The sequence below is a fragment of the Nyctereutes procyonoides genome, unplaced genomic scaffold, assembly GCF_905146905.1.
Source record: "Nyctereutes procyonoides isolate TBG_1078 unplaced genomic scaffold, NYPRO_anot_genome, whole genome shotgun sequence".
Classification (NCBI taxonomy): domain Eukaryota; kingdom Metazoa; phylum Chordata; class Mammalia; order Carnivora; family Canidae; genus Nyctereutes; species Nyctereutes procyonoides.
Window position 1 is genome coordinate 1,936,030 of NW_026575035.1, and position 109,809 is coordinate 2,045,838.

The following is a 109,809-nucleotide window of genomic DNA, read 5'->3' on the forward strand; positions in this document are numbered from 1 at the left end:
GACTTTTGAACATCAGTGGACTGACCTCAAGGAGAGGTGACAAGAGACCACCTTGCATCCAGGAATCCACAAACGTTCGCTGAACCGCACTGTGTGCCCCACGTCAGGGATCCAACGGCCAACCAAGACCTCCCGAAGCTGGGGGCGCAGACGCCGACACAACCCCATAAATAAACCAGGCAGCAGTACTGAGAGTCGCTGAACGGTATAAAGGAAACCCGGGGAGTCCGGTTGAGTGTGTCTGGGGTTCCAATTCTAAACACGGTAATCACGGAGAACTTCGTATCGGAGCAAAGACCCGAAAACAAGTCTTTAACGGCCCTTTGGGTTTGTTCCATTCATTCATTCATTCATTCATGAAAGACAGGGAGTGGGGGGGGGGGGCAGAGACAGGCAGAGGGAGAAGCAGGCTCCATGCAGGGAGCCCGACGTGAGGCTCGGTCATTCATTCATTCATTCATTCATGAAAGACAGGGAGAGAGGGGCAGACACACAGGCAGAGGGAGAAGCAGGCTCCGTGCAGGAAGCCCGACGCGGGACTCGACCCGGTCCCCAGGGTCACACGCCGGGCCGAAGGCGGCGCTAAACCGCTGAGCCACCCGGGCGCCCCCTCTGGGTTTCCTAAAAGCCCAGGCGGCGGGCCAGCAGGCGGCGCAGGGCCGGGACTTGCAGCAGGACAAGGACGAAGCTCACTGACCCCCGCGAAGCCATCTCTCCCACGCCGGGGCCCACGCGCTGCCCCGACGCCCGCCCCGGCACCGCCGCGCCTCACCCGCGTCCCGCAAGGGGGTGGGCCCCTCGTTGCTCCGCCCCCTGACCTGCACGCCGGCGGCGAGGTCCAAGGTCAGAGGTCGCGGGGCCGTCATGGCGGCGCTGTGTCGGGCCCGTGCCGCAACTGCCAAGAGCCGTTTTCTGCGAGGGTTTCCCTTCCGTCGGCCCTGCCGAGGCACAGGCACCGGGAGCAGCTCAGGGAGCGAGAGTCCCGATGCCACGGAGCCTGAAATGCGCCAGGGCGGCTTCGCGAGCGCTTTGGAGCGGCACTCGAAGCTGAGGCGGAAGGCGGAGCTCGGGGAGAAGCCGGTGAGCGAGCCGCGGCGGAGCGGGCTGCGGTGCGAGGGCAGCCGCGGCGCCGGGGGGGGGGGTGGGGGTGGGGGTGGGGGGGTGCGGGAGTCGAGGCGGAGCCTGGCGTCGGGGTGGAGCTGGGAGCAGGGGTGTGTCTTGGCGCTGAGGCGGGCCGGTCGGAGGAGAAGCGCGGGTCGCTAGTCTTCTCCGTCGCTTGTGCTTCTGTGCGGCGTGGACGTGCTGGACCTGCTTGGTGCACGCTCCTCTGGGTGAGTCCTGCGGGGGCGGCGGCCCCGGGAGGGCCTCACAGACGAACTGGACCCCGTCCCCCCCGGCCCCGCCCCCCGCCACCGGCCCAGGAGACGCTGGGCTCTCTGCCATCGAGTTCTTCATACCCGGGAGTTCCAGCGCGGAGCTTGCGGAGCGGCGTGCAAGGCCGGCTCCCTGTTAATGTTTGTTAATTCAGCGAGTGGGCGAAAGAGAGTTACTATCTCTGTGAACTTGGGAAAATGATTTGGCCTGTCAGTGCTTTGCTTTCCTTTTCTGTAAATGACCAAAAACAACAACAACAAAAATTTCTACGTGTCTCAGGCAGTACTATGTAAAATAGGACAAAAATGGATAGACGTAAATACGGATCACAATTTTGTATTAGATGCAGCACACATGGGATTGGATGGATGTCTGGCCACGTTAAACTACATAAAAATAAACGCTCTCAACTTCTGTGCTTGTGTCTTTGGAGACCAGTACCAAGCGGTTCGCAGACTGGTAGTGCCCTGGAAGAGAAAACTGGTACACTGGTAGAGAAAACTACCTGGAATTTGGTAATTGTTGATAGTTATTATTGACAGAATGTCCTTGACATCCAAGGATTGGGAGAAGCCTGCTGCGTTAGGTTTGTCTTTGCTCTTCTAACAAGTTACCACAAAAAAAATTTTTTTTTCTTTTAAGATTTTATTTATTTATTAGAGACACACAGCGAGAGAGAGAGAGAGAGAGGCCGAGACACAGGCAGAGGGAGAAGCAGGCTCCATGCAGGGAGCCCGACCTGGGACTCGATCTCAGGTCTCCAGGATCACACCCTGAGCTGAAGGCGGATGCCCAACCGCTGAGCCACCCCCCCCCCCCCCTTACTATCATTTTCAAAGCCAGCAACAGCAGATTGATTCTTTCTCACATGATATCATTCTGACTTCTCTTCTGCCTACCTCTTCCACTTACAAGCCTCTTGTGATTACTTTGGACCCACTCAGGTAATGCAGGATAATCTCCCTGTTTAAAGGTTAGGTAATTAGCAACCTTAATTTCATTTGCAGTTTAATTTTCCTTGGCGGGCACGTGAGTGGCCCAGTGGTTGAGCGTCTGCCTTTGGCTCAGGTCATGATTCCCGGTTCCGGAATCGAGTCCCACATCAGGCTCCTTGCAGGGAGCCTGCTTCTCACTCTGCCTATGTCTTTGCCTCTCTCCGTGTCTCTCTCATGAATGAGTAAGTAAAATCTTTAAAAAAATTTTTTTCCTTTACTGTGGAAGGTAACATATTCTATTCGCAAATTCCAGGGATTAGGATGTGGACATATGGCGGGGGGGGGGGGGGGGGGGTGTGCATTATTTGTCTACCTTACCTGGAGCAGTCATAAAATCCTGAAATGTTACCAGCAACTGACCAGAAGCTGACTAATAAATGGATTTTGATCCATCCTTAGTGGATGGCTTTGAGGATTAAGTGCGGTTAAGTAGGAGATGTATAAATATACTTCAGGTATTTGTCACTTCACCCCTTCCTGCATGCCTTTTCACCGAATTCCAAACACAGTCAGAAACTGCCAGAAAATAATTCTCATCTGCTGAATTAATTGGGCAAAAATGAAATTGTAACATCATAGGTAGTGTTTGAAAGGCCACGTGGCATCATACTTGGGGGCTTCACATGGTAAGCAATGTTTGTTTATGAAGAAAACAACCATGATATTTGAGTGTGATCAAGATTCCATTGCCTTCCTTTCCTCCAAGAGGATACAGGAGTGTTTCTTGAGGTCCCAGGACATCTGTTAGAATTGGTCAGTCCAGCTCAGGCTTAATGGAGTCTCTCTGGGCAGTTGTTCTCTAACGCAGTTTAGGAAGTATGATTCTACTAGATGGAGGTGAAATGCGTTTGGTTGTGGGGTGCCTGGGTGGCTCAGTCTATTAAGTGTTTGACTCTTAATCTCAGCTCAGGTCATGATCTCAGAAGGAGTTTTAGCCCCAGGCTGGGCTCCACGCTAGGTGTGGAGCCTACTTAAAAGAAATGTGGGATCCCTGGGTGGCGCAGCGGTTTGGCGCCTGCCTTTGGCCCAGGGCGTGATCCTGGAGACCGGGGATCGAATCCCACGTCGGGCTCCCGGTGCATGGAGCCTGCTTCTCCCTCTGCCTATGTCTCTGCCTCTCTCTCTTTCTCTGTGACTATCATAAATAAATAAAAATTTTAAAAAATGTGTTTGGTTGTGACATGCAGTGCACTTACTATTCAAAATTTTTCAACATCTTGGTTTAGTGAAAGGAAGGGATGTTCCCTGGAAAGGAGGGTGTCAGGATGCTGGATTGTAGTCTCCATTCTAAGAGCTCTTAGCTTTGGAACATTTCCAATTACGTAGACCCCTTTACTCTTTCTTTCCTTCCTTCCTTCCTTCCTTCCTTCCTTCCTTCCTTCCTTCCTTCCTTCCTTCCTTCCTTCCTTCACTATTCTTAATTGATGCCACTGACCCTCAGTTACTCTCTGATCTAGGTCATTATATGCAGTGGACAGAGTTATCTTCTTAAGTTGGGCTTTGTCATCAGACTTAATGAGATGCCTTTTTTGCTTTGCTTGAACAACTTATAAACCTTCCTTCACTCTGCCTACAAGATTAAACTCACACCTCTCCATCATCAGCCTGCTGCCATTTAGGACTGAGGCCAGTGCAGAGATTAGAATTTAGATTCAGTTTCAGAAGGCCAGGACTCAGAGACTGGTGCAGTCATCTTACTAGTTAACTTTGGGCAAGTTACTTAGCCTGTTTTAGTTTTCTTTCTTTCTTTCCTTTCCTTCCCCCCACCCCTTTTAAAAAAGATTTTATTTAATTTGACAAAGAGAGAGCACAAGCAGGGGGAGCAGGTTCCTTGTGGAGCCCAATGCATGGCTCCATCCCAGGACCCTGGGAACATGACCTGAGACGAAGGCAGATGCTTAACTGCGCCACCCAGGTGCCCCCTTAGTTTGCTTTCTTATCTTAAATGAACATAATACTCTGACTGGGATTATGGTGGAATTTGCACTAATTAATACATTTGAAGTGCTCTCAGCCCATTGACTGTTGTAGAATAAACTTTAACTTGGTACATTTTAGCTTTTGTGTGTCCTCAGCTATTTCTCCTCCAACCTCCTGCCACAGAGAGAGATGCTTCCAGGATTGCCCAGTTCTCAGAATTAAATCCCACTGCTTTCCTAAATAATTAATAATAATTAAGCTGTAATTAAAAAAACATGCACATGCCATTCTGTTTAATCCTAATTTAAGGACATTTGTAATCATTAATATGTTAACTTGTGATTCCAGAATAACGTGTGCATACTTCAGAATAAAGCTTTTTCTGGCTTTTTCCCCCACAAGAATATAAATTTGAGAGAATAGAGACCTTGTCTGTCTTGTTCTGTTTTTTCCCCAGCAGCTAGCACAGTACTTGACCTTTAGTGGGCACTAATAAATGTTTGCTAAATGGCTGAATAAATGAATAGTACACATAGTGCATATTTGAACTTCATTATACCTGACAATCTTTGTTTGTTTTCCTTCCACATTTTTATTTAAATTCTAGTTTAGCATGTGGTGTAGTATTGCTTTCAGGAGTAGAATTTAGTGATTCATCATTTACATATAACACCTAGGGCTCATCATAACGATTGCCCTTCTCATTACCCATCACCATTTAGCCCACCCCCACCCACCTCCTTGCATCAACCCTCAGTTCTTTATCATTAAGAATCTCTTATGGTTTGCCTTCTCCTCTCCTTCTCTTTTTTTCTTCCCTTCCCACACATTCATCTGTTTTGTTGCCTAAATTCCACATATGAGTGAAATAATATAATATTTGTTTCTCTGTGACTGGCTTATTTTGCTTAGCATAATAAACTCTAGCTCCATTCACATCCTTGCAAATGGCAAGATTTCATTGTTTTTGATGGCTGAATAATATTCCATTGTATACGTATACCGCATCTTTATCCATTCATCAATTGATGGACATTTGGGCTTTTTCAATAGCTTAAATATTGTTGATAAAGCTGCTATAAACATCGAGGTGCATGTACCCCTTTGAATCTGGTTTTTTTTTTTTTCCTTTGGGTGAATACCTAGTATTGAGTGCAATTGCTGGATCATAGAATAGTTCTATTTTTAACTTTTTGAGGAACTTCCATTCTGTTTTCCAGAGTGCCTGTACCAGTTTGTGTGCCAACCAGTGGTGTAAGAGGGCTCCTTTTTCTCCACATCCTTGTTTCCTGTGTTAATTTTGCCTGGGCTGTCTTTGGCTTGAGATCTGTGTGTTACTGCTTACAAACAGTTGTATAGCTAAGAATAGTACAAGTTTCAGCATATCAGTTAAGTGTGCTTGTCTGTAATAATGATTGAGCAAAAGTAATTTTAAGAGTGATAAAACTGAAAATACCACATTAGTTTTGGTTTTTGAAGTTTTTAGTGCTTTTCTGACTAGTATTTATGATGAGGAATGTGAGCAGTTTTGAGGTATTGAAAGAGAGAATTTTGTGAAGAAATGTTCGCTTTTTGAAGTTCCTGGATCTAATTCATTGGAGAGTACCCTGAGTTTATAAAGATGAATGAAATTCACCTTTGTCATATGGTTGAAATTTTTGAAAAGTATAAAAATAATATTGCTTACTTTAAAAAGGAAATTTAAATAGCATTGAAGGTTATTATGGGAAATGTTAAAGCCCCCATTTCCTTTCCCTCACTTTCCAGATGGGAGAGTGTGTTTGTGTGTGTATGTGTGCTTGGAGTTGTCACACAAAGGAGACTATTTGCAACAAATAAGGAGATCATAGGGAATAACTTGAGAGTGCGGCTTTTTTGTTGTTATTGGTGGTGGTTTTTTGTTTTTGTTTTTGTTTTTTTTAAGAGAGAGGAAGTGAGGAAGGGAAGGAGGAGTAGGGGAGGGACAGAGGGAGAGGGAGAGAATTTAAGCAAGCTTTGCCCAGCGTGGAGCCCATTGTGGAGCTTCATCTTATGAAGCTTCATCTGAGATCATGACCTGAGCCAAAATCAAGAGTCAGACATTTGACTGAGCCACTCAGGTGCTCCTAAGGATTTTATTTTTTAAGTAATCACTATACCCAAACACAAATTGGTTGGTACTGTTTTGAATTATTACTGTTTTAAGAGTGTAAGCTCTGGATTCAGATGGTCTCAGTTTGAATCCTGGTTCTTCTATCATTTTCTGGCTATGTTTTCTTGGAAAATTACTTAATATCTGTTTATCTTCTCTTTTCTGTAAAAATTCTTTATCATGAAATTATGAGATTAAAGAACGTATTATTTACATACTTAGCACAAATGCCTGATGCTAATAAGCACTCGGTATATTTTAGTTGATGGTGCTGAAAATTGCTGTTTTCAGGTAAGTATAACTTTGTTATACTTTGTTATATTTACCTGAAAGTATATTTTTCCCTATTGCATATGTGTAATGTGTATATACTTCATTGAAAAAAATTTGCTTGGTATTCCATGGTATGGGTGTAGCATAATTTATTTAACCAGGCTTTCATTAATGAGCTTCTAGGTTATTTTCTGTTTTGTTCCTTTTTGATTTTTAATATAAATACAGACCATGTTACAGTGACCATTTGTATATATTTTTTTGCATACATGGGATATGTGCTGGGTCAAAGCGTATAGGCAATTTGAGTTTTGAAATTGGGAACTGGGGTTGTTATTCCTTACCACTGATATCTACTTGTAATTTTTATCAAAATATCTGTATGTTCACATTTTTGACTTCATAGTAAGCGAATGCTATCAATTTGAACCATAAAATACCCTTATCCTAACAAAATACTACATTTATTTTGTATATATTGGGGTTCTATGCAAGATTTCATTTATAACATTGTTTCTACTCAAAAAATCTTTCTGTGTGGAAATAAATAGTTCACTGTTGCCTAAACAAGTCATTGTTTCTTGTCTTTCCCCTGGAATTAGCTTCCCTGCTTGCAAATTCCATTATAAAAATCATCTCCATTAGGCGTGTATCAGCTCAGCAAGCAGGTGAAACTCCTTTTGAATATTCTGGAGCTTTATTTTAGATTTCTTTAATGGTACACACACCACTCTTTAAGCTATATTGAAGTCATTTGAGAACTTTTTCTATCCTATTTTTTAAATTGTAGTTCCTGAAGATTAGGGATCATTTTTTATTTACTCTTTACATAAGTTAGGGGTTGAATATATATTTGTTGACTTAAATTGGAATTAAACTTACACAGTTATGATATCTTGAGTGGCCTATTAGATTTTTTTTTTGACCTATTAGATTTAACAATATGTATGTATAGTCAACAACATAGGTTGAAATTGTTCTCAATGATTTCATTCTTATCCTTAGAGTGCCAACATAGGTATGTGTATGGGCACCTCGGAAATAAGTGAAAATAAGAGCAAGGCCAGTTATCCTCAAAAGAAACCTTCCCCTGCAGGCAGGAATTTAATCAAGGGCAGTTCATCATGAAATACGTATCCTAAGATTTCATTGAAGTTGCTAGTTAAAGGAATCTCAAGTTTGAATGAACTGAAATGCCATTGTTTGATATAGGGGTTTGTAGGTACCATATTCATCCCATGCTCACATATCCATTTTCGTTTTTCTTTGGTTTATTACCTTTAATACCGGTTTATGCACCTATCTCTACAACAGTTTTTTTTCTTGTTTTTTTGAGGGTAGGGACCGATTGCTTTCATTTTTGTAATCAACATAACACATTCTTACGTATAGAGAACAGGTAAATGTTTGTTTGCTAAGTATATTTTTTAACTTAGACGCCTTTTTCTCTTTTTTAAAAAAATAAATATTTAAACATCTCTGACACTGTTATGTCACTTAGATAGTAGAGATTTGTACTCAACAGATAATGTTAAGCCAATTGGAGGATGTGCAATTGCAGATGACCTATCTTAACAGCCACAAGATGGCAATAGTTGAGCAAATAATTGGTTTTCTGCTTTGTGAATAATACTGTTTTTTAACAGTAGAGGGTAGCATATGACTTTTCAGCATAGTTTGCTGCTGGTTCGCAAGAGTTTGCAAGAGTTTTTGAGATGACCCAGTAGAACATTTTATTCTTTTAAGATTTTGCTGCTTTGGTTTATTTATGCAGAATACTGATGGTATAAGACAGTTTATATTTTTATTTTAGCAATATATTAGGTTTCATGCAGATTTTTAAAAATGTTATTTTTCACTTTTTCATGACTATTTCTTATTGATATTTTTTATTTCAAAATGCTGGAACATTCCAGAAGGCAGAAGATATAATCAGACATTTTGTCTTTTCAGAATACTGGAAAAATCCAGAATATAGTTTTTTAAACGATTTGTTTTAATATCAAGGAAAAAATTCTTATTTTTAGTGTAAGTTTTAAGCCCACTAAATTCATATAGTAGCGATATTCTATAGTTTTATTTAAATTTTTATTTTCTCACTAGTTTTATATTGACAACCTTAAAAATTATACCAGTGTTTTAAAAATGAATATGTAAGGGAATGTTGAGAAATATTTATGTTTTTTTTTTTAAATATTTATGGTTTTAACTGGTGCCAACTGGTTTTTACAGTATTAAATTCTAGGTTAGTTATCCCTGAATTATTAAGAAACATCTTTTGAAATGTTTAGTTTTGCAATGGAGTCTAATATTTTCAAAGCATATTTAGAGAAAATTACCAGTTAATATTAAAACAATAGAAGAGTGAATTGAGGTAGGTATAAATCTAGGTAGGGAAAATCAACACCTATAATATGCTTATAAATAATACTATAAATTTCCTAAAAGAAAAGTTAAATCTATTCTGAATATATTCTATATGTATTTTGATTCATGGATGGTCATATGTCTAATCATAGCGTATCAGACTCTTTTTATGACTACCCAAATCAGCATTAACTTTGTGTATCTTTATTAACTCTTAACTTCTCATAAATTTCTGTTCTTTAAAGGTGTTTGGGTTTTGTTTTTTTCTTAAAGATTATATTAAAATTTCCCCTTTTATACAATAATAATTTAAAAACATGTTTTAAAGCATTTTTTAAGACATTTTTTCTCCGCTTTCCCTTTTTTTAAAAAAGAAGCTCGCCACCCAGTATGGAGCCCAATGTGGGGCTTGAACTCCTGATCCTGAGATTAAGACCTGAACTGAGATCAAGAGTTGGACACTTAACCGACTGAGCTACCTAGGCACTCCAAAGAGTTTAAGTAATTTCTACACCCAACATGACTGGAACTTAACAGCCCCAAGATCAAGAGTTGCATGGTCTACCAACTGAGCCAGCAGGTGCCCCTATATTAACAATAATTTTTATAGCATGATTATGTCTTTAAAGTTTGTTTTTATCTGTTGGCATTAAATAACAAAGGGAATAAAGAAAACTATCACAGTTGAGTCTGGTTTGTAGGGATTTAGGAATAAAATGAAACAGTTGATTTGTTTTGGGTTTTGTCTTGCTTTTTAAAGCACTCTGTGCCTGGCCACCACATGAGTGGTGGACTTTCCATTCCAGGAGTCAGCAATTCAGCAACTCATCTCTGGCTAGTTACCCAAATTGTGACGATTGGGTTCTACCAAAAGAGATGTGTGTACACTAATGCACAGAGTATTTATCCCAGAGAGATGAAAACTCATGTTCATATAAAAACCTGTACATAAATATTCATAGCAGCTTTATTTGTAATAGCCAAAAACTGGAAACAGCTCAGATGTTCTGCAGCTGTTGAGTGATAAAGCACACTGTGTTACATCCATACTATGGAATACTACCTAGAAGTAAAAAGGAATAAACGGTTGATACACCTAAAAACTTGAATGACTCTCAGGGGCATTATGCTGAGTGGAAAAAAAGCTGGTTTCTAAGGGTTACATGATGTAAGTCTGTTTATAACATTCTTGAAATGATAAAATTATTGAGATGAAGAAGAGATCAGTGATTGCTAAGAGTTAGAGATAGGGGTAGAGGTCAGAAGGAAGATGGGGAGTTATAAAAGGGCAACATGAGGGATCCTTGCAGTGATGGAACTGTTCTGTAATGTGACTGTGGTGGTGAATACATGTGTCTTCACATATGATAAAATTCTGTAGAACTAAATACACATGTAAGTAATTGCATATAAAACCGGTAAAGTTTGAGTACTGTTGGTGGATTGTATCAGTGTCAGTTTCCTGGTTGTGGTCTCTTATACGGTCTTAGATGTTAGCCTTGAGAGAACTGGGTAAAGGATGGAAGAGATCTCTGTGTATTATTTCTTTTAATATGTGTGAATTTACAATGATCTCAAGTAGAAAGTTTAGTTTTTTAAAAAGGGATTATTTCTCTAGTCTGTCAGGCCCAGCACTGGTAAGACCAGTGAAATCCATAAACATGAGCCCATTATACACATCATTTCCTGTAAAATTATTTCTTTGGTTAGAAGATGCTGTGTGGAATACCATGTCAGTAAACAAGAGATTCTCTGAGTTTATGGATGATGGTTTTGATAGGAGCTTTGTGGGTAGGAAAGGCAAATCTATATTTAGAGTGTTTATTCCAGTGATAATATATCACAATCCTTTCAATAAAATGCCCCAGTGTAACCTGCCACCAGCTAGCTATATGATCATTTTAGGAAATGACGCTATATTAGAAGCTTATTGTTGGTCTCTGCTGTTGGCAGATTGGTCATTTAGCAGTGGTTGTAGCCAGATCCACATGGGTGAGTAGAAGTGAATGTTTCTGAATCCATGCATAACCTCCAGCCCACAAAAACTCAGCAGCCTGCCACCTTGGTGAAATTTTTCATTGACTAGCAGTCTGGAACATGTTGAGATAGCCCTCCTATTACTAAGACAGAAGCATGTCCCTGCTGCTGTGGCAGCTTTGTTCTTGAACCCATTTGTGGTACAGGAATAGCTGGGGAAAGAGGTTGACATCCACTGATAAAGAAATCATTTACATGTGATTGATTTATTTTCTCACTCTGCCCATTCAGAGAAGTCTGTCCGCATATCTCTTTCCCAGACCTTGTCATCTATTTCTGAATCATGTGACTTCCAAATCCCTGTGCATCCAGCAAAATCATTAGTCACTTTATACAAATGAATACAGATCCGTTCCTTAGGCTGTCTTTCCTTCCAGGCAAGGTCATCAGGTGCACTGCTCAAAGTTCTGCCTACTGAGGGGCTATTCCTTTACCCCTGTCCTTCCAGACCACTCTAGCTCTGCATTAAGATTCACCTACAGAGAGGTCTGACGACGTCTCCATTCTACATCTTTATCTGCTACAGATACTTGAAATACTCAGGTATAGCCTGAATCTGCCAGGCTATAAAGCCTGGCTAGTAGAATAGCTTGCCTGGTAGTCTGGACCTGTTGCAGAACTTTGTCTTATTCTGGGCTTCCCTTAAAACTGGCAGCTTTTTGGGTTACTTTGGTAAAAGATTTGGAGAAGAATGTCCAAATAAGGTATTTGTTGCCTCCAAAATTCAGAGAGACCCAGTAAGTACTGTGTGCACCTTTCTTAGTGGTAAAAATGGGTATCTCAACGTGTCCTAGACCACTGGCCTCTTAAGAATTTCATCAAAGCCCAGCATTTTTGTGAGATTTATTTCCCACCCTCTGGAATACATGTGTCATACCATGTGTCTAGAGTAGTTGAAACTTTTATTTCCAGTCCAATCAGTATGTATAACAGACCAACATGATGTCTGTCCAGCAGAGTGAAATGGCAAAGTCTTTGTATACCAGTTTATGACACAGAGCTGGTGAATTGATGTAACCCTGAGGTATATAGTCTTTACTAGCAGATCTAGAAAAAGAAAGCATTTGTTAGATCAGTTAGCACATACCAGCTGGTGGGGGATATTTGATTTGCTCCCCGTGAAACCACATCTGGAACAACAGCTGCAGTTGGAGTTACCACTTGATTAAATTTATGATATGAAATTGTCATTATGTAGGACACATTTGTTTTCTGTAGGGCCACATAGGCAAGTTAAGTGGGGATGTGATAGAAATCACTACTCTGCGTCTTCTAGGTCCTTGGCACTAATCATTGCAGTGCCTTCAGGAATGTAGTATTGCCTTTAATTTACTTGTTCAGTAGGTAGGGGAAGTTCTAGTATTTTCCACTTTTCCTTTCCTACCTTAATAGCCCTCACTCTGCATATTAAGGAACTAATGTGGGCTTTCTGCCAGTAAATCTATTCCCATTATGCATTCTAGAACTGGAGAGAGAACTACAGTAAGTTCAGAGGATAGGCCTAAGCTAAAACTCCCATTAATCATGTGACCCCCCCACCATAAACCTGTTCTGACTAGAAGCACAATGAGTCATCAAGAGTTATGGAGGTTCACATAATCCTTAAAAAGTGTGATTATTTCTCCTTCCCCAATGGACACCTTGGTAAATAGTTATGACTCTCGTTAGTAGGAAGATAGACAGTATAAATTTTTAGCTATGTAGCAGGATCCTTCCTTGACTTGATCTTCTCTTCATTTAGAGGACTCCGTGTCTAGGAATTGGTTCAGTTTTGGGATTTTGTTGAGTGGCCCTGACAGTCATTTGTGGTTATTCAGGCGAGACTTCTTCTGTTCATTTGAACTACAGACTTTTCCCATCTATTTCATTTCTGGGACACCATAATCAATCATCAACACAAAAGAGCTCTTCAAGTCAGACTGTTTGGATTACTGCTTACACTCTATTACTTTATGATAACCATGACTATCATATTGTTGGCTAGTAAGTGCTAACTTGGCTCCTGCCGCTTCAAGATCTCGTTATTTTAACTAAATTCAGAGAGCTCCTTTTGGAAGCAGTTCCTACCGATCAGTACTAGTGCGGAGAATAGTCACCACACAGCAATTTAGAAATGCTGGTGCTCCCTTCACCCCATAGCTTTGGTGAACTGAGTGTTACAGATCCTGCTAGGGACCACAGTAAGGGCTAGGTGAAAAGGTTGTAAATGATATACTTCAACATTCTATTATTTTCTCTAAACATTTGGATTCTTTTCTCTGTGGTGTACTAAAGAAGTTCTAGTGATTCCACTTCATCTGGTGCAGTCTATCTTTGGGTTTAGGTTTTATTCAGCCAACCAACCAAACAGTTAAGAGCCATGCCTACCTAGTCTCTGAAGCTAACTTTTGTATCTGAATCTTGGCTTAGTGAGCCCGTACTAGTAAATTTGGCCCAAGGCAATACTGTCTTCCCTTCACTTTAACCCAGTACTCTTAGGATCCATTCCCTTACAGATCCTTCGTTTATATTGATATGAATTAACAAAATCATTCAGTTCTTTTGGTGTGTGTTGTACCTCTTCATGGACTATACTTTGTATCTCACCCCCTGCGGTCTGCTGAGAGTTGAATTTGGTTATAGATCTAGTGCTAAAAGTTATTTTTAATTAAATTTGAATAGCTACATATGTCTAGTGAATACCATATCAAACAATGCAGGTCTACAAGCGATGAGAAGTGGGAGAGATCAGTGCTTAGGAGGATCAGTGGGCTCTTGCAACTACTCAGGTAGACCATTGCAGGTACTTCAGGAAAGGGAAAACTAACCTCAGGTTGGGATGGAAGGGCTTCTTCTAACGGCGAAGGACACTGGCAGAATTTAGGGGCCAAGGGTCTGCAGGTTCATCAGCATCTGCCCATATGCCCCATTCTGATTTTCAGAATTCACCACCACCTTCTTAATGCCCCAATTTTAACACTAGAGGACCTGTGAAGTTGGGAACTCAGTTTGCATTGCTATTCAGCCATCTGCAGAAGTAGATTTTGGGTTTTTTTGTTATTTTGGGGCCTTTTTTTTTTTTTTTTTAAATCTTGGGCCTGAAGCTAAAGGAGATAAAGATTTCTTTTAGGAGAGTTATAGATGCTTTCAGATCCCTTATGGTAACCTTTAGCTGGGAATTTAAACCCCCCACGAGGTTATCATTTTCCAGTGCAATTAACAGCAAATGACACTTTTATACTTCTGTATTTGACCTAATTGATAATGAGGCAGAAGATACTTCCCATGACAAAGCCTTGCCTTCTATAGGCACTTGGTTATAGGTGTCCACAGATGTTAATTTAAGAAACTGCCTTGCCAATGCACATTGTGGACCATCAGTGTCCCTTATTGTGGAAATGGGTTCACTTATCCCTTTAGGTTCAATCAATTTAGAAAACAAACCCCAGATAGCCCAGAATTAATGTAGACAACCCATCTTACAATTGTGTTCTTCTGGAACCATTTTGGTAGTCTCATCTTCTTGTGTTCACAGCCTTAACCTAGGGACTTTTTTGAGTACCTATTTATGAGACAATTCCTGTCCTGTACACTTCTTCTAGGCTTTATTTGCTTGTTAACCCTGTGCTTTTGTTGTGCAGGGTTAGAATAAAAAGTAGAAGTAGATAGCAGTGCATTTTATAGCAGATCCCTAAAAACATGTTTTGACTATTGAGTTTGTTAATTATTGGTACTTGGATAACACAGGAAGAGGTGGTGCCAAGGATAGGGTGGAAATTGATTTTAGAAGGTTCATTTTAGAATAGTCAGTAAATACATCCATCCTGTTTCTTTATTTGTCTTCCAGGAACTAAGATAATATATTTATGTAAACTTTTTTAGTACTGACCAAAACAGACCTCTCCTTTTCCATCTTAAAGGATTATAGCAAAGAAGACAAACTTTTAACAATTGATTTTAAATGTGATGAATGTTATTAAATAAATTGCATAATATTAGAACTAGAAGATATAATGCTGGGGCAACCCCGGGTGGCTCGGTGGTTTAGGGCTGCCATCAGCCCAGGACCTGATCCTGGAGACCTGGGATCGAGTCCCACGTTGGACTCACTGCATGGAGCCTGCTTCTCCCTCTCCCTGTGTCTCTGTCTCTGTCTCTCTCTGTCTCTCATGAATAAATAAATAAAATCTTTAAAAAAAAAAGAAGATCATGCTAAGTGAAATAAATCAGAGAAGGACAAATACCATATGATTTCACTCATGTGGAATTTAAGAAACAAAACAAATGAACAAAGGAAAAAGATACCCAAAAAAACCCCCAAACAAACCCAATCTTCTAAATATAGAGATCAAACTGGTGGTTGCCAAAAGGGAAATGAGTGAGGATGGGGGAAATAGATACAGGGGATTAAGAGTATACTTAGGATGGGCACTGAGTAATGTGTAGAATTGTTGCATCATTACATTGTGCACCTGAAACTAATATAGCCCTGTATGTTAATTATACTTCGATTAAGAGAAAAAAACTATGTAGTAATTATAGTAGGATCTTAGAACATGACAATTTAATTCCGTTTTAGAAGTGTCCCATATCCCAGAATGGTTTGAAGTACTGTTCCATGTGTATACCTGCATGCTTTATCTTTTAATCAGATAACTTATGTCTTACTAGAAATCTTTAAGGAACCCTTTGGTCCCAAGGTTTTTTTCTGTCTCTCCACTTCCCTTCCATCATCTTTAAGGGTGTGACTCAAGCTCATCTCTTTTCAGAGAAGGCTACTGATTATCCAGCCTCCTTTTGTAATTCTGTTTCTCCCTACTTAGCATAATTATTTTCCTACTATGATGATATCTCTCTATTATAGAGGTTTCTAAACTTATTTTTTATCATGCTCCTTCACTAAAAAATCTTTGAGCATATATTCCAGTATTTACTAGAAAGTTGCCTTCCATTTATGTTTATTACTTTATAAAATCCTTTTTACATTTTAGAATATTTAAGAATTCCTGTTACTAAATTTGTAGTTATCCAATCCATTTTTTATTCCATTTTTTATTATAATATTTATTACTTTATAAAATCCTTTTTACATTTTAGAATATTTAAGAATTCCTGTTACTAAATTTGTAGTTATCCAATCCATTTTTTTTTCTTTTACAAATGAGAACACAAATTTAAGACTTAAATGACCTATTCAAGATTTTTTGGCTATTTAATGGCAGAGTTGGTCATAAAACTGAGGTTTCCTCAGTGTTTCTGTTATTTTGCTTTATGTTTCCTTCAAGTTTTAAAATAATATTTCTATATACTTTTCGTCTTCTGAAGTAACTTGTATTTAAGGGTCACTGTTCAGCCATATGTAGTTTTGAATAACAGGTATGGTATTTGCATGTAAAGTGAGATGGTTGAACAAATTGATATTTCATGTTTTTAGCACTAATAGCCTCTGATTCCAGGCTGTATATTAAATGTCCTTATATGCGTGAAAGTTATATAAACTTAAAATACATTGAAACTTTAAAGTAATACATAGATTTTATGTTCTAGATTTTCTATAATAAGTAATATAAAGAAATATTCCTACATAGAAATTATTACTATTAGCATTTAATAGTATTTCTTTAGAAGGAATTATATTTGTATATATCACTATAAATGTATAAATTTATGTTAGTATGTATATAAATATGGACACAATTCTTTTTTTTAATATTTATTTATTTATTTATTTATTTATTTATTTATTTATTTATTTATTTATTTATTTATTTTGGTGGGGGCTGGAGAGGGGGCAGAGGGAGAGGGAGAGAATCTCAAGCATACTCCCCACTGAGTATGTGCTGAGGTCTTGGTCTCATGATCATGACCTGACCAAAATCAAGAGTCGGACACTTAACCAACTGAGCCACCTGGGTGCTCATTTGAACCATAATTTTTAAGTATGTACTCGATAGCCAGTATTCCCTGAAGTATTATAGGTATCACAACCTAATATGTGTAGAACTAACTTACCCTCTTACTTCTCCTGCACTGCTCTTACATCTTATTCATGGTTGCCCTTCTGCCTTACTTTCTGTAGCCAGTTGGAGATCAAGTCTTTGCGTACTGTTTGGTAAATAGCTCTTTATTCCTATGCTGTATTCCTGTGGCCACTGCATCAGTGTAGGCCTTATCATCCCTGTCCTAGCTAATTGGAGGAGCCTCTGAACACTTTTCTTTTAATTTTTCCCCCTCTTTCTGGTCCATCTTGCATACTGCTGTCAAAGATTTCTTTTTAAAAGAAGGAGCAAGTACTGTTACCCCATTAATGACAGACCTCTTTTGAATCTGACTTCACTATGGTACAAGACTCTTTATGACCTATATGTTGTTGTTTACAGCAACTTTTTGGACCCTAGTCTCTATTGTCATGTTGGTTTAACTCTGTGTTTTCCCTGCTATTTTACATATTTTTATATCAAGGCTAGAATAAGCCTAGTACATGACAGGTACTCCATACTGAACACATTTGGAAAATGAATAAATTAAAGTGATGTTGTTCCCTATATTTGTGATCCCTTCACCTTCCTCTATTCTACCTGGGCAGTCTTGTTCAACTTCTAGACCTTAAAGGGAAAAATAGTACAGTAGAATAATAGGAATACTTAGGGAATCTGAGCCCTGTGACCAATTCTTAAAGGAAGCAGTCAGCTCTACCTGCCTTATCTATGATAACTCTATGAATGAGCTTTATGGGAACATTTCCATCACCAGGGTTAGACACTGAGCTCCATGGTATATCCAGCAGGTGACAGTGTACCTACTATAATCTCTGTAGTCTGCATCAGCAGAAGAGGAGCTAACAGTGTTATTGTCAACGTGGGTTGATGGAATTGCTACACTTACTTTTTTTTAGAAGACATTTGGCAAATAACGAATTCAGAAATAGTTCTAGATTATGACTTTTGAAGGAGAGCTTTTGTCTGATTACTTGAATAGTGTCCAAACAATATAGTGAGTGTACAATTTAAAAGCAAATTTCAGGTGTTAATCCAGGGGTTTTATGCTTGTGGTAAAATCATTTTCAGTCACTCAAAATACATTGATTTCCATTGTAAAATGTAACAAAGTGTAGGCAAAAATGATGGAACAAAAAACAATAGCATTCTATTACTATTTGAATTTTAAATCTCTTTTAAAATATCTTTCATACCCTGAATAGCCAAAGTAACCTTGAAAAAAAAGAACAAACCTGGAGATACCACGATTCCTGATTTCAAACTGTATTGCAAAGCTGTAGTTATCGTTATCAAAGCAGTATGTTATTGGCATATAGACCATGGAACAGAATAGAGAGCTCAAAAGAAACCTACATGTATATGTTAAGTTAATTTATGACGAAAGAGCCAAGAATATACGTGGGGAAAGGGCAGTTTCTTTAATAAATGGTGATGGGAAAACTGTATAACTGCAAGCAAAAGTATGAAACTGGACTCCTGTCTTTCAGCATATACAAAAATTAAAAATTAACTCAAAATGGATTAAAGATTTGAACATAAGACCTAAACCCATAAATCTGGAAGAAAATGTGTGGTAAGGTCCTTGGTAATATATCTTGGTGATGATTTTTTGAATCTGACACAAAAGCAAAAGCAACAAAAGCAAAAATAAGTGGGACTACATCAAACTGAAAAGCTTCTTACAGCAAAGCAAGGAAACCATCAGCAAAATGAAAGGCATCTACTGAATGGGAGGAAATATTTATAAATCATCTATCCAATAAGAGGTTAATATCCAAAATATTTAAATAATCAAAAAAATATTTAAATAATCATATAACTCAGTAGAAAACAAAATAAAAATGGACAGAAATTCTAAGACATTTTTCTAAAGAAGACATATGGATAACCCACAAGTATGTAAAAGATACTCAACATCATTAATCATAAGGGAAATACAAAGCAAAACCACAGTGAGGTAACCTCACCTGTTAAAATAGCTATTATCAAAAAGACAAGGAGTGACACATATTGGTAAAGATGTAGAGAAAAGGGAATGCTGTACCACTGTTGGTGGAAATGTAAATTTCTTATAGTCACTATGGAAAACAGTATAGAGGTTTCTAAAAAATTTAAGAATGGGGGCAGCCCGGGTGGCTCAGTGGTTTAAGCACCCCCAGGGCATGATCCTGGAGACCCAGAATCGAGTCCCACATCAAGCTCCCTGCATGGAGCCTGCTTCTCCCTCTGCCTGTGTCTGTGCCCCTCTCTGTGTCTCTCATGAATAAATAAATAAAATCTTTAAAAAAATGTATAAAAAAAATTAAAGAATGGAACTACTATATGACCCAGCAATTCTGTTTATCTGAAGACAGTAAAAACATTAACTCAAAAAGTGTATGCACCCCCATGTTCATAGCAGCATATATAATAACCAAGATATGGAAATAACCTAAGTTTTCACTGATGGATGAATAAAGAAAATGTTGTGTGTATATATACATATACATAATGTGTGTATATATACATATACATAATGGAGTATTGTTCAGTCATAAAAAAGAAGGAAATCTTGCCATTTGCAAAAATATTGATGGATGTTGAGGGCATTATGCTAAGTGAAATAAATCAGAGGAAGACAAATATGTATGATATCACTCACTTGATCATTAAAAAAAGTTCATGGGGATCCCTGGGTGGCGCAGCGGTTTGGCGCCTGCCTTTGGCCCAGGGCGCGATCCTGGAGACCCGGGATCGAATCCCACATCGGGCTCCCGGTGCATGGAGCCTGCTTCTCCCTCTGCCTGTGTCTCTGCCTATCTCTCTCTTTCTCTCTGTGTGACTATCATAAATTAAAAAAAAAAAAAAAAAGTTCATGGATACTGAGAACAGATAGGGGGTTGCCAGAGGTGGGATGGGGGGTGGGAGAGTGATCTGAGGTCAAAAACTACAAACTTACACTTATAAAATGGGGGGAATACAGCATGGTGACTATAGTTACTAGTACTGTGTTTTGTATTTGAAAGTTCCTAATGGAACAGATCTTAAAAATTCTCATCATAAGAAAACATACTTTTTTGTAAGTATATATGATGATGGATATTAATTAACCAGGCTTATTGTTGTGATCATTTCACAGTATATATAAATATCAAATCATTATGTTATAAACCTGAAACTATTATGTCATATTATATGTTGTGATTATACTTCAATATAAAAAGTCACTCATAATTTAATGAAATTTATAAATATTTTACAACAGATTTACTAAAAGGCCTTAAGAGATCTTATTAAATAATTAGTCATTAACACTTAATTATTTTCTCAAACTTAGGAGGAAATAGTTTGTCATACAATCTTAGCCCAAACATCTCTTTACAGTTAAAAGATTGCATTATTTAAGGAACAGACTCTAGTGATGGCTAAATTATTTTTAATAAGTGTTTAAAACTATTGGATTTACTACTTGATCTTCCTATCACCTAAAGCTGTTTTGATTAGACTGTAGCTTCAATGGAAAGTCTTCCAAAGGGGCTGGAGTGGGGGTAGGGAGAGGGGAGAAGAGGAGGAAGAGGGAGGAGGAGCTTTCAACCACAGGAGTAGAGTAATGAGAAAGCAGGTCATAGGAAGAAGAGTCCAGTCCAACACTGGACTCAAATTGTACCTGTAGCTCTTTGACCTCTTTGACTGCAAGCAGGATGAGGCCTAGAAGCTGATACTCTGCTTTTCCTTTGAGCAGTGCTCTTTTCAGCTGCTCTGGTGGCAGCTGTTATGGAGGACATAGTGGCTCCCAGTGGAGTGTCATAGTAGCTACTCTTGTCACTGCTGGCTTGGTATTACTCTTTGTGCTACCTCTAGAGGACAACTCATAGCCCATGTCTGCATTGAGCCTGTAGAATGTATTTCATCCTTGGCTCTCTGCAAGAAATAACTATTTGTTTGAGGTGCTTATTTAAGGATCTTTAATATTATACTCTGTGGAGTTATAAAACTAGTAGTAAGGTTCAAAGCATAATATTCCTGGCTACCATTTAGTTTTATTTGACATCTAGATATACGGACTTGTTTTGGTTTAGATGGACACTTCAGTCCTCAGGATTCCTTCCCAGTGTGTTTCAATTCACTGAAACAGATCCATCACCATACCCTCCTTCCCGCATCTAAGGGACTTGGCATCAGCCAAATATTTTGACTTTTTCCTTGAGGCAGAAGTCACAGACTTTTGGTCTTTGAGCCAAAGTGTGTTTTACTAGATTGATAAAGTAAAAGACTTTTTAAAAAATAAACATGGAAAAATTGGAAATTTTTTTTAAAGTAGTTTTTACCCTACAGCTTGGTTACACTTAGTCACTTCTTTTTTTTTTTTTTAAGATTTATTTATTTATTTTTATTTATGATAGACAGAGAAAGAGGCAGAGACACAGGAGGAGGGAGAAGCAGCCTCCATGCCAGGAGCCCGACATGGGACTCAATCCTGGGTCTCCAGGATCAGGCCCTGGGCCGAAGGCAGGCGCCAAACCGCTGAACCACCCAGGGATCCCCAAAATTGGAAATTTTATGTTAATACATGGATTTCTGGCTTTTCTTGGAGAATCAAAAGATGTGGCAACACTGAACTCAAATTGTAACTGTAGCTAGAGCTGAGTAGTGGCTGTATTTTTTATTTTTTATTTTTTTAGTCATTTTTTTTGGAAGATTTTATTTATTTATTCATTCATGAGAGACACACAGAGAGAGGCAGAGACATAAGCAGAGGGAGCAGTAGGCTCCATGCAGGGAGTCCGATGTGGGACCCGATCCCCGGACTCCAGGATCATGCCCTGAGCCAAAGGCAGATGCTCAACCACTGAGCCACCTGGTGTCCCAATGGCTGTACTTTTTAGACTGACACATATTCTGCTTACCAAGTCCCCACTCAGCCTAGCTTTTGAATTTGTAATCCTTGGAGTACTACATGTATTAAAATGAGTCATAAATATGGTTTTATAATTTTTAGAGTAAGTTTACTATCAAACTCTTAATAATTCTCCCTGAAATAACAGATGTAAAACTTATTCCAAATACAGGGTGTAGGTAGATTAAATTGTTACTATTCTTCTGTAATTAGTTCTCAAAAACAGAAACTTAGTGCTTCCCTTAGTTTGAGCCAAAGAATGCACATACCACAGCAGACACAAATTAAAGAATGAGTAGAAGGTACAAGTCTGTACTCATGGATTTCTGAAAAAGCATGTTTGGAAAAAATTTGTAAGTTAAAAAAAGAAGGAAAAAAAAAAAAAGAAGGAGCCTGCATTATAGGTTCAGTCATACCTTAAGTAAATTCAGTGTGTAAAAAAGACTCCTAGAAAATGAGCAGCACAAAACAAGGAGCTGTATTTAAATTTTAAAAAGCCCTTTTATTTGGCTATTTTTTTAAATTAAAGTATAATTAATATACTGTGTTACATTAGTTCAGGTATATGATATGATTCAGCAATTCTATACATTAATGCTCATCATGGTAAGTGTATTCTTAATCCCCTAGGTTTCACTCATTCCCGCCCCCCCCCCCCATTTTCTCTGGCAACCACCAATTTGTTCTCTTTATTAAAGAGTCTTTTTTTGGGTTTGTCTCTTTTTATTTATTTGTTTGTTTTGTTTCTTAAATTTCACATGAGTAAAATTACTAAATTCTACATTCAGATGAAATCATATGACAGTTGTCTTTCTCCATCTGACTTATTTCATTTACCACTATATGCTATAGGTTTCATCCATGTTGTTGCAAATGGCAAGATCTCATTCTTTTTGTGGCTGAGTAATATTCCATTTTGTGTGTGTCCTCTTTATCCATTCATGTATCACCGGACACTTGGGTTGCTTTCATACTTTGGCTATTGTAAGTAATGCTACAATAAACATAGGGATGCATATAATCTTTTCAAATTAATTTTTTTCATTTTCTTTGATTAAATACCCAATAGTGGGATTACTAGATCATATGGTAATTGTATTTTTAATTTCTTGAGGACTATTTAGTTAGTCCCACTAAACTTGAATTTGAAAGGTTTTTTTTTGGCAGATAATCAGTATTAGGAATAAAGTTAATCACCTTCTTGAATGCCCACATGCTCAGACCCTGACCTCCCTCTGTCTCCATGGTAGGAGGTTTTGTCTTATAGGATACTCCTTACTTTTCTCACATTCCAGGTTCTACTCTGAGCCAACACATCATCATTTCCCACTAAACACTTTTCTTGGTTTCTTCTTGAAGAAGGAAAGGGAGGAACAGGAGGTTGAAGAGTATATCCATTTTTTTAAGCAAAATTCCATTTAAAATTTTTTTCTTATTGCTATAAAATGTAAATATACAGCATATTGACTTTTAAAAATTTCCCCTGTAAGATTTTATTATATCTTTCATACCTTTATATTGAATTATATGCTTATAAATCTCTCCTCTTTTTTTTAGGCTTCTCCAAAAAATATGGAATCCTTTGCATCTATGTTGAGACATTCTCCTCTTACTCAGATGGGACCTGCCAAGGATAAACTAGTCATTGGACGAATCTTCCATATTGTAGAAAATGATCTTTATATAGATTTTGGTGGCAAGTTTCATTGTGTATGTAGAAGACCAGAAGTGAATGGAGAGTAAGTAGAATCATTTCCAAGTGTTTTAAGAGTACTGATAAAAGTTAAGATACCTCAAAGTATTATTGAATTTTAATTGGTGATTTGCTAAAAGACAGAAAATATGCTTTATTTCTCTTCATTATGCTAATTAGGGAAGTTAGGCTGGATTCGCGTCATGTCATTTTAGTCACATTAGGCTAGATTCATATCTTCTCAAAGCAGTGAGAGCACTTTTGGGGAGATTTTGATGTTCATCTTGGTAATCAGCTATTCCCCACTGTAAAATTAAAACTAGCTTTATAGTAATATATGCTATTAAGGCCATTTTATAACTTTTTTTTGGTCTCCTGTTTTACAGTCTTCTGCTTCTCAGAGAAGCCTCCCTTTCTACTTCTTCATTCTCCTTTCCTCTCCCACTATCAAATTCTGATACTTTATTATCTTCTTTTCTTATTTTGCACTACTTTCAGAATTATAATTTTTCTTATTATAGAACAGTATTCATTCTGTTTATAGCCAATAAGTAAAGATATTTGTGAATATAAATATGCACTGGGGAAACCATTAAGGTGGAAGATCTAGGAGTAGAATATCAGGAGAAAGGAGATGTGGAAATAAGATTCTGGGATTGGAAAACAATAGTAAGCAATATAGAAATGATTTTTCCCATAAGTTTTTAATATGCACACTTTTAAAATTTCAGTATTTCTAGTACCAGGATGCATCTTAGATGCATTCAAGGATGCATCTTGAATGTCAATTCAATTGGCAGTGTTTTTTTTTTTTATTCTTAATAGTACATAATGGTGAATCTAGTACACAGTGGCGTCTTAGGATGAAATTACAGTGATTAAGAAGTTTGTGATGTTTAAGAATGAATCATATTGTAGAAATGAATAGGGTAAGAGTAACTCTAGATCTAAGTGAGCAGTTATGAAAATTGGTTGCCTCTCTCCTGAGAGCTCTGGATATCTAGAGGTCCAAATGATTAGGAGACATGAACTCATTCTACCTGAATCTGAATTAGATCGGACAAACTTAGTATAAATTTCCTCAGATCAGTGGTATTCAATAAAAAAAGTCCCAGATTGCCAATGTCTGTGGTCTAAAACACTCTCACCATGGCCAATCTTAAGTTTCCAATGTAATGTTAATCAAATGCAGAGTTGGGAATATATATATACATACTCAGCTCCCATAAGGTGGCGTAGTCTGGCTCCAGCACACCTCTACCTCAGATAATCAGAAGCTAAACGGTGTCTTGCAAGGTAGGTGCCATGAACCAAGTGATACCTGGAGGAGCAAATGGGCTTCTTATGCTGCCTGGCACTGAGAGGTAATAGCTCGAGATAGCTGTCTTGTTATATCAAATAACATACATGCTTAATCAAAAGTAGTAAGACCTCAAGAAATTTCTAAGTAGGATAAGTCTGTCAATCTAGATATTAATACTATCTATTGTGTAATGGGTCATTGAAGGGATTAAATCAGATAATGTATGTAAAGATTTAGAACAGTGATTGATATATGATAAACATGTACTGTTATTACTATTCTTGAAATTGTAGTGATTTGTATTTTTTGTGAACCAATTATAACATTCCTCAAGAGTTCCTATCAATGAGGGTTTATGCAGGAGGCAAGTATGAAGATATGCAGTCCCAAAGTTATCCTTTAAAAGAGGCATCCTAAGCTCTTGGATACTGTCAGTAGTATCTGTGGCAGATCATTTTTCATTAATAGAGAATATATCAGTAATTTAAAAATGAAGTACTGTTTTATTTTATACAAGAAATCTTCTCAGGTGCAGTAGCCATCTTTATTCTCACGAGCTGACCTCTCTTACAGCCAGAACATCAGGTATTAACTTTACAAAAAAATGTATTTTACAGATAACACTGCTGAATTATGGATATTTCACCTGCTTAGTCAGATTTATTATAAGTTACAAGTATAGTAAACACAGTTCCTTATATTTTTGAATGGCAATTTTTTATGATATTTCTTTTTTTCTTTTTAAACATTTATTTATTCATGAGAGACACAGCAAGAGACATGGGCAGAAGGAGAAGCAGGCTCCCTATGGGGAGCCCGATGCAGAACTTGATCCCAGGACCCTGGGATCACACCCTGAGCCAAAGGCAGACTCTCAGCCACCAAGCCACCCAGGTGCCCCTCTTTGTGGGTATTATTTTATGTATACTGTTCTTTTTTCTCATTTCATTAAATTTTTAAAGCATTAATTTTGTCATTATGTTATATTTTTGAGCATAATATTACAGAATGTCTTAGAGACTAGAAGTTCTGATTTGATTCTCAGGCCTTACTGCATCACAGAATTTTAAGTATCAGTATTTGTGACTAGATATTTCTCTAGTAACTGTCATAATATGGTTTGAGTTTATTTTATGTACAGTATAGCTTTAAATGATTAAATACTAGAATTTGTTGCAACATTTATTAAGTCTTAATTTTTCATTGAAAACTATGCACATACCATAGAAGCACATACCATAGAAGCACATATTCTGTTACAGAAATTACTGTATGGTTGAAGCTCTTATCTTCACATATATTCCTGCCAGTGAAACAGTCTATTTAACAGAAGTTTTTGGGGTGAGACTGATGGCTTATAATAATTTTGCAAGGAAATTGTCTAGTCTGTGGAGCAGTCACTGTATTAGAGTCTTTTTTTAAATGTATTTAGTAGAGTTAAATGCCTGCATCTTTTTTTTTCTTTTTGTAGTTATCTGCAATAGTTATTTTTCAACTCCTGCTTCTGAGTGTCCCGTATCCAATTACTCTTACCAGAAATTTTCACTTCAACTTCCAAATCACTCACAAAATCAATATATTCATGACTGAGGATCATGAAGAGGGGGGGAATCATGCTGGTGCAGAATTTGATTTGTTCATTTGTTCATCCATTCATTCATTCAGCAAATATTTACTGGACCTCCTCAGTTTGGCAGGCACTGTTGTAAGGGCTGGTAAACTATCCAGACTAGCTCTCTGTCTGCCTTCATGAAGTTGGGCAACAACTTCTACTGGAGAAAGAATGTATAGTAAACAAGTACAGAAATCAGTTTTTAAAATTGGTAATTACATGAGTAAAAAAGGGCTAATATGGTGACAAAATGTCCGGCAGGTAGAAGATAATAGTAGTTAGGAAAGGGCTTTGACTTCTATTGCTGAAAGTCTGAAAATACTCTGAGTGCCTTTTTTTTTTTTTTTCTTTTAATGATAAGCAAGAGTCAAAGCTTAAATTCTATTCCTCTCTTGTCCTACAGACTGGTAATGTTATTTCTAATAATGTGCTAAGGAGAGTAGTTCACCTTAGCCAAGATTTGACCCATGACAAACCATAAGAGACTCTCTTTTTAAAAAATTTTTATTTATTTATTCATGAGAAACACACAGAGAGAGAGAGGCAGAGGGAGAAACAGGCTCCATGCAGGGAGCCTGATGTGGGACTGGGTTCCAGGACTCCAGGATTACACCCTGGGCGGAAGGCAGGTGCTAAACCGCTGAGCCACCTGGGAATCCCCACCGTAAGAGACTCTTAACCATATGAAACAAACCGAGGGTTGCTGGAGCAGCAGAATGGGGTAATTTGGTGATAGGCATTAAGGAGGGCGGGTGAGGTAATGAGCACTGGGTGTTACATGCAATTGATAAATTACTGAACTCTACATCTGAAACTAAAGATGTACTACTATATGTTAGCTAATTGAATTTAAATTTAAGAAAAAGAAGGAAAGTAGGGGATATTTTCCCCACTTTCCAAGTGAAGAAAGTGAGTCTCCATGCATAATGTATTGCATGTATTACAGTGACACAACTGGTAATTAAGGCAGGGATTCAAACTTTAGGCTGTGTGTGTCATACACAGCCCATGAATGTTCTTTTCAACTCTACTATGCTGCTCTCTAGATCCCGCAGCATGTAGTTACTTAGTATCATAAGACCCTCCTAAAAGGATCTCACATAGGAGCCAGTTTTTATACCAGCAACCCTGAAAACAGTGTGATAGTAAAGCTCTATGGAGGCCTGTTAAAGAATGGTAGGTAGCCTGTTAAGATATTAATCTTTGGTTATGGTATCCATAGTCTAATATGTTTGGATAGTGTTACCACTAATAAGCTAATGACCAGTGGGTCCAGGCTTTGTTTCAGAATGGATGTGTAACAATTATGGTGAGACTTGTAGTTACAGGAGCTGATTAACTTCTAACAATGAGTTGTAGCTTAGAGTCATCTGGCCTCGTGTTATATGAGAAGGCTTTATTTCAAGAAAAGTTTATTTTGCAAATTGTAGAAAGTTGACTCTATATATGTAATACTCAATTTTTAATTCTTTGATTCTTTTTATAAAATATGTCATCTACTTTCCTTGAACTTTGTCAGACCAAAATGGTTTAACCTGTTTTTTTGGTCTTTGTTTTTGATGAACCAAGGTCATAATTACAAACATTAATGTCTGTGGTGTATCATAATCCAAATATATAGAATTATTACTCCTTAGCTGTACAACCCCTCTAATTCTGTAGTTTTTGTGTTTCACCTTTAGATGTCATCATTCTTTCTCTGCTGTTGTACTTATGTATGGATTTTTAGCTTTCTTGAAATTTTAATTTTCTTTTTCTAATATTCTGATGCCCAGAAAATTGGTCACCGAATTTGTTGTGCTTAAAATAAGATAATAATAATAGTAGTGTTTGTGAGTAATGACCTCTCAGCCTCTTCTATAAGTAAAGTGTATGTACTTTAATATATGGACTTCAACATGTATTTTAACAGCTCCTAAACTCGTTTGCTTAGTTCTCATTGGGTTCTTTGGAGACTTGATGTCACCAGATAACTAACTTCCTGATAAGTATAACTAGGTAGGGGTCTTGCCTGCATTGACTGCCTGTTCACTGATGCCTTTGGTAGGGATTGTCACATCTCAGGACAGTGTTTGTTGAGCCAGTCAGTGTGCCATTATCTTGCACATGAGTATTTATTGTGGTTGAGAGTTTAACAGTAGGAACATTAGTGAAAGTAAGGTGGGATTATTGGACCCCAAATACTATTTGAGATAGTATCAATTCTTACAGTAAATTTGTAAGTAAATCAGTAAATCCCTTAAGAACATTATTAAGCCAAGAGTATTGTTTTATAGCATTGATTAGTTTGATTGGCTTGGAATGTACCTGTAGTACTTTTTATTAGTCTCAAGAATTGAGCTGTTGATTTTATTATTTTTTTAATTAAGGTTTTATTTTGATTCTAGTATAGTTAATATACCATGGTATATTAGTTTCAGGTGTACAATATAGTGATTCAGCAAGTCCATACATCACCCAGTGCTCATCGCAACAAGTGTGCTCCTTAACCCCCATCATCTGTCTCACCCATCCCCTCTGGTAACCAGTTTGTTCTTTATACTTAAGAGTCTGTTTCTTTCTCTCTTTTTTCCTATGCTCATTTGTTTCTTAAATTCCATGTATGAGTGAAATCATATGGTGTTTGTCTTTCTCTGACTTATTTTGCTTATCAAAATGCCCTTTCGCTCCATCCATGTTTTTGCAAATGGCAATACTTCATTCTTTTTTATGGCTGAGTAATTTATATATCCGTATGTGTGTATATATATATATATATATGTATATATATATATATATAATTCTATTTTTAAATAAACTAGGTCATGGTGCAATTTTTCACTGAGTCAGGAAACAATGAGTAGCTATCATGCGTCACCTTTGTGTTTAATGCTGTTTAGGTTCAGATTAAAGACAGGGAGTTTCAGGGAGCTGATTGATTCAGTCAGGGGGATAGAGAAGTAAATCGATATATATTACACTGTATAAGTTCTGTTGACTGTCTCCTATAGGAATGGAGAAGAGGGGAATCCCTGATTCAGTTAGGTTGTCAGAGAAGGTTTCCCAGAGGAATTAGCAATTGAACTGAGTTGTAAAGGATGGATTGTAGGAGATAACAAAGAGCAAAAAATGGCTGTACTTGTAAAGTTTTAAGTGAGGGAGAGCCTGGCTTTTCTGGGAACTCAAATGGCATAGTTGGTTTAAGTTGAGAAGTGATGAGACAGTGGAGAGATGGGCAGGAGCCAGACCTTCAAGGGATTTATATACCATTCTAAAAAATTGGGACTTTTTTTCTGAAAGTGATAAAGAGCCATTAAAACAGACCTGGTTTGTGTTTCAATGAGAGCATTCTGGCAGTGTTGTGGAGCATATATTGGAAGAATGAAATGAGTCAGGCCAATAAAGAAGCTTCTGGAAGGAAGTGATGAGACCATTAATTAAGTCAGACAGTTAAGAGAGGAGACCTTTTTTTTAAAGATTTATTTATTTATTTATTCATGAGACACACACACACACACACACACAGAGAGAGAGAGAGAGAGAGAGAGAGAGAGAGAGAGAAACTGGCAGAGGGAGAAGCAGGCTCCATGCAGGAATCCCGACGTGGGACTCCATCCCAGGTCTCCAGGATCATACCCTGGGCTGAAGGCAGCGCTAAACCTCTGAGCTACCCGGGCTGCCTGAGAGGAGACTTTTGTTAGCAATTTAGGAGTTAGCAGAAACAGGTCTTGGTAACTAAGCATGGATAGTGAGGTAGAAGTTTGGTGTTTGATTTAAGACATGAATGACTAGGTAGATAGTAAATCTGGTCGTACTGGGGAGGTAGACATGGGGAATGGATTATATTGATAAAATGCCCAGATTTAGGTCAGTTTTGATTCTCTCATTCCCACTCATAGTCATACTACTTCTGATTATTATTAGTTAAGGAACATTTGTCTTTTTACTGAAGTATAAAATCCTTTTTATTAAACTATATTTATCTTGTTGGTTAAAGAGCCAAATTCTCTAAATCTTATTTCATTGTTATATTTTAATTTTGATTTTTCAAGAATTGTATGTATTTCTGTAAAATCATATAGTCCAGTTTTACAAATGAGGTCTATTTATTAATGTGTTAATGAAGATCACGTCTTTTAAAGCATTATTTCTACATTGGCATCTCTATCAAAACACACATGATTGACAGTTCTGAAAATCGAAGAGTTTCAAAACAAGCATGATTGGCAGGTCTAAGGTAACTAGCACGTGCACTGAATATTATTTGTACTTTTGTTTGACACTAAGGTAGAAAAAACGAGCTAATTTCCCAGTCTTTGTTTCTATTTCAGGTTGTATGATATATAGGGTCAAATAGAGTAGGATGGATATTGCATGTTTCAAAGACTGAAGTTTTCAAGGCGTGTTGGTGGGAGAAAAGAGAAAAAAAAGAATTTGAATTAAGTGGTTCTCTTTATTCCAGAGGACATGGTACACAATTTAAAAGTATGAATTTTTTTTAAATAGATTTGTGATTGAAAATCATTCTATCATATTTTCTTAACAGAGCTCTGATTATTTTTCAGGATAAAAGAGCATCTATTATATTTAACTTTTTAGTAAGTCTTAAGAATATGTGTAAATTATAAAATATCTCAGAAGTGTTCTGAGTTCATGAAACACATGTAATCAGGCTTCTGAATAGCATTTGATGTAAAAACAACAATAACAACAAAACCAAGCTCACAGATAAAGAGAATAGATTGATGTTTGCCAGAGGCAGGGAGTAGGAGGTGGTCAAAATGGGTGCTAGGGGAGCAAAAGGTACAAAATTACAGTAGTAAGCCTTGGGGATATGATGTATTACATGGTGACTGTTTTTAATAATACTGTATTACATATTCATAAGTTGCTAAGAGTAGATCTTAGAAGTTCTCATCACAAGAAAAAGAATTTCTTGCATAATTGTGTATGGTGACACTAGACTTACTCTGGTGATCGTTTCACAGTATATACAAATATCAAATTGTTATGTTTTACACCTGAAATTAATATGTTATATATGTCAGTTATACCTCAATAAAAAACATGTTTTTAATGAATAGCATTAGAGGTTATTTTTCCCCCTCAGATATATGGCATAGCATTCTTCTATTTGATTTGTTCTATTGTTTTATTTTGATTGATGTACAAAATTGATTTACTTTATATAGCATATTCACGTGCATAGCTGTATTAGCACAGAGATTGTGTAAATTTATATGTGTAATACATTTGCCATATATGCCTTCCCAGGACTGTAAAGGTTAAAAGTGAATCTGGAAACTACTATGGTGGCTGCTTGTTAAGGAATGCAAGCAATTAAGTGTTCCTGCAAAAGCTTTGAAGTTAATATCTTAATAGGATGAAGAGGAGAAAAAGTCAAGGCTGCACTCCCTACAATTGGTTCAGGCTGTAGTTCTATTGACTTAAGAATAGACTTTAGAAAAATTAAAAGCTCTCTTAAATAGAAAGTGTGAGTTCTACTTTAGTTTGTAGAATTTTGTATTAATTTAGATTGCCACTTTATAATATCTACAAACTCTCAGGGGCCCAGGATTTCAGTATGTATTCTGTAATTTGTGATTAATAATAAGAACAATAATAGCTAACATTTGTTGAGTATTCTAGCATATTAAGAGTTTTGCATGTAGTATTTTCTTTAATTTTTTTTATTACTTTGTGGTAGGTACTATTAGAATCTTCATTTAAAAAACATTGAAGAAACAAAGGCTATAGAGATTTTAAGTCACTTCCCCAAAGATAGCAGCTAGTAAGTAAACAGACCTGAGACAATGTGGCTCCATATTACTCACTACTTTATACTGATCAGATATACTTCCAGGGTGTGTGTGTGTGTGTGTGTGTGTGTATGATTTGTTAATTTTTTCAGCAAATGTTTATTGAGTATCTTAATTACAGTATGCTGAATGTAGTTTAAATGAACTGTGTGATGTCTAGAGGATATGTAGAGCACAGTAACTCAGAGGAATACAGGGATGAATGCCTATGTAAATGATGTGGTCAAACATTAGAAATCAAAGGAGAAGCTAGAGAAATGAAAGTTGAAATGGTTTCATAAACAACAACAAAAAAGGGCCTCCTCAAAGAGATGAAACTAGCTAGATTCTGAAAGATAAGGGGAGGATAAGGATAATATCCATACTCTGTTAGGAGATGGATATTAAGACGACATCCATGGGGAAAAGCATGAGTAGTGGCATGGAACTAAGAATGAGCTTGGTGGGGTTATGTTAGTTATCTCTACTTGTGTAATATGTTACTCCAAAACTTAGTGGCTTAAAACAATAAAAATTTATTCTATCACATAGTTGGTGTGGGTCAGGAATACCAGAGTGTTTTAGTTGAACAGTTATGGCTCAGAGTTTCTCATGAAGTTCAGACAAGATATTAGCTAGGGCTGCAGTCATCTGAAGGCTTGACTGAGGCTGGAGGATTTGATTCCAAGGCAGCTCGATCATGTGCCTAGTAGGTTAGTGCTGGCTGTGGGTAGGAAGGCCTGAGTTTCTTCTCACATGAACCTCTCCATTGGGCTGCTGAGTATCTTCACAGCATAGTAGTTAGCTTCCCCAAAAGTGAATAATTAAGAAAGGTTGAGGTGGTTATGATACCTCTTATAACCTAGTCCTGTGCATTGTCACTTTTGCCTTATTCTTTAAAAAAAAAAAAAAAGAAATTTAAGATTTTATTTACTTTTTTGACAGAAAAGAGAGAGAGCAAGCACAAGCAGGGGGAGTGGCAGAGGGAGAGGGAGAAGCAGGGTCCCAAACAAGCAGGGAGCCAGATGTTGGGCTCCATCCCAGGATCCCAGGATCATGACTCAAGCCAAAGGCAGACACTTAACTGACTGAATCACCCAGGTGCCTGAACTGCCTTATTCTCTTCATTAGAAGCAAGTCACTAAACCTAGCCCTCACTCAAGGGAAGGGAATTAGTCTCCACCTTTTAGAGGGAATTGTGTACAAAATATGTGTACATATTTTAAAATCACCACAATGGTCAGGAGCCCATGACTTGGTGAAGTTTTAGGGATTAAATACTTGTTTTGCTAGACAGGCAAGAGCCTGTATAGAAAACTCTGAATTTCAGGGTAAGAACTTACAACAATGGAAAGATAGCAGAGTGGCATTTGGGAAGTGATATTTATGTGTAATGACACTCATAATAAGGTGTGAGATGGGATGGACACGCAGGGACAGTTTTGAGACCGTTGTAGTCCAGGCAGGGGACTCATCTTCCAGGAGAGATGGGAAAGGAAAGCTAGGAGGGACTGTTCCCAGAAATGACCGGTGCTTGAGGTTTCCAGCCTGAGTGACTAGCAAAATAGAGGTCGCGGCAATAGGGAAGGTGGGCAGAGTTGCTGTTCACAATAAGGTAGCACATGGAGCTGTGTTTTAGACATGTTGTGGTTTTCTGTAGGTATTTGGCCATGTGGGATTGGATTGATGAAATGATGAAAAATTAGGCTGAGAGTAACAGCAATCCTGGAATTAGCAAGTTCATATTGGACTGTAAGTTTCTATATATTCTGCTTGTATCAGAAAAACAAAACCAAACCAAAAAAAAAAATGAAGGCAACGGCATCAGTGCTGATTTGTGTTTGTGCATTAGGGAGAGTGATTTGAAGAAACCTTGCTGCATTCGGCTTCAGGCATCCTTTCAGACCTGAAATCGCTTTATTTCTCACAGTAGAATACAAATGTAGCAGTAACTGATGAGATCACAGGGAGATAGCCTAACCTTGCCAGGTGTATTCATTAGAGGTTCTTATTATTCAGCTGCTACCAGAGTTCTCAAAATGTCTTTCAATCGCTTTTATTTTATTTATTTTTAAAATAGTTTATTTATTTATTCATGAGAGACAGAGAGAGGCAGAGACACAAGCAGAGGGAGAAGCAGGCTCCACTCTGGGAGCCCGACACGGGACTTGATCCTGGGTCTCCAGGATCACACCCTGGGTGCTAAACCCCTGAGCCACTCGGGCTGCCCTCTCTCGCTTTTAGATTTCTTATTACTTTCTCTTCTTCACTCTTGTGTCCCTTATTCTCCTCGCCCATCTCCTCAGCAGGTAACCTGATCCCCTTCTTTACTGAAATCAAGTTCCTACATTAGTTTAATCCATATGAAATTATGATTTTTTTCAAGTAAAAAAAGTTGAATATCTGATTCAATGTAATACCCCCAGATTTTCTATTCTCTACCTTCAGTCATCTTTCCTAGAGAATCTGATAACATTTGCAACAGTTTTACCTTTTTTCCTCTTCAAACTATTGTCCTCTTCCTCCCTGTCCCCCAAGTTGCCCCAGTTTCCCAGATTTCCATGCATACATCAGGTCAGACCACTTGGCTCTGCCCACCCATCCAACTCATGGAAAAGCCCCTTTAAACTTGGCAGTGCCCCGGGCGTCTGCCCAGCAGTTTGTGGAAGCTGTCCCGTGGTATTCAACACCCATGGCTCATCCCTCTTCTGAAACTATCATATACCTTCATATTCATGGTGCTCCTTCTACTTCCCTGTTCTTTTTATTCATTCCTCTCAAAGGACTTTATAAAATTTGGGGGATGAAACACGGTAAAGGAGGAGACCCAGAAGTTCCTGGCATGTGCAAGGAAGTTAAGAAGAACAAGAATCAGGAGGAACATGGGAGTGGAGGACAAGAGGCCTTGGTTCTAATTCTGTATCAAACACTTTATATGCCTATAAATGACCCTTATAAGTGTCTCCATTTATATGTATCTCTTTTTCTTATACTTTAATTATGAGTGAATTAGGAATTCAGGTTCAACATAGTCCTGTACTCAAAAATATGATGCTTTGTTTTCAGCTTGTTTTAATTCTTAGGGAACGATTTTTCCATAAATAAACTACAGTTAAACTTCTTTTAAAGTTTTAATTCAGAACTTTAATTTTAGACCTAAAATAGAATACTTTGTATTCTTTTTTAAAATGCAAATTAGTATTAAATAGGTATAATTAAATCTTTAATTAGTACTGATTGAGCACATTATAATGTTCATGTGGATTGTATGCTACTGGCTGTGTCATTTTTGAATTTATTAAGCAATGAATCTTTCCTGGATGTATTATCCTTAAAAGCATTTTCCTTCATGTATAGTACTTTTTCTGAAAATGGAATTATCAGTTACTTATTATGACATGTAGCAGAGAGAACTATATCTCTTTCATTGTGGGGTATATGATTTGAAGTTGGCTTCGTAAACACGTTGCTGTGAATGTATACATTTTGAAACTCAGCATTTTTGCTTGTTAACCTTACTCAGAACTTTTGTTTTACCATCCATTTTGTTTTGGCCTTTACACTACATTTACTTTGACTTACTGGGATGATATGTGCCAAACTCTTCTCTAAAGTTCACAGCTAAACATAAACTCTTTAATTCTCACAATCTAATCCAGAAACTAAATATCTTTTCCTAATTGCAATTGCAAATATTTTAGCCTGCCTGTTTCCTGAATGTAATTTATTTACAAACTTTAATTTTGAATTTAGCTTCTTTTTCAAATACTGTGCCTTCATTATGAATTTTTTAAGTTCTTTGTTTCATTCATTTCACTGAAGGAAACATCTGAAGTTTGAAGGAAAATGTTCCAGAATTGAAGCTTAGCATATGCTGATTTGTGATATAAGTTCTATATATGTTAGTAATGGTGATGATGGTGGTGATGATGATGGCTGATTATAGCAGCAGCCACTTCCTAGTTTTTAGAACTGTTAGGAAATTCTCTCTCCAAAGGAGTCTAAAGTCACTTTAAGAAAGAAAACATATGCTATATCTTTTGACAGAAGTAATTTTTAAGTGTCTTGCATATTGCCTTGCAGTAAAGTAAATTCACCGTAAATATTAAGCATTTAGCTAACAGTAGAGAGTTGCAGTTATTGGTTAAGATGTACTGTTCTTAGTTTTCCATTGGTGTTACAAAGGAACAGAATTGCATTCGTTGAGGAGGAAGTGTATTTCTGTTTCAGTAAAGTAACAAGAACTGTTAAGAAAAATGAAACTAATGTTGAATTCAATGAGAATTTATTATTTTCCAGAATTAGAAATTAATAGATATCTGCTCTTATCTTCACAGTTGTCTAATATTATCAGTCATTATAGACAATAATTATCAGCTGTTAGCTCTTGCCTTGTTTAGTCACTTCTAGGTATCATTGTGGTTTAAGCTCATTGCCCTTGAAATAAGAATTCCTGTATTTGAATCTTGGCCATATTTCTTATTGGCCATATTTCTTATTGTGTATCTTATTGTGTATTAAGTATCTTGGGCAAGTTACTTAACTTATTGGAGTCTCAATTTTGTTGTCTTTAAAATGGATGAATGAATTGATAGGACTTCCCTCAAATGGTTAGTATGAGCACTAAATGAGGTGGTCGTCATCGTCATCAGTAGCTGACATTATTGAACCTTTTCTACGTATCAGACATACATATCTTACTGTCTGTCATTATACCTACATTACAGATGAGGAAAGTGAGCCTCAGAGAATTTAAGTGACTTTCCAGATCACTTGGACTTGTGTCAACTGCACATAGCAGGAAACCTAACAGTTTGTGGCTTAAAGTTACAGAGACTTACTTTTTTTGTGTAACAATTCTGGATGTTAATGGCCTTGGGGCTTGCTTCAGTGGCTACACAGCATCAGCACCAGCTTCAGGCTTCTTGAATCATGGGTGCGGTAAGGCTCCTGGATATCATATCTGTATTCAAGAGAAGGAAGAGAATGAGGTGGGCCAGGTTAGCTTCTCTGTCTTTTTTTTTTTTTTTTTTTATCAAGAAAGCAAAAGCTCGAAAGCTCATTTAGAAATCTCTTCCAGACTCTTTCTTTGATCAGACATGTATAAATTGGCCCCTCCCTAGCTGCAGGGAAAACTCTGAAAACAAGCATTTAATCTTTTCATAGTGCAGTGCTGCAGGGGAGAAGGAAAGGGGAGTAACTCTATTACCTAAGCCAGTGGGCTCGTCCCCTTTGCCTAAGGTCCAATTCTTGAGGGACAGAACTGAGATACAGATTCAGGTGTGCTGCACTTCAGAAGCTAACTTATTTCTCCAGTTCTGCCCCTTAAAAAAAAAAAAAATCCAGACACCCACATTACAAACATTTTGAAAAAACATTATCCCACATCTACATAGGTACAGCTTTTCTTCTTAAAATTTTGTATTTATCAGAATAAAACTATGTACTACTTTAGCCTGGCTGAATTTTGAAGTTATAGGTTATGTGTTTCTCCCTGTCTTCAAATAGAAATATAAAACAAAACAAAAATTAGTGACCAAATGTTTTTTTATGGGAGAAACGACTACTAAGATATGTTTGTTTCAGGGGATTTCTGATAACATTTTTCAACTTTCTATAGTAAAAAAGAACCCCGTAATACATAATTAAAGTAATAAGTTTTTACTTCTTTCCGTTCTAATTATTATGTTTTAACTCATGGTAAATGAGTTTGTTCTATGCTCATTTCCTAAGGGGTGGTTATCCACTGATTTCATTTTCTGGAAAATAAAATTATGTCACAATTCTTGGAAACTGCATATTTATTTATTTTTTTGTTATGTTTTTTCAGAGATGGGGGTGGGGTGAAGAATGGGTGAAATTAAGGTCATAATTCAAATTCTCTTTTCAGTCCTCAGAGACATAACTATTGTTTACTCTTTTATTCTGTCTTGTTTATATTTGAGGTAAATCACACTGAATTTTGTAGAGGAAAAAGGGATAAGATAGAGTAACATTTTGCGCTAGGCAACATTATCCACATTTTGTAGGCAAGGAGGCTGAGGCCTAGAGAAGTATGAAACTTAGGCAGAGGCAATAAGCTAGGCCACAGCAGGGTTTGTTTTAGAGCATGATCTGTTCCACAGCTCACTGTGAGCCTGAAATCCTCAACAGTCTCCCCTTAAGACAGATATTTCTGTTTCTTTTAAAATATTTAAATGACATGTTTATCAAACGTGATATATCTCTACGTATCACTTTTTTACATTGCAACAATTTTTTGTTGCAATAATCTTTTGTAAAATAAATAATTAAGAGACATAAATCAGTGTAAGTCATAGTTTATCTTAGAACCATACTTTTTGATTTCTGTTTTTACCAGATCACTTTATCAGAGATGTTATCAAGTAATACATATCTAAGTTAAGCTAAAGTTACTCACATCATTGTCAACCATGAACTATCATTGACTAATAGAACATATGGACTATTCCTGCTTGATCTTTCTAGTCTGAATTTCAAAATATGTCTTTTTAACTAATGACATTGTGGTATGGTCTATCCATATTTCTGTGTGTAGAGCTCTATTTTCAGGTTCATTTTTTAAAAATGGATAATTAACCAAGGAAAATATTTCTAGTGCATTTTTATAAGAAAAAGGAAAGTTAAAAGTATTTATACATTTATCATTATAAATATCAAATATATTCTTTTTTTATTTTTTTAAAGACTTTGTTTATTCATGAGAGATAGAGAGAGAGGAAGAGACACAGGCAGAGGGAGAAGCAGGCTCCATGCAGGGAGCCCTATGTGGGACTCGATCCCAGGACTGGGATCACACCCTGAGCCAAAGGCTGAAGCTCAACTGCTGAGCCACCCAGGCGTCCCCACTGTTTTCATAAATAGCACTTCAGTGACAGTTCTGTTCATAAATCTTGGTATGATTATCTGATTTTTTTGGATTAAATTCTTTGGAGTAGAGAACTAGAAAGGATATACATTATTTAAAAATGTATGCATATTTGCAATTTGCCACAAAGTAACTATTTCTCCTTTTAATACTGTGTGCTATTTTATTTTTCATGTTAGTCAATCTAATAGACAAAAATATATCATTGTTTTAATTTGCATTTTTGAGACAATGATGAACATTTTAACATTTAATTCTGAAATGAATTTTATATTCTGGTTTCAATAACTCATTCTAGTTGCTCATTAATCTTTTGGATCTATCACTTTATTAATTTATACCATTTTTCATAATGATTAAAACTGTTTACTTTCAGTTTATTATAGATTACCTTTGTCCTACAAAACTTGTATTATATAATTTTATGTATTTTTTTCATTTACAGTTTCTAGTTGTCATACCTAGACCATTGCCTCCATGGAAATATTGGCATGATTCCTTCTAGTATTTTTTTTTTATTTGTTTATTTACGATAGTCACAGAGAGAGAGAGAGAGAGGCAGAGACACAGGCAGAGGGAGAAGCAGGCTCCATGCACCGGGAGCCCGATGTGGGATTCGATCCCGGGTCTCCAGGATCGCGCCCTGGGCCAAAGGCAGGCACCAAACCGCTGCGCCACCCAGGGATCCCTCCTTCTAGTATTTTATAGTTTTGTATTGGTTTTAACTTACTTTACACTATTTGAAATTTATTTTGTACTAAGTCATCATCTACCCCCTCCAGCCCATCATAATAATTGCTCATAATCACTGAACTCTTAATACCTTCTTGCATAGTTTCTATGACACACATTTCTTTGCATGTTAATCTCTCTTATCTCCTTGAAGTCACTGTTTGGCCAGGTGACGTTTGTGACATAGTTGTCATTGCCTGTCCATATGCAGAGTCAGTCTTGACTATATTACAAGTTTCTCCCTGCTACCTGAATGCATATTGTTTCTTCAAAACCTCCTGTAAGCTGACATGATGTTAAGTGAGGAAGCAATTACCATTTCATAAAACTGAAAATTTTCAGATTTCTTTTGATTAATGAAAAGGGGTACTAATGTAGGTCTTTGGTAAAAGTGAGGTGGTGTAAGGCAAATTTTTGCATAGTGTAGTGGGAGGAAACCTGTTGTTTCCTTATTGGTGTTTTGTTTTGTGTTATTTTGTTTTTGAGATAATGTCCTTGATAAACTGTATATCGCAAGTATTGAGTCATTCTCTGCTTTGTTTTTTAGTAAAATAGATTAGAAAATCTTAGCATGCAGTATACAGAGCAAAACTAATTACTGCTTTTGGGAAACTTCGTTGTTGTGAATATGTGTATGTAAAGGGATCTTTGTTAGGGAGCTGGGTTATGATATAACCGTTTCTTACTTGGGTATCCACTATTGTCCAGAGATTGTAAAGGTGAGGCCAAAGGCAATTATGGAAGATTGTAACCACTGCTGACAAGAAGGGACAAAATGGCTGGTACTGGGATGTGATGAACTTTTGTATTTCTGTACCAGCTGCCTGTATCTCGTATCTTCTGAGGATCTTCAGCCTCTCTTTCTACTCGGAGTCACCCTTCTTCTTGGCCATTCGTCTGCCTGCTGCCCTTACCAAAGTTCTGGACTGTGCTTGGGAGAAACACTGATGGGAGTTAGTGATGCTTGGCCATCTCAGCTCTGTTTCATACTTAGTACTCATAGATGCTGACTTGCCTTAGCCTTCCTGAAGCACACCCAATAGATAGAAGCAAAGCTCCTTACTGTCCAGAATACATAGTTTACAGCATAGTTTATAAAGCTGTTATTCCCAAATGCTTACCACGAACCCACTGGGACAATAACTCTTGTTATTATCTTTACAAAATAGTTGTAGAAGCTAGCTTTCATTTTCTTTTCCAAATCAGCATATGGCATTTACTTTGCCATCTTGAACACCCATCAATTTTCCCTCTTAAAGATAGTTTTTCTTTCTTCTAATGAAAGAAAGTATATAGATATTACCTAATTAGGTAAATTCTAATTTAGTTTTGAGAAAATTTAATATGTTCTTTTTTATTCATGTTTAAGATTTTCTAGTATTTTAGAATGCTTGACATATATATGTAGCTCAGTGACTACTATTTTCATATGCCTTAAATAATAAAGGGAATATTTACTACATGGTAACCCTTTTAAAGCTATCTTTCTGTCTGAACTCTGGATTTGAATTTTATGTACTAATAGTGTGTGGTTTTTAAAAAACATCAGTACTTGAGTTTTCAGTTAACCATTAGAAGAAAATAAGGAGTTTGTATTTATGATCTGATTGATTGTTATGATTTTAAGACTAAATAATTTCTATACCCAGTGTGGGACTTGAACTTACAACCCCTAGATGAAGAGTTGCATGCTCTGTGATTGAACCAGCCAGGTGCTCCTGTTATATCTTAAAAGCAAGAAGTCTTTGAATAGTGGGAATGTAAAATGATTCAGCCACTGTGAAAAACAGATTGGCAGTTACTAAAACTAAGCAGAGTTACCATATGACCCTGCATTTCCACTCCTAGGTATATAACAACAACAACAAAAAAAAACTATTATTCATAATAGCCAAGAGGTGGAAACAACCCAGGTGTCTACCAACTGATGAACTAATATATATGTATGGATCCATACAATGGAATATTTATTACTCAGTTATAAAAAGTAATGAAGTACTGATACATCACGATATAACGTGGCTGAACCTTGAAAACATAATGCCAAGTGAAAGGACCACATTTTGCATAATTCCATGTATATGAAATGTCCAGAATAGACAACTTTATAGCAGCAGAATGTAGATTAGTTGGTTGCTTAGGAGTGGGAGGATGAGGAGAGGGTAAGGGAGTGATGGCTAGTAGATACTGAGTTTCTTTTTGGAGCAATGAAAAACATTAAAAAATTCATTGTGTTAATGGATACACAGCTCTTTAGTGAGTAAAGCCATTGAAGTACTTGCTTTAAATGGGTGAATTGTATAGTATGTGACTTATATTTTAATTTTTAAAAAAAAGATCTTTTGGGGGGGTGCCTGACTGGTTCAGTTGGTAGAGCCTGAGACTCCTTTTTTTTGAGCCTGAGACTCTTGATCTCAGGGTCATGAATGAATTCAAGCCTCACTTTGGGTGTAGAGATTACGTAAAAAAATAAAATAAAAAATAAAAAGACTACAAGTAAAAGAACTTTTCTAAGAATGGCAACATAAGGGAGTCAAAAGATGCAATTTCTTTGTTCTGCTTTGTGAACTTGAGCAAGTCATGCACCCTCCGTGGTTCTCATCCTGTTGTCTTGTTGATTTTTAGAGCCTTCCCAACTCTAAAAGCTCTGATTTTAATTTTGGGAGAAATGGGGATCCCTGGGTAGCGCAGCGGTTTGGCGCCTGTCTTTGGCCCAGGGCGCGATCCTGGAGACCCGGGATCGAATCCCACGTCGGGCTCCCGGTGCATGGAGCCTGCTTCTCCCTCTGCCTGTGTCTCTGCCTCTCTCTCTCTCTCTCTCTCTCTCTCTCTCTGACTATCATAAGTAAATAAAAATTAAAAAAAAATTGGGGGGGGAAATGATCTGATTATAGCTGTCAACAAATATGCACTTACACACACTGATTGCTCTTATTCAACGGTTTCCCAAATTGCAGGCATGCTGATTTAGTAGGACTAATCCTGCTGTCCTCCTCTCCCTTATCATGGCTTCTAAAGGAAAGTCCATTGTTTGTTTATATTAAAGGCAGCATTTTCCCAACATTACTATACAGTGCAGTTTACCTCATTTTTTAGCCCAAACAATACATGTGGTGCCACTGAGTCTACTGTGTAATAGCTTTAGTTACTTCTTTATAAAACATGCTAAGAGTAGCCCTTGTCGCTGAGATGTTAGAGTATCTCAGCAAATAACCACAGACTTTATTTATAGCAATGTATGTTTTGGATTTATAACATTTTATCTGTTATAGACATAGTATATTATTTGCTTGGTTACTTTATAATTGTGATAGTTTCATGCCACCCACTATAGGTTGTTCTGCAGTGGTTATTCTCACCACAAATTAAGGAGTTATTTTTCTGTGGCTCAGTTATACACAAGGATTATATTGCAAGAGTTGCTGGAGCCCAAGTTCTGTAAACAATTTTTTTGGAAGAAGTCTTTGTCTGAGAGACTGACTAGATTGTTGGTACTCAAAACATTAAAGGACAGACTTCAGAGGAGCAAACACAACTTGTCAATGGTGACATTGTCGAACGTTGTGCAGTAAAAGGTCAGAGGAGGAACTTGCCAAGTGGTCTTGGTGTTGGTATATGGCAGCAACCTTTTCAATAGGACAGATTTTAGAAATTTTCTTACACCTAACGCTTATAATGTTTATCCTTTTTGAGGTAATAGGCCCACTTGAGAGTGCACTGAGGCACGTTGTCTAGGAAGATTTGTACATGTATGTACATGCATACATTTTATATTTAATATTAGGGGGTTCACACATTCCCACAGCACACCCATTGACCGTTAGGGACTCATGAACCTAGGTTAAAACCTATCATCTGTAGGTTTGAGAGCAAGATAGGTTTTCTATTCTGGAGTCACTAATGGTGGTAATTCAGAGGTGGAGCTATCTGTTCCTTATGGCAGTGTATAGGTATCCACAATGTTGCTGACCTTGTTAGAAGATAGAGGTTGTTCCCATGATAAGCATCATAGGAATGCCTCACACATGCCTGGCTCTTTTGTTTACTGCTGTGTCCAAGCATGTATAAAAGTAGGTGCTCTATAAATATTTATTGAAGGAATGAATGGGTTCTGCCGAAGAGCTAATTTCACTGTATTTTGTTTCTTCCCTTTCTTAATAAGTGATATTTTAGAAGCAGAATAAGAAAAACAGATAGGAATGCATCTAGTAATAATGTAACATTACAGACGATGCTCATTTTGCATTTGAGCACAAAATTAGCTTTCCTATTTACTTTTCACCTTGCACAACAGTAATTTTTCTTTTATTGTAGACAATCATTCTGTCCTTTCCATGTCAGGTACTACTTTTGTAGTTAAAGGAAAAGCAGACTTCATAAATAGTTTTTGTATGGTTTCTAGTTATTTTGAACATTGCAGGATTTCTTGAAATATATTTTTGCCTAAAAGTTTGGATTTATAAGCAATGGAAATTTTGTTCTGAGATTTCATTCCAGATTTTTCAGTTCTTTTTCTGTAATTTAGGAAATAATGGCCCTCAGCTAGGGTCAATATTTCCTTTCTTTTTTGAAATTCAAATAGGCTCTAAGAATCCCAAGTTGTTTCTGCCTCCCTAGTGAATGACTTCAAAAGACAATCCTTCCCATATAAAGGGCATTTTTTTTCTTAAATAGTTTTAGTACACCTTCCTTAGTCACGTTTTGAAAAGTTATATTGAAGCTTATATGTAAACTACTTTTTTTCTTTCAGTTTTGTACCACAACAAAGAAAGAAAATTCTTTCTTTATCTGACAGAGAGAGAGAGAGAGAGAGAGAGAGAGAGAGAGAGAGAGGGGACAAGCAAGGGGGAGCAGCAAGCAGAGGGAGAGAGAGCAGCAGACTCCCTGCTGAGCGGGGAGCCCAGTGTGGGACAGGATCCAAGGACTCTGGGATCATGACCTGAGCCGAAGGCAGATGCTTAACCAACTCAGCCACCCAGGTGCTGCACCAAGAAAGAAAATTCTTAAAAAAAAAAAAAAAAAAAAAAAATTATTTATTTATTCATGAGAGACAGAGACACACACACACACACACAGAGAGAGAGAGAGAGAGAGAGAGAGAGAGAAGCAAGAGACACAGGCAGAGGGAGAAACAGGCTCCATGCAGAGCCCAACGTGGGGCTCGATCCCAGGTCTCTAGGATCATGTCCTGGGCTGAAGGCGGCGCTAAACCGCTGAGCCTCCCAGGCTGCCCAGAAAGAAAATTCTTAAATTGATTGGCTTAATATAAAAGGCTGATTCATAGTCTAAGAGATAGAAATAAGTTTTAAACAGGAAGCTGTTTAATGACCAATTGCTATAATCCAGGGAAATGCTTTACATGCATTAACTCTTACAATTATGTGGAACACACACTGTTTTTATTCCTATTTTACAATGATGGCAGCTGAAGGCACAGAGAAGTTGAATGACTTGTCCCAGACCACGTGTTCCTCACTTACTCATTAGTAATTTGCAGACCTTGGATTCAGACATTTGCAGTCCGGTTGTAGAGCCTGTACCTTTAACAACATCACACTATACTACCTCTTAATCTCTAGAATGAAGAATGAGTACATGTTAGAGACAGTCAAGGAAGGCTTCATGGAGGAGGTTACATTTGAACTGATTCCTAAAAAATGAGTGGAAGTTCCCAAAGTAGAGGAGAGTTGACAAAGACAGATATATGGATGTCCAGCAGTGTGAAAGGGTTGTGTTTTGAGAGAAGGGCCAGGAAGGGAGAATTGTAGGGGATGAGTAGAGAAGGGGATAGGTTGGAATCAGGTTGTGAATGGACTTTTGTTCTATTCAGGAGCTGGACTTTGTATTATAGAGCAGTTCCGTAATATAAATTCAGAGATTGATGCTGGGCTGGTTACCTCAGAATGTAGTGGGGAGTTCATTAAAAAGGCAAATTCCTAAGCCCCACTCTAGAAGACATTGATTCAGATTAGGATGAGGTGGCTCTGACGGACAGGCATGCTTAAGAGCTCTGCTATAGGCTGTGAGGAACCAGTAGAGACTTATAAACAGGTGTGCCAAGGACAGTATTTTACTTTAATGGAAATTATTGAAGCTAGTACAACATATACTGGAGATTTAGAAGCAGGAAGATCAATTAGGAAGCTATACTAAAAATTCAGAAAAGAGATAAGATTTTGAATTAAGGTTATGGTATTGTTGATAGAATTGAGGGGACTGATTAGAAATTATTTCAGAATAAGTGATAGTAAACAAGCAGGAAGGAGATAGAAAAGAGGTAAAGGATAATGTTAGGATTTATAGCAAATGGGTGGATAATCATTCTTTACCTAAGACATGAACAAGATCATTTTGTCATACTAACTTTTGCTCATTTAATTCTTCACAATCACAATATTATAAATAGTGTGTATCAAGTATATGAATTGAGGTGAAGCACAATGTTGAGCATAGAAAATTAAAATTCAGGTTATTAGTAAAGGCCACAGGGAGAAGAGGCTTATTAGCAGTTCTTTCAGAAAAATCTCTTTCCTAGCCAAATGTAGAGAAAGTAGAAAGGAAGAATTGGCAGCATCTTGGGGCATAGCACTTATTTCTTGCTCGTGGTGAGTGCCTTTTGCAGTTTCCACTATAAAACAGCATCTTTAGCTACCCCCCGACCACCCAAGCAGTGGTCTGTGGGCAGCCATGTTGAAGCCATGTGGCCTTTTCCATCTGAATTAGACCAGAGTAGGTACCCAAAGCTGGAACCAATCCAAGTTTCATCCCCTGGAATTTGGAATTGGCAACAAGAGACAGATAATTGGTTTCTTCACATGTGGGGCTTTACCATGTAAAATCAAGGGCTTTGAGTAATCATACTATATGCCACTAAACTGGAGAACAGAGAAAGCTGATTCAAAGAAAGGAATGTGCAGATGTGTGAAGCAGAGAGCGGTGAGAATCAGAAGAGAGAAAGAGCACTGTCCAAGTCTTTCATGGCTTCTCAATTTCTGGGCCCAGCCCTTCTTGAATCTGCTTCAGAGTTTCTTAAGACACTTATGAATCCTTATAATGAATTCATTTTCTCTCTCTCTCTCTTAAGCTAGTTTAAATTAATTTCTGTTTCTTAGAGTCAAGAGTCAATATCTACACACCAGTACTTCCTGCTCTCATTTTCCGTCTTGGTTGTTGTCAAAAGATGTTACAGGATGTGCTATCACACATAACCAGGCCTATCATTTTTGAAAAGTATTTAGCCTTTAGACAACATACTTGGAATCATTGATTCAAAATATAGGTCAGGCCTCCATATTTTTAGTCCAGTTTAAGTGTTTGGATTGAACATGATCAGAATTAGCACTTTAGAGTGGGAAATGTGTTGGTATGCATTCCAACACAAATTTTTAAATTCAGGTACATATATGATATGTCTCTAAAAACCTTAATTCCAGGTTCTGAATTTTACTGTTCTTTTTCTACTTTTTAAAAAATATATATATATTTTTTTATTTTAATAGGGAAGGACACAGGGAGAGAGAGAAAGAATCTTAAGCAGTCCCCTTCCTATCACAGAGCCTCACGAGTGGCTCAGTCTTAAAACCCTGAGATGATGACCTGAGCCGAAATCAAGAGTTGGACGCTCAATTGACTGAGCCACCCAGGCGCCCCTGTTCTTTTCCTTCTTATTTTCAAATGATTCTTGCCAAGTATTGTAGCCAGTTTATGAATATAGAGAAATTGGAACTTATTCAGTGTCTTAGTCCATTGGGGCTACTCTCACACCAATACCACAGACTGGGTAGCTTAAACAAAACATTTATTTCTCACAGTTTTACAGGCAGGGAAGTCCCATGATCTAGGTGCTAACAGATTTGTTATCTAGTGAGGGCCTGCTTCCTGGTTAGAGATGCCTGTCCTTTGTGCTGTATTCTCACATGGCTGAAGGGGCAAGGGAGCTCTTTGGGGTTTCTTTTTATAAGGTCAGTAATACCCTTCTTGAGGTTCTACACTCATGACTTAATCCCTTCCCAAAGGCCCCACGTCCTACTGCCATCACCTTTTGGGCATGGTTAGGATTTAACATATGAATTTTGAAGGGATAGAAACATTCAGTCTGTTGCATTCAGGAATCAAGGTTGCTTTTAAATGCATCTGTGTAATTGCTCAACAATATTTAGAAAGGAGTATGTACATTGGAGTAAAAGAATCCTAAAGGTATACCTTCAAGATAGAAAATTTTAAGATGCCAAACTTAACACAAATTCTACTTTCGGATAGCCTAGTTGAGGAGAGGTGGGTTTTTTTTTTTTTTTTTTTTGGATTTTATTTATTTATTAGAGAGAGAGAGCATGAATAGGGGGTATGCAGAGGCAGAAGAAGAGAAGCACAGTCTCCCCATTGAACAGGGAGCCCATCCAGACTGGATCCCAGGACCCTGGGTTCATGACCTCAGCTGAGGGGGCAGATGCTTAACCAGCTGAGCCACCCAGGTGCCCTGAGGAAGTTTCTTAATAAATAGAAAGTGAGATAGAATAGAATTATGATGAAAAAATATTGGTCACATGTTTATACCTAGCATACATGATTATACTGTGCTAACCAAGTATTCTTTTTAGACAATAAGATAACTAAAGCCAAACTGCAGGCTATTCAGTAGATTACTTCACAAGAGTTTAAGATGCTCTGCTAATATATATTATGCTATTACATAGTACATTTAAGCAACTTTGCTAATTTATATATTTTTCATATACTTTTTCATGCAATTTTCTTTTTTTCATGCAATTTTCTAAATTCCATTATTTCTTCTTTGACTCATGAGTTACAAAGAAATTTTTTTAAAATTTCCAAACAAGTGAGATTTTTTTTATTATTAATTTTTATCATAATTGTACTGATACAGGAAGTAACTCCAATTTTTAAAAATTTTTTAAATTTAAATTCAATTTGCTACCATATAGTATAACACCCAGAGCTCATCCCATCAAGTGCCCTTCTCAGTGCCTGTCACCCAGTTACCCTATCCGCCCCCCCCCCACCTCCCCTTCTGCAACCCTCTATTTGTTTCCCAGAGTTAGGAGTCTCTCGTGAGTAACACCAATTTTTGAAATTTATTAAAACTTCTTTTTTAAGTTTAGTGTCTGATCAATTTCTGTTAACTTACCCCATTTACAAAGCAATTTTGATGGTGGTTTGTCTTGTCTTTCAATTTTTCCTATTTGTAATGAGACTGTTTTACCACTTACATACAAGTTTAGAATTTTCCCATCTTCTAAGTAATTTTCTCCTTCTTAATCATGTAGTGACCCTTTATATCATAGAAATGTTAAAAGAATCTCAAGTTCTACAAAATCTGACTTCAGTGGTCTGTTTATTCTTTGAGTTCTAGCTCTCTCTTCATTTTCTGCCTTTCTATAATCATTCCTAAATTACTGGTTCAATGATACAATTAAAGAAAATATCTTTGGGTATTTAACAAAATATTTTAAAATATTTTGTGGTATTTGTATCACACTATGTTTATTTCCTTTTAGCAGAAGCTTTGGCCCATTTACTCGATGTAACATACTGCTGAATATGGAAGTCCATTACCTATATTTGTAATTTAATTACAATGGACAGCATTCATGAATATTTGTATATGTTTACAGGTTTAGATTTTAAGAATAAATTAAATCAGAGCCATAGAGATGAACTTTTAAATAAATGCAAAATCTTACTTCAACTTCTAACATGGTTCTTGCTTGATATTGATGTTCTGTAGACCAATACCATGAGAGATTTAAACACGGGAAGGCATTCTAAAAGTATTGAAACAAGAGACTTTTATTTTTCTGAGTAATCAGTTACATGCTTAAAGTGTCTATCCTCAAGGTGTTTTTTTTTCACTAATTAACTTCTTTGCGTTCTTAGAATCAAGCAGATATAATTAACATATAAGAGTAAATTCACAAGCATGAAATTAATTATGGTTGTGTGGTGATAAAGAATTATGAAAGCAATTAAACAGAGCATTTTACTTTCGACTCCTACTAGCCTGGCTGTGGTCAGCAACTGCTTATCTTCAGAAATAATAAAAGGATATATCTTAAGCATATTTTAATTCATAGCATATTATTATTTATGAGGCTACTGTGGATATATGGTTTGACTGTATGCCAGAGCCTTCTAAAAAAGTTTGCTAACTGTAAGAACAATGATAGTACTACTTAGCAAGTTGTTAGAGATGCTCTCATAATATTAATGAGATAGTATAGTGTCGTGTTTATGGATGTAGGATCAGAAGCCAAATTGCCTGGGTTTGCTTATTTAACAGTGTAATCTTAATTGAGTTGCTTAATGCTCTGTCCTTCAGTTTCTTCGCTGTAAAAATAATAGTACCTTAGGTAAATCACTTAGAAGACTATCTTGCTCCTGGAATAGCAAGCAGTTGTTTGCTATTGTGTTATTCTATGTAAATTTGAGGGAAAATTCCAATCATATACATTTTTAGAAGTTTTAATATTAATAGGTTTGTGTGTCATATATATGTTACCTATATAGCATCCATAAAGCTTGAATTTATCTATTTATTAGAGACAACTAAAAACAATTTCTGGGTGAAGTGGATATCGTCAGGGACTCAAGGATGGGTGATCTCAGTCATCTAGTACAAATTTTCATGTAGAGTCGTGAATATAGCAGTTAACCTCACTATGGGAGTGGTAGTGGTATTTGTAGTTTTAGCAGTAGTTTCAAGATTGTTATAGTGGTGCTAATAGCTATTGGGGCTAATGCTCACTATAGGCAATATTTTTCAAATGCTTACATGGTACCAGGTTCTCTGCTAGGTATCTTGCATATATTAACTTCTTCTATCTTTACAGCAACCAGTGAAATGGGTCCTGTCATTATCTCAGTGATTATTTTTTGAATAAAGAAATGGGTGGACATCCCATTTTACAAATGCAGATAACAAGATATGGAGGGGTGGGTTATAGAAAGTCACAAAGCAGTAATTGGCAGAACTAGAATTTGAATACACTGTAATGCTAAAGTGTGTCCACTTAAATGTAGATGCAGTTCTGTCAACATGTTTTAACTTAGGGAAATGACATTTCACTCAGCACTGGAGCTTATCCCTTGCTTTAGCTAGCTAGGTTTTCTTGGACAGTATCATGCTAAACAGTCTTAAGCCTATGGAAGCTGTCTGTTCATAGTCTCCACTGAATTGTCTTAAAATTCTATTTTTTCCCCTGGGTTCAGTTCTTTGTTGTTTACCCCCATTACCTTAGGAAGTGGCCATAAGAAGAGATGTGTATCTACTTGGGACAATATGATATTAATATATACAAGTGAAATGGAGTGAAATGCCACTGCCAGTCTTGCTAATGCTGTGGACACCCTGTCTGGATCTTGCCTGTTCACCTGCTTTCTGGCCCTGTTCTAATGGTCTCTGTTGAGTCCTGATCTATATTACTTTAGATCTCTACTTTAGATCTCTACCCACTTCTAATGTTTCTTTGAAAGCCTTTGAAAGATCAGTATGACAGAAAAGAAAAAGCCAAACAATAATTCGATCAATAACTATATTAGTAGCAAACTAATGATGACTGTCCTAGACGCTCTAAATAATGCCTTCTTTGTATTTTAACTCAGAAATCACTTTACTCATGTAAGCTGGGATTGGAGGAGTTTTATCTAGTGACTTTCCAGTTCTCACTTGACCTGTCCTGTGCATACGGATACAACTGCTGGCCACAGGGAAGAGTGTGGAGCATTCTTCCGCCTTCACTTCCTCGGCTCTTTAGCCCCCATTGAGCTGTGAACAGTGGCTGAGGACAAAAGCTGTATACACTGTACAAACAGAGCACCAAAGCAGCAGTACACTGAGTCATTCTTCGCTCTGTGTGAGAACTGAGGGGGACTCTATTCATCCCCTTTGTGCTGGTGTCTGTCAACAGCGCTGTTTGAGGCAAGGCCTATTGTGCTGGCCAGTGTTTCTTATTGACCTAAGTCTGTGCCTGCTATGTTCCCAGGGTCGAAGTTGCGAGTGAGAGAATGTTTGAAAAGGGGTAATCATAGGCTAAATGCATTTTGCTGCATTGTCATCTGACCTATTAAATCTAAACTGTGGTCTATGTTAATGCAAACAGGTAATTATATAGTCACAGCTGCAGCTATTGACATCTGGTTGCCGCCCCATAGGAAAGAAATATGCGGGGTTTTTTGTCCTGTGTCTAAGTTCTTATATGCTGGACATTAATGATTTTTAACTGAAAATAGATCATGGATCAGGAGGACTAAAAGATCAACAAGGTGGATACTTTAAAATAGCCTCTGCCACAGCTGGTGGCATCTATTTTCCTTTGATGACACAGTGCTTTCCCATGACTCCAGATTGGGTAATCTTGGTTTAGTTTTAGTTTTTAAGGAATATGAGTAAAGATAATTTCTGTGTCTCCATCCTATATGATCTTACCATCATACTAAGTCACTTTGAAAAGTTTGCCTCTCATAACTTCATTTTGCTTGCTCACCTAGTCACTTTACCTGTTGTGTTTCATGGCCCTGCTCCCCCAGTATAGGCCGGTATTTGCAAGAGATCCATGGTCCCCCAGTCCTGAAAGGTACATTGGAGTGAATTGAGCCTTATGGCTATTGATTATGTTAATAAACTCTATCCTTTCTAGTTTTAGTGTTCTAAAGAGCAAAAGATAGGAATGAATGAATCCTGGAGAAGCAGTACTTTTCTTTTAGTGGAACAAAATGTTTAGAAATGTGTTCCCACTACCCATGAAAATCCATTTACCACAACAGCACTCTATTCATATATTTTCATTCACCTCCACACTTTGTTATTTAACAAAATTCATTAAAAGCCTGGTAGGTGATAGAGTTTGTGCTAAGTATCAGGTACAATTTAAAAATAAAGTCTGTTGCCTTAGTTTTTCTCATTCAGATTGTCACTAGTAGTGTTATGAGGTATATCAGGAGTGGAACTGTTGCAGGAGATCAAGGAAAGCAATTTTAAGACCTGTCACTTCAAGGTTTTTATGTTTTGGCACTTTTTATCTCCTAATGTTTTGCTGCAGTATCTATCTCACTAAGTGGGAGTTACAGATCCCACTGGGACCTTGATGAGAAATCATTCAGGATGGCTAAGAGCCCAGATCATGCCGTCTTTTGAGTCAGAGTCTGGTCAGCTGGGCTCAGTTCATGCCTTCTTTTTTTTTTTTTTTTTTTTTAATTTTTTTCTTTATTTATGATAGTCACACAGAGAGAGAGAGAGGCAGAGACACAGGCAGAGGGAGAAGCAGGCTCCATGCACCGGGAGCCCAACGTGGGAATCGATCCCGGGTCTCCAGGATCGCGCTCTGGGCCAAAGGCAGGCGCCAAACCGCTGTGCCACCCAGGGATCCCCCCCCTTTTTTTTTTTTAAGATTTGATTTATTTATTAATGAGAGGCACACACACACAGAGAGAGAGAGGCAGAGACACAGGCAGAGGCAGAAGCAGGCTCCACGCAGGGAGCCGGACATGGGACTCGATCCTGGGTCTCCAGGATCAGGCCCTGGGCTGAAGGTGGCGGTAAACCACTGAGCCACCCGGGCCGCCCAGTTCATGCCTTCTTGCTGCTGTGTGCGACCCAGAGTGTACTAGGGCTGGTTGCTCTGGGCTTTTTGTGAGCTTGTGGTATTATTAGAAGGATGACAGTTCACCAGCACTTCCTGCATCCTAGGTACTGGAGATACAATGATAAATAATATAAAACTCTTACCCTCAGGGAACTCAGATTAAATGCCTTTTTTTCTTTTTTCTTTTTCTTTTTCTTTTTTTTTACCATCCTCCCTGTGACAAGCACAATTTTGGGGCGGGAGATGGGGGGGTGGGGAAGCATAGTGATTGAATTTAAAGGAATAAGTAATATAATAAAAAATCAAGTAATAAATAGGTTCTAACTCTGAAAAGTGGGCCAATAATGAAGAAATATTCCTTCCATCTTAAAAATGTTTTCCTTTAGTGTTCCTAAGTAAATTTGGCATGTTCTACATGGAACAGTATATAGAATTAAAGTATTTACTAAAATGCATGCCAGTCATTGTCTTAACCCTTAGAAGTGAAATCTTTTTTACAAATAGGTTTTTTTTTCATTTTTTAGTGCTGCTGTTTCATACACAGAATTATTTTAACAGATACTAAGTATAATAACTTCAAAAGGATTTTCATATTTTTGAGAAATAACAAACCATATGCCATCTTGCAGAAGCCTTGATTTGGAAAGAATGTGGCTCTTGGCCAGCAATTAATTAAGCATCTCTTTTGTTTTGGCCATCTTGTAGTGTTGCATAGGTGTGAAATTTTCTGTCTTCATCAGATAGGAATAATTCTATGTATCGACCATAGTCACTAGGGAAAGCAGGCAATTTTGGTGTTACTTTCCTACAAAATAATAGGAATTGCAAATACACGTAATTGAAGCACAAGGAGAAGGAGGAAAGCTATTGGGATAAAATGTAAATGTGAATTTGGCACTGGATAGCTAAAACTGACTCCTGTCACTTTGGTCCATTTAGAATTGTCTCACTGTTGACAGGAAGCTGAAAGCCGAACATCTGTAGCAGATGTCTGTTGCTAGAGAATCTAGATTGAGAAAAAATTACTTAACTCTGTGTTGTGTATATGTAGTGGATACCCTGCTGTCGAAAAGAGAAAATAATTAGCCAGACTAATCCATTTCCGGTATTTTTCCTGAATCCAGTTTAGAAATTCTTAAATTACCTTCCAATACAGATCTTCCCTGATATCAGATTGTATAGGCTCAACTAGCTTACTTAGCATTCTCCTTAGGTAACTTTACTTCTCACTAGAACAAAATTAACTTTTTATTCAGGATATAGTAGTTAAACAGAGTTATGGGCCTTGGGTCTGAAGATTGCAATCAGGGAAGGCTGGCCACAACAGAGGGCTTCCTTTCACCCATTTTGACCATTGTCACTGCTTCCCCTCATTCATCCTCTTTGCTGTTGATCTTAGCAAGAGACCCAGAGACACTATTGCTTTGCTTACAAATAAGGTTTCATGTTTGATCTTTTCATTTTGTAAAAAAGATAAAGCACCTACATCTTAAAAGGGTGCTTTCTTTTTTTTAATGAACAGCAGTGGCTCTGGGAATTTCAAAAGCTCTATAATGTTTTGTTCATACAGTAAAAAGGATTCACCACAGACATTGGGATCAAATACTTGTTTTCTTTTTCTTAATGGAAAATTATTTCCCTAAGATGAAACATGATTAAAATATAGGATTATTTTGCACTCGACTCCAAAGCCTAAGAAATAAAATCAGAGCGCACATATATTTTGGAGCGGTTTTCTGAATGCTAGCTTCAGGTATTGAGTTTCTCATCTTTTACAGTAGGTACTGGTAGCAAGTCCTGGACTGTGGGTACCTGCACGCACTCTCTCCCCCCATCATACATTGGTACAGTCTGGTACAGCTCTTTATCTTTGGGAAAAGTGAAAGCATATCAGAGTGCTTTGCAAATAATTATAGGTGGGTGTAGTGCAGAGAGGGTTAACCATCCGGCATTTTCAGTGGCTTAATTAGGCTCTGGCGAAGAGCCAGGATCAGTAGAAAATGGGACAACCACAGAAACCAGTGGGTTTCAGCATCTTGGCAAGGTCTGAAGCATTCAGCAGCAGTTTGTGCTTGTGCCTACCTGTTGTGGGAAAGTGAGAGGCTGTCCAGGCAAGGGACAAAGCAGCCAGGCATTTTCCCATCCAGCTTTCCTATTGTATTTGTCTCTTTAAAAAGGAGGCAGGAGTACCTGTCATCAAGCACGACTTCTGTAGTGATTCACTGCTCAGTGCTTTTGCTCCATTCAGGAAGGGCTCGTTTCAACCCACTGAGGAAAGCCCTGTTGTCTCTCTGAGACTGCATCGTGTGGAAAGCAGTGTTCCCTGTAAAGCAGGATGTTGTCAGGATTTGAGGTTTGGGAATGATCTGTGGGGAGATTTGGCAATGTTGAGAAATTTCAGTCACTCAGTGTTTAGACTCCATGTTTTTTCATGAAAGGAAAGTACTGTAGTTTTATTGTTGCCATTATTGATAATATTGGTCATAAGATTAGGAACCTTTGTTATAAAAATTTATAAACATATTCTTTTTTAAACATCTACACTAGATTTGTGAAGTATACAAATCCAAAAGGTCAAGGATCATAATTCAGTATTTTCTATGGGTCTTACTAGGTAAAAGTATAAATTGATATCCTATTTGATGGTTCATAACCCAAGTTTTTAGGAATAAAGCATCTAGAATAACCTTTCTTTATACCAAAAGCCCATACTGTAAACATGCTTGACTATCTGCTGAAAATTTTTTTAGATAAAATTATTTCATTTTATATTAGAGACCTCCATCTGTCCCATTTATTTAGAGTTGTACTATTTAATCTTTCAGGATAAAATCCAACTTTCAAAGACTGTATATATAACAAAATCTTGGAGTTCTTAGAAGAAGCTTCATTAGTCTTTTTATTTAGAAAAGCTAATTTTCCCATAACTCTTAAAAATAAGCGGAATATCTCCCTGAGAATAATATTTTTTTTCATGTTTTATAGCCTTGGTATAACAAAGATTTCTAGCACTTAGCCAGTGACCTGTTTTTTTGAAGCATTACTTAATATTGTACTATTTCACTACCATAAGAAAATTAATAACAGCATTTTGGAGCTGATTTACTGCTACAATTAGGCTAACAATAGAATATTATTAGTTCAGTAAGGATTTTTGCACTAAAATAACATGATCCTGTACATTCTGATGTTTTATATGCTCACATATGGAAATAGAAAAGCATTTCATTTGAAAGTCTATTTTGTAGCTGCAGTTGTTAAAGTGGATACTGCTATTGTTCATACCACACATTCATTTTGGTACTCATTTGTAGACAACCTTGTATTTTTTTCTTAATTCACATAGTCTCCAAAACTAGATTGTAACCCCATGTTTATGCTGAAGGCAGTGTTGTTATTAAGACTCACAGTGAACCCTTATTAACTTCAGTTGTGTAATTTGCTTGAATCAAGTGAGCTGAACAAATCCAAACTAGTTTTGGTATGCCCTTGGGGGTTAAATTTGAAACATTTCTTATAAGATCCTAGAAAAATTCACCTGATTCTTTTTACTAACAGGAATCCAGCTTCTGTGGAGTAGAGTACACATGGCATTTGTTATTAGTTTACTTGTGTGGACAGAGTAGATAAAGTTACAGGGTACCTGTCATTTTCTAAATCAGTTTGTGTTGATATATGCTCATCAGCAAAGTCTCCATCCTCCCTTTTTTCATTTAAGAAAAACTCAACAAAATCAATTAGTACTCTTTCTCAGTAAATGTCTTTTAAAAACTGTTTGGTATAACAAAATTAGTAATACAAATTATTTTTATTCCTATTAAAATTTTTAAATTTTTATTGAAGTACTGTTGACATATAATTGTATTAGTGTTAGGTACACAACAGTAATTTGACAATTACGTACATTATAAAATGCTCATCATCATAAGTGTAGTCACCTACAAAGTTATGACAATGTTGACTATGTTTCCTATGTTGTACTTTTTATCCCCGAGACGTATTTATTTTGTAACTGAAAGTTTGTACCTCTTAATCTTCTTCCCCTATTTCACGTATATCCTTTACCCTCCCCCCACAGTAAGTACTAGCTTGTTCTATGTATTTACCAAGTCTGTTTCTATTTTGTTGTTGTTGTTTTTACTTTTTAGATTACATGTGTAAGTGAAATCATTTGATATTTGCCTTTCTTTGTCTCACTGACTTCATTTAGCATAATATCCTCTAGGTTTATCCGTGTTAAAAATGGCAAGATCTCATTCTTTTTTATAGCTGACTAATAACTCCATTGTGTGTTGATACCACATCTTGTTTACCCATCTATTACTTGGACTCTTAGGTTGCTTCCATATCTTGGCTATTGTAAATAATAACTGCAATAAACATAGGGGTATATATATCTTTTGAATCAGTGTTTCTGTTTTTGTCAGGGAAATACTCAGAAATCAAATTACTGGATTGTATAATACTTCTGTCTTTAGTTTTTTGTTTTTTGTTTTTTTTAAAGATTTATTTATTTATTCATTCAGAGAGAGCGAAGAGAGAGGCAGAGACACAGGCAGAGGGAGAAGCAGGCTCCATGCAGGGAGCCTGATGTGGGACTCCATCCTGGGTCTCCAGGATCACACCCCGGGCTGCAGGTGGCGCTAAACCGCTGCTCCACCGGGGCTGCCCTGTCTAGTTTTTAAGGAACCTGCATGCTGTTTTCCATAGTAGCTGCACTAATTTACATTTTTATAACAGTAACGTTAGTAACTTAATAGAAAAGGGTTTCCTTTTCTCCTCATCCTTGTCAGCACTTGTTACTTACTGTCTTTGGGCTAACCATTTGGACTGGTGTGAGATGGTATTTCATTGTGGTTTTGATTTGCATTTCCCTCATGATTAGTGATGTTGAACATCTTTTCATGTTCCTGTTGGCCATCTGTATGTCTTCTTTGGAAGAATGTTTATTTGGGTCCTCTGTCCATTTTTAATCAGATTATATGTTTTTTTGGTGTTGAGTTATAGGAGTTCCTTATGTATTTTGGATATTAACCCTTATCAGATTATTTGCAAATATCCTTCCCTTCATTAGATTGCCTTTTTGTTTTGTTGATGGTTTCCTTTGCTGTGCAAAAGCGTTTTAGTTTGCAGTAGTCCCAACTATTTGTTTTTGTTTCCCTTGCCTGGGGAGACATATCCAGAAAAATACTGCTAAGGCTGATGTCCATGAGTTTACTTCCTATGGTTTTTTTTTAGAAATTTTATGGTTTCAGGTCTTACAGTTAGGTCTTTAATCTGTTTTTGAGTTTATTTTTGTGCATGGTAAGAAAGTGGTCCAGTTGTGTTTTTTTTAAGATTTTTATTTTTGGGACACCTGGGTGGCTGTTGTTAAGTGTCTGCCTTTAGCTTAGGTCATGATCCAAGAGTTCTGGGATTGAGCCCCACATTGGGCTCCCTGTTCAGCATGGAGTCTGCTTCTTCCTCTCCTTCTGCCCCTCCCCCTGTTCGTGCTCTCTCTCTAGCTCTGTGCTCTCTCAAATGAATAAAATCTAAAAAAAAAAAAAAAATATATATATATATATATATATATATATATATATATATATATATATGTTTAAATAATCTCTACACCCAACATGGGGTTTGAATTCAACTCATACCCCCAAGGTCAGGAGTCCCACATTCTACCAACTGTGCCAGCCAGGCACCCCAAAAGTGGTCCAGTTTTTAAAAATTATTTTATTTTTTTAATTTTTATTTTATTTTATTTTATTTTAAATTTTTATTTATTTTTGATAGAGAGAGAGAGAGAGGCAGAGACACAGGCAGAGGGAGAAGCAGGCTCCATGCACTGGGATCGCGCCCTGGGACAAAGGCAGGCGCCAAACCGCTGCGCCACCCAGAGATCCCTAAAAATTATTTTAAGACAGTTCTTGAGTTCCTCTGAATCTCAACATTATCTCCTTTACTCAGGGATCTCTTTTCATCTTACGCTAACTGGGGGAGATTTTCAAAAGTGATGACAACAGGTTTCTCTTCTAGATCTTTTGAAAACATTACAAAAGAAAGAAGTTGTAATACAAATGGCAGAACCGTGAAAACATAATGCTAAATAAAAGAAGCCAGTCTTCAAAGACTACATATATGATTTTATTTATATGAAATGTCCAGAATAGGCAAATTCATAGAGATGGAAAGTAGATTTGTCATTACTAGGGGGCCAGCAAAGAGGGAGATGGGGAGAGACCATTATAGGGACAGGGTTTTCCTTTTGGGTGATGAAAATGTCTTAAAATTAGGTTGTGGTAATAATGATAATAACTCTGTGAATATACTAAATCACTGAGTTCTACATTTTAAATGGGTAATTTTATGATATGTGAATTATATCAAAAAAATTTAAAAGTTCTAGTAATGGGAAGTACTTTCAGTTAAAGTTTTTAAAAATTACAAATATTCTGTGCTTCTAAACCATTAGCCTAGCTTGATTTTAATCTTATAATAATACCCACAATATAATAGTATTGGGGTGCCTGAGTGGCTCAGTCAGTTAAGTATCTGCCTTCAGCTCAGGTCATGATCCCAGGGTCCTGGGACTGAGCCTCACGTAGGGCTCCCTCTGCCTCTATCCCTGCTTGTGCTCTCTTTCTCTCTCTCTCCAATAAATAAATAATAAAATCCATTAAAAAAAAAAAAAAAAACCTTAACAGTGTTAATCTGAATAGTCCTGACGGTTGACTGTTTAAAAGACTTTGTGGTTTCTCGGGCTACATTATTAAAAGAGAATGCATTTATTTAGCAAATATTTGTTGATTTTCTAGATGTTCTAGAACTTTACACTAAAACAAAACCTTTGGGATCCCTGGGTGGCGCAGCGGTTTGGCGCCTGCCTTTGGCCCAGGGCGCGATCCTGGAGACCCGGGATCGAGTCCCACGTCGGGCTCCTGGTGCATGGAGCCTGCTTCTCCCTCTGCCTATGTCTCTGCCTCTTTCTTTCTCTCTCTCTCTCTCTCTCTCTCTCTCTCTCTCTCTCTCTGTATGTGACTATCATAAATAAATAAAAATTAAAAAAAAATTAAAAAAAAAAAAGAAAGCTCATGGAGTCTTTAAGAGAATTGCAGTGGAGAAGACAGTGCCAGCATTGACTAAAAGGTACAGAGATAGTCTCAAAATGAAGATGTATTTGAATCCCTGGATTTCTAAGGAGAGGAGGCAGGCTGAGAGAACTACTACTCAGGTGTATATGCAGGGTACACTTTTTGAAAAAGGAAGTATAATTCATAGGATGAAACCAAGAACCCAGAGGGCAGAGGAAAGCCTTAGAGAGTCATTCATTCCTAGACAGTAGGACCAAATCCTAAGCAAGCAGCTGGCAACATTGGCTGGATTTCAGAATTGTGGACTAGAGTCTGCCATGTTGCCTCCTGGTTCCCCCTTTTTAGAACACTGTCTTTAGCAGTTGTCCTGTGTCTGTCCTACCATTGTATGTTGAGTGTTCATGTATGCAGGCATGTAATTTAGTTTTTTAGTTTATAGATCTTCATATCAAGAAGAATAGTAATAAAGGATCCATTCCCATAGAACTGTACTCAGGGAGCCTCATCTGCACCTGGACTTGATTTAAATTATAAGATCTTGGACCTTGAACCTTAGTCTGGTGCCATCATAATAAGGAGACTTTGCAAAGATCTTGGAAGAGGGAATGAGTGCATTTTGCTCCTGAGAGGAATAATTTGTGAGCAGTGTCAGGCTGTGGTGATTTTAAAACATGTCTACAAATTCTTTGACGTTCCTCCCATCTACAGGTGGAGTCTAATTTCCTTCCTTTTGAATATCAGCTTGTTTTACTCTTCACAAACAAAATGCAATGGAAGTGACATGATTTCTGAGGCCAGGTCATAAGGCAGTGCAGCCTTTGCCTACTTTTTGTCTTCTGTGATTTAGCTACCATGCTGTGAGGAATCCCAGACCTCATGGAGAGGCCAAATATAGGTATTCTGGGTGACAGCCCCAGCTGAGGGCCCAGCCAACATCCAGTATCACCTATCATGAATGTGTCAGAGGAAGCCTTTTAAATGACATTAGGTCCATTAAATCTTGCTAGTCTTTCATTGATAAATTGCTTGGGCAGAGTAGTTATTAGTTTTGTGAGTAGTTATTAGTTCTTGGCAGTTCATCTTTTCTTCTCCTTTTCTGAACATTTTAAGTGAAGAATATCATACAAACAGAAAAGTGTACCAATCCTAAGTATCTAGCTTACCAAATTATCCCAAAGTGTGAACACACAGATGTTACCACCACCCAGTTTAAAAAATAGGACATTACTAGTACCTCACATGACGTGTATGTGCCCCCTCCCAACCACTACCTCTTTTCTCCTTTGCAAAACTCATCCTTATCCTGACATCTAATAACATAGATTAACTTGACTGGTTTTTAACTTTATTTGAATGGAATCATTATAGTAGTTGTTTTTTTATATCTAGCTTATTTTGCTAGCCTGTGGAGATATGCCATATTGGTATGTATGACAGTAGTATATTCATTTTTATTACTGGATAATATACTATTATATGAATATACCACAACTTGATGAACATTTGGGTTATTTCTTATTTTGATTATTATTGCTGTTGTACATGTTTTTTGGTGAATCTGTAGCCATTTCTATTGAGTATACACACAAATGTGTGCACATACACAGAGTAAAATTGCTGCACCATAGGGTATGTATATATACAACTTTAGAAGATACTGCCAAACAGTTTTTCAAAAAGGCTGTAGCAGTTATACTCCTGGAGTATACTCCTGGAGTGAATGGGAGTCCCAGTTACTTCACATAATTGTTATTAGTAGTCTTAAAATTTTTAATCATTCTGATGGATGATAGCGTTATTTCATTTTAGTTTTAATTTGTATTTCCTTGAGGTTGAGAACTTTTCATATGTTTATTGGCCATTTTGAAATTCTTTTTGTGTATATGTGTGTGTGACACTTAAGTCACTTGCCCATTTTTCTATAGGATTTTCTGTCATTTTGAAAAAAAATTGTAGGATTTCTTTGTATATTCTGGATATCATCCCTTTGTTGGATATGTAGGTTGAAAATATTTTCTACTCTGTAGCTATCCTATTCACTCTTTTAATGGCTTCTTGGTAAATAGAGGTAATAGTTCAATATATTCACCTTATGTGTGCAGTACTTTTTGTTTTATTTTAAGAATTGTTCCTTACTCTGAAAGATACTATTATATGTTCTAGAAGTTTCATTGTTTAACCATTTACACACAGCTCTAAAATCCACCTGGGATTGATTTGAGTATATGGTGTGAGTTTGAAGTCAAATTTTATTGTTTTATATATTTACCCAGTCACCTCAGAACCAATTTAAAAACAACTTTCCTTTCTGTAGTTCTATGCAGTGTTGCCTTTTTCAGAAATTAAATGCTGTAGTTGAGTGGGTCTGTTTCTGGATTCTCTAATTTGTGCTGTTGATCTGTTTATATGTCTTTGTACCAATACCATAGTGTCTTAAATATTATAGTTGTATTGGTTGAAACTTACTTTATAGCTTAGCATGTGGTCAGCTTTGGAAAATGTTTCATGTACATTTAAAAAATGAATGTGTATTCTTAACTCCTTGGGCACGGTGGCTTGCTTATGTCACTTGGTAAAATATTGTTAATTATGGTTAGATCTTCAAATCCTTAAAGGATTTTTAATTTTAGTTGATTGGTATTTTAGGTACTGATAAAGTACCCTTATTTTGTATTTGCACATTTCTCTTTTTATTTGTGTCAGTTCTGGATTTACATAGTTTGAGAGTATATTATTAGGTGCCCCCAAATTAGAACATTATCTTTCTGGTAGATTTGGTACTTGTCATTATGAAATATTTATTTTTATCTCTACTAATGCTTCATATATTAAAGTCTATTTTGTCTTTTATTAATAGGCTACATCAGTTTTATTTTAGTCAGCATTCTTGTGGTATATCACTTTCCATGCTTTTACTTTCAACCTTTCTGTGTCTTGTATTTATTTAAGCATTTGCTTGGGATTTGTTTATCCAATCTGCCAATCTTTGCCTTTTAATTGGAGTACTTAGACCTTTTACATTTCAAGTAATTACTGATATATTTCTGTTTAAATCAACATTTTACTATTTGCATTTCCCTCCTCCCTTTCTATTTTTAGATATGCTCAACATAGAAATTTGACATTTCCAGTAACCCAGGAAATTCAATTAACTAGAGGGCCCCATCCTTTAAGTTCTTGATACACTCAAGGTTTTGCTGCATATCTTACTATTGTATTTTTAAGAAAGAAAAGACAACGTACTCTGTATGTGTGTATATTTTTTAAAGTAAAAAGTATTAAAAAATACATTTAGTTGACCCTTGAAACAGTGCAGGGTTTAGGTTGCACCCCTGTGCAACTAAAAATCGATGTATAACTTTTTACTCCCTAAAAACTTTACTAGTAATTTATTGTTGACTGGAAGACTCACTGATAACATAAACTGTCAACACGTATTTTGTATGTTACATGTATTACATACTGTATTCTTACAATAGAGAAAAATGTAATTCAGAAAGTCATAAGGAAAAGACATATACAATACTATATTGTATTTGTTGAAATAATCCACATAAAAGTGGACCCACATAATTTAAACTGGTGTTGCTCAGTGGGTCATGTGTATATTATATCTAATATATAGTTAAACTTAAAAATGTATGTGACATATATATTTTTAGTTTTAATTAGAATCAAATGTAGCAAAGGTTATGGAGGAAAGGGGAAAGCAAAGGCCCTTCTCTGCACTTCTCCAGCCAGGGGGAATCCAGCCAGGATGGCACAGAATGGAAAGCTGCCGGTCAGACTTGAAAGGTTCAAACCTTTGTCAAGCCTTAGGGTAGTGAACTTAGTCCCCATGAGACCAGGAAGCCTATGTGCTCCCGTGTTCCTTATAGCACTGGGAATCAGTATCCCAGCCCTGTCAGGATACCCAACATAGATTGGAAATTCAGGTTTTCCACTCAGAAAATAGAAAAGTTGGTGTTATCATCTCTACTAGTCAGGGTTCCCCAGCAAAAAAGAACCAACAGGAGATACAGATACAGCTATAGGTGATTTATTTTAAGGAATTGGCCCACACAGCTGTGGAGGCTGGTATGTCTAAAATATGCAGAACAGGTCAGCAGGCTGAAAACTGAAGCAGGAGTTGATGCTGCAAAGTTGATCTGGAGGCAGAATTTCTTCAGGAAACCTTGGGTTTGTTCTTACAATCTTCAGCTGATTAGGTGAGGCCCCCTCCCATTATTTTTTTTTAAAGATTTTATTTACTTATTCATGAGACACACACACACACACACACACACAGAGGCAGAGACACAGGCAGAGGGAGAAACAGGCTCCATGTAGGGAGCCTGATGCGGGACTCGGTCCTGGGTCTCCAGGATCACGCCCTGGGCTACCCGGCCCCCTCCCATTATTGAGGGCAATTATAAATTGTAGGCAAACCCAGTCTCTACAGTACTTTCACAGCAACACCTAGATGAGTGTTTGATTAAATAACTGGGTACTAGCGCCTGACCAAGTTGACACCTAAAACTAGCCGTCATACTATATGTAGCACCGATCAGTGTAGAAGTAAAGCCACAGATATTTTTAATAGCATTATTGTCTACAAGATAAGAGAAATGACCACTTGTGGGGAGGCAGCAGTGAAACCTGGGAAGGAGACCCGTGGAGCAGCCACTCTGGGTCAGGCATTTGTAAGGGGTTTGTCAGAGTTCACAAGCACACTAATTCCATTATTCTTCATCATGACTTTCTCACCTTCAACTGACAAGTACAAAAGGGATGGATCAGAGAGAAACCACTGGAAATGTTGCCAGTGGGGAGATCTTACTCAACCTAGCACTCTTACATAAATGACCATCCCCAAATCAAAAGAATGTATCAGCATGTCTCTCTCATGTTGCTCTAAATTGATGATCTCTGTTTCTGTCTTTATATGTATCGATCTGTCTGGCTCTCTATCTTATATGATCTGTCTTCTCTCCCTCTACCTCCTTTTTTTAAAATTTTATTTCTTTCCTCAGTTGTCCTAAAAGAAATTTTAAAGGTCATTTTTGATTCAGTTGTGTAAATGGGATCAATGACTATTAATTTTGAATTTCCTGGGAAAGGATAGTTCTGTTACTACTCACTATTCTATAACTATATGCATCTGTGCATGCAGATGCAGCTCCAACTCCTGAAGTGATTCTGGTAGACACCCTGTCCTTGAGAGTAATATACCAATGTAATTGAAAACTCACTGTCCTCTGCAGCAGGGAGGAGAACTGTGCACACCCCTTGTATCATGAAATACACACCCAGAGTGGCATTGTATTTTCTAAAAGGGAGCGAAACGGCTGCAGCCCGCTGAGTGCAGGCAGCTGCTGTTCGTTGTCTTCCACTGTGAGAGCACCTTTCTGACAGGTTCTCAGGCTTGACTCTGAGGCCAGAACAGGATTATAACAGGAACCTCCTTTGCACTGACAGCTGCTCTGTTAGTCAGTGCACTGACTTCAGCTCCATGGCTTCTGAAGAATGTTTAATAATTTTCTCACTACCAGAAGTTCTGTCTTAAAAAGCTGTAATCATGGGTTTTAAACTGGTTTGGTTTTTGCAACAGATTATAATCCCCTTCCTCATCAGATGAATTTTTGTCCCTGGCCTGCTCTTGTGTGCTTTACCTAACAAATTTATCAATTTACCTAATTGTAACTATTACTATTTAGTCTTCTTTTTATTCTTCTCCTGGAATAGATAATTTGCTTTACAGAACCAGGCAGGTCTCAAGAGAGGCCTAATCATTGTATCCAACAGCTGGTTCATATAGTGAGAAACTCCTCATGGGAGATAAGGAACTCTGTTGAAGGTGTAAGACCCTTCCTCATGTCAAGGACTCTGATGCAAAGAGATAGGAAAAAATCCACTAGTGAGAACTGAGATGTCGCTTGGTGTGCTTTCTCTGATGGTTATTTTGCCATGAGGTGATTAGGTTCCAGCCCATTTGGAAATTTTTTTTTTTTTTTACTTTTTTGAGATTTTATTTATTTTGGGAAAGAGAGAGAGAATGCAATCATACAAGTGTGAGAGAGAGAATCCCAGACTCCATGTGGAGCGTAAAGCCCAACTCAGGGCTGGATCTCACAACCAGAGGTCATGACCTGAGCCAAAATCAAGAGTTGGTTGCTCAACTGAGCCAACCAAGCTCCACCAAGCTCATTTGAATCTTGAAACCAGAATATGCCATAGGGAAAACATTTCTACTTCTCCATGAAAACCATTTAATGTCATTCTGTTGCCGAGTAGAGTATGATGACATTTCTATTTCCAGTGGAAATATATTTGTTCCTATTCTCTGTTTACATGGTATTTAGCTCATATATGATGAGCTGGATATTGGAAGTCCAGGTAGGACAAGAAAGAAAGTAGACTTCCTAGAAATGTAGTTTTCTTTCTAATATTCAATGTGAAGTTCATCATGACAATATATCTCAATTTGTATGAATAAAATTTTTTCTGTGATCATGGAAACTACTGAAAATAATCTTTTTTATTTATTTTTTACTACTGAAAATAATCTTAAGTTTTGAAAGGGTATAAAAATGGGCTATGTAATATATAACATTCATTTGGGGAAAGGGAAGCCAGGAACATGTCAAAGGGATGGACAGTTGTTCAATTTGCCAATATATAGCATAACACCCAGTGCTCATCCTGTCAAGTGCCCCCACCTCAGTGCCTGTCACTGAGTCACCCCAACCCCCCCACCCACCTCCCTTTCCACTACCCTCGTTTGTTTCCCAGAGTTAGGAGTCTCTCATGTTCTGTCATCCTCACTGATATTTTCACTCATTTTCTCTCCTTTCCCCTTTAATCCCTTTCCCTATTTTTTATATTCCCCGAATGAATGAAACCATATAATGTTTGTACTTCTCCAATGGACTTACTTCACTCAACATAATACCCTCCAGTTCCATCCACGTTGGAGCAAATGGTGGGTATTCATCGTTTCTAATGGCTGAGGAATATTAATATTCCATTGTATATATAGACCACATCTTCTTTATCCATTCATCTTTCATTTTTTTTATTTTTTTTAAATTTTTTTTTTATTTATTTATGATAGTCACACACACAGAGAGAGAGAGAGAGGCAGAGACACAGGCAGAGGGAGAAACAGGCTCCATGCACCAGAAGCCTGACGTGGGACTCGATCCCGGGTCTTCAGGATCGCACCCTGGGCCAAAGGTAGGCGCCAAACCGCTGCGCCACCCAGCGATCCTCCTCCATTCATCTTTCAATGGACACCAAGCTCCTTCCCCAGTTTGGCTATTGTGGACATTGCTGCTATGAACATTGGGGTCCAGGTGTTTTGGTTTTCCACTGCATCTGTAGCAAAGATAAATTTCTTAAGAATTTCGGGTCAATGACTATAGAGCATTAAACTCCAAAGCATAGGGCCCTTTGGCACATGACACCCAAAGTGACTGCGCTGGTCATACTCCTCTTAAACTAGTGCTAAAATCTCTTTGAGATTGGGACTATAGCCATCCGCCCCTGACAGGTGTCAGGGTGGCTTCCTGAACAAAATGGGGCTTTGTCAGAAAGGAAGAAATGAAAGAGAGTAGAGTAAGTAATAGGTTGGGAATCAGCAGCGTTTGCTATAAGATGCCATGACCAGAGAAAATGTAGTGGTTTGGAATATTAGCACCAAAGTGCAGCTCACAAGGGCAGATGTTCTGACACCACACTGAAAACTCCAGGATGGTTAACCATGAAGATTTATTTATTTGACACCGGTTAACACTCGTCAGCTAGTCTGTTAAGGAAAAGCCCCTAAACTCAAAATTTTACTTTAGATAGCACAAGACATTTATTATTATAACTGTATTGTTAAAGATGCTTTTAGATTTTTGTGAAATTCTTCTTATTTTCACTCATATATCTAAGACACTTAATAATTGTATTACAAGTATTACAGCTTACAGATAGATCTTACCACTATATTACCTACATCATTTTAAAAGAATTATCAGCTTTTTTCAGTAAAGGTTTTGCTAGAGAATTATACCCTAATATCCTAACACACTGTATATAATGAAATAACTTCTTACTCTTATCATCCTTGAGAGAATTGAAAAGAAAGTCACTGAAGTCATTTTCTGTAGGGCTTAATTCTCTGGTGCGCCCCGGTTGAGAAAGGCTGCTAGAGAATACATTGAAGACCAAGGGCTTTGTTTAATTCAAGCTACTAAAAAGAAAGATCACCACCGAAAAATTGAGTAAGCAAATATTTTATTGGTAATATAAAAGTATTATTTGAAAGAATATATGAAGTATGAAAACCTTTATAGTTGTACCCTTGGGGTGGAAGAATGAGATTGAGAAGATGAAATATGGAAACACTAATCAAATTTTATGATCACATCCAGTATTTTATTTTTAGCTGGTGATTCCATTAAGTCAGCCTCCCTCCCATCCTAGAGATTTGGTGTTTGTTGCCAAATCATTTTCTCATCAACTAAATGAAGTCCACAAAAAATGATTGTTTTATCTTTTGAGGAGAGCAACAATTACTATGAACTAGCCCTTACGTCAATATATTATATGCATATACATACATATAATAATATGCATATTATTACACTATACAATATCTGATCTTAAGAGATACCCGAGAAGGTAGAATTCAAGGATAATATTTAATAAAATATAATTGTGGTGACAGGACCAGTGTTAAAATGTAGGGCTTTGTTTTTGTTTCCATAGTTCAGCCAAACTACCACTTTATGTTGGTTTGTCGATGTATTTTTTTTTACTCTACTACTGATTGTCAAGCACAAGCAATCATATCCCCTCCTGTTTGATTTCTCACTCTCTACGAGCTCATAATGATAAAAGAAAATACCGGTTATGAAAATCAGACAAAAGTGTCACCAAAAAAGAGAACTACAGACTAATATCGTTTATGAACTTGGATGTAAAAACCCTTAACAAAATACTAGCAATTCAAAAATAATTTTTTTAAAACAGGTTCATTGCAGAGTCAGTAGATGGTTTTCATAGAGCTCTTGTACATGTTTTGTGTTTATTACCAGGTATTTTATTTTATCTTTTTGTTATTATTATTGCCAGTGATGTCTTTATTCTGGCTTTTCTTTGCATAGATGAAGACTAATTTTGTGTTAACTTTGTATCTAATTGCCTTATAAAATTTATAGTTTGTAATACTTATATTTTGATTATTTTGGGTTTTCCAAGGCACAACCACATCTGTGAACCAATGAAAAACATATCTCCCCCTTCCAATTTTTATGCTTTTTGTTTTCTAAATACATTGACCAGAATGGCACTTCTCATTATTAAAAAGCTTCTCTCTGTTGCTAAATTTGAAAAGGAATGTAACAGCATGTTTTTCATTACCTCCTCAACTTAGAGTGAAATTTATTTTGAAATTTTAATTTAGGGAAAAAGTATTTAGAAAGCAGTGAGATTATAATGGAAATATATATGTTTTGAAGCTAGACAGACCTGAGTTCAAATCTGATTCTGCCACTTAACAAGTATTTCAGTTAAGTTATTTAGCTTCTCTGGACTGCTTAACCTCTCTTTAAAACAGGGGTGATAATTCTTGCTTTTCAAAGGCATTAACATTTCTTGAGTTTCTACAGTGTGCCAAGTACTCTACTATATGCATTAGGTAGCTCTAGTTCTCAAAACAAGCCTGAGGAGGTAATATAATATGGTTAGATCATACTAGTAAGCATTTTATACAGATTACTTAAGTAACAGATATAGTTGGTAATTTTCAGGTGGAAGAAGGATGAGATGAGCCCAAAGGGGAGGTAATAGATTATTGCCATTGTTGAGGTGTGATATTTGGACGATTTAACTTTGAGCAGTGGCATTGGGATGTAAAGGAAAGAATGAGTACATGAAATATTTAGAAAATAGTAAGCAATGGAATTGGTGTTTAAAGTGGAACATTAGGGTCAAGGAGGGTTCTTAAATTTCCGTCTTAAGAATCTTGGATAAGCAAAATTTGGTCTTGAAATTGTGTTAGACCTTTTTGGATTGGTCCCTAACATCAAGTAGTAGTTCTAGGGAGATTTTTCATCAATCTCCTTTACTCTCATTGTAAAATGGGGCTTTGTAGTAATGTATCTTATGGAGTTGTTTTAAGGAATTAATGACTTGGTACTAAAAATACTGACTTATAATCGGCATATATTAAGTCCTCAGTTAAATGTTAGCCATTTTTCTTCTAAATTGTAGAGGATTGCATGCATGGACTTGTTCTTTCTTTTATTCTCACATACCTTTTTTAGACCATATGGTTTTTTCCTATGTAGTTTTGAAAAATATTGAGTCACTCATTATTTTTACAATTAATGTGGTCTTTACATTTAGTCAGATAAACAGAAGTAAAGGAGGAAAGTTCTGGAGCTGCATAGGTGCATTGAGTTGAATCCTTGACATGAAAGCAATATTTACAATCTGGGGAAAACTGGTTTAGCCACAGCAAAGAACAGAACTTCTAGGAGTATGCAGCACTGCAAATGTAAACTGCAATAAAAATACAGTGTTCCTATAAAATATTAGAGGAATGGCTAACTCTGTTAAATCTTTCTTAATAAAACTTCTTTTTAGTTGCAAAACTACAGGAAATAGTATAACAGCTTCCTGAGTGTCTACCTCCTAGAATTAAATTCTGACAATTTGGTCGTGGTGGTTGTGGTAGTGGTGATGATTTTACTTCGGACTTCTTTTAAATCTACAGAAACAGGTATCAGTAGATTTAAAAAAAATAAAAGGAAGCCCCCTTTTATGTAGTTGGGTGAAGTTAACTGAAACAAATCCGAGAATTCTAATGGCTTACCACTATTTCTCACTAACATAACACTGCCACGCAACTATTTCTGGCTGGTAGCTGGGATTCCATGTGGGGATATAAAGATCCATACTCTTCCTTTTTAGGACTTTACCATCTTCAGCACATAGTTTCCAAGGTCACAGTGCTTGTGTTTAATAAGCAGATGGAAAAGGAAAGATTGTGGAAGGCATTCCCACTGTTTAAGGTCCATGGTCTTCATGTGACTTGCCTCATTTCTGTTCATACTCCATTGGTGAGACAAAGTCACATGACCCTATCTAGATGTAAGGATGCTTGGAAATAGAATTCTTGGCCACCCATCAACAACTTATAAAGAAGGCACACTAAACTTTGATGAACAGCGAGTTTTCTCTGGTATCTTTACTTGGTTCAGCTTCCTGTACTATTTGCTTTTCTCTCCAGAGGCAACTACCATCTTGTATATATTGCATATACTCCAAGTACTATGTGTATACATAACCATATTCTTTATGGTTATTCATTATTGCTTTGTTTGTGTTTAATTTTATGTCACTTTGTAACATTTTGATCAACATTTTGTTTTTGTGACAAATACCCACCATTTGCTTCGACGTGGATGGAACTGGAGGGTATTATGCTGAGTGAAATAAGTCAACCAGAGAAGGACAAACATATGGTCTCATTCATTTGGGGAATATAAAAAATAGTGAAAGGGAATAAAGGGGAAAGGAGAAAAAAATGAGTGGGAAATATCAGAAAGGGAGACAGAATATGAGAGACTCCTAACTCTGGGAAACAAACTAGGGGTGGTAGAAAGGGAAGTGGGTGGGGGTGGGGGTGACTGGGTGACGGGCACTGAGCGGGGCACTTGATGGGATGAGCACTGGGTGTTATTTTATATGTTGGCAAATTGAACACCAATAAAAAATAAATTTATAAAAAAAATTTTGTTTTTGAACTCTGTTTAAGAATCTACACTGAGATCTTGGACCTTCACTGTAACTGCAATATAAATTCCATTCTATAAACATACTCCAATTATTGTTTACACTTTTCCCTATTGATGAACTTTTAGGTGGTTTCTATTTTTTAATTATTATGAATATTATGAGCATTAGCATTCTTTTTATATACATCTCCAGGGACAAATGCATTTGTTGCCTCATATTACCTGAAAGCTTAAATGTTGGGTTGACGACTGTGTATACATTTTTTATTTTATTAGATATTGCCAAATTGCTCTCATAATGTTTTTACTCCATTTTACACTCAAAGTTTATGGCAGTCCCAGATTTTCTCACATATTCACCAAACTTGGAGAAATTTTTAGACTTTATTTTAATAGACAGTCTCATATGTGAGATACTTTGATTTGCTTTTTTCTAATCACTATAAAGTGATATTGAACATATTTTTTCATATTGGCCATTTTAGGTCTCTCTCCCATGAACTGACTGTTCATATTCTTCATGCATTTTTTATTTGATTGTTTTCCTTTTTCATACTGATTTATAGTTCTTTATGTATTCTGTATTCTTTCCTACATGTGTTACAAATTCCCTCTTTTCAATTTATCTCATGTTTTTCCTTTTTCATGGTAACTTACCATGCAAAGGTTTTAAGTTTCGATATAGTCAGCTAAGCCTATTTTTTCTTTTATGAGTTGCTACGTATTCTTAAAACATGGCCCCCAAACTCTTTGACATTCCTCCATCAAGGGGGTCTGTATCTCCCCTTAAATCTGGGTTGAATGATTCCTTGAACAATAAAATATAGCAGAGGTGACACTGTGCCAGATACAGTGGCCCAGGCTTTAAGAGACTGGCCCCTTCCACTTCCTGCCTCTGAGGATGTTTTTAGAATATAGCCATCATCCTGTGAAGGAGCCCAAAACCTTTAGAAAGGTACACATAGACAGCAGCCAACAGTGAATACTAACTTACCATGTACACGAGTGAGCCACCTTGGAAATGAATTCTCTGGTTCCAGTCAAACCACCCTAGCAGAAACAGCATGGAACAGAGATGAGATGTCCCTGCTGAGCCTTGCCCATATTTCAGATTCTTGAACAAAATTAATGATTATTATTCTTTGAAGTCACCAAGTTTTAGGGTAACATCATGCTACTGGATTAATAGTATTTTGTGTCTTATCTGGAAAAGCTTTTCCTATTCCGAGGTCAAACAGATATTTCCCCTGTTTTTGTATGTTACATTCAAAGCTTGATTTTTCATTTTGTAATGTATCTGCAGCTTATTTTTATTGTAATAAAAATATAGAATTTAACATTTTAATCATTGCAAAGTATACAATTTAGTGGCATTTATTATATTCACAGTGTTATGCAGCCATTGCCACCGTCTAATTCCAGAATTTTTCATCACCCCAGAAGGAAACCCTGTACCGATTATGTAACTTGTTTTTAAGGATGGTTTGATACAGGGATCTAATTTTTTTTCCAGATATATAGCCAGTTTTCCTCGTATAATTTATTGAATAGCCCATTCTTTTTTTTCACAAATGTAAAATGCTTTCTCAAAATTTTTTAAAGATTTTATTTATTCATTTAGAGAGAGGGGGAGAGTGTGAGCAGAGAGAGAAGGAGAGAGAATCTCAGGCAGACTCTACGCTGAGCATGGAGCCCATTGCAGGGCTCCATCCCACAATCCTGAGAGCTGAAATCAAGAATTGGATTCCCAACAGACTGAGCCACCCAAATGCTTTCTCTGTTATATATGAAGTTTCCTACATAAACGTAGGTGGCTTTTTAAGAGCTATTTTTTTTCTCATTTCTCCAATATTTATAAATATACTGCCTTATTGGCCAGGCTTTATCACTTTATCATCCGTTAAGTTCTCTCTGTGTGTATGTATGTGTGTACACACACACACTCACACTCTCACACACATACACACACACACACATCTCTCCCCGCTCCTCCTCCTAAAAATTAAGATCTCTGAATGGCCTTCCACTTGACCAGGATGCTAGGACTTCCAAATTTACATACTGGCTTCATTGAAACATATTATGCTTAACATGTTTTGGTGTAAAGTCATATGTTCCTATGCAGATCAATCTAATTATATTATTAATAAATGTACTTTGATAGTAATAATCATGTATTGATTTGAAATTTTGTATTTGGCAAGATCATGGCTTTAAGTAGGATTATTTTTAAGCATTTAATATATATCTTACTACTATTCTACACTGACCTGAGCAAGTGTGTCATGCCTGTTTTTAGCAAAATCTCAGACAAATTCTAAAAAGAAATCTCAGACAAATTCTGTTGCATATATGGACACATATACATATATAGAGATTTATTAACTAAATGTTAACAAGCAGGCACAAAGCAGTTTTTGGAACCTGAGAAAACCCCATCTCTGAGTCCTCGGAGAGGCTCTGACCAACACATGGCAGAAAAGGAGTTACATAAGGGAAAACTCTGCCCGCTTCATACCAGCAACTGACAAATAGAATTCTCCACATTCATGGCTGGTTAGAGAAGTATTTCATTAAAGGGGGGACAGCATCCATAAGGGAAAAGTATCTATGCCCCAGTGTATTCCTGTGCTTTTTTCATGAAAGGCTAGGGCAAGGGTTAAAATACTGTTTAGCCAGCCCATATTTCTTAAATGCTTTTTATTTAAAAAACGGGGCCCTATTTTTAATATTCATGCTAGTTACAGCCCACTATTTTCACTAGTGAAACCTCTGACATTTAATGTAGTGATTAGCCAAGGGTCAATTGTCTACCAAAATACCAACAATAGTGGCACTTATAGTAGCCATCCCTAGAATATGGATTTTTTATTATGACTACAATTGACTATCCTCTGAAATGTATATATTTTAATATTTCAAAGCAGGTCACAGACATCATGATAAAAATAATATTTTTTCAGTAAAAATATTTCCTAAAAGAGAAATATAAATATCAGCTCTGCCTACAAACTTTATTTAGACTTTTAACTCATTCTGAATGTATGCAAAGAGGTCCATTTTAATGAGACAGAAACAGTCTTAGAAATGTTAGTTCCCACCAAATCATTGTCAGCATCAAATTCTGTTGTATCTTGTTATGATTCTCAGATTTTTGAAGCTTTATAACAATGCTAATGTTAGAAAAATCAATTGCTGTTGGTAACTTAAAATTTTCGATACAAAACCTCAAGACGCTTTTCCTTAGTTTGTTAAAGTAGAAATTAGGACATATGTAACAATGTTTATAGTGAGGTTTTGCTTCTGTGCATAGAATGCTGAGGAATCTAAAAATAAAATTATCAAAAACAATGTAATTATCTTATAAATAAAATAATTTCGAAATATGTGTTACCCGTAAAAATTAGTTGTATTCATACTTTCCTTCATTTCTTGTAGCTATTGTCACGTAGTACACTCTATAGCAGTATGACAGGCAAGCAGCTGCCTTCACAGCTATTGCCAGTACTGGAGACTTTTCTAGGCCCTTAGCACTCTTCTTTCATCTGTAAGGACAGGCAAGGCAGCTGTCCTTATGTACTGGTGAAGTGTTGGCATGGTTTGCTAAGGCAGCTGCTGGTCTGACTTCACAGCTGGGGAAATAACACTTGGTATTAGCAACAAAATTTAACAGAAGTATGAAAAAGACAATTGGCAGGAGGAAGTCTTTTAATCTTAGAGCTTGGCCAGTTCAAATGAAATAGGGTTATTGATTCTTCCTAAAAATATAGACAATTAATGGAAGGGTATTGAAGTAGTTTTAATTGAGTTTCCTGGTTAACCTTCTTTTCTTTTTTTTTTTTTTTCCCCAGAATCTCCCCTTCCTGACTAATTTAGGACACCGACATACAACTCGGGATTTTTTTGTTTGTTTTATTCAAAAGTGGGCTACACAGTCAAAATTCCTTTTATCTACAGACAGCATATGAGTTTTTCATATATTAACCATGTTTATAATAGCTTATTAGAAAATTTGAACATAATTATTCCTTAATGTTTTAAGAGATCAGTGTAATTAAATTATAAAAGTGCATAAATACAGGTCTAGTGTTAACCAGAGATCAGTTCTGATGAAATCTCTGAACATATTTGAGAACTGTTGGATAAACAGTTCACATTGACCCTGTAACAGCTCTGACTTTAGGCTTCTAGGACTGGTCCTCTCTCAGCTTTGTTTGCAGAAATTTCATGAGAGAACCGGACAGATGCAGGCATTGCCTGCAGTTGGTCATTTAGCCAGAAACTTGGGTTTAATTCTGGGATTTTGAGATTCCTCAGAATACCAGAGATGTCAGTCATGGTTTTACTTTGAGTGGAGTCAGGTCAGGTCTTAGAAACTGAGCTATCCTGAGGTAGGTATAAAGCACTGTCCCTCCTATTGACAACTTGTGAATGTCTTGAAACGGGCTTGATATGCATTCTTTTTCTACCACACTTCCTTGAGTGTGCAGCCTGGATCAGCCAGAGAGTCAGTCTGGACTCTTGGCCATCTATTTATCAACTTCCTGTAGGATTAAAATATAGTCCCTGAACTTCCATAAGCAAATCAAATATGTTCTAGTTTTTACCCTGCAATTTTAGGTTCACAGTGCTCAGATATCTTGTCACCTCAGTAGGAAGCTGTGTGTACTAGTTGAGTCTTAGATCTCCATGTGATTTATCCAAGTTAGCTTACATATTAACCTCCTCCACAAATTTCCTTGCCACTGACCACATTAAAATAAGTTAAATGCACATACTATGCTTTACCTTCTTTTTAAAAATTATTTATTTATTTATTTATTTATTTATCTATCTATTTATTTATTGAGTGTGCACACACAGTGTGGGGGGGCAAAGGGAGAGAGAATCTCAAGTGGACACTTCACTGAGAATGTGGAGCCCATCCCATTCAGGACTAGATCTCCCAACCCTGAGATCATGACCCTGAGACCATAACCTGAGCTGAAACCAAGAGTTGGATGCTTCACCAACTGAGCCACCCAGGCTCCCCATATGCTTTACCTTCTTCTGTAGAAGCTGGTCAAAGTAATCAGCATGAGCATGAACATGCAAAATGTTTTTCATCTTAATCTCTTTCTCTCTAATTTATAATATTCAAGTCATAAATTTTTATACCGGGTAATAAAATGGAAGATATATGTATCTGTCTCCTCTTTAGATCTGATTAAATTGTTGAAAACATTTTCTCTTTCATTCCAAGTGACTTGTCTTTCATAATGAACTTTTAACACTTAAAACTAATACTTTCAAAATCATACTAGCTAATTTAACTTAAAAAATTTGAGTCTAAAATCTTGGGGGGATGGATAAAATCTTGGAAGAGCTGCATTTCATTATAAGCAGCATGCTGATTTGAGAGGACTAGGGGCAGGAGGTTTGACGAGGTGACTTCTCAGAGAGACCCAAGAATGTAATTTTTATACTCCATTAAGTTCATTTTGTTCCGCAGATGTCATTCTTAACAATTGTTCAGTGTGGGGAAGTGAATGTTGAAGGTCTCTGGCTTTAAGTTTATACAAACACAATGTGTTATATACAGAGAAAATAGAATAGTAGTTATATCTTTGTACTATTGGAGCATCTTTTTTCAGTTGGTAATCTGAAGAATAGAGGAAGTAATGGATCAAGATGTTATATTGCCACATTTAGGATTGTGGAAGGACTAGAAGATTTGAGGATTTTCGTGTGTTTTTTTTTTAAGATTTTATTTATTTAGATGGAGAGAGAGCAATTGTACGAGCAGGGGAGGGTTGGGTGGGTGGAGGAGAGAAAGAATCTCCAGCAGACTCCATTCTGAGTGTGGAGTGTGATGTGGAACCTGATGTGGGGCTCAGTCTCACTACCTTGAGATCCTTACCTGAGCTGAAATTAAGAGTCTGAGGCTCAACTGACCTACCTACCCAGGCACGCCCCTTTCGTGTATTTCTCTAAATGATTAAATGTATAGATTAATTACCAGAGATTATATGTCTTGCTTTTTCTTAAAGACAAATTTTTTCTAGCATTTCATTAATCTGATTTAAAATTTAAATTTAAAAAAATTTTTTTAAGTTTTATTTTTAAGCATAGGTTTATATCACTGATTTGTCTATTAGTAGGAAAAAGGGATTATACATATTTATAAACTATGGCTTCTTCAGGTATTTCAATACCAGATCCAAAAAAATCAGGAAATATAATCAATGTTGTGAGCTTCATTGCTTTTTCATGTGTGAGAAAACTCTTTTCAACAATTCTTTCTACCCCAAGGGTACTATAGATTGCTTGTACTGTCAATACTTTCCTCCATTTCTTTTGTCCAGTACAATGCACCTCCTTGTCCCCTTTTTTTTGAGAGTGGTGGTAGAATTTCACCTACCATTTAAAATGTAGATGACGCATTGTTTAGAAAAGTCGGCTTTGAAAAAAGTAGTTTAAATCTAAGTGAATTATCACCTAGGTTGTGTGTGTACCTAGACCAGCAATCTGATACTGTGGGAAAACTACCCCACAACTTTGGAGATGGTGCAGAAAGAAAGGCTCTGCTGTATAGTTTCTTTTGCTGTGAAATAAAGGCAGGGCTTCTTAATCACTTGTCCGTTGTTCTTTCAGAATTTGTAGTATATAACCCATCCTGCAAGACTGCTGTCAAAAGCATAATATATAAGAGAAACCTCAGAAATCATTTGCCTAGAATAAGAGTCTTATAATGACAGCTCTCCAAAACGGAGGAAAGAATCTGAAAATAATGTGGTGTTCTAAAAATAGTGGCCACAGAACCTCTGAATTAAAACCTGCTATCTTCTTACCAGACATTTCTGCTTGATATCCAATCCATTAATCTCACTCCAAATGTAAAGAATCAGAATATCTGCAAAAGAGTCCCCAAAATCAGCCTTTAGTACATCCCCCAACTACTTCACGTATGTACTAAAAATGAAGAATTGATGTTTCTGGCCTTATAAAGAGCTTCATAAGCCCTCATTAACATGTATTACTTAATAAGATTATTTGGTTTCCCATCAAAGAGGTGATTAGAAGTGGTTTACTTCTAAAAACCATGTAGCAAATTGAGGCAGATTCTAGTGTGGCAGGAGGAATTGATAACATTGTGGAAAGAGACCAGAAAACTAAAAGGTGCACGCACTCCTTAAAAGAAATTTCCGTAACAGAATACTTAGTTTCTTTTTTTTTTTAAGATTTTTAATTTATTTATTTGAGAGAGAGAGAGAGAGAGAGAGAGAGAGAGAGAGAGAGAGAGAGAGAGAAAGGAGCAGGGGGAGGGGCAGAGGGAGAGGAAGAAGCAGACTCTCCCGAAGCAGGGAGCATAATCTGGGACTTGATCCCAGGACTCCGGGGTCATTACCTGAGCTGAAGGTTGACGCTTAACCAGCTGAGTCACCCAGGTGCCCCTAGTAACAGTTTCTTAATGATGATGGAGACAAGGCTGATTTTTAAAATTTTTATTACAGTAATAATTTATTGCTTGAGCAATAAATTTTTACACACATTTATGGTCACAATGCTCTAAAAGGGCAAGTAAGTGTGTGTATCTCTGATTAGGTATACTTTCTATCTTAAAACCATCATGTAGGCAAAGGGATTAAAAAAAATAATGGGTGGGATGCCTGGGTGGCTCAGAGGTTGAGTGTCTGCCTTTGGCTCACGGCGGGATCAAGTCCCACGTCGGGCTCCCTGCATGGAGCCTGCTTCTCCCTCTGCATGTGTCTCTGCTTTTCTCTCTCACTGTGTCTCTCATGAATAAATAAATAAAATCTTAAAAAAATAATAATAATGGGCTGATTGATGACATAGAAAATGTTTGATTGCATGATACTCAAGGAATCCATATGCCTCTCAGCCAGCAACAACTTTGTCAAAAGAGCATGTCCTGCTTCCAAATGTGTAAGAATGTGGTGTGACCACAAAAGATGTTTTGTTTTTTTCAGTCTGAGCAAAATTTTCTTGAAGGATAAAAGTCATTAGTGAAATTGGGTGAGGTAAATGAATCCATTCTTAGGAATTTGTAGAAAAACTCTGCCCTGATCTTGCAATAAGTGTCTCTGAAACTGTGATTGCTAGTGCATGTGGATAGAAACTGAAAGTCAAAGCAGTAACCAACACAAAATACCCCAGCACCCTCCTCCTCACTCTCAAAGCCAGATCAGCATATCCCAAGAGTCCTCCACTCATAGATTTTATGTCAAATATTTGGTTTCACTTAATAGATATTCATAATTTTTTTAACACATTATTTTGTTTCTTTTTTAATTTATGTATGTGATCAAATCAGAGTTCTCTGAACAGAAAACCCACTTATATCACTGAACTAATAGTCTAGCTTCTCTAGAAATCAATTAGGTCATAACTTGATAGTCTGATATACCTTTTTGACATATTTGTAAAAAAACTGTCCAGCTTTCTACCAATTCTCTTCATTAAGTTATTAAATTAAAAAAATTATTTAAATCTTAGTCTAGAGTTAATACAGGTTTCAGGAGTATAATTTAGTGATTCACCACTTAAATACAATACCCAGAGTTCATCACGAGTGCCCTCCTTAATGCCCATCACCCATTTAGCCCATCCCCCCCATCCCCCTCCCACTGTCTACCCTCAGTTTGTTCTCTATAGTTAAGAGTCTCTTATGGTTTGCCTCCCTCTCTCTCTTTTTTTTTTTTTCCATGCCCCCTACTAGTTTTCTTATGTCAAACAGTTTGGATCTAACTTGTCTGAATAAATGGACATTCAGTGTCTTTAAGGAGAGAAGAAACACAACAAGTAGAGTATTTGTAATCTGGTGGCATTCACTGCTAAAACTTCAATCCTTAATGTATCTTGTAATTTTAGCTTCAATCATTTTACTTCTCTTGACCCAATAACATAGTGAAAAGAACACAGATTGGAATCAAAGAGATCAAGGTTTGAATCTGAGCTGTACTATTTTTTAACTATATGACTTTGGGAAAGTTTTTTCACTTGGAGAGTGGTGATATTGACATCTACCTTTGAAGTTGTGAGAATAAATGGAATAACATGTAAATAGTAGGAGTTAAGTAAGCTCCATTTAAAAAAAAAAAATCCAGTCTTCAGTGAAGGCATATGTGTATCTGTGGCATATCCCCCACCTGGGTCTTGGTAATATGCCATTCACATTTCACTTAATGTGAGCATTCCCCCCTCACATACACGCAGTACATTTATTTAGTGATTAAATCATAAGAACGCTCTTAAAAATTGAATAATTTTTTATAGGCCTTCATTTATCTAGTTTGCTAGTTTGCCTTTAATCTTATTTAAGAACATGATTTAGTGATATACTGCTGAATACAAAAAAAACAGATTAATTGGTTTCTATAATAAAATATAAAAATATAATATGAACTCTGCTTGTATACAGTGAGAAGAAACCCAGATTTAAAAAAAAAAAAAAAACAGGCTTTTTTTAATCACTTCTGGGGAAAGGGTTTTTTTTTTTCTTTTGTTTTGTTTTGTTTTTTGAAAGAGAGAATGAGTGTGTGTGAGCAGGGGCAGAAGGAAAGGGAGAGAATCTCAAATAGGCTACCCACTGAGCATAGAGCCCAACAAGGAGCTCAGTCGCAGGATCCTGAGATCATGACCTGAGTCAAAATCAAGAGTCAGACACTTAACTCAGGTGCCCCTCTGGTGATGGTTTTTAAACACCATGTAGTAAATCTGTATCACTTAATAGAGTACAGCTCTGTCTCTCTCATTTGGAAACACTTTTGGAAGGGGGAATTTTAAACTAATTATTTTTTACAAAAGAAATACATGGACCAGTTAGCAGAATCACAAATAGCTATGTGGTTTAAAACTAGTTGACATAATGTGTCATGGAAAAAGAATAATGTAACTCAAGGAATGGAATCCATACTTTACATAGAAGGACTCTGGGATCATGACCCAAGCTGAAGGCAGACACTTAACTAACTGAGCCACCCAGGTGCCCCAAACACATAGTATATCTAAGAAATGAGTTCCCCTTTATTTCCTTAATGATAATAAATTAAATATTGGCATCATTTAAGAAACAATAACTTACAGGCTTTTTACTGATTCTGAAACTAAGAACATATTTGTTACAAAATAGAGAAATGTGTCATATCACCATAATACTATTACTAACATTTTAATTTTTTCTAGGTAAGGATATTATTTTTATAAGATTTTTAAATTTATTTATTTTAGGGAGAGAGTGTGTGAGTAGGGGGAGGGGCAGAAGAGGAGGGAGAAGGAATGGATCTCAAATGGACCCCCTGCTGAGCATGGAACCTGATGTGGGGCTTGATCTTGCAACCCTGAGATCATAACCTGAGCTGAAATCAAGAGTCAGATGCTTAACCAACTAACTGAACCACCCAGGCACCTTGGCAAGCATATTTTTTAAAAAGTCAGTTGCCATCCTATCTCAAATTTTATAGCCTATTAACTTTACAGTAAAAATGTTTTTATTATTTAGTCTCTCAAACTATATTTTTCTTCGTTGTATAGTACTCTTTGTAGAGATGTATCCTAATTTATTTAACAAATCCTCTATGACCATATATTTGGCTGTTTCTAAATTGTTTGTTTTAAATACAGCTATAGTAAACATCTTGATGCCCATCTCTTCTCACTTGATTTATTTATTTATTTATTTATTTATTTATTTATTTATTTATTTATGATTTTATTTATTTATGAGAGAGACAGAGAGAGGGGCAGAGACACAGGCAGAGGGAGAAGCAGGCTCCACACAGGGAGCCCGATGCGGAACTCGATCCCAGGACCCCAGGACCATGCCCTGGGTCGAAGGCAGACGCTAAGCCGCCGAGCCACCCAGGGATCCCCTCTTCTCACTTGTTTTAGGTAAAATCCTAAAAGTAAAATTGCTGGGCCAACTGGTATAAACACTTACATTGCCAGATTGCTCTCTGGAAAGGTAGTACTAGTTTAAAATCCCAGCTAGTCTATTCCTTTGTAAACATAGGTACTCTGTTTTCAAATATTAATCATATTAATAACAAAACTATCTAGGTTTAATTTGCATCTATTTGATCATTAATAAAATTGAACATTTTTTCTTTTGTTTGAGGAGCAGATAGATGTTGTGGGCCTAACATGTCATTTATCTCTGGGAAGTTCCTAGTTACATTCTCTGTTCATTTGTCTCTCAGTGTGCCTTAATTTTTTTTTTAACTTCTTTAAGCCCAAATATTGATTTGAGATAAATGTAAACAAAAACGTTTTTCATGGTATAAAATACCAAAATGTAATATTCTTATAGAACTAATAGCTTATACTGTAAATTTTCTATAGGGAATGTATAGTTTACAGGTTTTTTATTCTTGAGAGTATATAGCCATTCTTATTTTATTTGAATTTATGACTTCCTAAATACAAATAAAGTTCTAGAATATTCTGAGAATTGAATAGCTTCTTTTTCTTAGTGAATCTCATCTTTAAAGTCAGCAATTTTCAGATGATCACAAGTCTAAGATCAAGTGAATCAAAAAACAAATTAACTTTACTATGTGCTCAGGATTTGGACTCCAAGTAATAATAGATGGCAGATGTAGTTGTTTGACTGTCATGTTAAACAAACAAACAAACAAATAAAAGGGAAGAGGAAAGGAATGAAAGACAATTTCCTTACCAAGCAATCACACAGTTTATTGTCTAGGAAATAAAAAAGAAGAAAACAGAGAAAAAAGAGCCAGTTTTGTGTACTGTTGAGCACACAGATGTTCCTCTTGGCAGCCATACAGTACTAGTCAGGATTGGGGTTTTTGCAGACATAGAATGTGAGCCTTCTTTGTTGGAGACAAAGTGTTGCCTGTGGTGGGAATTGCTGCAGTGATGGGAAAGTATCGTCATGTATTGTTGGATTGCTGTGATTTTCAATAGAGACAGTACATTAAAGTAGCTTTGTGGGCAGTGGATTGTTTCAGCCAAGCTTGGCTAATAACACACTCATCTTGGCAAACTCTATTTAAAAGGTAGAACTGGCATAGTTTTGTGGTCATGGAGCCTGTCCCATACTTGGACATCAGAATTACTTTTTGCTAGCCCTATTTTTTGACAACCAATTTATTTAATGTGATCTAACAAAGGAGTTTGCCACTATAAAGTTAGAACTGTAACCACTTTTCAAGTGGACCTATTTCTTTTTTTAAAAAATTTCTTTCATTTTTACAATTACTAAATTAGTCTATTTCAGAATTGTTGGAGAAAATATCTTTTTAGTTGAGTTATTTCTTCGTAGCCCTCCTGTTTGTTTAGGATAGTGTTTTGTTACAAAATAGAAGGTACAAAACTTACATGTTTTACATTAGCATTGGAGTATTTTTTGTTTACATAAATACTATATTGTGAAATGTTTAAACCATATGTTTAAATCTAATCACTAGAAAGCAGAAGTGAGTGTTTTTTAATTTGCTTGCCAGTGTTACCTGTCCTAGTCTTCCATATAGTTTACTTGAAGTAAAACAACTAGATGTTAACATAGATTTTAACTGTATTTTAAGGTTAAAATTTAAACTTACAAGGATTGATCATTGAATTCTTTTTAGTTATCCCTCTCTTTTCCCTTTTTATGTTAAATACAATATTGAGTGACTTTTTATGGCTTTCTAGTTGCTTATATAATGTATGAACAAGAAAGGAAACTAACAAAAGTAGTAGAGACTAGAGTCTTTATAGTCACCCCTAATTTGATGGGGTTGTTAAAGATTGAACTAGTATGTTCATGGAGGCTTAGAGCTTGTAAGAGCCAGAGTTATCTAGTCAACTCTCTCTTTTGACAGAGATAAGTGAGACCCAGAGAAATTAACCAGTATTACTCTTTTCATTAGTGAGGAGTCAGACCCTGATTAATTATAAAGCTCTTGATTCTCATATTTAAACTCTCTTCTGTATCCTTTAGTCTCATCAAATCAAAGCAACATTCATTTATTAGGCTCCTAATCTGCATGATTCATCAGATGTAATCTTACCTTAAAGAAACCTACATTCTAGTTAGAAAACAAGGAATGCACTCATTCAAAGTTGTTGGTAATGAAAGATTTAAATAGTTCAGGACAATAGTAGAAGTCATACCTCAGAGCACCACTTCTTTAATGGCCGAATGAACTATGTAAATAATAATTATTCTTGAAACTCTGTGAAAGGATGTATATCTTTAGGCTGAGGTAGTCCGAGGGAGACCCTTTTCATAGAAATTGGGTTTTGCTGTAGGTCTGGATTTTCTTGTCTGCCTCACTGGTGAATTTCCACTTTATAAAATTTATTTTTTTTAATGTAAATTAATTTTTATTGGTGTTCAGTTTACCAACATACAGAACAACACCCAGTGCTCATCCCGTCAAGTGTCCCCCTCAGTGCCCGTCACCCATTCACCCCCACCCCCCGCCCTCCTCCCCCTCCACCACCCCTAGTTCGTTTCCCAGAGTTAGAAGTCTTTATGTTCTGTCTCCCTTTCTGATATTTCTCACACATTTCTTCTCCCTTCCCTTATATTCCCTTTCACTATTATTCATATTCCCCAAATGAATGAGAACACACACTGTTTGTCCTTCTCCGATTGACTTACTTCACTCAGCATAATACCCTCCAGTTCCATCCACGTTGAAGCAAATGGTGGGTATTTGTCGTTTCTAATGGCTGAGTAATATTCCATTGTATACATAAACCACATCTTTATCCATTCATCCTTCGATGGACACCGAGGCTCCCTCCACAGTTTGGCTATTGTGGACATGTCTGCTAGAAACATCGGGGTGCAGGTGTCCCGGCGTTTCATTGCATCTGAATCTTTGGGGTAAATCCCTAACAGTGCAATTGCTGGGTCGTAGGGCAGGTCTATTTTTAATTCTTTGAGGAACCTCCACACAGTTTTCCAGAGTGGCTGCACCAGTTCACATTCCCACCAACAGTGTAAGAGGGTTCCCTTTTCTCCACATCCTCTCCGACATTTGTTGTTTCCTGCCTTGTTAATTTTCCCCATTCACACTGGTGTGAGGTGGTATCTCATTGTGGTTTTGATTTGTATTTCCCTGATGGCAAGTGATGCAGAGCAGTAAATATCAGTTCTCCCTAGGGTCCCCTGACATTTTTTGCCTAATAAAACTATTTGCATTTACATATAAGTCTAGTATAGTATTCCACATTTCGTTATAGTTGTTTATGTCTCTTGCTAGACTTCTAAACTGCTTAAGATCACACTTATTCTTCACATCCTGAGTATGTGTGTGGTACGTAATTATCACAAATATGTTTTCAAGTAACTTAATATTTGCATGTACTTAGACAAATAGGAATTCATATGACAGTAACACACTGTTATGGACTTAATTGTATTCCGCCAAAGTTTACGTTTGAAGCTCTTGGCAATAGGACCTATAAGAAGGTAAAAAAGGGTAAGTGAGGTCATTGAGGTGGGATCCTAATCCAATGGGATCGGTATCCTTGTAGAAGAAGGAAGAGACACGAGATACTCTCTTGCGCTTCTCACTGTGTCCTTACAGGGCTATGTAAGGACACAGTGAGAAGACAGGTGTCTGCAAGCTAGGAGCACAGTCTCTCCCAGGAGCCAAAATAGCCATAACCTCAGTCTTGGACTTGTAGCTTCTCGAACTGTGAGAAAATAGATTTCTGATGCTTAAGACACCCAGCCTGTGGTATTTTGTTATAGCAGCCCTAGCAGACTAATACACCTATATATAAACAAATAAATGCAGGAGTAAATACTGCTTTAGAAAATTTTAAAAGTCCTACATCCCAAGATTCTACTGCACATCTTTGAAAACTGTCAACTGCTGTCTGTCTTCATAAGGATACAACTCTATTGTCAATTTGCCTGCCCCAGGGAACCTTACAGCCAGGCTTATGTCCATTATGATAGGAAATAGATAGTTCAACACCTGCCTAAATTGTTTGTCAAACCAAGAAGAATACAAGCAGTGTATTAAAGAATTGGCTCAGTTCTACTGTGATCCTGAATGACTTATAATCAAGACAGACAGTATTATCAGCAGAGTTAGATCTGTAAGTTTGCAATCTGGTATGCCAACACAGCCTATATCTCACTGCAATGCAATTGCCCATGGATAAGTTCCCAATTAGCCCTTGAGTCCTCCCTACCCAGCATCTTTCCATCCCTGTCCCCTACAATTCATTTTCCACAGAGTGGCCAGAGTGGTCTTAAATTTGATCATGCATTTCCCTTCTACTTAGGCTTTCCATGAACATCTAATATAAATCCCAAATCTTTTACATTGGTGTATGAAGCACTATGTGGCCTACCTCCTACCTTCCTCTCTGCTTCTCGTGCCTACCCATCCCCCTGTCACCCAGGGCTCTCCAGCCATGCTGGCTTCCTCTTGCTTCTTCAATCATACCAACTTTGTCTTAGCTTTGAGCCTTTGAACCAATTGTGCCTCTGCCTGAAATGCTCTTGCCCCCATCTTTACACAGCTGGCTCTTTTGTCATTCAAGGCTCCACTTAAATGTTACTTCTTCAGAGATTCCTTCCTTCACCTCGCAGTCTAATGTCATCCCTCTCCATCATATCATTTTATTTTAATTTTCTATACAGCACTTACTCCTATGTAGCTTGTTTATTGTCATTTTCTCCCTATTGCAGTGGAAACTCTGTGAATGATGGAACCCTGTCTTTCTTATACATTGATTACTCCAGCACCTAGAAAAGTACCTGCCACAGATGCACTCTTAAGAAATATTTGTTGAATGAATAAACCAGTGAACAAACTGACACGTTGGAGCCCCAGATCCAGAGCAAGCAGTCACGCCAGGCCCATCTCCCTCAGTGCTCATACACTGTTCCCATATGCTTAGTCACTTGGGTCCTGCTCTCAACAGACCCTTCAGGGTCTAGAAACACACTTCTTCAAAAGTACAGCTGCTGGGGCACCTGGTTCAAGTCATGATTTTAGGGTCTGGGATCGAGCCCCATATCTGGCTCCCTGCTCTGCGGGGAGCCTGCTTCTCCCTTTCCTTCTCTCTGCTTGTCTTCTCTTTCTCTCTCTCTTAATAAATAAAATCTTAAAAAAAAAAGTCCAACTGCTATTGCTTATCTAGTAGATTAGCTAATTGACATCCATCAAAAGTTAAACCCAATTTCTGTGAACAGGGCATCTTTGGAAACTTTTGCCAATTGCTCTCCTTCCCCAACAGACATCAACCCCCTGCCACGTCAATTTGTCAGCCGCAGTAAACCTTATAGCCAGACCTACATGAATTGTGACAGAAAATAGCTAGTTATAGGCCTGTACCATTTACTTGTTAAATCAAAGTGTGTCCTCACTTTGCATTCTCTTGTACAATCTTGCCAGAAATCTAGGAGATAGTACTATGGTGATTCCCATTTTACAAAAGATAACCTTGTCCAAGATTGTATAATGATCATAGAATTGGTCATATAAAATGAGAAAATTGGGAGACGGAATTGTTCTTAGACACTTTTGTTTTTTGTCAGTTTGTTATCCAAGGTTTTAGTTTACCTGGTCAGTAAATCATGGCTTTCTTTAGCTTTCTTTCTTTCATCATATGACATAATACTTGTTCTTTGAACAGAATTTAGCTGTTCATTCACCTTTTCTTGGCAAGTTAAGAGCTCTAGGATCTTGATTTTTTTTCCACCTGTTTTATAGGCAGTGATTTAGGAAGTCCATTTACATGGGCAAGGGAAGCTAGATGCAGGTAAAGAGAACCTGAGAAGGAAAGTTAAGAATTTCTTATTAAGGACACTAATCCCTTTTTGTTGTAAAGGACAAAATTAAATCACTCTTCTGTCCTATTTTTCTTTACTTTAAAAGCTAAGCACTTATTTAGAGATACTTGTATTAGTCAAAATGCTAAACTAACACTGTTCTTTGGGAATTTTAGTACATTTTGAATGTTGTTTTCTAGGTAGTAAGAGCTTTAAAATAATATCAGTATCTAACCCCAAGGAAATAGCCATAGCCTTCTACTAAATCAAAGCAAAAGCAAACAAAAAGCTTTTATTTATAATTTTTGATCATAAGTAGATGTTTTGATTTTGATTCCGAGACCATAAGTATGTAATTTTTTTTTGCATCATTCCATTCCCAAGATTTTTTTTACTCTTGACAATATTTTATTCTATTAGTATTTAGAGCAAAGTCACTCTAGCAATACCAATGGTCTCAGAAACAATTTCTTTTCCTTTTTTTAAAGATTTTTATTTATTTATTCATGAGAGACACACACAGAGTGAGAGAGAGAGAGGCAGAGACACAGGCAGAGGGAGAAGCAGGGTCCACGCAGGGAGCCCAATATGGGACTCCATCCCGGGTCTCCAGGATCAGTCCCTGGGCTGAAAGCGGCGCTAAACCACTGACCCACCCAGGCTGCCCACAATTTCTTTTCTTAAACCAGAAGGAAAACGTTCTGGATTGCATGATGTCTGCAGCATGGATCCGATTCTCTTATGGAAGATTTTCCTCTCTCACCCTTGCCAGTCCACATAAGCTATTGCAATAACAATCTCTTAAGTATTTGACTTTCCAAAAGGCATCTGATAGTCTCCTCTCTTGTTGAAAGGGTACAGAAATCAGGACCAACCTGCTAAAGTAGGTTCTATGTCCCACCAAGGTGGAATATGGCTCTTCACTCCATTTTTTTACTCTGTGGATTAGGGGGACAAGATGGTTTCTCTCTTTCTTTTTGGTATGCCCTTACTTCATACAGATGTAGAATAGGTGTTTGATGAAAATTCAACAATATTTATTTAATCAATTAATTTAGAGCGATAGAAATAAGACTAAAAGAAAAGAAACTCTGAAAATGGGTTGGTACAATGAATTTAGAAGTCTTCTGTTCTCTTAATGTGGTCGAAAGTGCAGGGAATTAGGAATCTGGAGACAGAGGTTCTACCAGTAGAGGAAATAATCAAAGACATTTAGAGCTGAGGTAATGAGGAGATAACATCTGCCGTAAGGTAATTTTCAAGCTAAATTTGATTCTTGTTGTAGGCTAGGAAGTGTTAGGTTTTCAATCACTGTGGAAGTGACTTTGGAAATATCTTGGTCATGAAAATGCATCCTTAACTGCAGTAAATCTTATATAGCCAACATAAAATGATTTAGCTCTTTGTTTAGATGAAAATATATATTAATCTCTTGAGTATTCATAATGGAAAAACAACTTTGCTCATCTCATATTTGACATTTAAAAGTGCAGTTATAATTTTGACCTTCTACTCAGTGTACTGCATGCACTTGTTAGGAAATTAAAGCTTGAATTGGGCAAGATTCAGCTTAGCCCCAGAAACTACCGTGAACAATTGATTTAGAATTTGATTGAGACAAAGACTCAGATAATCTAACTTAGGAACAAGCTTTTTGACCAAGGTTAGGGGATCAGACCCGTTTAAGGAGCATTTTCCCAAATATACAGGAGTCTCCAGCTCTACCCCACTGATTTTTATGGAGTAGGTCTGGTTTGGACCCCTGGTATCAGTATTTTTAAGAAAAGTGAGAAGAGAAGAAAAAAAAATTGTAAAAAGCTTCCACAAGCGATTCTGTTATAACTTCCAGTTCTGACTCCCTATAGAGTCAGCATGTCTATTCCTATATATTATAAAGTAATTTCTGGATTTTATTAGCTCCCTCCCTCAGCTCCAAATTCAAACTCAGAAGAATCCCTTCAGTGAGTTTTGTTTTCCTTTTGTTTCTTTCATATATACTGGAGATTGCTACTAGACTTGTTCATTTGAACAGTGTTATAATGTCTTTTTTTTCTAATGTCTTTGATAAAACCATATTTGAAGTTACTTTCCTTTCAGTTATCTGTTATATAAAGTGTGAATGTGGTAAATTCATAGTAGCTAGTATTTACTGAGTATGTATTATCATTTTCCATACCTTATAACGTGTGAAGCTTCACATCAGCCTTGCCAGGTGGTATTTATTACCCTCCTGTTAATTCAAAGTAAGTTTCTTGCTCTCAATCACAGTCACATCTTGATCTTTCTATAATGATTTAAAGCTCATACTCCTTCCTCTGTTCTACACTGGCAAAACTGTTCTCTGACAATAAATACATATATTTGCTTTAAAATTACATACCTCAAAATATATCCCCTTTTGTTTTGATGCCATAATACCAGCTCCAAGTTTGATCCCAGTGCATCTCAGGTGTCTCATATTTGATACATCTTATTTTTTAGCTCTGAGAAAAGATTTTAACTGTCATTATTGATTCTGTGTGTACTATATTACATTATATGCATATTCCACATTATTAAAAAGTGGAGCTATTATATATTTTTAAATGTGTCATTTTCACATTTCATAAATCAGTGCTTGAATGAGACAAAACTTCAGTTTATCATGACACAAAATATTAACTAACACAGTAAAGGCTAAAAAGAACTTGGTTTAAGGGAAAAACAAAATCATACATTTATATTAGAATTACAGGAAAAAAAAAAGAAAATCAATATCTAGGATGATTGCAACTTGAGCAAGGAATGCAGTTTGGCATTATGAACAATAACCAGTGGCTCATTGCCGCAATGGCATGTAGGTTTCCAGCTGCCAGTTGATTTGCATAGTTTATTTTGGCCTATTGGATAAGTACTCTCTCTCTAGTTTTTTTAAAGATATAATCATTAGGTTTTTTTCAAAAGGCTTTTGATAATAATTCAGGTAGCAGAAGTTATGGATATAATTTTGTTTCCCATTTACATCTTCTAATGACCTAGGATATAATAAATTAGAACTTAAGATTTGTGCTGCATTTTACATTTTAATGAGTGTAAGTATTGGAGAGCTATAGAACGTTATGAACACTTTCTTTTTTTAAAAAAAATTTATTTATTTATTTATGATAGTCACAGAGAGAGAGGGAGAGGCAGAGACACAGGCAGAGGGAGAAGCAGGCTCCATGCCCCGGGAGCCCGACGTGGGATTCGATCCCGGGTCTCCAGGATCGCGAACGTTATGAACACTTTCTACCTTTATTTTGTTAACTATGGCTGCTGTGCTTGGTAACATAGTATGGATAGTATGGTGGTGAGAAAATCTTGAAAGACATCTGACAGATTGGACAGAAAGAAGCAAGAGACCAGATAGGTCAGGGAAACATGGCAGATGGTATTTTGAAAAAGTGAGACAAATCCAGAGTGCATCAAGTAGTTTGCATAGGGTTCATTTGTTAATTGACTATTTAAGGCTGTAATAACATTTTATATATTTTATATAGCTAATAAAAGTTATTAAGATCTTTCATTTCATATATATTTAATCATCTTTGCACTTAAAATCATTTTACATTTTATCAGTTTTCAAATACTTAACATTGTATAAAAGTAGAACAAAATCATAGGACTGCAAAAGACCTTAGGTCTTTTCTAACACTGTGCTTTTTTAAAGACAAGGAAATTGATGTTCAGACGATTCATTTGAAGAAAAAAGTACACACATCTTCACATGTGCTCTCACGTTTGCGTGTATGCTCTTGTGCTCTCTGCACACACGCACACGCACTCATGCACATGCACACACACGGACAAGTTGCTGGATTTACATATAGATCAACATTGTGAACACTTGTATAAATTAAAAAAAATCAAAAAGAAGTTAATTGAACTGTTAGAAACATTTTAACTTTTTCTCTTCAAAAAGGAGAAGAAAAATTTACTTCTAAAGTCTTAAAACTTTAAATGAAGAATTGTATGAAAATCAGAATTTGAACATACAAAAGTTCTAAACCGTTTTAACTCACTGGGGTAAAAACATAGATGTCTAATGATTTGAGGGGAAAGAACTATTTTTAAACCTCTGAGAATTATGATTACAGCTAGATAGCTAAATTGACTAGCAAAGTCAGAATTCCTCCCAATATTCTTTAGATATTGAGGTTTAATCCATGCCTTATATTTGTCAGCTTTGGATTTTTAATATATTTATATCAAAGAACTAGTCAGAGGGATTCTCTCTATTTTAAGTCTAGGAGAACCATCACTAGCATGCCCTGACAGATGTTAAAGAACGTCTGTGGAAAGAATGTCAAAAACCTCTCCTAAGGAAAGTCTTTAAACCATGTCTTTAATAAAGAAATGCAAAACCAGATTTAATTGCCCTTTTCCTAAACAGCTCAGCCATGCAGGCTCATTTACTGCAGCATATGGTTCGAGAAAGCACACAGTGGAAGAGAGCAGTCATGGTGAAGGCTGGGATTGGATCCGTTTAGCCTGGAGTTCACAAAGATCACAAGGAGGCAAGCACTTGAAGTTAAAAGAAAGAAACGTACCAAGCAGTAGAAACACAGGCTATTTTTATTTTGAATGTGCTCATTGGAGACATCCTATTTGCCTTTCAAGACAGCAGTATTCAGTGGTTTTCATATGAAATATAAGATTTCTAAAAAACTACTACCTGGAATGTTTTTCCTAATTAAAAAAGTAAAAAAAAAAAAAAGAGAGAGAGAGAGAGAGAGAGAGAATTGTATAAAGCCATGGAGATTTTTTTTCTGATGTTGTTATTTGTTACCACTGAAAGTAATCATTTTTCTAATGAGAGAACAGTTAAAATAATGAGTTGGATGACAGCAATGTGGCCTACATTTTATTTAAAAGGAAAGTTAGTATAAAATTATATGAAGTGGTAAATTCTTACCACCCCTAGGGGATTAAGTGTATAGTTCTTGCAAGAAGTCACAGGTAATTGAGAACTTGAGAAAAGGAAGAGGTAAAGGAATCTGTGAATCCTTTCTTACCACTTTGCAGCATTAGGCAAGTTATTTCACTTCCATGTATCTTAATTTTATGCCTGTAATAATGGGGAAGCTATCTTTCCAGAGAACTTAATTATAACCTCAAAATATCTAATAAGACAGTTCAGTTGCTATAGGTCTAGTACAATGTCCCAATAGAATTGAGGAAGAGCACCAAAGGTAACAGGAAAGAAATGTTTGAGGGGTTAGTAATGGCAAAGAAGTATCAGACTTTATCATTGCTAGATGTAATTAGTGATATTTGTTATAACATATTATTTTTTTAAAAGATTTATTTATTCATGAGAGACACAGGGGGGCGGGCAGAGACACAGGCAGAGGGAGAAACAGGCTCCATGTAGGGAGCCCGACGTGGGACTCGATCCCGGGTCCCTCAGGATCAGGCCCTGGACTGAAGGCAGTGCTAAACCGCTGAGCCACCCGGGCTACCCAACATATTATTTCAAATTGCTATTTTTCCTGCAAAACTAGCCTTTCTGCCACATTGTATATTTATGTATTGTAGGACAGGTATGCTTACTTGTCAATTTGAAATTGTCTAGAGCTGCACTTTGATGTGGCTTTTTAAATTTTAAATTTAAATTAATTAAGTATAATTTAGAAGTTTAGGGGACGCCTGGGTGACTCAGCGGTTTAGCGCCTGCCTTTGACCCAGGGCGTGATCCTGGAGTCCCAGGATCGAGTTCTGCGTTGGGCTTCCTACGTAGAGCCTGCTTCTCCCTCTGCCTGTGTCTCTGCCTGTCTTTCTGTGTCTCTCATGAATAAATAAATAATAAAAATCTTTAAAAAAAATTTAGAAGTTTAGTTACTCACACTAGCCATATTTCAAGTGTTCAAACCTTATCTAAAGTTATTTGTTATCATAGAAAGTTATGTTGGGCTGTGGTGTTTGGTATTACTGATTTTTTTTTTGAGATCTTATTTATTTATTCACCACACACACACACACACACACACACACACACACACACACAGAGGCAGAGACATAGGCAGAGGGAGAAGCAGGCTCCATGTAGGGGGCCCGATGTGGGGCTCAATCCTGGGAATCTGGAATCGCGCCCTGAGCCGAAGGTAGATGCTCAACCACTGAGCCACCCAGGCGTCCCGGTATTACTGATACTTTAGTTAAGTTTTTATCAGTGCATTTCATTGAAAGGTAAGAACATAAATCATGTATTTTATTTATTCATGAGAGACACAGAGAGAGAGAGAGGCAGAGAGAGAGAGAAGCAGGCTCCATGCAGGAAGCCCAATGTGGGACTTGATCCCTGGACTCCAGGATCACACCCTGGGCCAAGTCAGGTGCTAAACCGCTAAGCCACTCAGGTGTCCCAAAAATCATGTATTTTAGATGACAAGTATAAAGAGGACTGATCTTCTACCAATGCAAGGAGCAGGCCAAAGGTTAAATTATAAAGAAGATACACTTACCATATGTAGCAGAACACAAAAATGAAATGGTGGTATTGTTTATGGTGATGTGATTTTTCTGAGACAGTGAACATTCTGAACAAAGTCAGTCTTCCATTCATTTACATAGTAATCACATTTTTGGAAATTTAGTGTATACTTTAACTTTTATTTAAAAAAACAACTTTTTATCTTTAGCAGAGCTAGTTCTAGGCATAGATTAGTAGGTTTTCCACCCACATGGGTGTCTAGCACAGATGTAGGGCAACTTTGTTGTGCAGAAGAGTTCTATATCTTACAGAATATCTACATTCTACCCACCCTCTGCTAAATGTCAGCCTGATCATTGTGACCATCAAAAAGTACCTGTAAGCATTTCCAACACATTTTAGAAAAGCTGTGCTGAGCTGGGAGAGCCACTCTGGAAAACAGTATGGAAGTTCCTCAAAAAGTTGAAAATAGAGCTACCCTCTGACCCAGCAATTGTACTATTAGGTATTTACCCCAGAGATACAAATGTAGTGATCCAAAGTGGCACCTGCACCCCAATGTTTATAGCAGCAATGTCCACAATAGCCAAACTATGGAAAGAGCCACAATGTCCATCAATAGATGAATGGATAAAGAAGATATAGTATAATAGAATATGATTCAGCCATGAAAGAAAGAAAGAAAGAAAGAAAGAAAGAAAGAGAAAGAAAGAAAGAAAGAAAGAGAAAAAAGAAAAGAAAAGAAAGAAAAGAAAAGAAAAAAGAAAAGGAATCCTGCCAATTGCAACAATGTGGATGGAACTAGAGGATATTATGCTGAGTGAAATAAATCAATCAGATAAAGACAGTTATCTTACGATTTTACTCATATGTGGAATTTAAGAGGCAAAACAGAAGAGCATAGGAGAAGGGAAGGAAAAATAAAACAAGATGGAATCAGAGAAGGAGACAAACCATAAGAGACTCTTAATCATAGGAAACAAACGGTTGCTAGAGGGAATGGGGTAACAGGGTGATGGACATTAAGGAAGGCGTGAGATGTAATCAGCACTGGGTGTTACAGAAGACTGATGAATCACTGACCTCTACTTCTGAAATTAATAATACATTATATGTTAATTAATTGAATTTAAATTTTTTAAAAAACCTGTGCTTTATGCTGGGCCCAATATTCAAGACTATGGGCCCATCCATCCTCTTAAAATAATCATCTTAAGCCTGTTTCTTTGTTGGATACTTTTTGTTGATTTATCTTTTTCTTCCATATTTTTAAAATTGAAAACATAATGCTACTGTGGATATGATTCTTCTTTTAACAGCTGTCCTTATTCATTCCTAATAGGGTAGACTTAATTTAAGTGACCATAGATAATAATATTATTTTCTTTACTAATTTATTATGGACTTTTATATCCATGAGAAAATGAAGCTTTATGGCTTTGAGCATTAGCTCAGTGACCTTGTTCAGTGAAGTCCTGAGTTTCCTTAAGAAGCACTTTGGAAATAAATCAGAAGTAATTATTACAAGGCCATGATGTGTCCATAAAATGAGAACTCATTTCTTTTACTTCAAGAAAGATAAACAGACTTAAAATCTAGAGTGGGGCTGCTTAATCTCAGAGGTCCATGGATAGCCTTCATGTAATCTGTGAACCCCTTTCACATTGTAGCAAAATTTTGTTATGGGTATTTGTGCAATTTTGGAAGAGTTCATTGATACAGTCAAAGGAATGAGGAAAAACTAGATAAATAAAAGAATAATAAAACCCCATTATAAAAAGAAGAGATAGATTCAGGTTTAGAAAATCATGAGGGATGCCTGGGTGGCTCAACAGTTAAGCATTTGCCTTCGGCTCTTGGTGTGATCCTGAAGTCCTGGGTTTGAGTCCCACATCAGGCTTCCTGCATGGAGCCTGCTTCTCCCTCTGCCTCTCTCTTGTGTCTCTCATAAATAAATAAAATCTTCATAAATAAATAAATAAGTAAATAAATAAATAAATAAATAAATAAAATCATGAAAGGGGGCAGTTGATTCGGTTAGAGGTTAAGGCTGCTATTGAATTTAAAATGAAGCTAAAGATTGCTTCTTGGAAGAACAAATTATGAATCCATAGAAATTGTTATCTTCCTCTTCTAAGAAATGGTGTGTGCTGAATATATAAGTAGATTTGTCAGAGGCTTACCTCCATCAAAAGTTAATGAAGCAAGAGGGATAGCAGACAGGCAAAATGAGACACCTTTCCCTGCACCTCAGTCTTCCTGAGCCCCTGCCAAAAAGAGTATGAGAGTAGATAAGTCACTGTGACCCTTTTGTGACTGATGGTATACATGGCTTTCTTGTTTCTAGTTATGTTGTGGTCAGTGCTGGGAAATGCGGACCACTCAGTGTGTAGTTCTCTGAATTTCACTTGCTTTTGTTTGGAGCTGTTTTGTCTCACATCCTCATTGGAAATTCAACATTCATTTCAAAAGAAATGGTTTTCATTTTTGGGGAATATTTTTGTTATATTTTAAGAGAAGAGTGTTTATACCATGAAAATAAATAAAATTTGAATCAAAACAAATATGGGAAGAACCCCCCCTCCCCCAGTTTTCCTTCTGTCGGAATCTTTTATTGATTCAATTATAACTGGATTAGAACTGAAAGTGCTCTTGTACTCTCCATCACCCAATGTAGAGTATCAATTTTTACTGGATTTGTGTTTATGATGATGATGGTGAGCGACAGTGATAGCTAACATTTATGAGTACTTATAAGGGCTTGGCATGAGCATGATTTATTTCATGCTCATAAGAACCTAAGTCATGGGTATTCCCATTTTACAAATAAGGACACTGAAACAGAGATAAAGTAGCTCAGAGTTGTATATTTATGTGATAAAACTGCACATGTCTAGTCATCTGGCTCCAGAGCCCACATTCTCAATCACTACATTGCCTTCTCTGGATTTTTATACCTAGGCCAAAATCTTTGAATAAAGTGACCATTTAAAGGCTGCATAAACAATCTGGGAAAAGAGTTTACTGGCATATTCATTTTAGATCTTGTTATGTGGAACAATGGAAACCCAAATGAGAAGACTAAGCAGTATTACTGATTATCAAAGAAGTTTCACCTAGAATTACATTGGAAGAAATGGACTTCTCAGAAATACATTAGTTATTTCTTTTTCTTTTTTTAATTTAATAAAGTATTTCAAAGTTAAAGCAAGAATAAACTCCATGTTAATTGTATGGCTGCTATTTCTGTTGGATAAGTATGCTAACTTTTCCATGTCCTGGATATTCAGTGCAAGCAAGGCAGCCTCACTCCAGGCTATCAGTGAGCTTTGTTCAAGCGATTCTTTTTAGATGCATTTGTCCATGATATATTCCTAACTTTCTTTTTTCTATCTTAATTACCCTCAGAGGCTGTTGTCACTTATGGAAAACATCTGTTACTCTTGAAGCTTGTTAATGGTGCCCACAAAGTTTTGTCAGAGGTCCTCATTTCACGGGCCTTTTGTATTTATGTAGACTATCCTGTCCTCCTGCACTTGATTGTATATTAACAAAGATAATTCTAAGCCAGATTTTCTCAAGTGGTGACGAGAGGAGCCTGAGTCAGAATCACCTAGGAAGCTTGCTAAAAAGGTTAATTCCTAAGTCCCACCTCAGATTTGCTAGTTCACTCTCAGGGTTGCTTCCATCCATTTGCCTTTTTTATCAGTACCCCAAGGTGTTTCTGATATACTGGAAAATGTGATATACTGTTCAGAAGGCTATAGTATGTGAAGTGTGTACATGGTACTGTAAGAGACAGACATGAAATCCCTGCCCCTAAGGATCTCACAGTCTGATAAAGGAGATAACACTTATATGGAATTAGCTGTACTAATACAAAGTAAAAATGAAGTACCATAAAAGTAGAAATAGCTACTCAAGATAGCAGAAGTAAGAATTTTTTAAAGGTTCTGTTTTGTTTTATGTAGTACACAATGTGTATATTTGGATAATTCTTCTTTCAACACACATAAAGGCCTGCAGTTTGCTTTTCATCTCCATTTCCATCTCACTGGGTAATTCCTAGTATTTCCATACTTTTTAGAGATGAAGGAAAAGCTTTCATACTATTAAAAGCTATTAAAAGGGACATAGTTGGTTAAACCATCTGGCTCTTGGTTTCAGCTCAGGTGGTGATCTCAGGGTTGTGAGATTGAGCCCTGTGTCCAGCTCCATCCTTATTGTGGAGTCTGCTTGATATTCTCTTTCCCTCTCCCTCCCCCTCTCCCACTAGTTTTTTTCTTTTTCTCTTTCTCTCTAAAATAAGTAATTTTTTTTTAAAAAAAGCTACTGCATATAAAAATGGGGACAAACTTTTGCCTTCCATAAATTACCAACCATACTGGTCACTCATGATGTTTCTGTTTTTATTTTTTAATTGGACACTTTCATCATTAATATGACACAGAACCACTTAAACTGAGAACTTCCTCTTCACTATGATACACCCAGAATTTTTGCCTCTAGTATTTGTGACATGTTCAACTGTATTTATGAAAAGTCACCGTTCATCTCCTCATTAGTTTATAATCTACCTATAAATAATGCTCCTAAAAATAAGTAAAAAGAAATAAGCCAACAATTAACAATGGAAAAAAGAAAGCTAACATTTATTAACCGCTATATGCTAGGCACAGTGCCAGGCAGATTTCAGAGAGGTTAAGTAAATGTACCAGTCTACACAGCTGCTAAAGCCAAGAAAATAGAAATTCTAGATAATCTGTGACCTGGTAGCTTTTATCAGCAAGTGTCATGTTAATTTATTGACAGATGTTTGAGTACCTGCTGCATTGGTTCTAGAAGGATAAAGAGAGAAATAATAGTGCCAGATCTTGGGGGAGCATACAGGCTAATGAGAAATCAGAGATTTATATAGATAACCAATACAAGTATGTGAGGGGCACTAACATTTCCAGTCACGTGGTAAGCATTTTCAACATATCTCATTTAACCTTCACAGTGAACCTGGAATCACCATTGTTGTAGATGAGGAAATTGTGGTTCAGAGAAAGCAAGTTACACAGAGTTACCCAACTAGTAAATAGTAGGGCTCAGATTTGCATCCAAGACTCTTCATTCCAACAAGGAGAATATCAAGGTTCTCAGGAGCTGCATTTGATGTATTCATTCTATCTGGAATTTAAGATTATCAATGGATGGATGATAAGTTCAAGCAGTGCTGACAATAGAAGCAAAGGTACAGAGGGAATGAAGTATGTGGGAATGAACATTAGGCCAAGATATGGAACCCATCCTGAGAAGCAAGTAGAAACATGAGCTCTGAGAAGATCACGTTGGACCTCAAGCTTCAGCTAAGGGGTAACGAGACTTGAAGGGTTAAGTTCAAGAAATATCTGTTAAAGAAATGATCTAAACTTGTTAACTGGATGTTGCAGGAAAGGCGGGGAGGAGAGGTCAACACAAATCAAAGCTGATTTAATGAATTAACTGTGTGTCATGCTGTGAGGACAAATGAAAGAATCTATTAGAACATAGGTTACAGCTCCAAGTAATACAGAAAATAGTGTTCAGGGTAGCCCGGGTGGCACAGCAGTTTAGCACGGCGTTCGGCCCAGGGCGTGATCCTGGAGACCTGGGATCAAGTCCCACGTTGGGCACATGGACCCTGCTTCTCCCTTCTGCCTGTGTCTCTGTTTCTCTCATGAATGGATAAGTAAAATCTTTAATAAAAAAAAGTGGGAAAAAAAAGAAAAAATAGTGTTTAGCTTTATCTTGTCGATGCACTAACCTCCTTTTCCAAGTGGTTAATTCATATAGGATATGTCCTATAATTACTGTTTTCTAAGACTATACAGCTATGCCTCAATATTCTAAGATATCCCTTTATTTTTTTTAAACAAAGATAGTAAGATCTGTGCTGTCAAATACACACTCATGTCTATGTACATGTAAATATACATGTAGAAGGACAAGAAAATATGACTGATTTCATTATTCTGAAGTTTTACAAGAGAAAGTTTACTTCTATAATCAGAAAGAAAAATATGTTTTTTAAGAAACAAAATAGCCTTCATGTTTACTTGATGGAGCATATGTAAATTCCTTTAGAATACCTAGTCAAACATTGTGTGGAGACTGTTCATCAGATGATCTACAAAAATCCTTTTCCAGTGACTTTTTTTGAGAACTGTGTTTCTTTACCTTCCATTTATATAAAATTACTTAATCTTAAAATTAACTTAGAATACTCAAAAGTGCACAGGCATACCTCAGAGATAGTGCAGACTTGGTTCCAGACCACCACAATGAAGCAAATATTGCAATAAAGCAAGTCAAATGAACTCTTTGGTTTCCCAGCACATGTAAAAGTTATGTTTACACTGTAAACACTTTAGCCCATTAAGGGTGCAACAATAGCATTATTTCTAAAAGAGCAAGGTACAATTCTCCCTTGAACGATGTGGTGGTTAGGAGCATTAACTCCCATGTAGTCGAAAATCTTGTATAATTTTTGACTCCCCAGAAACTTAGCTACAAATAGCCTGTGGTTGGCAGGAAGCCTTACTGATAATATAGTTAATTAATGTGTATTTGTATGTTATGTGTATTATATACTATATTCTTATAAAGTAAGCTAAAGAAAATGTCATTGGGATGCATGGGTGGCTCAATCGATTGATTAAGTGTTGAACTCCTGATTTTCGCTTGGGTGGTATTTTCAGGGAGGTGAGATTGCAGAGCCCCACCTCTGGCTCCTTTCTGGGTATGGAGCCTACCTAAGATTCCTTCTCTTCCTCTATTTCTGCCCCTCCCCTGCTTGCACTAGCACTTTCTCCAAAAAAGCAAAACAAAATAAAAGGAAAATGTTATTGAGAAAATCACAAGGAAGAGAAAATACATTTATAGTACTGTACTATATATATTGGGGAAAAATCCACATATAAGTGAACCTGGGGAGTTCAAACCCTACCCAAAGGTTAACTGCATATACTTCGATTAAAAAATACTTTATGGCTATTGGGACTACAGCAAAATAAAAAGCTTTTGCATGGTGAAGGAAATCATCAACAAAACAAAGACAACCTTGTGACTGGGAAAAGACATTTGCAAATGATATATCTGAGAAGGGTTAATATCCAGAACATGTAAAGAACTTAAACAACTCAACACCAAACAAAACAAAGCAAAACAAAAAATCCAAGATAATTTGATTTTAAAATGAGTAGAGGACCTGAACAGTTTTCCAAAGAAGACATAGAAGTGGTAAACAGATCATCAGGAAAATGTAAATCAAAACCATAATAAGATGTCACTTGATACTTGTCACGGCTTGTATCAAAAAGATAAAAAATGACAAGTAATTTTGGTGAAAAAATGACAAGTAATTTTGGTGAGGATGTGGAGAAAAAGGAGCCCTCATATGATAGAAATGTAGAAAACAATATGGAGTTTCCAACATTAAATATAGAAGTACCATATAATCCAGTAATTCCACTACTGGATATTTACCCTAAGAAAATGAAAACCCTAATTGGAAAAAATATATACACCTACCTGTAGGTTTATTGCAGCATTATTTACAGTGGCCATCAATAAAGCAATGGGTAAAGAAGATGTGGTGGGTGTATGTATTAATGGATGGCCCAAATATGCACAGACCTAGAAAGTATTATGCTAAATTCAGTAAGTCAGAGAGACAAATACCACATGATTTCACTTATACTTGGAATCTAGAAAACAATACAAATGAAGATAAAGCAGAAACAAACCCATAATACAGAGAACAAACTCATGGTTGCCAGAGTGGGGGTGGTGGGAACGGGCAAAATGGGTAAAAGGGAGTGAGAGGTACAGGCTTCCAGTTATGGAATGAATGAGTCCTGGAGATAAAAGACATAGGGAATATAGCCAAAGGTATGTAGCATTGTATGATGACAGATGGTAGCTACACGTCTTGGGAGTTAGCATTGTCAAATCACTATGTTGTACACCTGAAACTAATGTGACATTGTGTGTCAACTACACTTCAATTAAAAAAATATTGTTTAATTAAAAAAAATACTTTATTGCTAAAAACTGCTAACCATCATCTCAGCTTTCAACAAGCTGTAATCACTAATCACAGATCACTATAACAAATATAATAATAGTGACAAAGTTTGAAATATTGTGCAAATTATCTAAACGTGACAAAGAGGGACACCTGGGTGGCTCAGTGGTTGAGCATCTGCCTTTGGCTCAGGGCATGATCCTGGAGACCTGGGATCAAGTCCCACATTGGGCTCCTTGCATGGAGCCTGCTTCTCCTCTCTCTGCCTGTGTCTCTGCCTTTCTTTCTGTGTCTCTCGTGAATAAATAAATAAAATCTTTAAAAAAAATAAATAAATAAACGTGACAGACACAAAGTGAGCAAATGCTGTTGGAAAGATGGTGGCAATACACTCCTTTGATACAGGGTTGCCACAAAACTTCAATTTGTAAAAAACGTAAAATTTGCAAAGTACAAAGTGAAGCACAATGAAACAAAGTATGCCTTGTATATTTAGATCTTTAAAGATTTTTGGATTTCAATCCGTAGCAATATTTGCACTCTCCTGCACCCTTTCATAATGTTGGTATTACACTCTTAAAATACTTGATTGAGGAAGAAGGCAAATGAGTCTAAGTTTTCATTTGGTATTATAAAATACGACTTTATTGACCAAGTGAACCATCAGGCGTGTTATGGCTATCATTATACTTAATTACAGGGCAGTCAAGCCCCAACACTAAACATTTAGACTTTTCCATTTTGCGTTTGTAAAATTTCCTTTACTTTAAAAGAAGATTCTAACTTTAGAAGAAAAAATATGTATCTGAAAATCGTTTTTTCCCTTGATATCACTATTTAAAAAAAAATGAATGACATTAAAATAAATGTCAGTTTCAAGAATTGACTTGTTTGCATTTTGGTTTGGGCTATATTTTTATTTTGGTTATAAAATCTTTAAAAGTCCCCTTAAGATGAAAATTCTGATACAACTAATTATTTTTCTGTCAAAAACAACTATATCTCAGATACTACTATAAAGTTCTTTTTAATAAAAGATGTATTAACTTCTTTATTTTGAGCCACCACATTTAAAATTAGAATTTGAGTTTTGCTTTGTTTTTTTTTTTAATTTTTTTTTTTTTTAGTTTTGCTTTAAACTAGTTGTTCATACTGTGATATGCCAAATTCATGGAATTGTTTTTCTTACTATTTAGGAAATACCAGAAAGGAACCAGAGTCCGGCTGCGACTGTTAGATCTCGAACTTACGTCTAGGTTCCTGGGAGCGACCACAGATACAACTATACTTGAGGCGGATGCGATTCTCTTAGGAATCCAGGAGAGTAAAGACACAAAATCATAAGAGGAACGTCATGAATAAGAAACAGACTTTGCTTAGTGCATTCCTTTTTGTTGTTGTTTAACCCACATATTCATCGAGAATGCAATTAGAAAATTGTGAATAAATGATTGAAAGAAGACATAATAAAGGAAAGCTATAATTACAGCTGTTATTCGTTAGAATTTTCTTTAGCTGTTTCTCCCCTCCTCCTTCCTTTTACACCCACTTTCCTTTGTTAAGGTAATATAAACTGTTCCTAGGAATTCTGTTTTTCAATAAATATGTTTTTTTGTTTTTTTTAAAAGATTTTATTTATTTATTCATGAGAGAGAGAGAGAGAGGCAGAGGGAGAAGCAGGCCCCCACGCAGGGAGCCTGACATGGGACTCGATCCCGGGACTCCAGGATCATGCCCTGGTCCAAAGGCAGGCGCTAAACTGCTGACCCGCCTAGGGATCCTCTTTTTTTTTTTTTTTTTTTTTATTTTTTTATTTATGATAGGCACACAGTGAGAGAGAGAGGCAGAGACACAGGCAGAGGGAGAAGCAGGCTCCATGCACCGGGAGCCTGACGTGGGATTCGATCCCGGGTCTCCAGGATCGCGCCCTGGGCCAAAGGCAGGCGCTAAACCGCTGCGCCACCCAGGGATCAGGGATCCTCTCAATAAATATGTTTTGAATGCTTGCTGTGTGCATGGCATGATTCGAAACAGTAGTATACAGACTAGACAAAATTGCTTGCTTTGGGGAAATAGAAAATAAATGGGTAAAATATCTAGTATGTTAGACAGTGATATGTGCTAGGGACAAAGTAAAGCAGGGAAAGCAGAGGACCTGAATAGACATCTTTCCAAAGAAGACATACAGGTGGCCAGCAGGTACATGAGAAGATGCTCGGCATCGCTAATCATTAGAGAAATGCAAGGTAAACCACAGTGAGATCACCTCAAACCTATTAAAATGGCTGTTATCAAGAAGATAAGAAATAACAAGTGCTGGTGAGGATGTGGAGAAAAGGGAATCTTCCTGCATGTTTGGTGGGAATTTAAATTGCTGCAACTACTACGGAAAGCAGTATGGGGTTCCCTCAAAAGTTTACAAGTGGAAATACCATATGATGTAGTGATTTCTCTTCTGGGTATTTACCTGAAGAAAACAAAACTACTAAATTGAAAAGGTAGCTGAACCCCCATGTTCTTTGCAACAGTATTTACAGTAGTCAAGATGTGGAAGCAACATAAGTGTCCATCAATGGATGAATAAAGAACGTGTGGTGTGTGTTTACATATATAAAAAAATTAAGCCATAAAAAAGGAAATCTTGGCATTTGCAACAACATGGATGGACCTTGGAGATATGCTAAAGAAATAATAAGAAAAATAAGAGGGACACCTGGGTGGCTCAGCGATTAAGTGTCTGCCTTCGGCTCAGATCATGATCCTGGAGTCCCGGGGTCGAGTCCCACATTGGGCTCCCTGTATGGAGCCTGCTTCTCCCTCTGCCTGTGCCTGTGCCTGCCTCTCTCTCTCTCTCTCTCTCTCTCTCTCTCTCTCTCTCTCTCTCTCCCCCCTCTCTCCCTCCCTCCCTCTCTCTCCCTCTCTCTGTCTCTCATGAATACATAAATAAAATTTTTTAAAAAGATAGTATTTTATCATATATGTGGAATCTGAAAAAAAAAAAAACCCACTGATGGATACAGAGAACAGATTAGTGGTTGCCAGAGGTGAGAGTATGGTGTGCAAAATGAGTGAAAGGAGTGGAAAAAATACGTCACACTTTAAGCTATAGAATAAGTCATGGGATGTAATATATAGCACGGTGGCTCTAGTTAGTAATATTGTATGTTTGAAATTTGCTAAGAGAGTAGATCTCAAAACTTTTCATCACAGACGAGATTTTGTAGCTATGTGTGGTGATATTAACTAGACTTATTTTACTGATCATTTTGCAGGAAATATCTATGTTGTACACTTGAAACTAATATGTTATATGTTAACTGTATCTCTAAAAAAATAAAGCAAGTAGTGGGATTGTGAGGTGTCAGAGTGAGAAACTGAAATTTAAGTTTAGTATCAATGGAAATCCTCAGAAAAATCTGCTTTTTTGTAATATATAATTTCTATTTTAACACTGATAGAGTATTTAGAAAAAGCTCTTGGGGCACCTGCGTGGTTCAGTCATTTAGGCATCTGACTCTTGGTTTCTTTCTTTTTTTTTTTTTTTTTAATTTATTTATTTATGATAGTCACACAGAGAGAGAGAGAGAGGCAGAAGCAGGCTCCATGCACTGGGAGCCCGACGTGGGGATTCGATCCCGGGTCTCCAGGATCGCGCCCTGGGCCAAAGGCAGGCGCCAAACCGCTGCGCCACCCAGGGATCCCTGACTCTTGGTTTCAACTCAGGTCGTGGTCTCGGGGTTCTGGGATTGAGCCCCACCATCGGGCTCCATGCTCAGTGAGGAGTCTACTTGAGATTCTCTCCCTCTCCCCGTCCCCATGCTCACATGTGCACCCACACTCTCTCTCAAATATAAAATCTTAAAAAGCTCTTCTAAAAACTTACCTTTTTAATTGACACATGACATTGTATCAATTTCAGATGCACAACATAATGATTCAATATTTGTGTATATTGAGACATGACCACCACAATAAGTCTGGTTAATATCTGTCACCTTACATAGTTTCTAGGAATTCACTTTTGAATAATATTTGAAGGAAATGGAACTAGCACATGAATCTCTGGGAAAGAGAATTCTGATAGAGGAAATGGCTAGTGCAAAGGCCCTGAAGCAGGACTGTGCCTGTACAGCTTAAGGAACAGGGAGGAAGCCATTGTAGCTGAGTGTAAGAGGAGTAGGAGATGAACCTGGAGGGTAGAAGAGAACTTGTAGGTCTTGGTATGAACTTTGGCCTTTATTTACTCTGAGCTGAAGGGTCTTTGAGAAGTCTGAGCAGAGGAAGGATATACTCTGACATAATAGCAGGATCCTGAGTAGAATGAAGATGAACAGCAACAGCAAGATTTATGGGGAGACTTGCGGGTAATCCAGATGAGAGGTGATGGCAGCTTGTGTGAGTGTGGTAGCAATCTGGATATATTTTGAAAGTAGAGACTGGTATTTCCTAACACTGGGTATGGATTATGAGATAAAGAGAGCAGTGAGGGATGATAGCAACATGTTTGGCCTGGGCAACTGGAAGAATGGAATTGCTGATAAACAAGATAGGGAAAAGCAGGAGGGACTATCAAGAGCTCAGTTTTGAATATTTTTAAAAAATATTTTATCTATTTATTAGAGTAAGAGAGCATGAGTGGGGTAGGGGGATTGGAGAGGAAAGGCAGAGAGAGAAGCAGACTCCCCACTGAGAAGAGAGCCAGACTTGAGGCTCAACCCCAGGACCCTGAGATCATGACCTGAGCTGAAGGCAGCCATTTGACCAACTGGTGCCCCCAGTTTTGAATATGTTAAATCCGAGTTACCTATTAGTCATCTAAGTGGAGATGTTCTGAGGCAGTTGGCTATATGGGTTTGGAGTTCATGGGAGAGGTCTGGATGGAAAATAGAAACTTATACATCCCAAACATTCTCTCATATTTCACAATCTGTGTAGCTCAAGAATCCAGGTACTCCGCCCGGGCACTTTTGTGCTTTGTGGCATCATCAATTGAAGTCCCTCAGAGCTATCTAGCTGGCTGGTCTAGGAGGGTCCAGACAGATTTGACTCCCTCATCTGGTGTTTTGGCAAGGTTGGTTCTGTGACCAGAGCACCTATGTGCGGCCTTTGTAGCATGGTATGTGTCAGGGTAGTCAGCCAGTGGTGGCTGGCTTTTCCCAAAGTGAACATTCCAGAAGAGTTGGAAAGAAACTACTTGGCCTTTTCTACCTAGCCTGGGAAATCATGCCTCGTCATTTCACTCGCTGGGTTATAAACAAGTTAATAGGCCAGCCTGGATTCAAGAGGGAAGGAATGAGCTTCCACTTCTTAATGGATGTGCGGCAGTGTCACACTGTAGGAAGCCACACAGGATGAGAGAGATCTTTGGAAAATCATTGACCACATCCCTCTATGGCTCACACCCAATAATCACCACCTCCAGAAAGGTCAGATCCGAATTATAAATGCCTTTTACTCTTTGTCCTCCCTGCTCGCTTCACTTGTATGCTCAATTGAACACTTTTTCAAAATCTTTGAGGCTTCAGTCCGGTGACCTTCAATTTTTCACTCTTACCATCTATTTCATGTTCACACTATCCTAGCTTTAAAGTCCAGTGTGCATGCAATGATTATTTCCTTGCAAATCAAGTCTTCTTAAGTCCCGTCACCTTGATCCCTCCTTTTCTTAGCTGGCAAAACTCCAACCTTAATTCAATCTGTCAGCCTCACATCTGCACCTGAGGAGTTCACCGTTTCGGGAGAAATGTGCAACCATATTGATTGGTATTGCTTTAAATCTGGAATTCCAGATTTACATACCAAACGAACATACACATCTTCACTCCAACGCCTCACTAGGACTGCAATAAGGAGTGGTGGTTGGGTGGGTGACAGAAGGACAGGCACATGAGAACACCTCACACACAAAAACCTCAAGTAGAAAATCAGGGAAAGACAACAGCAATAAAACTTTGCAGTCTAGAAAGTAAATGGATGAAAAGCAATTAATTTAGAACAGAGAGAGACAAATTCTGTGCTGGCAGTGGGGAACGTGGAGAACCAACCTGCTTTACTGCAGAATCCTCAGGATGTTCAGTAAGTGGCAGTCCTGGGTACTTACAGATCTGGGAGTGAATTGGGGGAGGGGCAAATGACAAAATAAGGAAGACT

General features: G+C 37.1%; 1 protein-coding gene across 1 annotated transcript; it reads left to right on the forward strand.

Moving 5' to 3' along the window:
- The first annotated feature begins 832 nt into the window (after positions 1-832).
- On the forward strand, positions 833-105,147 carry MRPS28 (mitochondrial ribosomal protein S28). The gene is made up of 3 exons (XM_055318286.1): positions 833-1,080; positions 23,509-23,690; positions 104,856-105,147. Exons 1-3 carry the CDS (start codon positions 865-867, stop codon positions 105,001-105,003), a joined length of 546 nt encoding a protein of 181 aa, XP_055174261.1. The 5' UTR covers positions 833-864; the 3' UTR covers positions 105,004-105,147.
- Positions 105,148-109,809: the final 4,662 nt, after the last annotated feature.

Coding starts and splice junctions, on each gene's coding strand:
- MRPS28 (XM_055318286.1), top strand. CDS start 865: ATGGCGGCGCTGTGTCGGGCCCGTGCCGCAACTGCCAAGAGCCGTTTT. Junction 1,081..23,508: donor CGGAGCTCGGGGAGAAGCCG/GTGAGCGAGCCG, acceptor TCTTTTTTTTAG/GCTTCTCCAAAAAATATGGA. Junction 23,691..104,855: donor AGACCAGAAGTGAATGGAGA/GTAAGTAGAATC, acceptor CTTACTATTTAG/GAAATACCAGAAAGGAACCA.